The sequence below is a fragment of the Mobula hypostoma genome, chromosome 9, assembly GCF_963921235.1.
Source record: "Mobula hypostoma chromosome 9, sMobHyp1.1, whole genome shotgun sequence".
Classification (NCBI taxonomy): Eukaryota; Metazoa; Chordata; class Chondrichthyes; order Myliobatiformes; family Myliobatidae; genus Mobula; species Mobula hypostoma.
Window position 1 is genome coordinate 14,891,106 of NC_086105.1, and position 141,343 is coordinate 15,032,448.

The 141,343-nt window shown below is 41.5% G+C and overlaps 1 protein-coding gene and 2 long non-coding RNA genes across 3 annotated transcripts; 2 read left to right on the forward strand and 1 right to left on the reverse strand.

The window, feature by feature from the left end:
* Window positions 1–19,756: 19,756 nt before the first annotated feature.
* LOC134352315 (uncharacterized) lies at window positions 19,757–83,193 on the forward strand. The gene is made up of 3 exons (XR_010019370.1): window positions 19,757–19,780; window positions 56,040–56,077; window positions 83,106–83,193. It is a non-coding gene; the product is annotated as an uncharacterized LOC134352315 (long non-coding RNA).
* On the reverse strand, window positions 53,036–94,788 carry wif1 (wnt inhibitory factor 1). The gene is made up of 10 exons (XM_063059610.1): window positions 94,547–94,788; window positions 93,670–93,809; window positions 82,819–82,927; window positions 74,688–74,828; window positions 73,504–73,599; window positions 67,140–67,235; window positions 61,145–61,240; window positions 59,203–59,298; window positions 54,831–54,926; window positions 53,036–54,111 (listed from the first exon to the last, which is right to left on the reverse strand). Exons 1-10 carry the CDS (start codon window positions 94,683–94,685, stop codon window positions 53,990–53,992), a joined length of 1,131 nt encoding a protein of 376 aa, XP_062915680.1. The 5' UTR covers window positions 94,686–94,788; the 3' UTR covers window positions 53,036–53,989.
* Window positions 58,631–61,080, forward strand: LOC134352316 (uncharacterized). The gene is made up of 3 exons (XR_010019371.1): window positions 58,631–58,689; window positions 59,260–59,321; window positions 61,052–61,080. It is a non-coding gene; the product is annotated as an uncharacterized LOC134352316 (long non-coding RNA).
* Window positions 94,789–141,343: the final 46,555 nt, after the last annotated feature.

The window sequence follows — 141,343 nt, forward strand, 5'->3', positions numbered from 1 at the left end:
TTGTAATTTAAGCATGTACAGACAGCGCAGCTGAAGTCCAGAGGTAGACATGATTTCTGTGTTGCCACCCCTCCCACTATCTCTGGCTGAACCCCAGGGACCACCCAATGGAGGGGTTCATTCCTGGGATTCACTGAACATTGGCTTAGGCCAGGACACTGGGGAACAGAGATACAATATACATGGTACAGTGCTGGTGGGATACAAGTTTGTCACAGTAAGGGGGATACAGTACTGGTTGGCGCACATCTGTTAATGGAAAGCAGGCTGCAGTCCCAGTGTGCACACGTCTCGAACTAGCACTTACCGCACTTCGGAAAGATCCTATAATCATTCAATGGAGAATGGACTGAATGATGCTCCCTGCTTCTGCCCCCCTCCCAGATTGTTAGGGACAGGCACGTGTATGAGAACAATAGTTATTGACGGGGGTGGGGTGGTTCAGGGAGGAAGCGTGTCTGACATTGTAATTTGGGGTAAGGTAATAGGAAGGTGCAAACGCTAACTAAAAAAAATCCCTTCGCTGTAATCCATTGGTTTCTGAATGCCCAGGAGAGTTACCTTCAGATTGGTTATCACTTGTATTTTTTCACTTTGAGACCTATAGGGCTTTCACCGAGTGGTAAGTTTTCAGAAACAGGCAACTGGCATATTCTGTGTTATATATTCTTTTCTCTCTCTCAGGTGGTATCATTTCCTTCAATATCCACTATTGCAGGAGCTGGATTTCACCATGGAGCCTCAGATGCTCCGGTATAGGGTGTCAATGGCTGTTGCCTCAGCCACAAGTCCTACCCAGGATTAACTTCACGTATAAATTCCTCCTTGTACAAGCACCAGTGGTGTGCAAAGGAAGGCCAATTTTTTATCTTGTCCTGGAAGCCAGAAGTTCTTAAAACATGCCTGTCCTTAGGCATCTGCTGTTTGCCTATGAAACAACTCATGTTCTCAATATTATTTATTATTGTTTGAAGAGTTTGTCTTTTGCACATTGGTGTTTATCAATCTTTAACTGTATATGTATAGTTCTTTTTTGTAAATTCTATTGTATTTTTCCTGTAAATGCCTGCAAGAAAATTCATCTTAAGACTGGATATAGTAACATATACGCACTTTGATAATAAATTTATTTTGGACTTTCAAACAACACCAAAATGCTGGAGGAACTCAGCAGATCAAGCAGTGTCTATGCAAAAGAATAAGCCATCAACATTTCGGTCCGAGACCCTTCTTCAGGACTGAGAAGGAAGGGGGAAAGGTGCCAGAATAAAAAGGTGGGGGGGGGGAAGAAGCTAGCTGGGAGGTGATAAGTGAAACCAGGTGGGTGGGAAAGGGCAAGAGCTGGAGAAGGAGGAATGTGATAGGAGAGGAGTGGACCACAGGAGAAAGGGAAGGAGGAGGGGACTCAGGAGAATGTAATAGGCAGGTGAGAAGAAGTAAAGGAACAGTGGTGTGGTGGGGTGGAGGAAATTTGTTTACAGGAAGGAGAAATCGATGTTTCTGCCATCAGGTTGGAGGGGACCCAGATGGAATCCAAGGTGTTGCTCCTCCACCATGAGGGTGGCCTCATCTTGGCACAAGAGGATCGAGATGTCAGAATGGGAATGGAAATTAAAGTGTGATATTTAATTTCAAGACACAAATTTGTTAAAGCATCTAAATTGCATTTATTTTAAAACTCATCTTCTTCCCTCATGACTTGTCCACTGTGCAGCTGATGTTCTCAGTACCATCCTGAATACTGATTCCCCACTTCAACTGGTCAAAGGCTAATCATTCTCTGTTGCCAGTGGCAATGCTGCTTTTCTTCAGAGAGCCTTTGAGCACATTCTTGAATTTTTTTCCTGTTTATTTTTCCTGGTAATTTCTTCCCACTACACAATTTGGAAAAAAAACTAAACAAGCACACACAAAATGCTGGAGGAACTTCAGCAGGTCAGGCAACATCGATGGAAAAGAGCAAACAGTCAATGTTTTGGGCTGAGACCCTTCATCTGTTTTGGGAATCTGTTATTGGGTTTGTAAATGATGTGACCTGCCCAGTAAGGCTGACTGTTATCAAGGCTTGAATGCCAGGAACGTAGCCTGAGAAAGGACACTTATCTATCCATCTAGTGACCTCAGAGGATTTTATGAAGGCAGAGTTGATATTTCTCCCCCAGTAAACACAAGGAATTCCGCAGATGCTGGAAATTCAATCAACACACATCAAAGTTGCTGGTGAACGCAGCAGGCCAGGCAGCATCTCTAGGAAGAGGTACAGTCGACGTTTCGGGTCCTGAGGAAGGGTCTCGGCCTGAAACGTCGACTGTACCTCTTTCTAGAGATGCTGCCTGGCCTGCTGCATTCACCAGAAACTTTGATGTGTGTTGCTTATTTTTCCCCCAGTGCCTTGAAATGCCTGCTGCAGGTAGTTCAGGTCTATAGTGACAACACAAGCACTTAGGAAATTCTATAAATAAGTAGTTAGATCAAAAACAGACTGCAGATTTACATCATTACACTTTAGTAGTGTGAAGCAAAACATCTCTGCCCTGCCAGTGCAGTCTTGGTATAAGAAAAGTATCAAGAAATCACTTGTTTGTGTAGAATCTGATTTATTTCCTCTGCTGTGTACAACAAGTAACTCACTCATGTTAATTTGTTGCAGTTAATTTTCCAGCTCAAGTATGTCACCCACTCAGACAATATATTGAAAACCTGGGAGAATAACCATGGGATTTGAATGTGAATGAGAATCAGGTTTAACATCACTGACATAATGTTGTGAAATTTGTGTGTGTGTATATATAGATACATACACACACATACATACATACACACACACACATACACACACAAAAGGTTGGGAACATTGTAATATAGGCATCCTTTAGTCTCGTGAGACCATGGATTTGTGCCTTGGGAGGTTTCCAGGGCACAGGCCTGGGCAAGGTTGTATGCTGCAAGTCTCCCCTCTCCATGCCACCAATGTTGTCCAAGGGAAGGGCACTAGGGCCGATACAGCTTGGCACTGGTGTCGTCGCAGAGCAATGTGTGGTTAAGTGCCTTGCTCAAGGACACAACATGCTGCCTCAGCCAAGGCTCGAACTAGCGACCTTCAGATCAGTAGACGAACGGCACTTTTTAAAATATATAACTAATTTATATAGATAGTTCAAAAAAAAGTGAGGTGGTGTTCAATGTCTATTCAGATATCTGATGGTGGATCAGTATTTTATATAGGAACCCTGATGTATGCTCTGGCAACTGAGACTACTTACCAAGGGAAAAAAACAATAACCAATTTGTTGAAATGCTACTGGTATACCTGTTGTTCAAGGCCATTATAAGCGAGATGAAAATTGTTTTCCTCTGATATGATTGCACAGTTGGACTCTGGTCATTGCAAGCCAAACGAGCTAAGAAGCTTTGGGATCATTTTTCTCTCAATTACCCAGGAAATACAAAGAATTATTTTGTCCCATTTCCTGCCCTGACTGAGGTCATCCATCTGAGCATAATCAAAGATTACAGTGGAAATTTCCTGAGCAAGAATTAGTGCTAAAATCAGTACAGGATAGAAATATCCTATTTCTAGCAGACGTATAATGGTTAGCACAGTTCAGGAATACAACTATTATCTAAACAGATCTTCCAGCAAACTCCCAAGCGGTGGCCAGCTCCTGCACTGACACAAGCTTGCTCCTGAATCACCAATGATAATATTGGATAACTTTTGCAATCTGTTAAAAGGGCAGCAGTTGCCAATTTTCGAGTAGCTCCTGTACCCAAAGACAGCACTGAATCCATTCACGAAACCATGGATTTGGACATACAAAAAGATTTCCGATTTCATTTTAGCAATTTATGCACCATCAAGGAAAATGAGTGGATGCCAAAAAGTAATAGATCTCGAGGGCCCAAACAGTTTTGTATTGCAAGAATGCTGTGATTAACACTTCTCAGTTAATGTATGCCCCTATTGTTCCAATATGTCACTAACCATAAAGGCATTAATTTCTTCTGTTGGCTAAGTTTTAATCAATGTTTCTATTAAAAAGACAAATTGCATGCAATAATAAAATACATTCATCAACTTTGAACCAGTCGAACACAATTTACATGGTCATAGATTTGAATACCTTGTTTATACATTCTCTTTATAAAAGCAAGAAAAAGCAAACAAAATTCTCAATGTTTCTCATGAGTTCAGAATCGATCAAGGAAATGATATGAACATTTCTTGTCGGGGCAATTTCCTTCCCGTGCTAATACTTACATCATCTCGGGTTGTTGTTCCTTTTCGCACATTGGGTGGCATTTTTGCCATTTACGTAGCATTTGACTGTTTTTCTTATGAGGCTAAGTAGCTGGCTCAACCCTCAACCCAGCACAGATGGAAAGCGTGCAGGGAGCCGCCTGGATTCGAACTCGCGACCATTCGCCTTGAAGTCCAGTGCCAATGCCACTACAGCACTGGCTGGCATATTATCTCTGTTGGAGCAGGAGAAATCTTCAAAGTTCAAAGTACATTTTATTATCAATTTATGTATACTTCATACAACTGTGATATTCGCCTCCTTACAGGCAGCCGTGAAACGAAGAACAGTTTCCTTTGTTTCGTTGACCACTGGCCAGTTGCCACTCAAACCAGTAAGCAGCAGAAAGAGCCATTTTACACCATCTTGTTTAATAGGCTGAACCTTGTGATTATTTTTATGGATTCATTGTGTTGATGGTCTACAGCCCTGATCTGCAACACATTATTTTTTCCATTTAATTTAATTACCACACCATTAAGTGTTTTTCTTAACTGCTTGTGTTAAAAATATGGTTCACATATCTATCTTCATGTAACGAAAATTTCTACTATGCAGATTTTCTGAAGGTTTGCCAGTGCACTTCCGTTCCTCCAGCACACTTCAAAAACATTGTGACTGCAAGCCAGATGAGAGCTAGAATATGCAATAGCTCTGTTACACAACAGGCAGCTGGAAACAAAGCAACAAAGAGGATAAGAATGTCCAGATGCTGATTTTTTTTTCCCATACTAATTGTTTGGGTTTGGACAGAGAATGTGATTGGGGCCCACGTCCCTGATTCACACACAGATGGAACTCATGGTGCATTTAGCATTTTAGCCAAGAACATCTCCTCCATACTGGCCCTCAGTACAGGTTCACCTCGAGAAAGCATGCTGAGCCCACTGCTCTAGTCTCTATGCATGTGGCTGGGCACAGCTGAAATGCCATCTACAAGTTCACCATTATTGCTTGTAGAATCTCAGACGGCGATGAGGGTGTTTGCAGAAGCAAGGTAGATTAGCTGGTTGAGTGGTGTTGCAACATCAACAACCTCGTACTCACTGTCTTCAAGACTAAGGAACTGGTGGTGGATTTCAGGAAGGGGGAGTAGCCATTTGTCACTGAGGGGTCAGCAGTGGAAAGGATGAGCAGCTTCAGGTTTACGGGCACCAACATCTCAGATGACCTGTCCTGTCTGCAACACTACTCAAGGCACGCCAGTGGCTCTATTTCATTAAGAGATGACAGATTTGATACATCAGCAAAGACTTTCCAAATATCTCTAAATGCACAGTGGAGAACCCTTTTGACTTGTAGGATCACCGCCTGGTGTGGAGGCTCCAATGTAGAGGATTGCAAGAGGCTGCAGAGGATTATAGGCGAAACTCTTCCCACCATCATCTTCAAGAAATGGTGTCTCAAGAAAGCATCCAATATTAAGGGCCTTTACCATCAAGACATTCAGTTGTCTTGTTACTACCGTCAGGGAGGGGGTACAGGAGCCTGAAGAACTACCGTCAATGATTTAGGAATGGCTTCTTCCCCTCCGTCTTAGAGCTTAGAAAAGTAGACGGCCATGCACTAGGGAAACTCTAGACAGTTTCTAGAATAGGTTACATAGTTGGCACAACATTATGGGCTGAAGAGCTGTAATGTGCTGTAGATTCCTATGTTCTATGTTCTGTCATCAAATTTCTGAATGGGCATTGAGCATTACTTTGTTATTCCGTTTCCTTTTGCCCCATTTATTTTTGTATGTTACAGTAATGTTATGTCTCTGCAAAGTTCCTCTGCCACTAAACAACACGTTTCATGTCATATGGCAAGTGATAATAAATCTCAGATCTGAAGTACAAGATGTTGCCCTGTTATTTCTGCAGATTATTGTGTTTTATTTACAACATGCTTAGAATACGAAATATCAGATGAATTGATAATGAAAGAGTTTTAAAAAAAGGCTTAATGTGATTCTTTCTTGTAATAGAGAGTGGAAAATTTTCTTTGTAATGGAAATTATTCACAGAATATCACTAAATATCAATCACCAAATTTTAAACATATTTCATCCAGCAGAGCTCTTTTGAGCGTATCTTAACACTACACACACAAGATGCTGGAGGATCTGAACAGCTCAGGCAGCATCTACAGAAATAAACAAACAGTCAACATTTTGTGCCAAGACTCTCTGTCAGGACTGGAAAGGAAAGGGGTAGACGCCAGAATGAAAAATGGTGGAGAGAGGGGGAAGGAGGATAGCTAGGTGATAGGTGAAACCAAGCGAGTGGGAAAGATACAAGGTTGGAGATGAAAGAATCTGACAGGAGAGAGGAGAAATCTGACAGGAGAGCAGAGAGGACTATAGGAAAAAGGAAGGAGGAGGGGCACCTGCTAAAAGTGACAGGCAGGTGAGAAGAGACAAGAGGCCAGAGTGCAGGATAGAAGAGGAGCGGGGGGAGGGAAATTATTTCTTACTGGAAGGAGAAATTGATATTCATGCCATCAGGTTGGAGGGTACTCAAATGGAGTACAAGGTGTTGCTCCTCCACCTTAATGGTGGCATCATGAGGACTGACATGCCAGAACAGGAATAGGAAAAGGAATCTAAATGTTTGGTCACCAGGAAGTTTCGCTTTTGCCAGATGGAGTGGAGGTCCTCAATGAAGCAACCGCACCCCCCCTTCCCCCCTCCCCAATTTATGATGCGTCTCACTAATGTAAAGGAGGGTGCATCGGGAGCACTGGACACAATAGACAACCCCAGCAGATTCGCAGGTGAAGTGTTGCCTTGCCTGAAAGGACTATCCGAGGCCCTGAATGGGGGTGAGGGAGGTGGTGTTTGTAGAGATAAATACTGGGAGGTACTAATGGACAAGGAAATCATGGAGGGAGCCATCCCTGTGGAAACCAGAGAGTAGGGTGGTGGGGGAAGGTACCCACTTGGGTTTCCTCCCACAGTCTAAAGGTTTACTGGTTGGTAAGTTAATTGGTGATTGTAAATTGTCCTGAGATTAGGCCAGGGTTAAATAGATGGATTGCTGGGCAGCATGGCTCGAAGGGCTGGAAGGCACTATTCATGCTGTATCGCAATAAATAAAAATAAAACAGAAATAAATAAAGATATCTTTAGAGGTAGGACCTCTGTGGAGATGGCGAAAGATGCAGAGAATAATGTTAGTTTAATGATGTTCTTTATGCTAATATGAATATTAATACACTTTAATGGAATTGAATCAGGGTGTTGGGGTCCGGGCTGATATTTGGCCATTCCTGGAACAAACGTAGAGGCAATTCGAGTCGTCTGAGCTGCGTCAAGACAGCAGGGCCTGGGAGTGAGGAAAGATCCAAGGTTTGATAGATTTAAGCGCCGAGCCGAATTGGAAAGGTTGGGTACAGGCCGAATTGAGGTGGTTGGACACCGACCCAGGAGCATATTGAAGCGGCGGGGTTCGGGTCTGAGAGCAGGGTCAGGCCAGATTAAAAAAGACAGGGTTTTGTGTCTGGAGGCGAGGCATGGGCCAGTTCAAATCGCTATTCCGCGAAGCTTACTGGTCTCGGCACTGAATTTCAACCGGTTACTCTACGAGGTTCACTCATCTCTGCACCGAACAGCGGCTGTGGCCTGCAACTACCAGTGTGAACTCAAACCAGCGAAAATCTGCAGACGCTGGAAATCTGAGCAACGCACCAAATGCTGGAGGAATTCGGCAGGCCAGGCAGCATCTATGGAAAAGAGTACAGTCGACGTTTTGGGCCAAAACCCTTCATCAAGTGTGAACTCACTTTTGTAAGCTTCAGTTCTGAATGCTTTTTGCTGACTTTTAATGTTTGCACATTTTATTTCTCTGCACATTGGGTGTTTGATGGCTTTCTTCTGTTTTATTGGGTTTCTTTGTTTTGTGGCTGCCTGTAAGGAGACCATTTTCAAGGTTGTATTAAGTATACATACTTCGATAATAAATGCACTTTGACTTTTTTTAAATTGAAGGTCAGAAATGCTTCCACAATAGATGCTCTTTCATAATAGGACACAATCCCATTTAGAGTCGGGGTTTTGCTTAATTCCATCAACTTAGTTAAAGAAAACCAGAGAATGAGAAATGAGAGTAATAGTTAGTGTTTGGGGACTGAAGAGACTGCGGGTACTGGAAATCTGGAACAACATGCAATACACTGAAGGTCTGTGAAGGTATAGAGACAGCTGATGTTTAAGGTTGAGACCCTTCATCTGAGCTGGGATAAGTAATTGTTGTTTACTACATTATCCAGGCCATTGAATAAACATCTGAGGACATTGAACCCAGCAGATCTGAGGAAGAGCCTTCTAAAGCACAGCTTAGAAAGAGACCCTTCAGCTCATCTGGTCCATGCCAAACTGTTTTCTGCCGAGATACATGGACCAGAGCCTTTATACTCTTCCATTCCATGTACTTATCCAATGATGCAATCAAAACCCATATCCACTACTTCCACTAGCAGCTCGTTCAACACTCCCAGCGAGGAAGCTCCCCCTCAGATTCCACTGAAATATTTCACCTTTCACCTTTAACCCATGCAGACATTGATCTTTTCACGCAGTGTTGTATCTGCCCGTGGTTCTCTTTGTGGTGTGCTGGTGACTGATCTGCCTACTGCATCAGGGAATCTCAGGCTATTGCTACATGCTGCCATTGTTCAGCCCTCTCCTGACTGACACCCCGCCCTCTTGTCACTGTATGTGACCAGAAACAGGGAAGAAATGAAAAGGAATACTCTTTGATGTGAAGCACGCCTGATTAGTAGAGAAGTTCGGGAGGCAGGAGATTGCACTATTTACTTTTGACTCCGCAGATTCTTGGAACGGGTGGAAGAGGGTGATTTCATAAAGTAGCTTTTTTAAAAATTTTCTGTCATCACTCTTCCATTTTTCTTCATCCAAATTCTTATTGTCCCAACTCTTTAGGTTTCTCCTGTAACAGATGGTAAAAAGAAAGGGGAACATGGAAATGTGAATGACATACACCAGAACGACTCTGCAATTCCTAAAGCAGAATGAAAAAATGTCACAGATCTAGGTTAAATAATAATCTCAAAATCCATTGCCTTCCCTTTCACAGACGTCCTATATTTTTCTTTATGTTTGTGTCAAGTGCTAAACCAGAGAGGCTTTGAGACAAACTGCTCACAATTCTAGTGTATGTTTGTACACTAGAACAATTATTGTTCATTAGGGACATTTAAGGGATTCTTAAATGGATGACAGAAAAATGAAGGGTCACGTGGGAGGAAAGGGTTAGATTGAGCATAATCATTAGCACAACGCTTTACAATACCAGCAACATAGGTTCAGTTCCCGCTGCTGCCTGTAAGGAATATGTTCTCCCTTTGATCGCGTGGGTTTCCTCCGGGTGCTCCGGTTTCCTTCCACAGTCCCAGATGTGCCATTTGGTAGGTTAATCGGTCATTATAAATTATCCCATGATTAGGCCAAGAATAAATCAGGGGATTGCTGGGTGGTGCAGCACAAGGGGCCGGTAGGGAGTACTCTGTACTGTAACTCATTAAAAAAATAAATAATAAATCTTAACATTGTGGGCTGAATGGCTTACACTGTGCTCTATGTTCAAAGTTTAATGCAGAACATATTTGAATCATTGATTAAATGCACTACCTCTGCATCAACGTGGTTCTTTTCAGAGGTTCTTTAGTCCGTAAGTGTTTGTTTTTCTCCCTCTATGTCGTTTCTACTTCCAACTCCTCTTTCTCCTCTTGAAATACTTTTGCTCTCTGATGTTGTTTGTTTCCCTCGTGCTTTCTTTCTTCCTCTTGGTGCCCACAAAATCGCTTGGTTTTGTTCCCCCCCCACCCGATGTCTATATGCAATGTTCTCCCTTTGATGGTTCTTGTGTGTTTGCCAGGGCCTGGGTCTTCCTGATGCATGAAGCTCTCAGTTCACATGGAAGAATTTTGTTTAATGCATTCCACGCCTTTGGCTGTCCGGTCACTAGTCTGTAAGCAAAATGAATGCTGCTTGCCACTTGTTTTTGATGTTTTCCTCATTACTCCCTGCACACCCTGCAACATGTTCTGCAGAGCGTACACTTGAAGGGTCATTGTGGTGGGAAACTCAGGAAATGTGGGAATGCACATTATAGATGGGAGCTCAGCACTCAGCACCTCCCCTGCTGTGACCATTTCCCTCCTGCTGTGCATGAAGCGGAAGTATTTACTTGTTCAAATTGCCATGTGTTTGTCTTAATAAACTGCTGGGTTTCAGTTACAAAGGGCCCCTGCAATGTAACTGCAGTATGGGGAACGAAAGCTGTGGTAGGCAGTAGCACTGAGGTTGTGAGAAAGGCATTTCATTTCAGTTATATCACTTTCTTCTCCTATAGTTTCCTGCTTTCTTTCTTATGATTCCCTTCTTGAATTGGTTTATTATCAAAACTTGATGGAGAAAGAGTTCCGATGGAAATTTGTGATCTTTTCTCCCTCATCTGGGGAGAAGTGTATGCCAGGGGATCTCGGAGACAGCGTAATTGTGACCATCTTCGTGAAAGGAGACGGCTCCAATTACAGTATTTACAGAGTGGTTTCTTTGCAGTTGGCCGCAGGGAAGTCAATGCAAGAATCTTCTGCAATTATCCCTTTTCCAGTGTACAGAGATCCTCCCAGCAACACAATGCATCTACTGTCTGTTAAGATGTAAAAATGCCCATAGTGTTCACTACGTAACAAATCCAAGAAAATTGAAGAGAGCAGAATCAACTGCTTTTTGATTGTGAAACTCTAAGTTATAATGAATACCTCTCATCTCTCAAGCAGAGAGAGGCCCAAGGACAAGGATGACTTTCTTCTGCTCCAGTTGCTGCCAGTTTCAACGTCACAAAAGCCTTCAACTCCTTCAAGTAAGCATTGCAGAAAACATTCAAGTTTTTGTCTCCTCAGAATACACTACCATTCTACATTCCCTCCATAATTACTTTGTCCATTCTTCCCTTCCCACTAATCTCCCTCCTAGCACTTATCCCTGCAAATGATCTAAGTGCTACACCTGCCCATTCACCTCCTCCCTCACCTACATTCAGTGCCCCAAACATTCCTTCCAGGTGTGGCAACACTTTGCCTTTGAAACCTACTGGGTCATCTATTGTGTCCAATGCAGCCTCCTCTGCATTGGAGAGATGCCTCGTAAATTGGGGAACAGCTTTGTCAATGCCACCACTCCATCCACCAAAAATGAAACTTCTAGTGGCCAAACATTTTAATTCTGATTCCCATTCCCATTCCGACAGGTCATACATGGTCTCCTCTGGTGCCAAGTTGAGACCATGCTTAAGGTGGAGGACTTATATGCTGTATGGGTAGCTTCCAACCTGATGGAATGAATCTTGATTCCACCTTCAGGTGAAACATTATCTCCATTCCCCTCCTCTCTTCTATTCCCCACTCTGGCCTTTTACCTCTTCTCACCTGCCTACCACTTCCCCCTGGGACCCCTCCTCCTTCCCTTTCTCCTGTGGCCCACTCTCCTCTCCTATCAGATTTCTTCTCCAGCCTTTTACCTTTCCCATCCACTTGGCTTCACCTATCACCTTCTAGGTAGCCTCCTCTCCCCACACCCACACTTTTTTATTTTGTCGTCTTCTCCCTTCCATTCCAGTCCCGATGAAGGGCCTCATCCGGAAACGTCGACTGTTTATTCATTTCCATAGATGCTGCCTGACTTGCTGAGTCCCTCCAGCATTTTTGTGTGTGTCACAATTCAACTCTGCTACTCAAAGACATGCATAGCCATGATCGTAACCAAGGGTAAACCATTGAGACAATCCCAATGCAAACTGGTATAAAGTAAGGTTGTGTCATTGTATCAGTTTTTGGCATCTCCAGTCCAGTAACAAGATTGCCCCAACCTCTGTAGATGATTTACAATATGCAGACAATATTGATACATACAGTATGTACATCTGAGAAGTACGAGAAGATGACCCTAACACCAAAAGCAAAAGTCCTCTATCTCCCTGCCCCCGGTGCACAACTGCACTCTCTACCAATCAAGATCCACCAAATCACCCTGGAAACTGTAGGTCACTTACCACCATTTGTGGAGTTGTCTCTCGACAAACAACAGTCACAACATTCATCATGATCCCCAATACCCCAGTACAGCTTGGACCAATTGAGGAAAAGGATTTTCAAAATTCAGGCTTAAACTGACAACAAGGTTATTGTCTACCAAGCAGCAGAAAGCTTATCCCACTCTATGCATTAGAGATGTGGAACTAGCAACAACACTAAAGATTGACCCCCAGTGCTGTCTTCAAAATATCCCACAAGTTATAAACATAGAACATAGAATAGTACAGCACAGCACAGGCCATTTGGCCCACAATGTTGTGCCGACCCTCAAACCCTGCCTCCCATATAAGCCCCCACCTCAAATTCCTCCATATACCTGTCTAGTAGTCTCTTAAACTTCACGAGTGTATCTGCCTCCACCACTGACTCAGGCAGTGCATTCCATGCACCAACCACTCTCTGAGTAAAAAACCTTCCTCTAATATCCCCCTTGAACTTCCCACCCCTTACCTTAAAGCCAAGTCCTCCTGTATTGAGCAGTGGTGCCCCGGGGAAGAGGCGCTGGCTATCCACTCAATCTATTCCTCTTATTATCTTGTACACCTCTATCATGTCTCCTCTCATCCTCCTTCTCTCCAAAGAGTAAAGCCCTAGCTCCCTTAATCTCTGATCCTAATGCACACTCTCTAAACCAGGCAGCATCCTGGTAAATCTCCTCTGTACCCTTTCCAATGCTTCCACATCCTTCCTATAGTGAGGCGACCAGAACTGGACACAGTATTACAAGTGTGGCCTAACCAGAGTTTTATAGAGCTGCATCATTACATCAGGACGCTCAAACTCTATCCCTCGACTTATGAAAGCTAACACACCATAAGCTTTCTCAACTACTCTATCCACCTGTGAGGCAACTTTCCGGGATCTGTGGACATGTACCCCGAGATCCCTCTGCTCCTCCACACTACCAAGTATCCTGCCATTTACTTTGTACTCTGCCTTGCAGTTTGTCCTTCCAAAGGGTACCACCTCACACTTCTCCAGGTTGAACTCCATCTGCCACTTCTCAGCCCACTTCTGCATCCTATCAATGTCTCTCTGCAATCTTTGACAATCCTCTACACTATCCACAACACCACCAACCTTTGTGTTGTCTGCAACCTCGCCAACCCACCCTTCTACCCCCAGATCCAGGTCGTTAATAAAAATCACGAAAAGTAGAGGTCCCAGAACAGATCCTTGTGAGACACCACTAGTCACAATCCTCCAATCTGAATGTACTCCCTCCACCACGACCCTCTGCCTTCTGCGGGCAAGCCAAATCTGAATCCACCTGGCCAAACTTCCCTGGATCCCATGCCTTCTGACTTTCTGAATAAGCCTAACCTGTCCTTACACATCTGGAGCATGAAGCATTGTCCATGCATTGTCTGTAACTTTTTAAGTAGCGATTCCCTTTGTGTTTAGCATATAAATATCGAGCCCACATTGAGCTAGCAGGCCTTTCTGCGGAAAGCGTCTCCGTCCGTATGATGCCTGCTGTACCTTGTTGTGTCGAATAAAGAAGCTGCTTTGTATCTACCAGTGACTCTGTCTCTCTGGTGATTTCATCCACGCTACAACATTTGGTGTCAGGAGTGGGATAACTCACTCTAACAGTGTAACAACTCGGCAAATGCTGTAAGGGTTATAGTTCAATGTGGTTGTTAAATTTGAGAGGCAAGGCAACAGGGCTGTACGGTAGCGTAGTGGTTAGCACAGCGCTTTACAGTACAGGCAACCCAGGTTCAATTCTTGCCAAAGCCTGCAAGGAGTTTGTACATTCTCCCCCTGAACGCATGGGTTTCCTCCTGGTGCATTAGTTTCCTCCCACAGTCCAAAGCCGTACCGGTTGATAGGTTAATTGGTCATTGTAAATTGTCCCATGATTAAGCCAAGATTAAATCGGAGGAGTGCTGGGTGGCATGGCTCAGAGGGCCAGAAGAGCCTATTCCATGCTGTATCTCAATAAATAAAATATATATAATTCTAGTGATGGAAGTATATTAAGGTATAACGACTAAAGTAATGAATTGTGTTTCATTATTTTCCAGACGCCCGCCACACAGAAGGAAAAGTAATCAACTGAGTTCTCTCTTCAGTGTCTGGCCCTGCATTAGTGTTTGAAGTTCTCCCCCTGAACGATAAGCTCACACTCAATAAAAGTCCCAACCATGAGTAAAATGCTCTACTAGAACCTATCTCAGCTGGGAGAGAAGAGACCCAAAATTCCTTTTAAAATTCCAGCAGAGTTTTAGAAATCTTTGCCAGCTTTGAGAAATTCCAGATGGATTATCCCAAGCTTTGATCTTTGTGAAATTCTCCCCTCTGATCTTCTTACTTGTTTATACAGTAGATGGAGACAAGGGGCAGGTGGCTTTAGTCACCTGCTATATGGCAACCCTTGATAGCAGATATCCCTCTTAACAAACATATTGTAAAAAAAATTGTCACTGACTGGATACGTACATCGTCTTGTGCTTTTTTTACCCAAAAAAGAAATTACGTTTTTTTGAAAACTGTTGCTTTGACTGGTTTCGGGCCAGTTTAAATTCTATGGTCTCCACAGGAAATGACCTTCACCTGCTGATTGAAACCTCTCCAAAGTCACTCGAGCTTTTCCAAGAGTGCTTGTAAACACATTCCTTCAATCAAATGAATGGATGAACGTTTTTGTCTTCTTGACACTAAAAGCAACAGATAGAAATGTTGACACAGGAAAGTGCATCAGATAGCTGCCTTAAACAATGTTGGGGGGGGGGGAATCTCCATTCAGCCTTTCAATAAGCTTAGTTGTTTTAAAAGCTTTACATTCATGAACAAAGCATTAAACGTTTATTGCTTTGTATGAAGTATACAATTTTGAAACAAATATTTCAAGATGGACAAAGGCAGGCAGCTGTGTTATTCAAAATAAATTAACAAATACCTTGCTTAAAGGCATTCAATTTTCATCAGTGAAATTCTTTTAATCTAAAATCTGTCTCTGAAATGCTTACACAATTACAAGTAAATTTGATAATCAAAACCAGAGATGTTGCAATTTCTGTTTTAAATGCTAAAAGGTATGGTACAGATGCTTGTCAAAACATATTCATATCTTTTCATTTTCATATATTTTTGAAGTATATTTAAACAAGATGGACAGGTGATGGCCTGACTTAAGGCAATGGCTTCTGTGATCATATTTCATATTTTCCTTCCACTCTCCAACTTTCTCCACTCCTGTCCTGCAAACACGCTGGGGGACAGTCCCAAATATCTTTGTTGCTAATGATACCTCACCCAAGTGAATGCTCTACCCGAACGAATCACGTTCAGCAGGTTATTCCAGTCTAACCACAAGCTGACTCCAGCTCTCCCTCACAAAGGAAGTGAGAATGTGGGTTGATTTTTTTTTCCTTCTTCTTCCTTTGCCCCAGTAAACTGTGGCCAATTGCAGGGCCCCTGCTGTTAGCCCATCTGAAACCAGTTAACTCTTACAGAACAAAATTGGACCAAAAATGCTGGGAACCTGCCACAACCAAACCAGACAGCATATTCATCAGAGAGAAATCCTTAATCACTTTAAAATACAACATGAAAATATAATTAGGTTCTTCTGTTTTGTTTCTGTGTAGAGTTTATATGACAACATATCAAGCTTCAAGAGTGAGTAAATTACAAAGTTCTTGGTGTTGTAATGTTGCAGGAACTGTTATATTTATTACATTCCAACAGGCGTTGAACATGGGCTCAGTTAAATCAGGTTTTCAATCCTCCCTAGTATAACTGTCCTGCTGAAATTATTCCATACAATCGCAGTCAAACCCCTGTTGAAATTAGGTGTTTGCCATTAAATTTGCATGAGATTGGCAACTATTGTGGACTCACTGCAAGGTGGAGAAAAAAGAAACGATCTTATTTTGTCACAGATATGGTGCCCTGAACCAGCGATATCTGATGTTCTACTCCATGCCTGAAAGAAAAGCATATTTTTCCACAGTACCATCATCTAGATTTTTGATTAGCACAAGGATTAAATAACAAACTGAATACAAGTCCATAAGACTACAAGATATAGGAACAGAAATGGGCCATTTGGCCCATCGAATATGCTCCATCATTCCATCATGGCTGATTTATTTTCCCTCTCAATCCCATTCTCCTGCCTTCTCCCCATAACCTTTGGCACCTTCAATTTAATAACACTTTGAGATAGATTGGATGGAAATTTTATTGGGGGATTGCTTAATCCTAAAACGATTGCTCAGTAATAAATCATCCCTGAAAATACAGTGCACAAATAAATTTAGAAACTCTTGAGTTTCTGGTATAGAAAAAGTGTTCTATTATATTCAGCAGTACCTTAGGGTTGTTACAGCCGGGGCTAGTAACGGGAATAAGTTCCTTCTACCAATGGCGTGCACCTCAAATAGCCTCTGACAACCAAGTTCAGCTCCTGGTTTTCACGTGTGGCTTAGTACTTCTACTGAAAGGAGAAGCGGCAAAGATGGGTTACTGACATCTTAAAATCAGCCACCTTGATTAGACGGGGCTCGTCAGCCGTGGCTGGCAGCTCATCTGGAAGGAAAGCTTTGACCCCAGACCTCTGCCACCTTGTGGCTGTACCCACTCACAGGGGAGGCTTTGGGGATAAATCCTAAGAGAAAAAATCTGCACCCGGAGTCCCTAAGGCAGTCCTACATTGAGTTCAATACTACCTGGTGATTCCCGTAATGCTGCTGGTGCCAAACTGTATCGGTCTCTGCCGTTCCTGTGGGTTCATCAGGTGTGTGGAGAGGGGAGCTTGCTACGTGGGAACAGCTTGCTCTCCATATCGTATAGCCCTGGCTTGCGTATCTAGACAACTAGAATGCAACATCCATGGTCGACTCGAACCAGCGGAGGCCCATGATTTAATTATATTCAGTGTATCTTAGCAAAAGCAACAGTATTCACGTAACAATCTTTTTGACTCTCACCATATGTTTCCACAGAGGGTAACTATACTTAAGAAAAGAATGCACCATTCTCGCCTTTTTTCATTCGCTTGATTCGATGTCGCCAACGCTGAGCCCCCAAAGAGATCTGCAGCTTGGTCATCTCTGAGGCTGAAGTACGCAGGTGTTTCCAATGAGTGGACAGTCGCAAGGTCACGGGACCGGACGGCATCCCAGGGCAGGTACTCAGCATGTGCACGGCACAACTGGATGGTGTGTTTACAGACATTTTTAATCTCTCCCTCTCCCAGTGCTTTAGGAGTCTGGTCAGGGACTACATCTGCAGCATGCTGCCATCCACACTGGACCCCCTACAATTCGCCTACCGACACGACCGATCAACAGATGACACAATGACCACAGCTCTACATGTCATCCTTGCACACCTGGAGAAGAAGGACACTTATCTGAGAATACTGTTCTTGGACTACAGTTCGGCATTCAACACCATAACACCATCCAGGCTTGACAAGAAGTTCAGAGACCTCGGCCTTCACCCTGCCTTGTGTAGCTGGATTCTGGACTTCCTGTCAAATCGCCGGCAGGTGGTAAGAGTGGGCTCCCTCACCACTGCCCCTCTGACCCTCAGGGCTGTGTCCTAAGCCCCCTCCTTTACTCTCTGTATAACCATCACTGTGTCGCCACCCACAGCTCCAATCTGCTAATCAAATTTGCTGAAAATACTACACTGATTGGCCTAAATCTCAAATAATAACGAGGCAGCCTACAGAGAAGAAGTCATCACCCTGACACAGTGGTGTCAAGAAATCAACCTCTCCCTCAATGTTGCAAAAACAAAGGAGCTGGTTGTGGACTACAGGAGGAATGGAGACAGGCTAATCCCTATTGACATCAATGGATCTGGTGTGGAGAGGGTGAACAGCTTTAAGTTCCTCTGCATAAACATCACCAAGGATCTCACTTGGTCTGTACGTACCAGCTGTGTGGTGAAAAAGGCACAACAGCGCCTCTTTCACTTCAGATGGTTGAAGTAGTTTGGTATGGGCCCCCAAATCCTAAGAACTTTCCACAGGGGCGTGATTGAGAGCATTCTGACTGGCTGCATCACTGCCTGGTATGGAAACTGTATTTCCCTCAATCGTAGGACTCTGCAGAGAGTGGTGTGGACAGCCCAGCGCATCTGTAGATGTGAACTTCCCACTATTCAGGACATTTACAAGGACAGGTGTGTAAAAAGGGCCCGTAGGATCACTGGGGACCCGAATCATCCCAACTACAAACTATTCCAGCTGCTACCATCTGGGAAATGGCACCACAGCATAAAAGCCAGGACCAACAGGCTCCGGGACAGCTTCTTCCACCAGGCCATCAGACTGATTAATTCATGCTGATACAATTGTATTTCTATGTTATATTGACTATCCTGTTGTACGTACTATTTATTATAAATGACTATAAATTGCACATTTAGACAGAGACGTAACATAAAGATTTTTACTCCTCATGTTATGAAGGATGTAAGTAATAAAGATAGTTCAATATCTGAGTGATACCACAGCACCTATGCATTTCCGGTGTATTTTTCCAGGTGTAAGTGCAGATTTGGGATTAGCTGAGTGACGTCTCTGCAGTAGGAGACGTACATGAAACAGTCCAACAAAGAAAGAGATAATAAATATCTGGAATTATTAATGCGCAAATCAAAAAATACTTGAGGTCTAAGGAATTTTGTTTTGCCTGAAATTAGGTTGCTAGGTTAATGACAAATAATGAACAAAAGTAATATGGTGACTTGTTCAACAGAAAAGTTGCAAAGAAGAGAAAAGAACCTCGTCAATAATTTGCTCAATAAATGTTACTCAGGAAGAAAGAGAAAACGGAGAAGGATGAGGGAAAGAGAAAGAAAATCTGGAATTCATTGTCACAGACAGCTGAGGAAACCAAGTCATTGGATATATTGAAAGTGGGGTTTGATAGGTTTTTGATTAGTCGGGGCATCAAAGGTTACATGGAGAACAAGACTGAGAGGGATAATAAATCAGCCATGATGGAATGGCAGGGCAGACTCGATGGGCTGAGTAGTCTAATTCAGCTTCTATATCTTAAGGCATTATATTCATTTTTGTATGATAGAAATAGTCACGTCATTTTTGCAGCAACTGCCAACACCCATTTTCCAAGGTTGAATGTTCGGGCTGAACAACCTTGTTGTCTGAACTAACCACAGTGTGATTTTCAGCTTTAGTGCGAGTGAGTGCTTGATAGTTGATGCAGACTTCGTGGATTTGAAGGATCTGTATGACTCCAGGATTTAGCTGATTCCAGAAACTGAGGTGCTTTTGGCCATTTCAATCTCAAGATGTAGATTACAGCCTTGAAGTAACTTGCAATTAATACTGGAGGATACTTTTATTCTGCCTGACGGGCAAAAGCAGCGCAGGAAAACAAAAGCTAAACTTGGTAAGTCACATTTAATCATTATCACATTTTTGCTCGTGGCACTTGGGTTGTTTAGTTCATTGCCACTCCTCTCAGATTGTTACAATGACTGGACTTGAATATGAAAAAAAAGCACTTATTTGTCTGCAAAACATTTTGGCACCTCGTGGCGTGAAATGCATGCCTGCCAGTTACGCCACTGGCATTTAGGACAGCAATGAAAATCCTCCATTTCTATCAGTGTTCATGGCTTCCTTCATCGTGTCAGTAACTTCCCCTCGGTTTTCACTACTGTTAGTCTTGCAAGTCCCAGGTGGAGATTCAGGAATACCGTCACACTCAGATGTAGAAGGATTCATTATTTCTGTTTACATAACAATTTTGTTTTTAATCAGTCAGGGTTGTTAAACCTGAACTGAACCCCCAATCGGTGGACCACTCTTAGTCTGGCCTCTACCCTTTGACCTGTTTGGCATGGGTGACCCTTCCAAGAGCTAAAGCCCAAAGCCCTGACTCCAGCCAGCATAGCTCTCTGGGTCACTGAAGCACGCAAGCCTCCAAACCACGACAAAGTTGTGGTCCTCCTGGAGGTGAGGTGTGAAAGGCGTTGCATAAATACAAGCCTTCAGCCTCTTACAGCATGTTTATTCTGCTCTATTTGCATTCAAGCTGGCAACTACCTCTGATGTGGAGGCCAACTGTCAGTAGATTCCACGTCCTTGATGTCTATATGCATTCAAGCTCATTGGGAAATAATCTAAAGTTTATTATTAGCATTGATGTCCATCATGCATGCTTTGAAACTGACAATTTTGGTCATGCATGTATGATTTAGCTTCAAAGGGATCATTTTAAATGGATACAGATTTTTTATTCCTCCATACAAGAATAATTCCATTTATTTTTAAGTACACATTCCAAAGTTACAATCATTTTGTCTTGTTAATTTAAAAGTACTATTCCTTTAATTAAAATTGCAGATGCTGCTAAGTATTTAAAACACTTTAATTAGCATCTGACCCATCCTTGACTCTATTATTTATTTCTGAATTAAAAGTTATACAGTAAATACACTTCATTGCAATAATTCTAAATGTTGCATGTCATAGTTTAGCCATGTCATAAGAAATAACACATGTTACTGGTAGCTAAAGAATTCTGGAATAATATTAGCAGATTATACTGTGGATCAGAGAAACTTCTAGAATAGAAGGAAGCCATTTGACCTATTGTGTCAAACTGCACATCTCTCTTCCTGCTGTATTATAGGGTAAGCCGGGGGTCCCCAGTCTTTTTCATGCCATGGACCAACGTCATTAAGCAAGACGTCCGTGGACCCCAGTTAGCAAACTCCTGGTCTAAGAGAAACCTTCCAAATAACATTGTAGGGGTGAATTCTGGTAGTAGTATACCTGTTGGCTGCTCGAATGCATAGGTGCTGATTTTTTGTTGTTGATTTATTGATATATGGTGATACAGCAGGGAATAGACCCTTTCGGCTCTCAACTGTTGTGGGAAATCTGATTTGGATGGTCTGGAATCCAAACTCTAGAATCTAAATAGTCAAGAACTAAAGCAACACACACAAAATGCGGGAGGAGCTCAGCAGGTCAGTCAGTATTTATGGAAGTGAATAAACAGGCAATGTTTCGGGCCGATACCCTTCTTCAGGACTGGAAAAGAAGGGGGAAGCTGCCAGAATAAAAAGGTGGCGGAAGGGGAAAGGAGGATAGCCAGGAAGTGATAGGCGAAGCCAGGTACATGGGTAAGGTAAAGAGCTGGAGAGGAAGGAATCTGATAGAAGAGGAGAGAGGACCATAGGAGAAAGGGAAGGAAGAGGGGACCCAGGGGGAGGCAATAGGCTGGTGGGAAGAGGCAGAGATCAAATTGAGAAATAGAAGAAGAGCAGAAGTGGAGGGGACCCAGAGGGGAAGTAATAGGCAGGTGAGAAGTAATAAGAGACCAGAGTGGGGAATAGAAGAGGTGGAGGGATTTTTTTTTTTTTTAAACTGGAAGGTGAAGTCTATATTCATACCATTAAGTTGGAGGCTACTCAAATGGAATACAAGGACTAGTCAAAAACTAGCCTCTACACTGATAGGAAACTTGAAAGAAAAAAAGAATTTCCTTCCTGGCACTTATCCGTGTAAGCGGAACAAGTGCTACACATGCCCTTACACTTCCTCCCTTACCACCATTCAGGGCCCCAAACAGTCCTTCCAGGTGAGGCATCACTTCACCTGTGAGTCGACTGGGGTGATATACTGCGTCCGGTGCTCCCGATGTGGCCTTTTATATATTGGTGAGACCCGACGCAGACTGGGAGACCGCTTTGCTGAACATCTACGCTCTGTCTGCCAGAGAAAGCAGGATCTCCCAGTGGCCACACATTTTAATTCCACACCCCATTCCCATTCTGACATGTCTATCCACGGCCTCCTCTACTGTAAAGATGAAGCCACACTCAGGTTGAAGGAACAACACCTTATATTCCGTCTGGGTAGCCTCCAACCTGATGGCATGAACATCGACTTCTCTAACTTCCGCTAAGGCCCCACCTCCCCCTCGTACCCCATCTGTTACTCATTTTTATGCACACATTCTTTCGCTCACTCTCCTTTTTCTCCCTCTGTCCCTCTGAATATATCTCTTGCCCATCCTCTGGGTCACCCCCCACTCCTTGTCTTTCTTCCCGGACCTCCTGTCCCATGATCCTCTCGTATCCCCTTTTGCCTATCACCTGTCCAGCTCTCGGCTCTATCCCTCCCCCTCCTGTCTTCTCCTATCATTTTGGATCTCCCCCTCCCCCTCCAGCTTTCAAATCCCTTACTCACTCTTCCTTCAGTTAGTCCTGACGAAGGGTCTCGGCCTGAAACGTCGACTGCGCCTCTTCCTATAGATGCTGCTTGGCCTGCTGCGTTCACCAGCAACTTTGATGTGTGTTGCTTGAATTTCCAGCATCTGCAGAATTCCTGTTGTTTATGGTTAAAATGAGAAACTTTTATTAAAATATAGTAAACTAAGTGGAGGCTTACGTCTATAGTCAACTGAAATTAAAACAGAATGATATCGATGGCAGACAATTGGTTTCTCTTTCTCAAACAAGCAGTGATGCCTCTACATCCTTCCTTTCACCAGGAGTACCATTGTTTCCTCCAACTTCCCAAAGGTGTGCAAACAGGTAAAAGTTAGATTTTTCTCAACCTTTCATTTCATCTCTCATTCTCACTTTTTATTTTTATTATTACACAGTCAACATTTCAGTCTCCCTTTAGCTTGGCGGAAGACTGATGTATTATTACAATCTGAACTCTCCAGCCGACAAGAAAAGCATTCCAAATACTTTTGCAGTCTTTTGATCATCGAACCACTTTGTTATCTGTTGGAAGATAAATCATGGCTTCGAAATCAGAACTGGCTGTTCTATCCAAAGGAACTTCAGCTGTGGAAAGCAATCACAACATCTTATTTTACTGTGTAAATTGTCAGATATTTGATTTACTTTACCTTGCTTTAGCAAGCAAAGAGAAACTGCTAGAAACTAATGGAAAGTTAGTTTTGTAAACATCACCACGGTGGGTCCTACTGTTGTCAATTAGCATAGGTCACCCATTATTACATTTCCATAAATACAGATAAATCACATGTCTTAAACCCAAGTCTGCAGACGCTGGAAATCCAAAGCAACTCGCACAAAATGCTGGAGGTCAGACGGCATCTATGGAAATAAATAAACAGTCGAAGTTTCAGGCAGAGGCCCATCTTCAGGACTGAGAAGGAAGAGGGAAGATGCCAGAATAAAAAGGTGGGAAGAGGGGAAGGGGGCTAGCTAAAAGGTGATAGGTGAAACAAGGAGGGTGGGAAAGGTCAAAGGCTGGAGAAGAAGGCATCTGATGGGAGAGTAGCGTGGACCATAGGAGAAAGGGAAGGTGGGGGGCGGGGGTGGCCCAGGGGGAAGTGATAGGCAGCTCAGAAGAGGTAAAAACTCAGAGTGGGAAATAGCAGAAGTGGGCAGGGGTAGTTGGTGGCATTCACATGTCATGCTGCCTAGTACAAATATCAGAGTTTATCACAGTTGAACAACCAGCATCAGTTTATGGTCAATCACTCCCATAAGCATATCCCACGTCTCTTCCAATCAGCAGAGGTCTCTGGGTCCTAGTGTCTTCCTGTATGTGAATGGAATCAAAGTAATAGAACTGTGCATCATTCAGGTGCAACAAAATGGAACAAGAAAACTACTGGAAGAAGCAGGCCTCACAGCTCTGGGGTGTGTCTCATGGTTCCATGGTCACAAGTTCCATCCTGACCTTGGCAGTGCTGTCTATGTGGAATTGAGTTTACCAAGAGTACCATTGTTTCCTCCAACTTCCCAAGGTGTGCAAACAGATTTATTAACTGTAAATGACTTTACAGTATGTGGTTGTCAGGAGAATTGGATGGGTGGTGGGGATACTTGATGGGAACAGGCTGCAGTGATTCAATTGAATGCCTACTTCGTGTGTTTTCAACGTTTCCTTTCTCTGGACCAGAGTCCTGGACCTAGTAAACTTATTTTGTTAATCATCTGACAATTGTAATACATGGACCCCACAAAGCACTGACTTCTGAAAGGAAATATTCCAGGCTTCTTCTAAAAAGAGGTATTCAACAAAACTTACTGCAGCACAAGGAAAAGCAGTTTGAAATCTTTTCCGTATTAATATGCAATTTAGCTGATTAATTTAAAATTTTCTGATCCACCTTATTCCAGAGAAAATTTAAAAACAATCAGAAAGCAAAAACCTCTCAAAAAGCTCAGAAATTATGATATGGAAGGGAACTTGTATGGAGTGACGTTGAGTGAAATGAGGTATACTCCCCAATTTGCGTTAGAAAATGAGCATCGCACTATACAGATCTATCCAACAAAAAGCTGTGGGCGTAATGTCCCTCGTGGATGCATTATTGACTTGTGTTTATTTCCACCTTTCTTAATGTCCAACATTTCGTTTTGGAGCGGTTCTTGAAGCCAAATAGAGCCTCTATTTCATTAGGAGTTTGAGAAGATTTAGTATGTCACCAGAAACACTCACAAATTTCTACAGATGTACCATGGAGAGCATTCTAACTGGCTGCACACCATCTGGTATGGGGGGAGATTGGGGGGGGGCGGGGAGCTACTGCGCAGGATCAAAGCAAACCACAGAGAGTTTTAAACTCAGTCAGCTCCATCATAGGTACTAGCCTTCATAGTATCCAGGACAACGTCAAGGAGCAATGCCACAAAAAGGCTGCGTTCATCATTAAGGACCCACATTATATATATTTAATAATAATTATATATTACTCAATGTAATTCAGTTTTTTCTCTATTATTACGTATTGCATTGTGCTGCTGCAGCATAGTTAGCAAATTTCTCAACATATGCCAGTGATTTTAAACCCAATTCTTATTTTACTTTGACTTTAAAATCCCTTTGCAAATAGTTTGGATTCCATGTAAGCACTTCTGCAATGAGGGAAAGGGCTCTCTTTTGAAAAGAACATATCTTCCAGCCCTATGCTAAAATGGTGAGGGGTATATATATAGGGGTTATGCAAGCAGGCTTTTCCCACCGAGGTTGGGTGGGACTACAACCAGAGGTCATGGGTCAAGGGTGAAAAGTGAAAAGTTTAAGGGGAACACGAAGGGAAATTTCCTTACTCAGAGGGTCATAAGAGTGTGGAGTGAACTGTCAGCACAAGTACTGAATGAAAGCTCGATTTCAACATTTCAGAGAAGTTTGGATAGGCACTTCAATGGCAGGGGTATGGAGGGCTATGGTCCCAGTGCAGGCAGTTTAAATGGTTTCGACATGGACTAGATGGGCCGCAGAGCCTGTTTCTGTGCTGTACTTCTCTATGACTCTATGCAGTACAGCTCTGACCACCTTCACCCTCTCCAAAAGAATGGATTACGGTGAACACCAGCTTACTCCAGCTAATCAGATCTCTTCAATAAACAATTTACAAGCTAGCCAGGGAAAAATAAACAATTTCAGAGATGCTGTACATTTCCCTTCAAATATTTTCCACATCTACCATCCTGATTGCTCAAATGTTGTATTCGGTGTGAGTGTTTGAATTCCTTTCCAATTTGGGCTCCTCCTATTAGCAGCCAACATGTTAGCTCAGGAAACACACATAAAAGTTGCCGATGAATGCAGCAGGCCAGGCAGCATCTATTGGAAGAGGTACAGTCGACGTTTCAGGCCGAGACCCTCCTGACGAAGGGTCTCGGCCCAAAATGTCAACTGTACCTCTTCCAATAGATGCTGCCTGGCCTGCTGCGTTCACCAGCAACTTTTAAGTGTGTTGCTTGAAATTCCAGCATCTGCAGATTTCCTCGTGTTTACGTTAGCTCAGGAAATGATCTCAGTGCAGGAAACCTTATCCTCATTGGAATTCCTTGGATACAAAGAACTTGGGGACAACTTATTGTTGTGGAAAGTGTTTTAAAGATTTAAAAGTGTCCTTTTGTGTCATCTTTATAACTGGACGTAGAATAAAGTTCTTACTAACTTTCCCCAATAAACACAGTCAAACTCAAGTATGAGATAAGTACAACAGCTACTGCTTAGAGTAAAATCTCTGTCAATTTACCAACAAGTTTCACAGGAGGAGGCGTCACCATTTTACAGACTGAAAATAACTATAATTCTGTGCAACATTTTGACATCTCATAGTCCATAAATGTTGAAAACCCTATCAGCACAGTGTGCCCCGCCAGTGTTGTACGAGGGTTTTTTTTTAAAAAAACGCTAATCAAGTCACCTGACCCTGCTAAGAGGTAGCCTAAAAATTCTACCAGCTGGTGCAAAGTCTTTTTTTTTATGCGCAATAACCTGGAATTTGAAATAAAACCAATATACATTTTAGATCCCTACTAGAAGTAATTTCTTAAGGTCACCTCCGAGGAGACAAAACTTATCAACCATTCCAAACAATTAACCAGTCAATAGACTATGCCATTAGAATGGTTTCCAAGTATGGTAGTCTTAATCATTTTTGTTAATTCAGAAGGGTGCTTACATGTTAAAGTTAATGGCTGGTAGTTTCTTGCTGTTTAGTGTACATTCCTAGACTTACACCACAAGATATAGGAGGAGAATAAGGCCTTTTGGCCCATCGAGTCTGCTGACATTTCATCATGGCCGATCCAGTTCCCTCTCAGTCCCCATCTCCCACCTTCCCCCAGTAAAATTTTATGCACTGACTAATCAGGGATACATCAACGTCTGCCTTAAATATACCCAATGACTTGCCTCCTCTGAAACAAATTCCACAGATTCACCACTCTCCGGCAAACGAAATTCCTCTTCATCTCCGTCCTATATGGATGTCCCCCTATTCTGAGGCTCTGCCCTCTGGTCTTAGGCTCCAGCACCGTATGAGACTTCTGCCAATGCATAATCAATGCTTAAATCAAGTCAAGTTTATTGTTATGTGCACAAGTATGATGAGGTCTAGTACAATGAAAACAGCTTGCTTGCAGCAGTATCACAGACATGAGGGTACAGACAACACACAGAATGTACAATGCCAATAGAAAGTATTCACCGCCCTTGGAAGTTTTTATGTTTTACTACATTGATTCACTATGTTTTTTTATTGACACTGATCAACAGAAAATACTCTTGTGTCAAAGTGAAAACAGATCTCTACAAATTGCTCTAAATTTGTTGCGATTATTAAACACAATATAATTGATTGCATAATTACTCACCCCCTTCAAGTCAGTATTCAGTAGATACACCTTTGGTAGCAATTACAGCCTTGAGTCTGTGTGGATGGGTCTGTCAGATTGCATAGTGATCGTGAGTGAACAGATCTTTTCAAGTCTAGCCACAAATTCTCAATTGGATTAAGGTCTGAATTCTGATTTGCTCACTCCAGAATATTAACTGTGTTGTTTTTAAGCCATTTCTGTGTGACTTTGGCTTTCTTCACTGTCTTGCTGGAAAACAAATTTTCTCCCAAGTCGCAGTTCTCGTGCAGACTGCATCAGGTTTTCCTCCAGGATTTCCCTGCATTTTGCTGCATTCATTTTACCCTCTGCCTTCACAAGCCTTCCAGGGTCTGCTAGAGCGAAGCATCCCCAACACATGATGCAGCCACCACCGTGCTTCACAGTAGGGGTGGGGTGCTTTTGATGATGTGCAGTGTTTGGCTTATGCCATACGTAGCGTTTGTCTGATAGCCAAAAAGCTCAATTTTTGTTTTATCAGACTGTAGAACCTTCTTCCAGATGACTTCAGAGACTCCCACATGCCTCTAGCAAACTCTAGCCAGTATTTCATGTGTTTTTATTTCTAACAGTGGCTTTCTCTTTACCACTTTCCCATAAAGCCGCAGCTAGTGAAGTACCCAGGTAATAGTCGTTGTATGCGCAGTCTCTCCCATCTCAGCCACTGAAGCTTGTAACTCCTCCAGAGTTGTCATAGTTCTCTTGCTGGTCTCCCTCACTAGTCCCCTTCTTGCACAGTCTCTCAGTCTTTGAGGATGGCCTGCTCTAGGCAGACTTACACTGTGCCATATTCTTTCCATTTCTTGATGACTTGACTTAACTTTACTCCCAGGGTTATTCAGTGAATTGGAAATTTTCTTGTATCCAACTCCTGGCTTGTGCTTTTCAATAACCTTTTCACAGAGTTGCTTGGAGTATTCTTTCGTCTTCATGGTGTAGTTCTTGCCAGGATACTGACTCTCCAGCAGTCGGACCTTCCGGCTACAGGGGTATCTTTACCACAATCAGTTGAAACACCTTGACTGCACACAGGTGATCTCCATTTAACTAATTATGTGACCTCTAAAACCAATTGGCTGCACTGTGATACTACAATGTCTATAAACTACAGTGCCTATATACTTTTTATAGGCACTATAAATTATAGGTAAAATTGTTCTATCTGGTGATAAAAAAAGACTGTGCAAAAAACAAGACATTAGTTCAAAACTGACAAAGACACAATCAAAGGCAAGACCAGTTAAGTGCAAGAGTTAGCCTGTGGTGTTCCATTGCCGAGGGAAGAACAGGGGTGCGGCAGATGGTTCACAAATCTGCTGACCGTCAGAAAGAAGCTGTTCCTAAATGTGGTGGTTCGGGTACCTCCTGGATGAAAGTAGCAGCAAGAAGAGAGCGTGATCTGGATGGTGGGGATCCTTAATAGTCGATGCCACCTTCTTAAGGCAGCAACACCTATAGATGGTGTCAGCGGTAGGGAGGGATACGCCCATTACTCTCTGCAGCCCCTTGCATTCCTGCGTGTTGCAATTGTCCTCCCAGGTAACTCCAGAACCTACCTGGCAGCAACAGGCAACACATAAGCCAAGGTATTTTTGTTGAACTACTGGACTCACGATGGTGATTCCCAAGCACTTACACCTGGGAGTCAGCTCTAGAATCCACACAGCCATAGATTTCCCCAGGAATTGTAGGACAAAGGAAATAAAGAGGCTTATCTTGCTTAATATTATATGATTTAGGTAGTGGGGTGGAGATACGTCGCTACCACAGGAGGTGTAAGGTGCTCGTTCCCTCTGCTAGCCTGCAGGCAGGTCACCCTTGGGCAAGGTGTAGCACCTGCTTAGTGACACACCCCCCACCCCCCGATCAGCATCATGCGAAACCATGGGAGCAGGTGGTGGATGGTCGTATGAGCATCTGGTGCATATCGCAAGTCCTGGTTATGTGACCACTGATGCCAGGTAGACAGTCTCTGAAGAGTATTGAGAATGACTGGGGTCTCCCATCTTGTAAAGACACTGCCCAGAAGAAGGCCACTTCTGCAGAAATATTTGCCAAAGCCAATCACGGTCATGGAAAGATCATGATTGCCTATGAGATATGACATAGAACATGAGACTGATGCTTATGTAATGATTTATGGCCATTTAAAATTCCTTTTGTTTTTTTAAATCTTTTAATAATTGCTTAACTTCTCATGGTTTTTAATACTTCAAAGACTCCCAGTACCTTTGTAACCAGCATACGATTACGTGGCTGGACCTTCCTCAGGCACTGCGATCACTCAGATCCAGGCTCAGTTTGAGCCCTCTCGGTATGAATCAAGTACAGGGCATTAGGAAGCTGTGGGAAATTATGCTGGCTCCTGTCAACATAACATGGCCCCATATCCTGGCGGTAATATCACCGAAGTATGTTACAGTGTATAGAGAGGACTTGAAGAGGAATTAGCATCTGTCTTCAGTTAGAAATGGAAAATAAGAAGCCTGAAGAGAATGAGAGACCCAACTGCCCTGAATTATGTGGACCCTAGACAACCAAATGTTTTGTCAGAAGAATCAAGCATTGGATTGCTTCCTGAGATACCCTGCGTTACTGCAATGATCAATGCCAGAAGCAGTAGTCAGGTAGAATGTTGTGAGCAGGCCACACTGAAAGGTTAGACTAGAGACATAACACAGAAGAAGAATTAAAATCCAAATACTACAAATGATTGAAAACAAAATGCTTCTGGGAATTGTAGCATTCAGAAACCCCCAGGTGACAATACCTAATTACCTTCACTCTTACCATCTTATGACTAGAATAAGTGGTTCCCAAAAAAAAAAGCACTGCAGGATGAGGGGTTACCCAAAGGTTCTACATCTGTATCTGTGTTGTTCAAAGGAGCCAGTCCTTACCTGAAAGTCATTCATAGGATGGCCCTGAGGTTGTCCATCTTCAAGATATACTTTCCATCTTTTCTTTACTAGATGATCTCGACCATCACCATCCCACCCCAGATGCTAGCTCACATGGCCCAAATACTTACTCAATTACTCATCCCCCTGCCAGTTAAGAGCTAATCTGCTATAACAGATGTACCAGTCTAATAGGAACCATCTGTGTAAGAGCTCCTATCAGACTGGGCCTTGTGTATGATCTGATCTCAGACAATGACCTGGCAATGACATACTTCTGAAGCTCAGAAAAGTTCGTACACCCCACACCTTTACAATATGGTAGAGCTCCCTTGCTAAAGAAAAACATAGAACTTTGTCCATGATTTTACATGCAGCAGAAATGATACCAGATAAATCAGGAAAATCTGAGGTAATATCTCTGTTCTATATCGAGACAGCTTTTAGCAGTTACAGGATTAAAAGCTCATACTTCCCTCAAGATGGGGATGGTAAACAATCGAAATGTTTCCTTATCCTGATTTCTTTAAAAAAAATCTCATCTGATTGAAAGAGTCGATATATACAGACCAAATTATGTCTGTATATGGCCTTATTGAATGCCATTAATTTCAGCAGAAATTCAAAATCACACTATTTTTAATTTAAAATATATTCATCCAACAAAGAAATATTTAATTAAGTAATTTCTTGATATACCATATAAACTCCATTTTTCTTTGAAGCCATTCCTTTTCTAAAAACAGATTTATGAAGATCAATCACTTGCAGATTAGACTTTTCACAATTGTTTGATCAGCTAACTAGTGAAAAATATTTGTGCAAAATAGTAAGCCTAATGCAAACTATTATAATGATAAGAAGCTAATTTTTTCACAGTTTTTACTCATCACAACTATATTCGTTAATGTTGAGTAAATTGAGAACTTGTTATTTTAAACTTTGTTTGTCGTTTTAACAACATGGTCCTAAAGTGTCACTCACAGCTAAGATCTTTCAGCAAAGTTCTTTAATCTCTCATTGTTTGAAGTAGTTCCAGCAGCTTCAAACATTTAGGCAGTTCAAACTCCCTAATTCTTAAAAGGGAATAGTCAGAGTCAGATAAGTTATTATCTTGTAATCTATTATCACAACAAAGAAAGTTTGTGGGTAAATAGGTTAGTGGATTCATATTGGGAATACCAGTTGGGGAGCAGTATATTTTTTACAGTTAAATATCAGTGAGGCATCATTTTCAATTACTAGGTACTTGTAAAAAGACTGAAGAATTAAAGTAATACAAAATGATTAAATTTGGTTAAATTATCTTTAGTAGAAATCATAATTTGTTTGCTTCTTCAGTTTAACATTGGCTCCTGATGTGGAATGTTTTAATACTTGGTGGCAAAACCAGTTTACACTCATGACATGTACCAATCACACCCCTAGAACACACAGCAAAACAACTGATCAGTTCACTGTTCACAGAGAAGCTGCAGGTTAACGTTGGGCTTGATACTATTTGGGCATTACGAACTGATATGGCAATTTAGCAATTTAAGATGATAAATTCTGATACAGTAAAAAAGATTCAAAGACCCAAAGTGTGTATGCAGAATGAAACCCTGAGATTCACCTTCCCATAGACAGTCTCGAAACAAAGAAAACTGAGGAACCCATTCAAAGAAGAACATCGAACCCCCAACGGGCAAAGAAAAAAAATCGTGCAAATGGCGCAAAGAAAGAGTGAAAAACACCAAACATAAAACATCAAACCGCAAGTCATTGAAAAATCTTGGAATATTCAGTTCAGCTCAGTTTAGTTCAATCCAGTGTTGCACTGTTCATTGACTGCAGGCTACAGAGGCAGTCTGCCCCGATCAAACCCACACAGAAAAGCAACAAAAAGGGGGCAACCAGAAACCAGAATCACGCCAGAACATGAGTGCAATCTACATACCATGCCGATTAAACCTTGTCCAAGACCCAAGGCTCTTGGGAGCGAGAGGGAGAGAGAGGGAGAGACCGCACAAAAACAAACTCCTTCCTCCAGGAGCTGCAAGTAAGAGAGAGAGAGAGACCGGTCACCCACAGGCAGACGCTGCTGAACACCTGCTCGCCTTCCGCTCTAGTCCTCGTTGATTTCAATCTTCCTCGGCAGAGCCTCACTTAATCTAACCTAAGAACATAAACGCAGCTAACGGTGTGTAAGGTTTTAGGTTTTCTTTTTGCCCATTAATTTCTGATCCTATATCATCAGAATCACGTTTAATATCACTGATATATATCATGAAATTTGTTATTTGGCAGCAGCTGTACAGTGCAATACATAAAAACTATAAATTACAATCAAAATATATTTAAAATGTTAAATTAAGCAATAATAGTGAGATAGTGTTCATGGGTTCAGAAATTTGATGATGGAGGGGGAGAAACTGTTCCAAAAATGTTGAGTGTGTGCCTTCAGGTTTTTTCACTTCTTTTCTGATGGTAGTATTAAGAACCCGCCACAGCCTGTAAGGAGCTTGTATGTTCTCCCTGTGACTGTGTGGGTTTCCTCCGGGTGCTCTGGTTTCCTCCCACAGTCCAAAGCCGTACCGATTGGTAGGGTGATTGATCATTGTAAATTGCCCTGTGATTAGGCTAGGATTAAAACCGGGGATTGCCGGACGGCACGTCTCGAAGGGCTGCGAGGGCCTATTCTGCGTCGTGTCTCAACAACAAACATATTTTGAAAAGAGAGCAATTCCTGCATGATGGGGACCCCTAATGACGGATGCCATCTTTTTGAGGCATAGTCTTTTGAAGATGTCCTCGGTGCTGGGGAGGCTAGTGCCCATGGTGGAGCTGGCTGTGTTTACAGTCCTCTGCAGCTTCCTGCTCAGGCTACACTATAGCAGACTTCCAGTAAACATCCCTTTGTGGTCATAGTTTGAGGCTAGTTCTTTAAGTACTATCTATGGAAACGTCACAGTAAGTTTGTTCTGTTCTCACCTGTGCACCTTTCCGCAAAGGTCACTGCCTAGAGATCAGAGGCAGGAAATATGGCTGATTTTTATCCTCCATTTAATTCTGGTTCATCAAAGAGATTTCTAGTGCTGGCCTGACTCAAGTTGCATAATTGATTACACTCGCTCTTTCCTGGACACAGGTGGTCCATTCATCAGAGTCGCTGTTTGTAATGCTTTACGCAAATATACAGACTCCTGCAATATGACTAATTTCATAATCATTGCACCGTGTAGTCTCAAGTATCCAGAAAGAGAAGGTTTAAATTAACAAGTACAGTATATGTGGGTCATAATACTTAAAAGATATTTATCTAATGCAAATGTTCTACGGTAAACATTAGTTTCATAGTTTAAAATTTTGCACAATGCTGGATCAGCAGATAAGGACCACAACTTTCTGAAACTATTTTTGTGTCTCTTCCGTAAAATTGGCTGGGAAGTATGATGGAAACCACTCGCCCTCTCAAATTCTCTGTAATCTTGCCAACATGTTTCAAACACTGGCTATCCTCACTTCAATCTCTTTCAGATGGTTTGAACTGTACAGTGAAAGGTTTACAAACTCTGACAGGCACAAGATTGTGCATTAACGTTTGGGTATGCTAAACCACAGTATTGACTTTACTCACTTCTAAGGCAATTTGGTAATAATATGCTTTTCATCTCGAGTACTCTCATAATAAACAGCGTACGTCTGATGATTTCACCAAATGAAGAGAACACTTGTGTGGGGCAGTTTAATTAAATGCCCAGCCTTTTCAGTGAATTGCAGGATTGCTGTCCACTTCCTGATTGTGATTATTTGTCTTCACATTCTTTAATTAACAGACAGGCAGGTCAAGCTTGCAATAGCATTAAGTTCACCGGCAGTGATGTTTAAGTAAACATTGTATTGACGATTGTTGTTATTGGCTCTCTTTTTCAAAAGCCTCATTTTTCATCTTGCTGTAGCTGTCATTTCAGTTAATATACAATAGATTCAGAGAAAACATTTCTTTAACATTATCAAAAGAATCTTCCTTTAACATAACGGTCAAATCGTGTGATTCACATTGTTTGGAATGTTTTATTTTGAAAGGCATTATGTCATCTTCCAAATTGATGAACTGGATAATGAGGCTATTGGGAATATATATTAAATTTGAAAACATTGACAGATTTTAGACCCTGTTGGTTGTGTTTTATTTACATTTTAAGTTATTTTCTTCCTTTTTAAAAAGTACCTTTGGACTACATATCCTTGGCGAAGGACAAGCTAGCTTTGCCACATCTATTTTGATCATATTTGAAGCAACCAACATTAGACAAAATGCCATGTCCTCTCATTATCTCTTAGTCTTCACTTGATACTATTACATTTTGTAACTTCAAAACATTAAACGAATCCAAAGAAAGACATTCGAGTCTGGGAATGCAGGTGTAACTTTGCCTTTACTTTAAGCAAGGAGCACACATATCACAGGATAGAGTGATGATATGTGCAATTAGCATATTTTTACATATAACCCATAATTAATTATTTAAATGAACAAGAATGTTTTAATTAAGCAATATATATGCAACATTACTCAAATACACAACAGATACCCTCCTTGGTACTAGTGTCAGCATTTAACTATTAGAAAGAATTCCTTTGTTGTTTTGTGTGGTGACCGTGTAAACATTCTAAGAAAGACATGAATATAATTTTGTCTTCACTCTCTGTCTGCCTGAGTTTCCTCTGGGTGCTCTGGTTTCTTCCCCCAGTCCAAAAACATACCTGCTGGTAGGTTAACTGGTCATTGTAAATTGTCCCATGATTAGACTAAGGATGAATTGGGGGTTTGCTGGGAGTTATGGCTCAAAGGGCTGGAAGGTTTATTCCGTGCTGTATCTCAATTAATTAAATAATTAAGTACCGGGTCACTAAGCAACAGAGCAGCCACTTCAGAAATCTTGTGTGCATGGTGGTGCAGATCACTTATCCAGCTAAACAATAACTCAGCCTCCCTGTGACAGATCTTCAGGGTACTGCTAACATTTTCCAAGCAACCCTCAGATACTCCTTCTCTCCATAGTTCAAGTACTTAACATTACGATTGATCTATGCACTCAAAGTAAATTAAAAAGGAACATAAAAAATGCCAGATTTCACCTCTGTGAGGAATTTTAAGTACAGTACCATGTAAAAGTCTTAGGCACTGTAGATTTTTTATATAGTTTCAGATAGTATGGCCTCCACAGAGCCCTGATCTCAACTTCATTGAGGCTCTGTGGGATTACCTGGAAAGACAGAAGCTGAGACAGCCAGAGTCTGTAGAAGAACTGTGGCAAGTTCTCCAAGATGCTTGGAACAACCTACCAGCCGATTTTCTTGTAAAACTACACGACGGTATACCTAAGAGAATTAATGCAGTTTGAAAGGCAAAGGGTGCTCATGCCAAATATTGATTTGGCAGAGAAATGTATACAATGTACATCCTGAAATTCTTTTTCTTCACCGACATCCACAAAAACAGAGGAGTGCCCCAAAGAATGAGTGACAGTTAAATGTTAGAACCCCAAAGCCCCCCACCCCAGCTTCCCCACCCCCCCAGGCATAAGCAGCAGCAATCAATGACCCCTTCCCTCACCAGCCAAAAAGCATCGGCACCCCCCAACGAGCACTCAAGCATGGAGCAAAGCACTAATAAAGACACAGACTTGCAGTGCCCCAAAGACTACTCATTCACCCGGTATTTGACATACCACAGGCTCTCTCTCCCCCTAATAAGAGTAAAAGAGGTGTCTCCACTTAGTATTTTTTTAGTTTTCTGCTCCTTGCACTAATTTTTTTGATATTTAGAAACTTTTTGTTTCATTATTTAGAAAGGATGTAGCTAAGATATTTGCGCAGCACTGTAAGTCAATCAAAAAGTGCAAAATCTAAAGAGCAACCATGCACAGGGCTAACCCTTGGAGTTTTCTATAAATATTGTTCCAATTGTGACTCTTGTGCTTCTTCAAATTACACCAAAACAAGATCAAATGACGATGTTTCTAACTTTCTGTTTGTTTAATGCAGAAGGTGGTTCCTTTCCATTTATGGGGATCTTCAAAGATAATCATCAATATAACAATAACGCTCTCACACCGATTCTAGCAGTAGACATCTTGGCCAGTGTATGGCCGATCACTAGGACAAAGACTTCATTTTCTGCTCAAGCAAATTCTTAACCCCAGCCATAAACGCAAGGACTTGTCAGACAGGGGTGAGGTAGCACCCTATAAATGGTGAGGTGGAAATAGAAGAGGGTAATATTTGCTAGACTGCGTTTGCAGGTTTCCTGGAGCCTAAGTAAGGATTGGAAGGGAGCTGCCTGTGAGCAGAACACATGACCGGGCTATAAAACAGCAGGGAATGTGTTGCCTGAGGAAGAAACACTGAATGAAATAAATAAGGCAATAAAATGATAAAAGGTATTTAATAAATTATCAATATTTAGGGCGAGCAACACAAACAAATTAGATTGAAAGTCTAGATGAATAATTATAGGCTTCAGATTTAACTCTTTGTGGTACACGGATGTTCTTCATTAAAAACTTGTAACGAACCAGATGTTTTTTTAAAGAATCTCCATGTTTATTGCAAGGTGAGATTCATACATTTTCCTTTGATGCTGTAGAATTATTTGGACCGTAGAAGCTGCCTCATTATAAAATAAAAAGGAACCATGCAATATTGATCCAATACTCAACCCATAAAAGCAAACAAGTTACACACATGCACACATGCACACACACACACACAAAATGATGGGCACATAAGTTTGTCCCTACACACGCACACACCCATAAGTAAACACACACACACACACACACACACTCGCACAGAGTGGCCACATTATTAGGTACCTCCTGTATCTAATAAAGGAGAAGAGATTGAACCATGGGAGAAAGGGAAGTGATGAGGAAGATGGGAGGAGCGAATGGGAGATGGTATTGAGTGATAGGAGTTGCATGGAGGAAGGCAAATGGCAGGTTTCTGGGAAACGGAAAAATAGGCGGATAATTGAGGATTGTAGTAGCTTATAAAATCGTAAGAAACAGGAGCAGAATTAGGCCACTCAGTTCACTCAGCTTCACCATTTGATCACGGCCGATCCAGTTTCCTCTCAACCACATTCTCCTGCCTTCTCCCAGTCATTCCCTGACCAATCAAGAACTTATCAACCTTCACCTGAAATACACTCAATAACTTGGCCTCTGCACCGCCTGTAGCAAAGAATTCCACAGATTCATCTCCCTCTGGGTAAAGAAATTCCTTCTCATCACTGTTCTAAATGGATATCCCTCTATTCTGAAGTTGTGCCTCTGGTCCTAGACTCTCCCATTATCGGAAACATCCTCTCCATATCCACTCTATCTGGTCCTTCCAACATATGATATGTTTCGATGAGATCCCTCCTCATTCTTCTAAATTCCAGTGAATACAGTCCCAGAGCCATAAAACGCTTCTCATATGATTGGCCTGTCATTTCCGGAATCATTTTCGTGAACCTCCTTTGAACCCTCTCCAATGTCAGCACACATTTCTTTATATAAAGGGCCCAGAACTACTCACAACATTCCAAGTGATGCCTCACCTGCGCCTTACAAAGCCTCAGCATTACATCCTTGTTTTTATATTCTAGTCCTCTCGAAATGAATGCTAATATTGCATTTGACTTCCTTACCACCAACTCAACCTGCAAGTTAACCTTGCGGGAATCCTGCACAAGGACTCCAAAGTCTCTTTGTGCCTCTGATTTTTGAATTTTCTCCCATTTAGAAATAGACCACGCTTTTATTCCTTCTACCAAATTGCATGACCATACATTATATACCATTTGCCACTTTTTTGCCCATTCTCCTAATCTGCCTAAGTCTTTCTGCAGACTCCCTGCTTCCTCAACACTACCTGCCCCTCCACCTATCTTTGTATCATCCGCAAACCTGGCCACAAAGACATTGATACATTCATCCAAATCATTGACATAATAACGTAAAGAGAATCGGTCCCAACGCTGACCCCTGCGGAACACCTCGAGTCACCAGCAGCTGATCAGAGAAGGCTTCCTTTATTCCCACCACTTGCCTCCTGTCAATCAGCCAACACTCTATCCATGCTAGTATCTTTCCTGTAATACCATAGCCTCTTATCTTACTAAACAGAGTCATGTGTGGCACCTTGTCAAAGGCCTTCTTCAAATCCAAGTACAACAACTTCCACCAATTCCTCTATGTCTATTCTGCTTGTTACTTCTTCAAAGAATTCCAACAGATTAGTCAGGCAAGTTTTTCCCTTAAGGAAACCATGCTGACTTCAGCATATTTTATCATGTGCCTCCAAGTACCCTGAAACCTTATCCTTAATAATCGACTCCAACATCTTCCCAACTACTGAAGTCAGTCTATCTGGCCTTTAATTTCCATTTTTCTGCCTCCCTTCCTTCTTGAAGAATGGAGTGACTTTTGCAATTAGCATTCCAGAACCATGCCAGAATCTATTGATTCTTGAAAGATCATTACTAATGCTTCCACAATCTCTTCAGCTACCTCTTTCAGAACCCTAGGGTGTACACCATCAACACCAAGTGCTTTATCTACCATCAGAACTTTTAGTTTCCCAAGCACCTTCTCCCTAGTAATGGCAACTCCACTCACTTCTGCCCCATGCCACCCCTCGAACTTCTGGCATATTGCTACTAGTTTTTGAAAGCTTCCCAATCCTCTAACTTCCCATTGATTTTTGCTCCATTATATGCCCTCTCTTTTGCTTTTATGTTGGCTTTGACTTCCCTTGTCAGACATGGTTGTTCCATTCTGCCTTTAGAATACTTCTTCTTTGAGATATGTCTATACTCTGACTCACGAATTGCTCCAAGAAACTCCAGCCATTGTTGTTCTGCCATCATCCCTGCTTGTGTCCCGTTCCAATATTCTTGGGTCAGCTGCTCTCTCATGCCTCTGTAATTCTTTTCACTCCACTATAATTTATTTGACTTAGGTTCTCCCTCTCAAGATGCAGAGTGAATTCTATCATATTATGATCACTGTCTCCTCAGGATTCCTTTACCTTAAGCTCCCTAATCAAATCCAGTTCATTACATTACACCCAATCTAGAATAGCTCATCCCCTTGTGGGCTCAACCACAAGCTGCTCTAAGAACCTACAAAATCTCTTTCTTGGGATTCAAACTCAGCACAAACCTGATTTTCCCCAATTTACCTGCATAGTGAAATCCCCCATGATTCTCGCAACATTGCCCTTTTGACATGCATTTTCTACCTCCCATTGTAATTTGTAGTCCGCAACTTGGCTAGTGTACTGAGGTCAGCATATAACTTCCATCAGGATCTTTTTAGCCTTGCAGTTTCTTAACTCTACCCACAATGATTCTACACTTTCTGATCTATATCATCTCCTTCTAAGGATTGATTTCATTTTTTACCAACAGACTCACGTCAACACCGTTGCCAACCTGCCTGTCCTTTTGATACAATGTGTATCCTGGATGTTAAGCTCCCAACTATAATCTTCTTTCAGCCACAGCTCAGTGATGCCCATAACACCACACCTGCCAACCTCTACTTGTGCTACAAGATCATCTACCTTATTCCGTATACTGCGTGCTTTCAAATAGAACACTTTTAGTCCTGTATTTGTCACCCCTGTTGTATTGTAACTCATCCCACTGACTACAATTTTGCTCTATAATCTGCCTGTCCTTCCTGACAGTCTCACTACACACTGCCTCTGCTTGTGTACCAACTACAGTATTCTCAGCCCTATCACCCAGTTTCCCGACCCCCCTGCCAAATTAGTTTAAACCCTCACCAACAGTTCTAGCAAGGATGTTGGTCCCCCTCAAGTTCAGGTGTAACCTGCCCCTTTTGTGCAGATCATACCTACCCCAAAAGAGACTCCAATGATCCAGAAATCTGAAACCCTGCGCCTGGCACCAGTTCCTCAGCCACATATTCATCTGCCATATATACTATTCTTACCTTCACAGGAACTGGGTACAGGCAGCAATCCAGAGATTACTACCCTAGAGACCCTGCTTTTCAGCTTTCTACCTAGCTCCCGAAATTCTCTCTTCAGGAATCCTCCCTTTTCCTTCTATGTACTTATCATCTAGTGAAGAATACAGCAGGCAGGACTTAAATAAAAGAAGGAAGAAAGTGTTTGATGTGTTGCCGAGTTTTGAATGTGTCCCTGGTTCAGATATTTATCCAATTAAATTAACTAAGGATCTGAAAAAAGCATTAGGAGATATTGTGGGCACAAGACCTTGAAGGAATGGGGCACTCTTGGTGTTTTGTCAGGATAGTAACCGACATGAGAAAGCTTTAGGGTTAAAGCTGTGGGAGGACGCAAAGTAACACCAAGGAATTATATTGAAGGACAGTGACTTTGGGGAATAATCACAGGAGCACCTGTAGATGTATCCACAGGCCAAATTAAAAATAACTTGGTCAGGTGAAAAGCTGAAGATGCTAAATATCTAAAAACGTTATCTGGTGGAGTAAGAATGGATAGTTTATCAGTGTTGATTCAATTTGATGGGGAAAAGTTGCCAGATAGAAATTATTTAGGCTATATGAGTGATACGTGTCACCCCCTCTGAGATGTTTACAGTGCCAGAGATTAGTCATGTGTGCAGGGGTAAAAAGTGGTGTGGTAGGTTTGGTGAAGAACATGATCATGGTAATTGTGGAGAACACATGGACATTTGAAATAAACATTTCATATGCAGAAGCTCTTCAGAGAGTACAGAAGACAGTATCATTGGGACCTATTAATATCAGAATACAGATAGATTTAAGTATGTGTGTAAAGTGCATGATTGCATAACAAAAGATTCATTGATTGTTAAAAAACTAAATTTGTTACTTTCATGGCAGGTGCAGTCGATTTTGCAACACAAACTAAAAATAGGAAAAACTAAAAAAATAAAATTATATTAAAAGCTGCAGAAAAACATCTACTGATAAAAGACATTTCCAGAAGTTATTAATGGTGCTTTACAAGAGGGACTAAATAATATTCAGACTTGAAAAAAGAGTTTTTTCTTTTTTCTTTTTCTTTTTTATTTCCTTTTTTTCTTTTTTTTACGAGATGCCAGACATTTGTTAGCTAATTGTCAGACAAGGGTTGTAATGTGTCTTTTTCCCACTTCACAATGGAATGCTAGAAGTCTGTTAGCTGATGCTCATAGCACTATGTGGAGTTGTAGTGGCAAAAATATGAAAGGGATGGTGGCAGAAGACTATCTGGAAGAGAAGTATTTGGTGTGCTTGAATAATGCTCAGTAGGTGGCAGTAATGCACCTTAAAATTGGTCTGCCCATCGCCATTAAACCTTATGAGAAGAAGAAGATGGGAGAAAGGGAAGGATGAGGAGCAGCTGGGGGAAGTGCTGGGCAGGTGAGGAGAAGGGGTAAGAGGCCATAGTGGGAAATGGAAGAAGAAGGAAGGGAGAAGGGAACAAAATTACCGAAAGGAAAAATCGATGTTTATACCATCACATTGGAGGCTAACTAGGTGAAATATTAGGTAGTGTTCCTCCACCCTGAGGATGGTCTCAACATGGCAGAAGAGGACTGTCATGTCGGAATGGGAATGGGGATAGCAATTAAAACGTTTAACCACTGTGAAATTCCACTTTTTGCAGATGGAGCAGAGATGCTCAGCAAAGTGGTCCCCCAATTTATATCGGGCCTCACCAATGTAGAGAAGGCTGCATCGGGAGAACTGGATGCAATAGACAATCCCAAAATATTCACAGGTGAAGTGTTGCCTCACCTGTTTAGGGCCCTGAATTGACAAGTGTAACATCTCTGCAACTTGCAGGAATATGTGCAGGAGGAAGATTAATGGGGAGAGAACAAATGGGCAAGGGAATCACAGAGGGAACAGTCCCTGCAGAAAGAAGAGAGAGAGTGGGGGAGGGAGAGGTAAAGATATGTTTGGTGATAGGATCCCACTGAAGATGGCGAAAGTTGTGGAGAATGGTGTGCTGGGTGCAGAGTCTCATGGGTAGGTTAGGACGCGTTAAGGGCGTGGAAAGATGGGGAGAGCGCAGATGTCTGGGGAATGGAAGAGGTAGAAGTGAGGGCAGCACCAATGGTGGAGGAAGGGAAACCCTGTTCTTTGAAGAAAGAATACATCTCTGATGTCCCGGAAAGGAAAACCCCATCCTGGGAACAGTTGCTGTGGAGATGAAAGAACTGAGAACTGGGAATAGCAGTTTTACAGGAGATAGGGTGGGAAAAAGTACAGTCAAGATAGCTGTGGGAATCGATATTATCAAAGACATCAGTAGAGAATTTGTCTCCAGAGAGATCAGGAAAGGTCTCGATTGAAACGAGAAATAAAAAATTATTGGGAAATAAATTTTCTTTAGTAAGTTCAATTAACGGCCCTTCTCCTAGACTGGCAATTTATTTCATTCTCTTTTGCTCTGCATTCTCATCTCTTTTTGCCACTTAATCTTTCTATCCTTTCATCCTATTATAGGCCTTGTTCACTGCTCCCCTTCCCCGTTTCTGTCCCTCATAAAGCATGTTATGATGAAAGAACTTTGAACCTTTATTTCTCTACAGATGATATCCAGCCACTTAAGTATTTCTAGTATCAAAACTACATGGTCCAGATTTCATTTTTCTTCTTTGATGCATTTAGTGCTGTGGCAGATGATTTACATCTGCCCTCTCAGATATCTAAGATTATAAACTTCAAGAAACTTGGAATTCCAATAGTGTTCTAGATTTCCATCCCAGTTCCAACCCCTGCTTTATTTTCAGTGTCTCTTCTCATCTAGCATGCTCTTATCCCAGATGATTAATCCCCAGCAGAGGTCTCAGATTTATCTCCCCATATCTACATCTTAATCCAAAGACATTTGAACAGGTAAACAGATAGGAATGTTTTAGTGGGAAATACAGACACGTGAGACCATCCTAGGTGGGCATTCTGGTTGACATGGAGGAGTTGGATTGAAGAACCTGTTTTGGTGCTGTGATCTCTATGATTCTAATGATTTCCAAGCTTGATCTATTGTTGGATTTTACTTCTGCTGCCTCTGCCTTCCTTGTTCCAAACTCGTTCTCCTGATCCATCATTACCCCTCCTCAGCCCTCATGCCATCACAAGATTGTGATCTTTCCATTGCCCTGATTCTCCCCAGCCTACCCCCTCTTTGAATGCACTGTACTCCATTCACTCAGAATCATACCTGGTTCCTTATCAAACTGACATACATGATCTTGCAAACTGACCTTTATCAGCTCTCAAACACTTCCTCATTCCTCCCTCCAAATCATGACTTCCACATTGAACATCAAACTACTGTCTTCCATGCAGTTGTGGACCTCATTTCTTTGGGATTTCTTCTTGCCACACCTTCCAGTCTTTTAGTCTTCAAATCCACAAAACCCACTTCCACCTCCTTCCTAAGACTGACTTGGGCCAGTTGTCTCTTGCCCCATTAAAATTAATTCTTATGATCTTGATTCCATCCTTTCTTTCCGTTCAGATCTGTGATGGATAGTTTCCATTTCGCTAACCTCAGCCAGCTCTTCTTCACCATGTATGCACAATCCCTCTACACCTCCTGCCAGGTTGGTCTGACAGACCTCCATCTCTTCCCTGAACAGAGAGGCCCATCCAATTCCCATCGACTAACCCACTCACTCACCTGAATGAACTTGTCCTCACACTGAAAAGCTCCTTCACTTCTACTCACTTCCTCCAAACCAAAGTTGCATGTATCAGTTGGACCCAAGCACAGTTTCACTTTGTAGGATACAGGAAGCTCCCTTTGTTTCAGCTCAAATCTAGTCGATTCCCTCGGCTCTGTTCTTGACATATTATTGCTTGTATTGGAACTGCTACTTCCTGCACTCATACAGAACTCAAATATTTAATTAGATTATTAAATTAGATTAGATTATGAGTACACGCAGTCCTCTTTTATTGTCATTTAGTAATGCATGCATTAAGAAATGATGCAATGTTCCTCCACAATGTTCCACAGAAACACAAGACAAACCAAGACTAAAAAAACTGACAAAAACTACATAATTATAACATATAGTTACAACAGTGCAAAGCAATACCGTAATTTGATAAAGAACAGACCATGGGCACAGTAAAAAAAAGTCTCAAAGTCTCTCGAAGGTCCCATCATCTCACGCAGATGGTAGAAGGAAGAGAAACTCTCTTCCTGCCATGAGCTTCCAGCGCCGCAAACTTGCCGATGCAGCACCCTGGAAGCACCAGACCGCAGCCGACTCTTGAGTCCGTCCAAAAACTTCGAGCGTCCGACCACCCCTCCGACACCGAGCACCGAGCACCATCTCTGCCAAGCGCTTCGACCCCGGCCCCAGCAATGGGCAATAGGCAAAGCCGAGGATTTGGACTTTCCCCTCCGGAGATTCTCGATTGCACAGTAGCAGCAGGAGCGAAGCGGGCATTTCAGAAGTTTCTCCAGATGTTCCTCTGTGCTTCTCACATCTGTGTCCATCAAATCAGGATTGTGCACGGCATCCTACTAACAAATACAATATCATTTCGGAGCGGCTGTGCGCGCTGCATCACGCTGCCATCTTCTCCTCCCCTCCACGGAGGGGAGGAGAAATTTCCTTTGCTCCCAATTTCTACCCCGCTCTCTTGACTTCACATGGTATATCTCTGTCACTTCCATTCCCTTCCCTTCTAGTGCAGGGGTTCCCGACATTTTTATGCCATCAACTGTGGACTTCAGGGTGGGAATCCCTGATCTGTAGTGTATACTCCTTTAGTATTATTGAGGAGAGAATTTCAAGGACAAGCCCCAGAGTTTATGAAGGAACAGCATACATTTCTAAACCAGTGGTATAGAACGGAACCTTCAGGTGGTGTGATCTCCATCAACTTGCTGACCTGTTTATAAAGGTTGTCGTCTGAGTTGTCTTGGTGAGTAAAAGGAGTTTATTTTGTAAATGGTCCAACATTGCTGTCATGGTGTTCAGGTGGAGAGAATGAATGCTTAGGGTAGTGAATGCATGACAAATCACATGAGGTTCTTTGTCATGGATAGTGTCATTTAGATTGAGAATTAGAGTTCCATCTATCCAGTCAATGGGAGAGTATTCTATTACACTTGACTTGACCTTTGTCAGTGGTAGAAGGTCTTTAGGGTGGTAGAAGTGAGTGACTCATAAAGGATACGTCCTTTGTTCTGCTTTCATGGTATTTATCTGGATGGTGAAGGTAAGCCTTTTTTTTGTAAGTAAAGATTACATTTCTGGAAGAGTAAAGTACAAAGTACATTTATTTTCAAAGTATGTATGCAGTATACAACCCTGGGATTCATCTTTCCACAGACAGCAACAAACAAAGAAACAGCATGGGATCCATTCAAAGAAAACATCAAACACCCAACGTGCAAAAAAGCAGAACAATTCATGCAGACGGCAAAAATCGAGCAAAAAGCACAGAACAGAAATCATCAAAGTGCAGAGTTATTGAAGCAAACTTTTACGAAGTACTACTCTCAACCATTATAAGCACACAACTCCGATGTCTATGGATCCTCTCTCCCTGCATGTGTAGTCTCCATTCTATTCTCCACTCTCTCTGGTTTTATTATATCAGTTCTAATGATGTTAAAATGAAGCTCAATGGAAACTTCATCTTCCACCTGACCATATTACAGCCTTTTGGACTAGGAGAGAAAGTACAGAATCAAAGAGAAACAAATAATTTCAGTGGAACAATAATAAGTTGAAAAATTCAATGATTTCTTAGAAAGGATGTATTGAAACTGGAGAGGATTCAAAGGAGGTTGACAAAAATGATTCCAGGATTGAATGACTTGTCATATGAAGAGCATTTGACAGCTCTGGGTCTGTATTCAATAGAATTCAGAAGAATGTGGGGTGACCTCATTGAAACCTATTGAATGGTGGAAGGCCTTGAAAGAGTGGATGTGGAGAGGACGTTCCATCTGGTGGGAGGCTCTAAGACCAGAGGACATAGCCTCAGAATGGAGGGACTTCCTTTTAGAACAGATATGAGGAAGAATTTCTTTAGTCGGGGGTGGTGAATCTGTGGAATCCTTTGCCACAGGCAGCTGTGTATTTATGTATACTTAAGGCAGATTTTGATAGATTCTTGATTGGTCAGGTCATGAAGGGATACGGGGAGTAGGCAGGTATTGGGGCTGAGAGGAAAACTGAATTAGCCATGATGAAATGGCAGAGCAGACTCAATGGGCCAAATGGCCTAATTCTGCTCCTGTATCTTATAGTCTTATTTCAAATAACTCACTTCCTTTGCTTGCATCAGAATGAACCAGTTCTGTGATAGTTTTTCATCTGCTATATCAGCTCACTGCTTCCTCTCTCCATTGGCAAGATTCAACCTGCTTGATGATATATGCTTTTACATTTACTTGTTTGCAGTCTATCTCTTTAATGCCCTAGTTTCATGGGTTCTACATACTATCGTTCATGTCTTCCATCCCTAACTCCCTACACTAACCTAACAACCAGATGACTTCATTTATAGTTTACATCCATAGCAACCTCAGCCTCCCCTTATCAGACATTCCCTTTGTTCTACCCATTCATCTCTTGTCATTTGCTGCAACTAATTTACTTTGCTCTTTTCCAGATCTGATGAAAGGTTTTCAGTCTAAAACATTAACTCTGTTTCTCTTTCCTAAGTTACTACCTGACCTACTGAGTGTTTCCAGCATTTCCTGTTTTTAATTCCATTTTCCAGCATCTGCAGTTACCTTTGGTTTTTGAATATAGCATTCACTGATTTTATTTCAATTTTCTACAAGCTACTGTAAAGGTCTTAATATGGCATCAGCGAACAACACGACCAAGAGCGACATCTTCCAAACGGTTCACTTCTTTAGCATTTTCTTTTTCTTTTAAATGTAGTTCTGCTCCTGTTTGAGCCTGTGACCTTCATTTTGGTGGTGCATTTTCAGGCCAATTGAGCGACCTGGTGCTTTGCTGTCTCCAAGACAATTCTGTGATGCTTTGAGTGAAATGAGCAGACTCAAGGCCAAGAAGCTTGGAGATGGGGTGCGACCCCATAATCGTCTCCATTTCTCACTGATCTCTCCGATTCGCCAAGGAAGATTGAAATCATGGGACGTTCAGCATCGTCTACCAGCCCCTGGCTAGCTGTTGCCAGAGGAAAATGTCTGTGTGTGACAATCTCTCTCCCTCTTCCTCTTGCCCAACACTCCTGAAGGAAGGTCCCTGCATTTGAATGGTCTCTCTCCCTCAATGTGGTCGGAGATGATGCCGGATTTCCTGGTCTTGGGCAAGATTTAACCCATGCCATTTGTGGACTGGACTCTGTAGTTCATGTGTTTCTTGTTTCTTTTCACTTCTCTTTTTGTTGGTATTTTGTGTGATTTTGATCGGGGTGGATTGCAGATAACGAATTGAGTGGAACTGAATATGTCTGGACCCTTTTGATTTTGTGTTTTATATTATGTGTTTTATGCTCTTTTTTTGTTGTCATTTGTATGATTTGTACGTTTTTTTGCACATGGGAACGGGTTTGACGTTTTTCTTTGAACAGGTTCCACGCTTTTTTTTGTTTCATGGCTGCCTGTGGAGAAGACAAATCTTAGGGTTGTATACTGCATACATACGCTGATTATAAATGTACTTTGAATCTTTGAATTATTCTTTAATTCCACTCTATTTCAGTTTCCCTTAATAACATAGTTTAATACATTTTACCAATGGAGGCCAGTAACAAATACACAAATCTTTCTGTACTTTGCATAATGGTAACATGAATTCGATTATCCCTATAAAGATTAACGTTCCATTAACATTTTGATTAATTTTGCACCTGTTCACGGCATTTAATGACTTCAGTCTTTTTGAGTATCTGTTGTGTCTTGCTTTTCACTTTACAAAAAGATCTCTGCAACTGCCGGCAAGAAATCTCAGGGCTATATACGGTAGCATATATGTATTTTGATAATAAATTTACTTTGAACTTTGGGATCTCTGCTCCATTTTTTCCCAACCCAAAATGTATGTCTTCCTACTTTCTTGTATTCAGTAGTCTGTGGCCTCCCTACTCACTGTACTTGTAACCTACTGCTTTCATCCATATAGCTTATACTATCGGTAAGCTTGAGTACATGGCTTTCTGCTTGGCCATCTAAGTTACTGATAAATACCAACAATATAACTAGTCAACTCTTACCAATCTGAGTCCCTGCCCATTCTCCCAACTCTCTTATTTCATGTTGTTTCCTTGCACCTGCTGATTTTGCTCTGCGACGAATTTGCAGGATTAGGAGATGCTGACAGGGAAGTTTTGACGAGTTAATGTAGTACATCCTGCAGCTGGAACACACTGGACCTACTTATACAGCTGGAGTGGAAAGGGTAGGTTTTTAAACTGGTGGCTGAAGAGATTATCAAACAGCTTTGACCTACCTAGATCAGGACTTTCAAATGTTGTTGCAGCTGCTTTGTGCTAATGAATATTTCCTCAGATTCTTGACTCAGAATTACATCTGCAAGAACATAGGAATGAATAGACATCTGGAACCATTCTGCCTTTCAATCAGATAATGGTTGATCAGTATCACTATTCCATTTACCTAACTTTGCTCCTTATCCCTAAGTAACATTAATCTATCAATCTTATGCTTACAGATTTCAATTAAGCAGGCATCCCAAAGCTTTGAGGATTTGAAATGCATTTTTCCAACACTTTATGGAAAAATTGCTTCCTGACTTCAGTTGCAAATGGCCAAGATTTAATCTTAACTTTGAACTCCATATTCTGGATGATCTAAACAGAGCAAATAGCTTCCCTGTACTTTTTTTTTTGAGCTCCTTTCTCATCTTACGTAACTCAGTTCAATCACTTCACAATCTTCTATGCCCAAGCAAATGAAAGCCAGATTTATACAACTCCATATAATTCAGGCGAATCTACTCTTTCATGTCTAAGGTCTCTTGCTTTTTATAGATGGCAGCAAAGTTCTGGGAAGTTATATATACATTGCAAAATAGTCAGTCTTACTATTCAAGACGTGGAAAAAATTCATAGCTTTTCAACATTGCTCAGAGGTGTAATAAGGAAGTAAAACAATTTAGGAAAAATGAAAACCTCACTTTATATAGGAATCAATAAAATTAAGACCTATCTACAGAAGGTTGTTAGTAAGATCTACTGTATTTTGAAAATAGTTATCAAATCCACTCTGTTTGTTATGGTCTTAGACATCAAACCAAGCCAAAAATTTCATCATAGTGGCATCTATCTGCTGTTGTAAAGGTGCCAAGAGTATGGAGAAAATCACAGATTTATTGCAATGGGAGCAGACTGAGGAAATTCTGAATCCTTTTGGTACACAGGAATACTGGACCAAGTAATGACCATTTTCTTGCAAGGAAGCAATAGTGATGAGCTGTTATATTAGCATTTCAATGATATTGAAAGGTAATGAGACAATTAACATGTCTGCAAAGCATAAATAATATTAGCATTATTTCAGGCATATTTTAACTTTGAACTCCATATTCTGGTCAGATAATAATGTACAATCATTATAATGGTAGATGCATATAGATGCAAAATTAAGGTACTTTTCTAAAAGGCCAGTCTTGTTGCTTATTCCTGATTGTCTTATTTGTCAGCTTTTCTTATTCTTTCTATGCATTTTCTCTCTTCCTTTATTTCATTATTTTCTCTCCAGGTGCACATACCTCCAAGTGATCTTTGGTTAACCTTCTTCCTGATCTCATCCATCTTTTTTTGTTAAGACCTTTTTACTTACCTTTAATCACTTACTTTTCTCTGGTAAGATCTGTAGCCTTAATCCAGGTCACTAGCTTTCTGTTCTATTTGTATTTCACCCTTAAATTGACCTTTGTCAAGCTGTTTGCTTGTTTTAACTGTTTCTTGATTCTATGCCTCCTGTGAGATTGCTCCACCCTTCCCCCGGTTACTTCATCCTGTGTCATGTTATCACCATCAATTCATCAGTGCCTCTCTGGTGTCTCATTTGTCAATTCTCCTTTAAGACAACTTAACATTTGTCTTGGTGGTAAGGTGCACACTTACAAATTGGCAGCTTCCTCAGTAGGTAGAACTTCAAATGGGCCGATCAAAGAAAAGGAAGCTAATTCAGTGCAGAGAAAAGTGTGTCGACTGGAGGCTGACATCAGAGCCACTTTCGCTGGCGTTGTGTTGATTCATAACTACTTCCTCACTTCAGGAGCTATTTTAATTCTACTTCCCATTTCCACACTGACAAGTCTGTCCATGGTCTCCTCTACTGTCAAATTGATTAGAGGAGCAACACCTCATATTCCGTCTTGATAATCTCCAACCTGATGACATCAATATCAATCTAACTTCCAGTAAACATTCCCATCTGTTTCCCTCTCCCCACCACCACCTGTTTGTTATTCATTATTCCTCTTGTTCTTTCACCTTCCCCTCCCCCAATCTCATCACCTGCTCATCACTCACACCTTCCTCCCTCTTATTCTCCTCTTCTTCCTCTTTAATCCATGGACTACTGTCCTTTACATCTTGCTCAGCTCATTGCCTATTCTATCTATCACCTCACAGCTTTTCACATCATTCTCACTTCTCTCGGCTCTGCCCCACTACCTCCTCCCCTCACCTGGATTTACGTATCACCCACCAGCTCTTGCTTCTCTCCCTTCCCTCACCCACAGCCATTCAGTTTGACTCCTGCCCTCTTTCTTTCCAGCCCTGATGAAGAGTCTCAGCCTGAAACATCAATTGTTCTGTTCCATCCATAGATGTTGCCTGACCTGCTGAGTTCCTCTGGTATTTTGGGTGTGTTGAACAACAAGTGCCAATTTTATCAGTGCTGTCGAAGTCTTATGAAAAAATAAGGAATGACACCTCAGGAGGCCTGTATTTCTAAGGAAACTGAATTTGCATATTGAGTACAGTCCCTTCAGATTACTCAGTTACAAAATCTTGAGAAGCTAAATTGTTTCAGAAGATAAATGTGACAATCACTACATATGGATATTAATGTGAAAACGCATTTATTATACCTATGTTTAGTAGATAACCATCTTCCATCATCAAATGTCTAACCTTAGCATGAATTTTCAGTATTAAAATATCTTCACTGATCTCCAGTGCCAAGCACTAGATGGCACTGTAACGAAGATTCAGACAGTAAGTTACAACATCAAATAATGATTATTGACTTGTTAGGTAGAAGTAAGCCCTTTCCTCCACTAGTCATTATGTATTCTGTAAATAATTCCTTTATTTTCCTCTTAGAAATTGTCAATGTCAATAAAAGATGGCTTTGAAGAAGAATGCTTGAAATTAAATAGGATTTGCTTCATAATTATTGAGCAAAACACTTGAAAGCCTTTACTTAAGGACAAGCACGAGAAAGTCTGCAGATGCTAGAAATCCAAAGCAACACACACAAAACGCTGGAGGAACTCCGCAGGTCAGGCAGCTTCTGTGGAAAAGAGGAAATAGTTGACGTTTCGAGCTGAGATCCTTCTTCAGGTCTGAAAAGGGAAGGGGGAAGATGCCAGAGTAAAAAAGGGGGGGGGGGGAGGGGAAAGAGAATAGCTGATAGATGATAGGTGAAGCCAGGTGGTTGGGAAAGGTCAGGGGCTGGAGAAGAAAGAATCTGATAGGTAGGATAGTGGACCTTAGGAGAAAGGGAAGGAGGAGGGGGACACAGGGAGGTGTGACAGACAGGTGAGAAGTAGTAAAAGATCAGAGTGGAGAATAGAGGAAGGGTGGCAGAGAAATATGTTACCGAGAAGGAGGGATTGATATTCAGGCCATCAAGTTGGAGGTTACCCAAACAGGATATAAGGTGTTGCTCCATCACCCTGAGGGTGGCCTCATTATGGCACATGGACCGACCTGTTGGAATGGAAATGGAAATGAAGATCAGAATTAAAGTGTCCGACCACTGGGAAGTCCTGCTTGTGGCAGATGGTGTTGAAGTGCTCAGCGAAGCGATCCCCTAATTTACAACGAGTCTCAACAGTGTAGAGGAGGCTGTATCAGCAACACCGGACTTTTAGCACATTCCAGTGGAAGCGATCGCAATGTATTCTTTGCCTAGGTCCTTAGATGTACACCTCTTAACTTGCAAGCATCACTGCAATTATCCCTTTAATATGACTCAATGTTAGAACGCTTCTGAGATGTGAGGCACCTTCATCATTGCTTTCTTCAATGTATCCCTGCGCATTCTCCAAATTGACAGGCACTCCAAACATAAGGTTCACAAACAAGGTAAGAAGCACTGGAATGGAACAAAAAAAACAAGAACTCAGCAAGCCAAGCAGCATCTGCAGAGGCAGAAGGTGAAAGCCAATGTTTGGAATCGAGATGCTGCAACTGGGTCCGCTTACAATTTCACTGCTAAATACAAACATTGAAGAACCTCTGATTGAATGTAACTCACTGTCACTGACACAAGATTGTAGGCTAATGTTCTTGCATGTTGCAAAGACATTTTATATGAAAAATATAATTTCATATGTCATTTAAGACTTACGCTGAATCTCTATTTTAAAGACACAACTCTATGAATTATGAAGTCTTTATTTTTATGCAATTGCAGATAGCATTTTCTGAAATTGCCCTGAAAATTGAACTAAGATCATTTTACAACTGAAAATCATTAAGCATTTAATAAAAGGTGAAGAAATATGGTCTGTTAACAACATTGCTCTGGTGAAAATTGTACGTGTACCAATATACACATTCTAACATCAATAAAGAATATTTTGTGGTTATATTCTGTTGGTATTCAAACCAAAATTTGCATTATACTTTCATGTAACGGCTTTATTTATGAGACTTCAGTTACACATTTTGTCTACATTTGCAACAAAGAATTCCACTGAAATATATTTGCATGAATTATAACAGAAAGTGAAAAGCATAGACAGAAGAATTTATTTGTTTTGAATCCTATTAAATTGCAGAAGGAAGTATAAAATGGGTCCATTTATTGGAAGATTTACAGCAACAAACTGATTAAAATTGCCCTACAGCTGGAGTTAAGTGACCACTTACTTGATCTCTAGGCAACTTTAATGCTGATGCAAATCAAAGATATTCTGAATATTTAAATCATTCAATATGTATTTCGTGTACATGAGTATATACATACTTAAATATATAAACTGACCCCTTGTTCGGTGGTATGCCAACAAGTGGTAGATGACATGTATAAATAATTTTTCTTTGATATTTATTGTTGCATGAAATATAACTATTGAGTAAAAGTTTATTAATTTAAATTCATGATGCATTACATATTAAAATAATTGGGCTAAAATTATTTAGTAATTCTGTTAAAATGCAGAAGATAAAAGAGATATTCTCAAGTAATTAGAGAGCTACTCCAACATTAGCGTTCTGAAGATAACATGGCAAAACAGACGAGTGGTTTTTCCATTACAGACTTTGCTTTTTTGAACTTAGTACTCATTTGGGTTGGTGGAGTTGTAAACTGTATATACAGTAAAAGGTTTCAGATGTTTTTCTTTTACCAAATGTAATTAGATTCGGGTGGTATGTGACTCTCAACATTCTCTTTAGGTAAAGGCGTACGCTGTCTGTGCTTGAAGCCTGCTGACCTCAGGGTGTTCATTAGACTGGCTCCATATCCTTAAAAAAGATCAACAAAAAGATTCTGAAAACAATGGATTGATATATCTCCAGCATCCGTACACTTCGTACGATTTTGGAACAGTTGCAAAGCAGACCTGCTGGAAGAATTTTCTTACAGTAAACAGCAGGATTATGTCAACAAAGCTATGCTAAACTGACAGGATTTCAAAAGATCTGTTCTGCATTCAATTTACAGCAATTAGCTACACTCTCTATATAATGAATAATTGATGTTGCACTGAAATTTGGTTTGCAAGGGAAATCAAATACAGCATTAAAGCGTTAACTTTATTCTGGTGTAGATATATTGATTGGATGCATCTCTATAAAACACAGACAAATAAACTACAGTAGTAGTGTAGAGAGATGTCTCAGTGCGCTGCAATTCTCCACCTCAGAGAGTTGTGGATGTCCCTGAATTGCGTACATTTAAGACAGAGACTGATAATTTTAAGGATGCTAACAAGATATGGGAATCTGGTGGGAAAATGAACAAGGAGCATGATTAGTCAAGATTTTATGGAATGGCAAAGCCAATACAGAGGGCTGTATTGTGTTCTCCTGTTTCCATTCCTTTTCTTAAAATTAGTTAAAAGGTATCAAATTGCCTTGGATTTTATACACTCTTAAGATCAAATACATTGGCTGGATTATTTGGCACAAAAAGGGCTGTGAAATAGATCAGAAGTGCTGCATACCCTTCTGTTCCCACTTACTCTTGTTACAATGTCTTCCGTGCCAGCCTTCCCTGCATTCACACTTGTTGGGCTCGATACAGGATCCATGTGGTCCACAGTGAGGTTCACAAACAGCTGCAAAGGAGCAAAGCATGAAATTAGAATTTCTCTCCTTTTTTCTTGCACGACTTAAGATACACTCAGTTTCTCCAAGTATATTAAAGCCTGTTAAAATTGCAGTTGATATGGCAATAAAAGTTTCGTCTGGCAAATAATTATTTTTACTGTTAAAAATCCTCTCATCTTCACCCAGACAGTTAATGTTAAATTTGCTCTTTAGGCTGATGTTAAGATAGGAATATTTTACGTGTTTTATAACTGGTAATTTTTTTAAGTAAACTGTGACAATTGTTCTGAATGATCGTTTGGACTTGGGTGCTTAATGTAGATCATTATTATATCTTATCCATTTAGTTAGATTAGATTAGATTCATTTTTCCTTCTCTCCCCACCTCCGTTCATGACAGATAAGACTCCTTTGCTAAAGCCAAATTAATTCAAAGTTCAAAGTACATTTATTATTGAAGTATGTATACATTATACAACACACAGAAAATGCTGGAGGAACTCAGCAGACCAGACAGCATATAGGAAAAGAGTACAGATGACGTTTTGGGCTGAAATATTGACTGTACTCTTTTCCTAGATGCTGCTTGGCCTGCTGAGTTCCTCCAGCATTTTGCATGCGCTGCTTGGATTTCCGGCATCGGCAGGTTTTCTCTTGTTTGTGTTTGGAATACATTATACAACCTTGAGAGTCATCTCCTTACACAAAACAAAGAAACCTCAAAAGGACCCATTAATAAAAAGACCGTCAAACACCCAATGCACAGAGAGGGACAAAAAAAAAAACAAATCATGCAAACAGTAAAAGTAAGCAAATAGCTTCAGAACTGAAGCTTTATGAAAGACGTCAAGTCAGGCATCACTACAGCTGGAGCAGGCCAGAGCTTCAGTTCATCACAAAGCCCAGTAAATGTTGCAAGACCAAAGTAGTTATGGTGCATGTGTGAGTTTGAACAGTAAGGTGCGTTATTTACCCCCTTCATTTAATTTTTCTTTGCTAATGATACTGAAATTTTGCTGAAGTAATTCAAACAGTATTTGCATCAGTACCATAACAATGTTGAATCAAATCAACTTCTCATCTTTCAGAAAACTAACTCCAGATTTTCTCTTCTTCCCCAGTGTCACAGAAATCAAAAGCACAACAGATGTTGGAAATTGTAAGTACAAACAGGAAAAGACTCAGCAATCCCAGGAATTCTCAGCAAAACAGGAAAAGACTCAATGATTCCGGGAATGAAGGGGTTAACATATGAGGCGCATTTGGCAGCTTTGGGCCTGTACTCACTGGAACTTAGAAGAATGCTGGGGGATCTCATTGAAACCTACCAAATGTTGAAAGGACTAGGCAGGGTGGATGTGGAGAGGATGTTTCCTGTGGTGGGGGTATCCAGAACTAGAGGGCACAGCCTCAAAATTGAGGGGCGACCTTTTAGAACAGAGGTGAGGAAGAATTGTTTGAGCCAGTGAGCAGTGAATCTGTGGAATGCTCTGCCACAGATTGCAGTGGAGGCCAAGTCTGTGCATATATTTAAGGTGGAAGTTGATCACTTCCTGATAGGTGTATGGGATTGAGTGGGATCCAGGATCAGCCATGATGAAATGGTGGAGCAGACTCGATGGACTGAATGGCCTAATTCTGCTTCTATGTCTTATGGTCTTAAGTCAGGCAGCATCTGCAGAAAGAGAAACAGAGTTGAAAGTTCAGATCTGATAAAGGGCAACACACAGTTTCTGCAGAATCTGTTGTATTTAAGATCTGATAACAGGTCTGCTGAGTGTTTCCAGCATTTTCTGCTTTAATTGCTCATCATGCGATATTGTTTCAGAATTTCAGCAAACCCTTCAGAATCCCTGGTGACCTTCCTATGCAAACAATAGCTGGTGGCACGCTATCCTGTAAATATCATTGCCAAGCATAATTCCCCAGCAACTCCGAAGCCAAGAGTAACTGGAATTCAACCTGAACATAGAACAGTACAGAACAGGAACTGGCCATTTGGTCTACAAAGCTGTGCCAAACCAGCTAAAAAGCAAATCAAAAACACCCAAACACTATGTACCACCCTCCCCCCACCGCATACATTATGTTCTTATCACTCCATCTTCCTTAATCCATGTGCCCATCCAAACGTCACTTAAAATCCTCTACCACCATTCCAGGCATCCACCACTCTCTGAGTAAAAAACCTACCCCTCGCATCCCCTTTGAACCTATCCCTTTTCAATGCATGCCGTTTGGTATTAGACATTTCAGCTCTGGGAAACAGATACTCTCTGTCCACTCCATCTATGCCTCTCTTGTAAACTTCAATCAGATCTTCCCTCACCCTCGGACACTCCAGAGAAAACAACCCAGGTTTATCCAGCCTCTCATGATAGCACATGCCCTCGAAATCTGCTTTGAGAAAAGAATGGGGAATGGCTTGATCAACTTTCCACCCAAGTGATGAAGCTGAAAATAGAAAACACGATACAAAGCGACTTTATCCAGATCACATTTATTCACTTTAAGTATCACAGTGGCCAAAAAGGGTGAAAGTGGCTTTAATCAGAAAAAAATGTATTGTACGATATCAAATAAGCATTCCCTTTCTGCTGCAGTCCGTTTTCTTTTCCATTGCCTTCAATTCTGCTGATTCATTCCCCCCAGCTGCAGCCCCAGAGTGTGTTAGAAGCAGAACACGTTTTAAAATACAGTACTGAATGAAGCCAATGTTAGGTTCACCTCTGATGTCCAAAGATCACTGATCATAATCTCTATGACCATTTTGCAACTTCTGGATACCAATGTACTCCAGAAACTACTATGGTTTAACATTGCCGAAACAATTGGAGAGTTAAAACACTCAGAATGTTAAAGGGAGTTTTGAGATTAAAAGTAACTAAATGCTGGGAAAGTCATCACAATTACACATTTTATTAATTTCCTTTAGAGAATTCTTTCAATAAAACACAATAATAATTGGCCTTTAAAGCCCACCCGGCTTCACCAATCACCTTCTAGCTTGTCCTCCATCTCCTCCCCACACCTTTTGCTGAGTTCTTCCAGCATTTTGTGTGTGTTGTTATAGTTTGCACGTGGCCGTCGTTTCATTTTTATTCAGTGCATTCATATCTGGGCATTGGAGAGTAACATTTAATCGTTACTTTGGAGCTGATAAGCAATCCTTGCAGAATCCTAAAACAAATCAAACCCCCGCCCCCCCCACCACCACCACCTTTTATTCTGGCTTCCTCCCCCTTCCTTGCCAGTCCTGATGAAGGGTCTCGGCCCGAAATGTCAACGGTTTATTCCTCTCCATGAATGCTGCCTAACTTGCTGAGTTCCTCCAACATTTCCGCCAGTGAAAGCGGGATCTCCCAGTGGCCATCCATTTCAATTCCACTTCCTATTCCCATTCCGATATGTCTATCCGCCGCCTCCTCCACTGTCGTGAAGTGGCCACACTCAGGTTGGAGGAATGTGGTAAACGATATATATATATATGTTGTAACTGGGTTACCTGTCTGGACACGCCCCTCTGCTGACTGCCCCTGTGTCTCCTCCCACAGATCCCTGAATAAAGGCGTTTTCGCCCTGCTCCTCCCCCTTAGACCAGGGGCAGACACTCAGCATGGAGGTAATGTCTTACTGCGAATAAAAGTCTTTCAGTATTTACCCTACTTCAGTCTTTTGGAATTATTGAAGGAGCTTCAAGGAACAACACCTTATATTCTGCATGAATAGCCTCCAACCTGATGGCATGAACATAGATCTCGCGAACTTCTGGTAAAGCCGGCCACCCCTTCACCATTCCCCATCCCCTTTTCCCTCTCTCATGGTATCTCCTTGCCTGCCCATCACTCCCCCTGGTGCTCGTCCCCCCTTTTCTTTCTTCCATGGCCTTCGGTTCTATCAGACTCCCCTTCTCCTGTTCTGTATCTCTTTCACCAATCAACTTCCCAGCTCTTTACTTCATCCCTCCCCCTTCAGGTTTCACCTATCACCTTATGTTTCTCTCTCCCCTCCCTCCACCTTTTAATCCTACTCCTCAGCTTTTTTTCTCCAGTTCTGCCGAAGGGTCTCGGCCCAGAACGTTGACTGTACTTTTTCCATAAATGCTGCCTGGCCTGCTGAGTTCCTCCAGCATTTTGTGTGTGCTCCTGGGATTTCCAGCATCTGCAGATTTTCTCGTTTCCTTCAACGTTTTGTGTGTTGCTTTGGATTTTGAGCATCTGCAGAATTCCGTGTGTTTATAACAATAATGGGCCTTTATTTAAAAACAAAGAGCAAGATACTCACGTTTAGAACACAGGTCACCGTGGTAACCTTTAACACATTTGCATTTGTTTCTCCCAGTGCATTTCCCTCCATTTCTGCAAGGCTGTCGACATTTACCTGCATCAAAGAGAGATCTACATGTGAGTTTCAACTCTTATCAACCTCATAACCCGCAGTGAATCCAAAAAATAAACTTACATTTGATATAACCAAAATCCTATTGAAACCTATTGAAATCAGTTTATGAAAAGTATTTTATATACAGATGCAATATGGGAGCAGACACTGAACTATATTTCACACAAACAGTTCAGGACGAAACAGCTGATAGTTATGTACAAGTAATGGATTCGTTCATAAATACATCAAATGCCTGAACTAGAGGGCACGTCTTACGAAAATAGGTTGAGCTAAGCTTTGCCAAAAAGAAAGGCTTACAGTGAAATGAATTAGAATGCAATACGAGTTTAATTGAGGGTCAGAGTAAAGGGTTGAACTATTAGTTGAAAAATTAAAGTGCATATTCGTTTTTTTCGCTTTAAAAAAAGATTTGGCTCAAAAGTTTGAAGTGGAAGCAAGAAACTACTGAGAGGCAGTGAGAAAGAAATTGGCAGGAGTGGGAGAGGTGAAGGGGCTAAGTTTACAACATAGCAGCAGATACACAATACTGTTAGGAAGTCCCCTGGTGCTGAGCAAGCTGGTGGGTGGAAGGAACAGACCACGGGACTTGGAAGGGAGAACCACAATACTGCAACACAGTGAGTGTTCAGCAGTGTGAGTTTAATTGAGGGTCAGAGGAATAGAGGAATCACCACGTGGAAGAGCATGCACCAAGGTTCAGTCATGTCAAGATGCTCATGGATTCATTCAAAATAAACTCCTGGATGAGGCATAGACACTTTGCAAATAAAGAAATTCACACAGAGCAGAAAAATGGAGAAGCCGCAACATACAGCTAAACATAATCAGGATTGGGAAAGAAGCTGAGTGCCATATCCACTCAATGATGGCATAGAGGATCCCTGTGCTGGAGAACCCCCAGTGAAGTTCAGATCCAGGGAGATTCCAGGGCAAGTCAGCAAAGTAAAAACTACCAACATGGAGGTGCAGCTGAACAGAGTTTTAATGTTTAAATATCAAAGGTTTGGGAAGCATATAGCATAAATACGAGAAAGTCTACAGGTGCTGGAAATCCCAAGCAACACACGCACAAAATGCTGCAGGAACTGAGCAGGTCAGGCAGCACCTATGGAAGTGTATAAACAGTCGATGTTTTAGGCCGAGACCCTTCTTCAGGACTGGAAAGGAAGGGGGAAGATGCCAGAATGAATAGGTGGGTGGAGGGGAAGGAGGATATAGAAGGTCATGGGTGAAGCCAGGTGGATAGAGAAGATAAAGCGCGGGAAAGGAAGGAATTTGATAGTAGAGGAGAGTGACCACAGGAGAAAGAGAAGAAGGAGGGGAAGATGAAGGTTATTTATGCTTCAGAGGAATTGCCAGACTAAGGGCCATCAGTAGACAGTTGTCATCTAGGAACTGATAAGAGGGAATCAAAAGGATTTTTATTTATTGGCTGAGGAAAATGGGGTGGCATAGTAGTGTAGTGGTTAGCACAACGCTTTACAGTACCAGCGACCCAGGTTCAATTCCCAGCTCTGTCTGTATGGGGTTTGTCTGCTCTCCCCGTGACTGCATGGGCTTCCTCCCACAGTCCAAAGATGTGCCAGCGGGAGGTTAATTGGTCATTGTCAATTATTCCGTGATTAGCCTAGGGTTGAATCGGGGGTTGCTGGGCAGCATGGCTCGAAGGGCTGGGAGAACCTATTCTGCACTGTATCTCAGTAAATAAATATGAACTCTTTCGCCATAGGAAGTGACTGAGACAACTGCTGTGGATGCATTTAAGCGGACGATAGAGGCATGTGAGAGAGAAGGGAATAGATGAGTAAAGGTTGATACTGACTGTTCTCACACAGATCCCCTTCATATCCCGGAGGACAAATGCATTTGTTAGGATGGAAGCAGGTTCCACCATTGTAACAGATTGAGGTACAGTTTGCTGAAATAAAACAAAAAAAAATTAAGAATAAGATGAATGAATTAATTCCTAATGTAAAATATTAGACCATTTAAAAAGATCACATTTCAGAACATTGTCCATGAGATAACTTACAAAATTGTGAAGGTCCACTCAGGCACAAAATTCAAACACAATCCAACACAACAAATCTAAATCTGGCTCAGGACAGATCAACTCCCCCCCTCCTCCGCCACACCCCCCCCCCCACCCCGGCCTTACCTAATTTAACCATTGCTGGAACTAGAAGAATCTCAAACTGGCTACTCATCTGCTGTAATACTAATTAAATCATCCTGACTTGTGTAAAGTATTGAGCTAGACCAACAGCCCCAACAGTTTTATGAGGTTATATACCCAATTCACCCAGAATCTAACGAATGTAAATATGTAAATGCATATGATTAGGTTGGTTTGGGCACCTCGGATCTAAAATGTTGTCCTTTTTGTAAAAAAAAGGTTCAGTCAATTACTGCTTGAAAATTATTCCCCTTTGCTTTGGTATTAATATTAGCCCAAGGAACAGGAACACGCAAGGCCGACAATTCCAAAAATGGCTGTCCCCTGCTCGAGTACAAGCATGTTCTAAAATCAGTAACTGTTTGGGCTTCCATTTATGAACTACTTAATTCTATCCTTCTTAGACCTAAATTGGATAGCCAATATTGAAATTCATTTGGTACAATTTTGCCCACTTCTATAATGCTTCCAACTTCCTTATTCACAATGACATCTCTCTTTGGAGACGTGGTTTTCTGTTTTATCACCTATGTAGTTTGTAAGCATGGTCAAGCAAAGTCCCTGTGGAATGCCATTTGGCATGGTCTGCCAGTGTAAGTAGTTCTCAATTATCCCTGAAAGCCTGCCCCCTTCCTGCTGCTCAGTTTTCTTGTCAGCTCAACAAAAATTTGTAATTTGAAAAAAAAAATCAAGCTCAGCTATGATTTAATCCAATACCTCCTGAAGATAAATAATAAATATATACGTTCCTCTGTGCAGTACTTTCACAACCCCTCGAAAAATTGGGCTCATTGGATATGCTCCCGAACCAGTGTGGATAACTTCACTCACTACAACACTGGATTGATCACTGAACACAAGCTAAGACATCCTGGTATGAGAGGGAAAGCAACCAGAAGTCGTGATACGTGGTGGCACCAACGACATAGGCGGGAAGAGGGATGAGGTCCTGAAGTGTGAGTTTCGGGAACTAGGCAGAAGGCTGAAGAACAGGACCTCAAGGGTGGCGTTCTCAGGATTGCTGCCAGTGCTACGTGACAGAGATGGTAAGAATTGGAGGAGATGGCAGTTGAATGCGTGGCTGAGGAGTTGGTGCAGGGAGCAGGGTTTTAGATTTTTAGATCATTGGGATCTCTTCTGGGGAATGTGGGACCTGTACAGATTGCATGGGTTGCATCTGAACTCGAGGGGGAGCAATATCCTTGCAGGTAGGTTTGCTAGCATGGTTCAGGAGGGTTTAAACTAATTTGCAAGGGGGATGGGACCCAGAGCGATAGAGCAGTGAAAGAAGTGCATGGAGTAAAGTCAGATCTAACATATAGAGAGGCCTTGAGGAAAGAGAAGCAGAATAAAGGGTGTAAAGGTAGGAAGGTAGAAGAGCTAAAGTGCGTGTACTTCAATGCAAGAAGAATCAGGTACAAAGGTGATGAACTGAGAGCTTGGATACATACATGGAATTATGATGTAGTGGCCATTACAGAGACTTGGCTGGCACCAGGGCAGGAATGGATTTTCAATATCCTGGATTTCAGTGCTTTAAAAGGGATAGAGCAGAGGGAAAAAGGGGAGGAGGGGTGGCATTAGTGGTCAGGGATACTATTACAACTACAGAAAGGGTGGGTAATGTAGTAGGATCTTCTTTTGAGTCAGTATGGGTGGAAGTCAGGAACAGGAAAGGAGCAGTTACTCTATTGGGAGTATTCTATAGGCACCCCCGTAGCAGCAGAGATACCGAGGAGCAGATTGGGAGGCAGATTTTGGAAAGGTACAAAAATAACAAGGTTGTTATCATGGGTGACTTTAACTTCCCTAATATTAATTCACATCTGATTAGTTCCAAGGGTTTGGACTGGGCAGAGTTTGTTAAGTGTGTCCAGGACGGATACCTGTCACAGTATGTTGACAGGCCGACTAGGGGGAATGCCATAATAGATCTAGTATTAGGTAACGAACCGGGTCAGGTCACAGATCTCTCAGTGGGTGAGCATCTGGGGGACAGTGACTACCGCTCCCTGGCCTTTAGCATTATTACGGAAAAGGATAGAATCAGAGAGGCGAAGAAAATTTTTAATTGGGGAAGGGAAATTATGAGGCTATAAGGCTAAAACTTGCGGGTGTGAATTGGGATGATGTTTTTGCAGGGAAATGTACAATGGACATGTGGCCGATATTTAGGGATCTCTTGCAGGATGTTAGGGATAAATTTGTCCCGGTAAGGAAGATAAAGAATGGTAGGGTGAAGGAACCATGGGTGACAAGTGAGGTGGAAAATCTAGTCAGGTGGAAGAAGGCAGCATACATGAGGTTTAGGAAGCAAGGATCAGATGGGTCTATTGAGGAATATAGGGTAGCAAGAAAGGAGCTTAAGAAGGGCTGAGGAGAGCAAGAGGGGGGCATGAGAAGGCCTTGGCGAGTAGGGTAAAGGAAAATCCCAAGGCATTCTTCAATTATGTGAAGAACAAAAGGATGCCAGGAGTGAAGGTAGGACCGATTAGAGATAAAGGTGGGAAGATGTGCCTCGATGCTGTGGAAGTGAGCGAGGTCCTCAATGAATACTTCTCTTCAGTATTCACCAATGAGAGGGAACTTGATGACAGTGAAGGCAATATGAGTGAGGTTGATGTTCTGGAGCATGTTGATATTAAGGGAGAGGAGGTTTGGAGTTGTTAAAATACATTAGGACAGATAAGTCTCCGGGGCCTGACAGAATATTCCCCAGAATATGCTCCTCCTCTGGCTAGGATCCTTACATCCTCGTTGTCGACAGGAATGGTACCGGAGGATTGGATGAAGGCAAATGTTGTCTCCTTGTTCAAAAAAGGTAGTAGGGATAGTCTGGGTAATTATAGACCAGTGAGTCTTACGTCTGTGATGGGAAAGCTGTTGGAAAAGATTCTTAGAGTTAGGATCTATGGACATTTAGAGAATCATGGTCTGATCAGGGACAGTCAGCATGGCTTTGTGAAGGGCAGATCGTGTTTAACAAGCCTGATAGAGTTCTTTGAGGAGGTGACCAGGCATATAGATGAGGGTAGTGCAGTGGATTTGATCTATATGGATTTTAGTAAGGCATTTGACAAGTTTCCACACGGTAGGCTTATTCAGAAAGTCAGAAGGCATGGGATCCAGGGAAGTTTGGCCAGGTGGATTCAGAATTGGCTTGCCTGCAGAAGGCAGAGAGTCGTGGTGGAGGGAGTACATTCAGATTGGAGGATTGTGACTAGTGGTGTCCCACAAGGATCTGTTCTGGGACCTCTACTTTTCGTGATTTTTATTAACGACCTGGATATTGGGGCAGAAGGGTGGGTTGGCAAGTTTGCAGACGACACAAAGGTTGGTGGTGTTGTGGATAGTGTAGAAGATTGTCAAAGATTGCAGAGAGACATTGCTAGGATGTAGAAGTGAGCTGAGAAGTGGCAGATGGAGTTCAACCCGGAGAAGTGTGATGTGGTACACTTTGGAAGGACAAACTCCAAGGCAGAGTACAAAGTAAATGGCAGGATACTTGGTAGTGTGGAGGAGCAGAAGGATCTGGGGGTACATGTCCACAGATCCCTGAAAGTTGCCTCACAGGTGGATAGGGTAGTTAAGAAAGCTTATGGGGTGTTAGCTTTCATAAGTCGAGGGATAGAGTTTAAGAGTTGCAATGTAATGATGCAGCTCTATAAAACTCTGGTTAGGCCACACTTGGAGTACTGTGTCCAGTTCTGGTCACCTCACTATAGGAAGGATGTGGAAGCATTGGAAAGGGTACAGAGGAGATTTACCAGGGTGCTGCCTGGTTTAGAGAGTATGGATTATGATCAGAGATTAAGAGAGCTGGGGCTTTACTCTTTGGTGAGAAGAAGGATGAGAGGAGACATGATAGAGTTGTACAAGATAATAAGAGACATGATAGAGGTGTACAAGATAATAAGAGGAATAGATAGAGTAGATAGCCAGCGCCTCTTCCCCAGGGCACCACTGCTCAATACAAGAGGACATGGCTTTAAGGTAAGGGGTGGGAAGTTCAAGGGGGATTTTAGAGGAAGGTTTTTTACTCAGAGAGTGGTTGGTACGTGGAATGCACTGCCTGAGTCAGTGGTGGAGGCAGCTACGCTAGTGAAGTTTAAGAGACTACTAGACCGGTACTGTATATGGAGGAATTTAAGGTGGGGGGTTATATGGGAGGCAGGATTTGAGGGTCAGCACAACATTGTGGGCTGAAGGGCCTGTACTGTGCTGTACTATTCTATGTTCTATGTTTGTTAAGGACTCTACAACTCATGTTCACAATATTATTTATTTTTATTATTTATTTCTTTGTATTTGCACAGTTTGTCTTCTTTTGCACATTGCTTGCTGGTCAGTCTGTGTGTAGCTTTTCATTGATCCTGTTGTATTTTTTGCCCTACTGTGAATGCCTGTAAGAAAATAAATCTCGGGGTAGTATTTGGTGACATATACAAATTTTAATCATAAATTTACTTTGAACTTTGACCTATCCTGTACATATCCATGCTAGCACTTTTTGATCAACTGGAAATGTTCGAGATGTTCAGTCACTGCCCTTGATCAGACGCAAGTAATATCTGAACATTTGATGCTTGTTTCTTTCAATGTCCCAGTTTTATAGTTTGTATGGTTTGCTTTTCTTATAATACTTCCCAGTGGTATTTAAATCTTTATAAGCTTATTTTTTCTTCTTGTTTCTTATTGCTCCTTCCTCTTTTCTGGCTGCTCTTTAGCATCTGGAGCCTTTGCTTCTCTGAGTTACAAACTGTTCTGTATATATTTTAAAACATGCACCACGAGCATAATCTACAAACACATATGTCCATATTGCTGCACTCAGTGTTTGCTCCATTGCCTTGCCCATGTGTAGAATCTCTGTGGCCATTTTGTGCTGTTCTTCTTTAGTACACTATGCTGAATTTGTTCACATTTTCATTGCTATTAGTTTCACTTGCATTCATAGTTATTCATCAACCAGAACTGCCTCAATATAAATCTCATAATCTCCTGCCCCCACAGAAGTTCTAGGAAATATTGCTACAATAAATTGGATATCACAATACAAAAATATGCTACCTTCCAGTGATGAACTAATTCCTTTATGTCAATATGGAAGTTAAAATTCCCATATTAAAACTGCCCTACCTTCATAAAATTATGAAGCATGATAAGCCTCTCAGTTTACTTTTAACAAGCTCCAAAAAGGAATAGAAAAACATCTTATTGGAACTTGCTTGGCTTCTCCAGCACGCTTAAACTTTATGCCAAACTTTTCTATCTGACTCCAATCCAGGCCCGCGCTACTGACTTTAAATCTCTTCTCCCTATATCAATCCTGTTGAAGCAGCTGCCAACTTTAAATCATAAGTCTGGACTGAAACTAAGGGCGGGAGGGAAAGTTGTTACTTAAGTGTCAGGCTGCTGGAAGAGACTAGTAACAACTGGAAGGAGAGCACTGATTTTCAACAGATGTAAGTGTCACTTTTTTGACTGCAACTGTTCACCAGATTTTGTGCGTGTGAGACCTTGGTGTTAAATTTGACCTGGTGGTGTTCAGTGATTACATGTCAATAGCATTCTGTAGCAGAGATATCTATGATTGTGCACAAAGGAAATCACCAACTAAATGTGAGTGTTCATCGCCTACCTTTATCACAGTTAATACCGAAGTATCCAGGAGGACAGATGCACAATCCTGGACTGACACACAGTCCTCCATTCAGACATCTGGGGATGCACAGAGCTAAAAGAAAGAGGGAGGTTAAATGTACTTGGAGAATATATGGAGTTGGAGTTTAGCATGTCGTAAAATTCAGTGGTTGAAAGGTTCATTCTATTGTCAAATTATGCATGTACAATGCAACTCTGATATTTGACTTCTCCAGATAGCCATGAAATACAGAAAAACAGCTGGAACATCAAAAACCCCAAACACCCAACCCCCTCCCTCGCAAAAAAAGCAACAATAACATCAGACCTCCAGCCCCTCCTCACAAAAAAACAGCAACAATTGCATCTAAACCCCAATCCCTCTCTCACACACAAAAAAACCAACAGATCGCTCAGACAGGAAAAAAAAACAAGAACATCACACTCCAAATTCCCAATCCTCCCTCACACAGTTCATTACTTAAATGTATTTTTCTCTCAAGAAGTTCTTTTTTAAAACTACACACTCACGTATCCCTTTGCTGGTTCCAAATACTTATGCTCCCTGTCCTAACTTTTAGGTCATTCGGATGAGATGTTAAACTGGGGCCCCATCACTTCTTTCGGCTGAGAACTAAAGATCCCATGGAGCTATTTTGAGAGAAGTCAGAGCAGCATCACCAGCATTCTGGACAATACTTAAACTCTCTGAACATTACTGAAACTGGTTGTCACATTGCTGTTCCTGGGTGTTTACTCTGTGCGAACTGGCTGCTACCTCCTTCCATTGCAGCTGTGTCTACATTTCAAAAAAGAATCTCATTGATTATAAAGGTATTTAGGAAATCCCAAAAGATGAAAGCCTCCAAGAGGACCACAACCTTGCCGTAGGGTTTGGAGGCTTGCATGCCACAAAGACCCAGAGACCTATTTTGGCTGGTCAGGATCGTGTGCTTTGGCTTTTGATAGAGGTCACCTATGCCAAGCAGGTCAGAGGGTAGAGGTCATGCTAAGAGTGGTCCACTGGTCCTCCAGGTTCGGGGTTTCAGCTCAGAGCCAACAACGCTGACTGGGCAAAAAAATTGTTACTGAAACAGCAATGAAGAATCCTCCTACATCTCTGTGCAACTGTATGGACAGATAGAGATAGAAGACTTTCATTGCAGCCCTAAACACCAGCGGCATAACAGGCAGGAAGTAAAAGATGAAAGTTTCTATTTAAATGCAGGTATTTTTACTAAACGAGGCAGCAGGTAAGTTGCTGTCAGGATACTGCCAATAATGATGAGTGAGCTGCTGAACTAATCACATATTCAATGTTCCAAATAAAGGACCAAAAGCAGCTTTAAACTGGCCAATCTTTAGCCTGTCTGTGCACACTCTGAGTGAAAAAAATGGGAAGCCAACACCAGATGGAATTGTTCAAATTAAGAAACATAGAAAATAGGTGCAGGAGTAGGCCATTCGGCCCTTCGAACCTGCACCACCATTCAGTATGATCATGGCTGATCATCCAACTCAGAACCCTGCACCTGCTTTCTCTCCATACCCCCTGATCCCTTTAGCCACAAGGGCCATATCTAACTCCCTCTTAAATATAGCCAATGAACTGGCCTCAACTGTTTCCTGTGGCAGAGAATTCCACAGATTCACCACTCTCTGCGTAAAGAAGTTTTTCCTCATCTCGGTCCTAAAAGGCTTCCCCTTTATCCTCAAACTGTGACCCCTCGTTCTGGACTTCCCCAACATCGAGAACAATCTTCCTACATCTAGCCTGTCCAATTCCTTTAGAATTTCATACATTTCAATAAGATCCCCCCTCAATCTTCTAAATTACAGAGGGTATAAGCCTAGTCGATCCAGACTTTCATCATATGAAAGTCCTGCCATCCCAGGAATCAATCTGGTGAACCTTCTTTGTACCCCCTCTATGGTAAGAGTCTTTCCTCAGATTAGGGGACCAAAACTGCACACAATACTCCAGGTGTGGTCTCACCAAGGCCTCGTACAACTGCAGTAGTACCTCCCTGCTCCTGTACTCGAATCCTCTTGCTATGAATGCCGGCATCCCATTCGCCTTTTTCACCACCTGATGTACCTGCATGCCCACTTTCAATGACTGGTGTACAATGACACCCAGGTCTTGTTGCACCTCCCCTTTTCCTAATCGGCCACTATTCAGATAATAATCTGTTTTCCTGTTCTTGCCACCAAAGTGGATAACCTCACATTCATCCACATTAAATTGCATGAATTTGCCCACTCACCTAACCTATCCAAGTCACCCTGCATCCTCTTAGCATCCTCCTCACAGCTAACACTGCCGCCCAGCTTCGTGTCATCTGCAAACTTGGAGATGCTGCATTTAATTCCCTCGTCTAAGTCATTAATATATATTGTAAACAACTGGGGTCCCAGCACTGAGCCTTGTGGTACCCCACTAGTCACTGCCTGCCATTCTGAAAAGGTCCCGTTTATTCCCACTCTTTGCTTCCTGTCTGCCAACCAATTCTGTCTCCACATCAATACCATACCCCCAATACCGTGTGCTTTAAGTTTGCACACTAATCTCCTGTGTGGGACCTTGTCAAAAACCTTTTGAAAATCCAAATTTACCACATCCACTGGTTCTCTCCTATCCACTCTACTAGTTACATCCTCAAAAAATTCTATGAGATTCGTCAGACATGATTTTCCTTTCACAAATCCATGCTGACTTTGTCCGATGATTTCACCGCTTTCCAAATGTGCTGTTATCACATCTTTGATAACTGAATCTAGCATTTTCCCCACCAACGATATCAGGCTTAGCAGTCTATAATTCCCCCGTTTCTCTCTTCCTCCTTTTTTAAAAAGCAGGGTTACATTAGCCACCCTCCAATCCTCAGGAACTAATCCAGAATCTAAAGAGTTTTGAAAATTTATCACTAATGCATCCACTATTTCTTGGGCTACTTCCTTAAGCAGTCTGGGATGCAGACCATCTGGCCCTGGGGATTTATCTGCCTTTAATCCCTTCAATTTACTTAACACTACTTCCCTACTAACATGTATTTCCCTCAGTTCCTCCATCTCACTGGACCCTCTGTTCCCTACTATTTCTGGAAGATTATTTATGTCCTCCTTAGTGAAGAAAGAACCAAAGTAGTTATTCAATTGGTCTGCCATGTCCTTGTTCCCCAAGATCAATTCACCTGTTTCTGACTGTAAGGGACCTACATTTGCCTTAACCAATCTTTTTCTTTTCACATATCTATAAAAGCTTTTACAGTCAGCTTTTATGTTCCCTGCCAGTTTTCTCTCATAATCTTTATTCCCTTTTCTAATTAAGCCCTTTGTCCTCCTCTGCTGGACTCTAAATTTCTCCGAAATATGTTACTTCTGTTCGTGTGATTCATCATATTCATTCTTTTTTCTGTCTTTACCAAGTGCACAAACCTTCCCTGACAAGTCCCTGGCAGCCCACATTCCTCCTAGTCTCCAGCCAAAGATGACAGTGATGCTCCTGATGTATAGTGTTGCTGTCCGAGTCTAGGATACCATAAAACCATAAAACATAGGAGCAGAACTGGGCCATTCAGGCCATTGGGTCCAGTGGTGCAGTGGTAGCCGGAGCACTCTGAAATGCCTTCGGCACCTCTTTAAGAAAAAAACCGAAATAAACAAGCTAATTAATTTGCCAATCACCTGTCCAGCTCTTGGCTCCATTCCTCCCCCTCCTGTCTTCTATCATTAAGGATCTCCCCCTCCCCCTCCCACTTTCAAATCTCTTACTAACCCTTCCTTCAGTTGGTCCTGATGAAGGATCTCGGCCCGAAACGTCGACTGTACCCCTTCCTAGAGATGCTGCCTGGCCTGCTGCATTCACCAGCAACTTTGATGTGTGTTGCATTAATTGATTAGGTGCCGCCCAGGGTGATTTGAGTCTCTCAGAAACTGCTGATCTCCTGGGATTTTTATGCACAACATACTCTGGAGTTTACAAAGGATGGTGCCAAAAACAAAACAAAATCCAGCGAGTGGATTTAACACGATGTTTTTGCTCACGGAACAGCCACTCGCTGGATTTCTTTTTTTGTTTTTGGCACCATCCTTTGTAAACTCCAGAGTATGTTGTGCGTAAAAATACTAGGAGATCAGCAGTTTCTGAGAGACTCAAATCACCCTGGGCGGCACCTAATTAATTAGCTTGTTTATTTCGGCTTTTTTCTTGAAGAGGTGTCGATCGTGTTTCAGAGCGCTGCAGCTACCCCTGCACCCCTGACTGGGTCTGCTCTGCCACACCATCATGGCTGATTTATTATCCCCTTCAACCCCTTTCTTAGCCGGCCGGTGGTGTAATGGCACCCACACCGGACTTCGAGGCGCGTGGTCCTGGATTCGAATCCAGCCGACTGCTTACACACTTTCCATCCAGGCTGGGTTGAGTGTCGAGCTAGCAAGTTGGCCTCATTAAAAAGACAGATAAAAATGCTACAGAAATGGCAAGGTTTGCCACCCGATACACCACAAGGCATGGAAAGGAACTACAACAACAACGCCATTCTCCTGCCTTCCCATTGTAACCTTTGACACCCTGACTAATAAAGAACCTATCAACCTCTGCTTTAAATATACCAAACGGCTTGGCCTCCACAGCCACCTGCGGCAATAATTTCCACAGATTCACTACCCTCCGGCTAAAGAAATTCCTCATCTCTATTCTAGAGGGACACCTTCTATTATAAAGGGACACCCTTCGATTTCGAGGCTGCCTTCTAGTCCTAGACTCCCCAGCATAAGGAAACTACAGGATATGTAACATTTCAGGGCCTGCTCAAGCCCTGAGCATGGTCCATTTTTATGCTGTACATCTAAAAGGAATACTTTATAATGTACTGATAATTCAGAAACCTGAACAATTACCATCTTGTTAGGAGGTGGTGTCCAAGACGATTAGAGGCATAGAATTCCCAGCATCAAATTCCCTGTATGTGTCCACATACTTGGCGATAATAAAGGATTCTGATTCTGACAGAATGGACAACCGAGACCGAGGGCAGAAATGACTAATACAAAGGGGTACAATTTTAAGGATATTGGAGTAAAGGATAGCAGGGGATGACAGAGGTAAGTTCTTCACACAAAGAGTAGTGGCTGAATGGAATGCCCTGCCAGGGGTGGTGATAGAGGCCAATACATCAGGGGCATTTAAGAAACTCTTAGATAGACACATGGGTGACAGAGAAACAGAGGGTGATTTAGAAGGGAAGAGTTAGATTGATCTTAGAGTAAGTTAAATGGTTGGGACAAAAGAGCTTATACTGGGCTGCAATGTTCAATGATCTAATTTTTCCTGTTGTAAACGTCAGAAAACTGAGGCAGGACATAAACAGCAGGAGGAAGTGCCTTTGTGGGCTGAAGAACCTGTTCCTGGACTGTCCTGTTGTATAAGAAATGTGTGGGAGGCAAGATGGGAGGCAGGGGAAGGAACAATCTTAAAATACAATATGAAATATCTACATTGCCACACATAAAGTAAATTAATACAACATATTTCACTCTTTGAGCTCTGTGCACTTATACCAGAAAAGAATCGAAAGACCAAATATAATGATCAAGGTGAGCATAATTGCCAAAATAAATTTCATGCTTTAATTTAAATTATCGGATTTCAAAACTTAAACTTGCATGACATTTAAACTTTACATATCCGAGAAGTTTTATTTTTTGAGTCAATGAACGTCTTTCTCCCAGAAATGTGGATGAGGTCAAAACGTGCCCAAGTGATCATTGTTTCCTTGCAGAAATCTACTCGTGCTCCCAATGTGAAACATTGGTTAAGTACCCAAGGCCACCAGGATAGGCATCGCTGAGTTAGCTGCTGTTCATTCAGAGTAAGAGGACTGCTTATTTTTCCTTACAGGATATTGCTGAAATTGAAATATTTTCTTAACATAATACTTCATTTTAATTCCCTCTTTCTGGCTTACGAAATAGCTCAAATAGTTTTAGTTTAATTTGTTTATTTTTTTCCATAAATTTATTCTCCTGTTCCTTTAATCTTCTCACTTCTTGAGGCTCTCTACATCACATCCCTGCCAAGAGGCCAAACAAAGCAGCTCTTTGACCGGCTGCTAGAAAGTGTGCAAGAGCTGCCAGGTGAATTGCCTGCCAACTTTCCCTGCCTTCCCTGGATAGCTTGAAGCAACAACTCGAGGGGGAAAAAAAAACACTGTCTCCATGTAGAGGAGGCAATGTATTAGTTACAGAACTGATCAATCTTTGACATTTACAAAAAAAAATCATTCATCTTATTATAGCGTTTTTTTCAAAATCACAATTAAATGATAGCCTGTGGTCTTATTTCCGTTAAATGTTACCTTTTTCACAATGAGGTCCATAGAAGCCATCAGGGCACTCACAAACCTGTCTCTCTGTACAATAACCTCCATTGCGACATCCCCCCGGACATTTGGCTTGGCACATAAAGAGATTTGTAAATATTTAATATATTATGCAGATATAATTATTGTTATAATATATAATGTTAAGAAGGTAGCAGATATGTAGCAATAACAGTAAACTTTCTACAATTTATATAAACATAGATTTAAGTAAAACAGCATTTTTCCAAAAATTGCCACCGGGCAAGATGGTTCTCTGTACTTAAAGCATGCTTTCATAAGTTGTAGTGTTTTCCTTTTCACCATATGTCTTCTTGTGCTGAATTACCAGAAATTTAATTTTAAATTTGTAGTACCAGCATACCATTAACTTTTGTCGTCTGTCTGTAACAATTCTCTGTTCAAAACATCCACAATTTAATACAAATTCCAATTCAGTAGAAAAAAAGACAAGCCATCCCATTACAGGAAAGTTTATAAATTTCCCGGGGTATTTTGGGACGGAGTAGTGGGGAAGGATAGTGAGAGAAGCCCGGATCCAAACGTATCCACTGTTACCTAAAACTGTAAAGGTAGAATTGAAGCGGAATCCAGTGATGGCAAACTGGGCCCAGTTTTTGTGTATTTAACAGGGGGCCTCACTCTGTTCCTGTGGGCTTCTTACAGGAGTGCTCAAAGGAATGGGTTAAGTTCAGGAAAATAGTGAAAAGCAGTAGGATCAAATGGGTAGAGTAACATGCCTTAATTATTCACCTCAACCCTAAGTGGCTGGGCAGTAGAGTTTGGCTTAGGCCCAAGTTTCAGTAAGAATCCTCCATTTACGGTGAATATAAATTAAAATTGTCATTCAAACCTAAAATTTTAGCAAAGTTAGATCATAAATTGTTTAATGAGGCGCTGGTGTTATGATGCTCAAATTACATTTCCCTTTGAAGTAAGGTTTCTATGGTGAATGTATTTTTTTAAGTTTTATCAAATGTTGCACTTGCTTTACTAATTTTATGCAGCCAAATTTCTAGCAAGATTATGTTACCACTAATATAAATTTGAATGCCACCTCCAATCCATATTTGAAAAGATCAAAATTTAAGCCCACTGGTTTCTGATACATCAAAATGACGGGGACAAGCAGTATGATATTCAGGAAAAGATCAGCTTACCTCTTTGGCAAGTTTTGAAGAATATTGCATTGTGAGGGGTTCTAAGTATAACATTCCCTTCAGCATCCATAATGACCACAGTGACCTCAAAAGCTGCTACCCCATCCTGGCCACCAAGACAAGGGAATCCAATCTGCACAACTAAATTGGCACAAAGGCAGAACAACAAAAAAAAAAGAAAAAATCTGCACTTAACATTCGAAAAATATCAAAAATTTACTTTACTTTATTGTTGCCAAACAATTGATACTAGAACGTACGATCATCACAGCGATATTTGATTCTGCGCTTCCTGCTCCCTGGATTACCAATATTAAATATTAAAAATAGTAAAAAATTAGTAAATATTAAAAATTTAAATTGAAAATCATAAATAGAACATAGAAAAATGGAAAGTAAGGTACTGCAAAAAGACCAAGAGGCAGGTCCAGATATTTGGAGGGTACGGCTCAGATCCGGGTCAGGATCTGTTCAGCAGTCTTATCACAGTTGGAAAGAAGCTGTTCCCAAATCTGGCCGTACGAGTCTTCAAGCTCCTGAACCTTCTCCCGGAGGGAAGAGGGACGAAAAGTGTGTTGGCTGGGGGGGTCGTGTCCTTGATTATCCTGGCAGCACTGCTTCGACAAAGTGCGGTGTAAAGTGAGTCCACGGACAGAAGATTGGTTTGTGTGGTGTGATGCACCGTGTTCACGATCTTCTGCAGCATCTTTCGGTCTTGGACAGGACAACTTCCATACCAGGTTGTGATGCACCCTAGAAGAATGCTTTCTATGGTGCATCTATAAAAATTAGTGAGGGTTTTAGGGGACAGGCCAAATTTCTTTAGTTTTCTCAGGAAGTAATGGCGCTGGTTAAAATTAAATCATTTAATTGTAATTAAGTCATGAGTTGCAGACTGATGGGACCTCATACTTTCTTTAATACACATTACAGAGGACTTACATTCCTAGAAAACCCTCAATATCATGATTTTCTTTAACATGAGCCCTTGACTAAAATCGACAAACTTTGTTGTCTCTTTCTCTTTGTGTTCAGTTATCATTTCCTCACAACTTTAACTACTCATTCGTAAGGCCAGTGATGTTGTGGGGATGGAACTGGACTCTCTCACGGTGGTGTCTGAAGAGAGGATGCTGTCCAAGTTGCATGCCATCTTGGTCAATGTCTCCCATCCACTACATAATGTACTGGGTGGGCACAGGAGTACATTCAGCCAGAGACTCATTCCACAGAGATGCAACACAGAGCGTCATAGGAAGTCATTCCTGCCTGTGGCCATCAAACTTTACAACTCTTCCCTTGGAGGGTCAGACACCCTGAGCCAATAGGCTGGTCCTGAACTTATTTCCTGGCATATTTTACATATTACTATTTACCTATTTATGGTTTTATTACTATTTAATCATTTATGGTGCAACTGTAACAAAAACCAATTTCCTCCGGAATCAATAAAGTATGACTATGACTATGACTATGACTATGACTAACAAGAGTTAATTTTTATTCTATATCTCAAAATTTTTGGTAGTGATTCCTCAGTTTTGTAAGGATAAATTTCCATGACCCAAACAATCACTTTATCAGAAACTAATTTGATCTTTAGACTGGATGTAAGTCAATCCATGAACATGAATCCATGAAACCTTCCATGAATCCGTCAAGCTCAGCGAGGCCAGAGATGGCCTTATGATTGGGGTCTACCCACATGTATTGTCATTCTCACTGTAGAGAAGAGACTAGTTACTAGATAGTAGAGTTGAAGGCTGGGGAAGTGCTCCCTTCCTACCTAAATTGACAAAGCACCTTCAAAAGTGAACGAGATGCCATTTTTAAGTGTTTAATCATCAGAGCCTGTGAGACAACGTGAGACAACATGAGCCACTCCTCAGGAAGAAGGCTTTCAATAGGCTTTAGAGGCTACTGATTTATTTCAGGATTGAATACCTGCCTTTGATACTTGCTCGTTACACTTAAGAAATAGTCTCCAGAAAACTACCAATGAGTTAAGACTACAACACCGTACACACAAAAGCAGAATTAGGCCATTTGGCCCATAAAGTCTCCTCTATTTCATCATGGCTGATCCATTAGACCATAAGACATAGGAGCAGAATTAGGCCATTTGGCCCATCAGTCTGCTCTGCCATTCAATCACACCTGATCCTTTTTTAACCCCTCCTCAGCCCCACTCCCAGCCTTCTCCCCATTGCCTTTGATGCCGTTGCCAATCAAGAAACTATCAATTTCTGCCTTAAATACACCAAACGACCTGACCTCCACAGCTGCCTGAGGTAACAAATTCCACCAATTCACCATCCTCAGGCTAAAGCAATTTCTTTCCAACCCCGTTTTAAATAGACACCCCTCTCTCCTGAGGCTGTGCCCTCTTGTCCTAGACTCCCCCACCACGGAAAACATCCTTTCCTATCTACTCTGTCTAGTTCTTTCAACATTCGAAAGGTTTTGATGAGATCCCCGCCTCATCCTTCTAAATTCCAGCGAGTACAGGCCCAGAGCCATCAAATATTCCTCATATGATAACCCTTTCATTTCCGGAATCATCCTTGTTAACCTCCTCTGAACCCCCTCCGATGCCAGCACATCTTTTCTGAGATGAAGAGCCCATAACTATTCAGAATACTCAAGGTGAGGCCTCACCAGTGCCTTACAAAGCCTTTACATCACATCCCTGCTCTTGTATTCAAGACCTCTTGAAATGAATGCTAACATGGCATTTGCCTTCCTCACCACCAACTCAACCCTCGTTAACCTTTAGGGTGTTCTGCATAAGGACCCCCCAAGTCCCTTTGCATCTCAGATTGTTGATATTTCTCTCCCCATTTAGAAAATAGTCTGCACATTTATTTCTTCTACCAAGGTGCATGACCATGCATTTTCCAACATTATGTTTCATTTACCTCTTTCTTGCCCATTCTCCTAATCTGTTTAAGTCCTTCTGCAGCCTTCCTGTTTCCTCAACACTACCTGCCCTTTCACCAGAAAACTTGCCAACAAAGCCATCTATTCCATCATCTAAATCATTGATATACAGCGTAAAAAGAAGCGGTCCCAACACTGACCCCTGCAGAACACCACTAGTCACTGGCAGCCAACCAGAAAAGGATCCTCTTATTCCCACTCATTGCCTCCTACCAATCAACTAATGTTCTAACCATATTAGTAACTATCCTGTAATACCATGGGCTCTTAACTTGGTAAGGAGCCTCATGTGTGACACCCTGTCAAAGGCCTTCTTAAAGTCCAAATAAACAACATCCTCTTTATCTATCTTACTTGTAATCTCCTCAAAGAATTCCAGCAGGTTCATCAGGCAAGATTTTTCTCTAAGGAAACCATGCTGATTTTGTCCTATCTTGTCCTGTGTTACCAAGGAGTCCATAACCTCATCCTTAACAATTGACTATTACATCTTCCCAACCACTGAGGTTGGGCTAACTGGTCTATAATTTCCTTTCTGCTGCCTTCCTCCTTTGCAATTTTCCAGTCCTCTGGAACCATGCCAGAGTTGAATGATTCTTGAAAGATCATTACTAACACCTCCACAATCCCTACCGCTACCTCTTTCAGAACCATAGGATGCAGTTCATCTGGTCCGGGTGACTTATGTACCTTTAGGTCTTTCAGCTTTTTGAGCACCTTCTCCCATGTAATAGTAACTACACTCACTTCTCTTCCCTCACACCCTTCAACACCTGGCACACTGCTAGTGCCTTCCACAGTGAAGACTGATACAAAATACTCATTTAGTTCATCTGCTATCTCCTTGTCCCCTGTTATTATTTCTCTGGCCTCGTTTCCTAGTGGTCCTATATCCACTCACATTTCTCTTTTACTTTTTATATACTTGAAAAAGCTTTTTCTATGCACCTTGATATTGTTTACTAGCTTGCTTTCACATTTCACCTTTTCCCTCCTAATGATTATTTTAGTTGCTTTCTGTAGGTTTTTAAAAGGCTTCCCAATCTTCCATCTTCCTGCTAATTTTTGTTTTGTTGTATGCCCTCTCTTTTGGTTTTACGTTAGCTTTGACTTCCCTTGTCAGCCACCATTGTACTATTTTGCCTTTTGAGTATTTCTTTGTTTTTGAAATACATCTATCCTGCAACTTCCTCATTTTTCCCAGAAACTCAAGCCATTGCTGCCCTGCTGTCATCCCTGTCAGCATTTCCTTCCAATTTACTTTGGCCAACTCCTCTCTCATACCTCTGTAGTCTCATTACTCCACTGAAATACTGCTATATCAGACTTTACTTTCTCCCTCTCAAACTTCAAGTTGAACTCAACCATATTGTGATTACTGCCTCTGAAGAGTTCCTTTACCTTAAGCTCCCTAATCGTCTCCACTTCCTTACATAACACCCAATCAGTATAGTTGATCACCTCATAAGCTCAGCAGCAAACTGTTCTAAAAAGCCATCTCAGCAGTCAATAAATTCACTCTCTTGAGAATCCGTTACTAACCTAATTTTCCCAATCTACCTGCATGTTAAAATTTCCTATGTCTATCATAACATTGTCATTTTAACACGCCTTTTCTATTTCCTAATCCATTTCCCTTGCAACTCCATTCTCCTGCCTTCCCCCTGTAACCTTTCATGCCCTAATCAAGAACCCATCAACTTCCGTCTTTAATACACATAATGACCTGGCCTCCACAGCAGTCTGAGGCAACAAATTCCACAGATTTACCACCCTCTGGCTAAAGAAATCCCTCCTCATCTCCATTCTAAATAGATTCCCCTCTATTCTGAGATTATGCCCTCTGGTCCCATAGCCCCCACTGGAGAAAACATCCTCTCCACATCCACTCTGTCTGTGCCTTTCAACATTCAATAGGCTTCAAAGTGTATGGGGTGAAGGCAGGGGAGTGGGGATGACTGGAAGAATTGGGTCAGCCCATGATTGAATATTGGAGCAGACTCGATGGATTGAATGGCCTACTTCTGCTCCTATATCTTATGGTCTTATGGTCTAGGTTGATAATACCACCGCCCCCTCATTCTTCTAAATTCCAGTGAGTACCAGCCCAGAACCACCAAAAGTTCCTCATATGATAGGCCTTTCATTCCCAGAATTATTCTTGTGAACCTCCTTTGAACCCTCTCCAATGTCAGAGGGTTCAAAAGAGGTTCATGAAAATGAGTTAGTGAAGACAATGCAATATCCCCAATTACTATTGGGAATTCCTGTCTCATGACCACTCAAGGTGGAGAAGGAGCATTTGAGATGGCATTCAGAAGTTCAGGTCCATGAATCAGGAGCATTTGGACCCATCCACATGTGAGAGCAGTGGAAGGAGCGCACCACCTTCCAAACTATCCAGCCAAGGCGTGGTAATGTCTGTGGTTACCACTTTTAACCTCAATTACCTGCTACAGAACTCACAAAATCAGAATGGAACTATGCCTTATGAGGGGGAGGACAGGATATTCTACATAATCTGATGTGCTTTAAACTTTGAAATCAGGCACAAAGTAAACTATTTCAAATCCTCCCACCAGTGGGCCAGTCAAGCTGTTCTAAAGTCATGATCTCATAAAGTTTAGGCAGTTGATTACATTACCATTATCACTTCAGCAACCTTGCTAAAGGGCCTCCATGCCATTAACTAAATGAATTCTAAAAGAGATTTCAGGTACTTATTCAGACCTGATGCAGGATTTTCACCTGACTCTTTCTCCCGCAGATGCTGCTCAGTCTGCTGAGTTCCTCCAGCAGATTTCAGGAGGAGTTAGATGCTGTTCATAGGGCTAGATGGATCAGGGATGGAAAGAAAGCCGGAATAGGGTATTGAATTTGAATGGTTAACTACGTTGAGACTGAATGTTGGAACAGGCCCAAAGGTTTGAAGGGTAGGCTCTGGAAATCTAGAGCAATGCACAAGAGTTGGTGGAACTCAGAGGGTCAGGTAGAGCCTGTGGAGGGAAATGGATAGTCAAAGTTTTGGGCTGAGAACCTGTCAGGACTGAAAAGACTATAGGCCAGTATAAAAAGGTGGGTGGAAGGGGTAGAGCAAGAGATGGCAGACATGTTGGGGGGGGGGGTTTGGTGAGAGACACATGGGAAGGAGGAGAGTAGGAATAATTCAAGAAGCTTTGAGGTGATAAGTGGAAGTGAAAGGGGGCAGAAAAAGAAGGAATCTGATTGGAGGGAACAGTGGACCATGGAATAAGGGGAAGGAGGTGAGGGAGGAATAGGTGAGTGACGGGGAGAGTGAGATGGTAGGGGAGGGAAAATAGAAATAGAATGGATGATTGGGGGGCTGGTGTGATAATGAAAAAAATGGGGGAAAGAAGGAGAGGCTACCTGAGTTAATAGATATCAATGTTCATGCTGTAGAGCTGAAGACCACTAAGGTGGAATACGAGGTCCTGTTCCTCTAATCTGGGTCTAGCCTCAACTTTGCTGTAGAGGAGGCCACGGAGAGACAGGTCAGTGTGAGAATAGGGAGTGAAATTAAAATGGCTGGCCTTTGGGAGATCCTGGCTGTCACAGAGGACGGAGCAAAAGTGCTCGACAAAGCCGCCCACCAGTCTGCACCAGGTTTCACCGATGTAGAGCAGGGCCGCACTGGGAGTACTAGATGTTATAAATGACACCGATATATTCATGCGTGAAGGACTGCCTCACTGGGAAGGACTATTTAGAGCACTTAACACAGTGAACGGGGTGGTGGTCTAGGGGCAAATGTGACACTAGCATGGTTGCGCCTGGAGGGGGATTGATGGGGAAGGGCGAGTGGATAGGTGATTCATGGGGAGAGTGACCTCTACGGAAAGCAGAGTGGGGAGGGGCAGATGTTCCTGGTGATTGGTTCCTGCAGGAGACGAGGGAAGTTGTGGAAATGATATTTGGGATGCACAGGTTCATGGGCTAGCATTGAGGAGTGGGGGACTTCTCTTTCTACCATGCCTGGGTAGGAGGGAGGTGGGGATGAAGAGGGGGCAGGTGTGTGGGAAATAGAAGAGCTGCAGGCGAGCCTCCTCACAAGAGCAATGGTTGAGGAACTGAGAAAAGAGAATTGTATCCTTGGAAGTGAAATGGTGGGAAAAGGTGTAATTGAGGTAATGTGGGAGTCAGTGGGTTTGTGTATTGCTGTTAACTAAACTGTTGTTAACCTACCCCAACCCACATACTTACATGGATTCATGTCACCCCAATAAACTGAGCTAATTATAAAAGTGATTTTGCCAGAAATATTACATATCCACCAATATTACTGAAGTAACTTCATTACTGGGTGCTTTGAAAAGGTCTGTCTAAATTGATTGGGATTTATTTTCATCAATAAGCAAAGAAAATGCATTAGAATAAATTGTCCTACTAGTGCTGAATCTCACTGGTATTTCTTTAAAAAGTATATTTTAAAAACTTGAACCAAAAATAAAAATGCAGCCATCTTTTAGGGAAGTGCTAAGCCTCAATGCTTTGCTTGATGGCAAAACGCTGAAACAAAACTTCTTTCCCCATAGCAGTCCTTCGTGGCTTTGTCCATCTCCTTGTAAATGAATGTGACAGGGTGCTGCCACAGTGGGGCATCAGAGACCAGGCCTGTCCTGACCTGACTTATACCGTGATCAATATTTGAGCATCAAGAGCTACTCTATTTATTCCTTTCCTCAGCTGGGACCAGTGATGTTCAGCTGTTATGGGAATCATATTCATTGTAAATTACGGACCAGGAAGTGTTTAGTAAGCCCCACTCAGATACTTGGCAGGACAAGAACCATGTTTGTTATTCACTTCTTTAGAAGTGTTCAGCTTTTTGTGTCACTGTCAGTGGTATTAACAACTGATCTTTGTATTCTCCCTGTGACTACGTGGGTTTCCTCCAGGTGATCAGGTTTTCTCCCACAGACCACTGACCAAAGTAGGTCAACTGGTCATTGTAAATTGTCCCCTGATTAGGCCAGGGTTAAATAGGTGGGTTGCTAGGTGGTGTGGCTCAAAGAGCCAGATGGAAGAAAGAGGCAGAGAGGCAGAGAGTGATAAAAGTTGTCTCAAAATTTTACTTTTCTTTATGGTAGGCAGGTGGTAGCTCAAAAGTGCAGGCATTTAAAAACAAAATAGCTAACATGGAAAGGAAGTTAGGGACATTAGATTTACTAACCTGTGGCCTTGTGTGAGATGGTTGCTCGCAATGGAATGTTCACTGTAGGATCTCCCATCACATCTTTATCCAGTGACCGAAGAGATTGGAATTCATAAAAATACACAGCCTGTAAGGGGCAGTTGTAAAGATTACATTAGTTTCCCAGTTTTTAATTTCCTTTTGTGCACTTCCACAAGATAACTTTTTCCAAAGCATTGCTGGAGAGCTTGGCAATAATTTTCAAATCTGAAAAAGAACTAGAACTGAGAACGTTGAAATAACTAAAAATGTTTGTCATATTTCAGGTTATGAATGCCACGTGTTTCTTCAAATAGATGCAGTTTTGTGATTATGCACATGCTTGAACCTTACAGAACAGAGGATCCATTGAGAGACCGATACTGCTCGACTGAGTACTGTATGAGCTTGAAACACCAAACTGTGCTAAACTTATTCATCTCAGCGCATGTAATATTACTGCTAAAAAGGAGGGAAAATTAGCTGTGCTTCACCCCTAATTGCTGTTGTGTAACTCTTACCAGAACTCTTATGTGTGTAGACTATATCAACCTCTACAAATAAACAGCTTATCAAAATCCATTCTCTATGCTGCATTTTGAGAAGACACATGAGGGTAGGACTTCCCAATGAATTTCCCAACCAATTTCCCCCAGGATCAATAAAGTATGACTATGACTATGAATGGTAGGGCCCTGGGCAGAGTCATAGAACAGAGGGACCTAGGGATACTGTACAAGTACATGCTCTGCTGAAAGTGGCATCACAGGTGGACAGGGTGGTGAAGATGGCTTTTGGCATGCTGATCTTCATCAGTCAGGGCACTGAGCAGGGAGTTGAGATGTTATGTTGCAATTGTACAAGACATTGGTGAGACAATATTGGAACGTCGACTGTACCTCTTTCTAGAGATGCTGCCTGGCCTGCTGCGTTCACCAGCAACTTTGATGTGTGTTGATTGGAACATTGTGTTCAGTTTTGCCTTGGTGAGCTGTTGGTGAGTTGGGAAACGTGTGGAGGAGATATACAAAGATGTGGCCAGGGCTCCAGTGAATGGGTCATGGAGAGAGGACTTTATTGACTGGAGTGTAGGAGAAGAGGGTGATGTTATTGAGTTGTATTAAGTCATGAGAGGCATAGATGAGGTCAATGCACAGAGGCTTTTCACCAGGGCTGGGGCATAATTTAGGGTGAGAGGGGAAGATTTAACAGGAACCTAAGGGGCAAATTTTTCACCTGGGGGTATTCCATATAAGGAATGAGCTATCAGAGGACGCGTTTGAGGCAGATACATTAACAATGAAAATACACAAGGACAGATGCATGGGTAGGAAAGGTTTAGAGCAGGGGTCCCCAATCTGGAGTCCACAGACCCCTCAGTTAATGGTAAGGGTCCATGGCATAAAAAAGGTTGGGAAACCCTGGTTTAGAGTGATCTGGACAGACTCAAGTAAATGGGACCAGTTTAGTGGGTGTCTTGGTGGCCATGATCCAATTACCTCAAAGGACCTGCTTCCATGTTCTATGATCCCTTATACTGTAGATATAGTATTAGGCATACCATACTTGTGATACTGTACCCAAAGCAAGCAGCTCAACGCACTGGATAGGCATCAACACTGTCTCTGCAAAATCCGCCGAATCTACGTACATGTATGATAAACACATCAACATCAGTGGCCCCTCACAGGTGAGCAAGACTCTGGTCACACGCTCTCATGGACGGGACGTGTGATGCACACGTCCTACACCCCACTCCACAAAACACATGCTCCATTCAGAGTTCCACTCTGGCAAGAGATCACCAGAAGGGAAAAGAGAACACTTCAAGGGATTTTTTTCAAAGTCTCTTTGGGAAAAAGTTGTAACGACTCCAGCGGCTCACGAGCACATCCTATCGGAATGATGGAACAGCACCCAGGAAGAGAATGGGAACTTGTCTCTTCATTGAAAGCACAGAGAAGCCCAGCGTTAGCAATGAAAACTGGATATGAGACATTTGCTGACCAGAGGCAGAGTGTGCAGACCTCACAGATCAGATCATTTGTGTTTGGAAATTGAAATATTAAACTCTTAATCAAAGGAATATGTTGTGAAATACTAAAGCAAGTGTTGGGTTGAATAATATTTTAAAATTAACAATACCATATTAAAGGTTTATTACAATCTACGATGTTTGTGTCAATGTTAACAAAAACTGCAACATTTAATTTCAATATGCATTTCAAACTTGTTAAATTAGATTGACTTTTTTAAAAAGAAACATGAAAGGATGTTAGTACATACCTGCATTACCAGCTATGGAAGAGGTGTGACTTTTGATCTAATCGTTTAATATTAATTAAAGCTATTGCTTGATATGAAAAAAAACTGAATTGTTCTGTGCTGCCACATACTGGCCAACTGGAAGACTGCACTTTCATTCACAGAGAAAAATAAAAATATTTTGCAAAGCGTTTACTTACTTTGTACGCCCCACGATGAGAATGATTAATTCTGGATGTGAGCAGGTCATACAGTCATAGAGTGATAGAAACTACAGCATAGAAACAGGCCTTTAAACCCATTTAATCCATGCCAAACTATTTAAAATGACTACTCCCATCAGCCTGCACCCAAACCATAGCCTTCCATACCTCTGCCACCCATGTACTAATCCAACATTCTTTTAAGCATCAAAATTGAGCTCGTGTGCACATTTGTGCTACAGCTTGTTCCACACTCTCATGACCCTCTGAATGAAGACATTTCCCCTCATGTTCCCCTTAAACTTTTCACCTTTCACCCTTAACCCATGACCTCTAGTTGTATTCCCACCCAATCTCAGTGGAAAAAGCCTGCTTGCGTTTACTCTATCTATACCCCTCATAATTTTGTTTACCTCTAGCAAATCTCCCCTCAATCTTCTACATTCCAAAGAATGAACTCCTAACCTATTAAATCTTTCCCTATAACTCAAGTCCTCTAGTCCTGGCAACATCCTTGTATATTTTCTATCTAATCTTTCAATCTTATTGACATCTTTCCTGTAGGTAGGTAACCAAAATCGCAAACAATACTCCAGATTAGACTCCACTAATGTCTTATACAGCTTCAACATAACATCCTATCTCCTGTACTCAATACATTGATATATGAAGGCCGATGTGCCAAAAGCTTTCTTTATGACATCTACCTGTGATGCCACTTTCAATGAATTATGGACCTGCATCCCAGAACACTTTTCACTCCTCAGTGCTCTACAGCTCACTGTGTAAGGCCTACCCTAGTTGGTCCTACCAAAGTGCAGCACCTAGCACTTGACTGCATTAAATTCCATCTACCATTTTACAGCCCATTTTTCCAGATGGTCTAGATCCTGCGGCAAGCTTCCTCACTATCCACCACACCCCAAATCTTGGTGACATCCACAAGTTTGCAGATCTGGTTAACCACATTACCCTCTGATCCTCTAGTACCTTACCTGATGCTAAGGATGATTTAAATATCTCTGCTCGGGCACCAGCAATTTCTGCATTTGCTTCCCACAGGGTCTGTGGGAACACTTTGTCAAGCCCTGCGGATTTATCCACTCAAATTTGCCTCAAGACAGCAGACACAATAGCTGATCCTCCTCTGCGATCTGTATAGGGTCCATGTCCTCACTAATGCTTTGCCTCCCTTCTGTGAGACTTTGTGCCAATCTCCTGGGTAAACACTGATGCAAAAAATCCATTTAAGATGTCCCCATCTCTTTTGGCTTCATGCATAGATTACAATTCTGATCATCCAGAGGTCCAGTTTTGTCCCTTGCAGTCCTTCAGCTCTTAACATATTTGTAAAATCCTTTAGGATTCTCCTTCATCTTGTCTGCTGGGGAAACTACATGGCTTCTTTTAGCCCTCCTTACTTCTTGGAAGCACTTCTCTGTTTCCTTAAAAACAAACACAGAAATTGTGTTGGGCGCAGCCCCTTAACACCCACCCAAAATCGTTACTGAAGTACCATCACATTCCTTCAATCCCCACACTCCTTGCCAACAGAAAACTTGAACTCCATCTTTACTCTCAATACTTCCACCAGGTGGTCACTGAGGGAAGATAATTTTAATTCAATGGAATTGTGGCTTGTCTCTCACTCCATCAGTAGCATGACTATCAACATTCCCTCAAATTCTTCTTTAAACAGCTGCGTGGACCAATCATTGCCGTGAGCAGGATATTTTTACATGACCTGAAAACCGTGTGGCACTTCATATTACCATTATATAAAAGGAAATTCCAGCTGCGTGACAAGAAGGGCTATGTGCATGGGAGCGTTTCAGTTACTGCGCAGTCGTGCATCCACATAACTTGGAGAGAACACTGCCTACTGCTCTAGATGATTCACAGGCCAGGGAAAGCAGCCATTGGAAGCATCAAGGAAGCAAAGACAGACACAAGAATATTATCATACAGAAGGAAAGAATGTGTGAAGGAAGAAAGCAATATTGGCGAGGTTGTGGGAGCAGGTGCAGAAAAGGAAACCCTATCCTGTCAGCATAATGGCACAATCTTTTCTGTTTAATGTGTTTGGGAAGAAGAGAGCAGTGGGCAGTCATCAGCTACTGGCCATTTCCCCAATCTATGCTTGACTACTGACCTTCACTCCAGTATCAGACTGAAGTCAAGGGCTGACTAAACATTTTTCAGTTTGCCATGATAGGCTCTGAACTCAGGATCTTTGGGCAGTTGAGAAAGCAAGAATAGAACAGGAGAGGGAGAGTGAGATGGACTGAGAAGGAGGCTGGTGTGAAATCAGTGAACCAGTGGGGGGTGGGGTGCAGGCATTTTATAGAAACAGATACCATGGTTCAACAGGGACAGTGTAGCAGATTGCAGTAAAAATCAAACAAACTGACAGATTATCATATGACTCACAGGGTGCAAGAAAAATATGGATGTGACCTAAGACATCATTACATGAGACAGGGATTATAGACACCAGCTCTCTTGAAATCACATGAATTTAGGATCAGTTTCCCCACACATGGAGGCAAGTATGATGGAAGAAACATCAAGGATAAATTTTTATAATTACTATTTATTCACCCTTGGCACATCTTTTTTGACTACTTTCCATCAGTAATTAAAATACTATGTTTGAAAAAGAATGCTTTCCTGTGATGTGAAGACCCGTACAATCAGGTTCTGAGAGCCTGTCTGCTTCAGCACAGAGTGGGAAACCAGTGGGTCTCAAGGAAAGATTGCGGGTGGAAGTTTCGGGGCTGGGCTATATGGTCACATGGATCCAACTTGGAAAACAACATCAGAGTGGTAACTCTGACAAGGGCAACATGACGGTGATTCCCATTTCATGATAAAACACTTTAAGAATCAGCTCATCTTCAAGAACTGCAAAGGGAGCAGACACAATGAGCTCACAGCAAAGAAGGTAAGCAGAGGACTTGGTATGAAAACATCACAACATATAATAAATTCATGGGATATCTCACTGTGTTCTTGATCCTGCCAGGGATTGGTCTCTGATATCTCCTTATGTTCATATGCTCTACGGAGAAGTAAACCATATGACTCCTTAGCTCTCTTTCCCCAATTAGAATCATAACAGATCCTGTACCTCAGCATGAGCTTTATCTGTGATTACTGATCCTGCACCTCATCAACCTCACTGACTATCCCATACACCCCCTGAATCCCTCCTTCTCTCCAAATGTCTCTCGACTTCAGGTATGACTATATCAAAACATGAATGGAGAAAGTGATCAGGAAAAGCAGCGTAAAAGTAATTGCAGCACTTCGAGCATTTGAGCAAGATACTAAAGAATAACATAATTTCTATAGCGTTGGAACTCAGAGTGTTACAGTGCTATGTCCATTCCACACTAGCATATGAATGTGAATGTTGGACAATATCAAAGCAAAATGAGGAAAGTCTGAAAGCTGCAGAAAGGTGGTTTTTGAGAACCACATTTCCAAGTTTGAGAAGAATCATGAACATATTGTGGAGGGACAGAGTAACAAATGAAGAAGTGTTGCAAAAAGTCGGAATAAGAAGAGAGCTGGTATCATCAATTGGAGAACGACAACTGGAGTTTCTGGAACGTGCTGAGGAATGAGAAGCTTGAACATCTTGCAGTGATGGGAAAAAGTGATGAAGAAGAAGCAGAGTCAACAGTGCATGACATTCATGAGTTACATCAAGGGACGGGCAAGCAAAGTTTGCTTTAGAACTTCTCAAATTAAAGACAGATGGAAGACCATGATTGTCCACATCGTACGACACGACACATAAAGACTAAGGAGCTGATGGTAGACCTGAGGAGAGCAAAGGTACCAGTGACCCCTGTTTCCATCCAGAGGGTCAGTGTGGACATGGTGGAGGATTACAAATACCTGGGGATACGAATTGACGATAAACTGGACTGGTCAAAGAACACTGAGGCTGTCTACAAGAAGGGACAGAGCTGTCTCTATTTCCTGAGGAGACTGAGGTCCTTTAATATCTGCCGGAAGATGCTGAGGCTGTTCTACGAGTCTGTGGTGGCCAGTGCTATCATGTTTGCTGTTGTGTGCTGGGGCAGCAGGCTGAGGGTAGCAGACACCAACAAAATCAACAAACTCATTGGTAAGGCCAGTGATGTTGTGGGGATGGAACTGGACTCTCTCACGGTGGTGTCTGAAAAGAGGATGCTGTCCAAGTTGCATGCCATCTTAGTCAATGTCTCCCATCCACTACATAATGTACTGGGTGGGCACAGGAGTACATTCAGCCAGAGACTCATTCCACCGAGATGCAACACAGAGCGTCATAGGAAGTCATTCCTGCCTGTGGCCATCAAACTTTACAACTCCTCCCTTGGAGGGTCAGACACCCTGAGCCAATAGGCTGGTCCTGGACTTATTTCATAATTTACTGGCATAATTTAAATATTACTATTTAACTATTTATGGTTCTATTACTATTTATTATTTATGGTGCAACTGTAACGAAAACCAATTTCCCCTGGGATCAATAAAGTATGACTTTGACTATGACTATGATGATGACTGTCATTGCTGGTTTATCAATTAACAATCACTATTAACTTTCACAGCTACTTTATATCATAAGATTTATAAAATAGTGGGGGTGAACTTCTGAGATCCATGACACATATCAAACCGTCCACCCAAACATAGAGCATCTGCTACATCAACAGATGCAGAAGGGCTGCAGAGTGCAACCGTCTTATAGATGCAGCAACCAGTTCAATGCTAACCTCTGATGCCCACACTGGACTTCTGCACATTCACTTTATGATCACCTGGCTTTCCTCCACATCACATAGACATGTCGGTTAGTAAGTTAATTGCTACTACTAATAAAACATGGTGGGAGAATCAGGAATAGTTCTCCTTGTGACATGTGATTCTCCCCATGATTGCATGCTTCTCCCTTTGACCAAGTGGGTTTCCTCCAGGTGCACACCTTCCAAAGATGTACGGTTAGTAAGGGTTAGTCAGCTGCGGGCTTGCTCATGTTGGTGCCAGAATTGTGGTAACACTTGCAGGTCATCTCGGATTTTGCTGGGCATTGACGCAAACAATAAATTTCACTGTATGGTTCGATGTATATGTGACAAATAAAACTGATCTTTGAAGTTGATGGAAAGGAGATACTCGGTTACAAGGAAATAAGTGAAGATGTGGAATTGATGGCATTGCTCTGAGAGACAGAATGAGCCAAATGAGAAAAATTAAATTCTAAAATTTTCTCCATGCAGAGAACATCAGGGCACAATCATCAGTCATTTAGATAATAATATAGACTATTTGAGCCCTTATTACTGAAAATATTCCTTGGAAAATAATTTCATACACTCTTTAAAAAAATATGCACTTATGAAGCTGAAATGGGCCATTTTTCAAATCGAAAAGTCTCTGTTCTTATGCCCTTGAAGATAGCTTTGAAGTTCAGGATGAATTTCTGTTAATATGCCAAGCAGCATTTTTTTTCTGATTATGATCATATGAAGAAATAATCCATCATTATGTATTTGGCTGGGAGATAATCAAAATTTTCGCAATAAATCTTCAGCCATTTGATGTTTACAAATGCTACAGAATTAAACACACATTATTGAATACTTATTAATTTAACTGCATTCTATTACAACAAAAAAGACATCAATATTAGTTTGTTTCCAGGAAGTAGGTGGACATGAAGTTCCAGAAAATAATTGCCCACCTCTTAACCAGGATCATCTCTTCCTTCTGTCATGTGCACATCCAATTAAAAGGTAAAGGTACAGATTACTACCTTTTTCTGTTGAAATCGATGATTCCAAACATTTGCAGCTTAATCATCAACACAAGAAAGTCTGCAGATGCTGGAAATCCAAAGCAACACATACAAAATGCTGGAGGAACTCAGGTCGGGCAGCATCCTGCATCCTGCATCTTGCAGCTTAATGCATTGCTTGAGCAAAGATAGGAAGGATTAAAAACCCAGGCCAAAAAATAAGAAAAATAGTGATAGGGTGTAACTACTAACGGTTTATAACACTGCACACCTTGAAGGAGTATAAAGGTTAGAAAAACAACAATTTTTGAGTTTTATTTTGGAAACCCAAAGTAGCACTTTCTGTAACTTCTGCTAAAGTAAACATTAGACGGAATACAGTATTTATTTCGAGATTGGCAGCAAAACACTTTCATGCTCAGTAGCTGTAGTAAAATAGAATTTAAAAGAAAAAAATTACCAATGATTTCTGTGCAATTTCCATGCTGTAATTGTTATATGGTTATATGGTTAATGTTTAATGAATTTTACCTTTGAGGTTATTGGACTGTTTCATTAATTTTCTAAAACATTCTTCCATATTACAATTACACTAAGATTTTGCAAACATCCTTACTCCATTGACAAGGCAGGTGGCAGAGAAAACCATTGATTTTTCAAACAAATGGCACTGAATACTTGTGAGTAGTGCCAAAAACCAACCCTACCAAGAAATTTACAACCACGTATTCCAAAAATACATTATGCCCTTTAAATATGCATATAGGTGTGTTTGTAGCGATTTTACTTGGCCATCAGTCGTCTTATTTCCAGCAGAGTTATTTTGACGAAGGTCGCCTGTCTTCCTGACTTTAAGTCAAGGTTCTCTCCACATTGAAGAAATAATGATTCCTTTGCAGTTACAGAAATTTTACCAAGTGTTAAATTAGGTGATAAATTATTATATGTTATTTCTAAAATCCAACACTGTATCTCATTCCATTAAACTGAAGTGTTATAAAGGTTTGACTGCTACATAAACAGTAGCAGGCTTAAATGGAATTTTAATTCTTTGCCACTTAATTTTCTCTTTAGACATGCTTTTTTTTTCCTTTTTCGATACCCCATACTGCAACGACAGTATTTGCCACATAAACACCAAGTTTGTGTCCAAATGATGTACAATCGCAGTTAAACCAGATGTAGACCACAAGATAACTATCAAACCTTCTTCTATAGGCAATAAACTCTTAAGTTTGGCAGAAGTCTGAGAAGTTTATCACTGTTATTTTCTGCTAATAGATGGAACAGCTGGCTGCCACATGCATATTGTACGGTATAAAGTGGTATCTCCTGGCCCCATTGCTTTAATCTTGGTTCGCATGCACAGCACTGGGATGCAAAATACCACATTGGAACATAATAAAAATATTAAGACTTCAAAGCAGATCATTTTAAACAAGAGCCACTTTCTGTAATACAAAGCTTACAAGCTACAGACAAAATTCACATCCACCTTCAAGCTCCACTGGATATAAGCCACAAACAAGGCATTTTTTATGTATGGTGAAACTTTAGCTAAAAGGTCTAGGTAATATTGGGATGAGGAGATATAAATGATTAAAATTACATGACAAGGTTGGGTTAAATTGCATCCCAGAATAAAACACTAGCCATATAAGACCAGAGGACGCAGCCTCAGAATAGAGGGCCATCCTTGTAGAATGGAGATGAGGAAGAATTTCTTTGGCCAGAGAGTGGTGAATCTGTGGAATTATTTGCCACAGGCAGCTATGGAGGCCAAGTCTTTATGTACATTTAAGGCAGAGGTTGGTAGATTCTTGACTGGTCGGGGCAAGATGGGATATGGGGAGAAGGCAGGAGATTGGTGTTGAGAGGAAATTGGATCAGCCATGATGAAATGACAGAACAGACTCAATGGGCCAAATGGCCTAATTCTGTGCCTATAGCTTATGGTCTTATATGAATAGAGTTGGGCACAGGAAACAAAAACAAAATTTATATTTTAACCTGCTTAGGCATAAGTAACAAAGTATGTTAAGCATCATTGCATTTTTAACTACACATATACAGTAAGTAATTTCACCTGCAGCACACATACTTCAAAATAAACTGTCAGAAGCATCAAATTCCTGGGAATTTTACTGCACTTTCTTTGTAGCTGTGTTGTTTTATCTTATACCACCTCACTACACTGTGTAATGACTGATCTGTATGCATAGTAAGATTTCCGCAGTACCTCAGTAAATGTGACACTAATAAACCAATTCTAAATTATCAATAACAATACAAGGAAATCTGTAAGTACCTGTACTCCCGAAAATGCTATATAAAAGTCGGTGTCAGAACACAATCTCCCAAAATGTAGAATACAATTGATGTACAAATGTTATTGGTTTAAAGACTCTGCAAGCTTTTAACAGTGCATTCAGTCTGTCTCAAGGAATGTGTTGCCACTTCGAGCATAGTCGAATATAATTATTTTCAAAAGGCGATTTGAATGAAATCATAAATTTCCTCCCGCTTGCAGACAAAACTTTCAGACAAAATGGTGCATTTAATTGAAGGTCTGTTGGCTCCTATCCTTACCTGTCCTGCAGCCTGCCAGGTGAAGTTGACGGATTGGATATTGACTGGAATCGCGGGCATTCTCTGCTGTGCCTTCCTGAAATCGTGAGTGAACGGAGCCATTTTACCGTCGGAAACGATTAGAATATCCTCTTCAAAACCTGAAAGGTGATAATTTCAGAACCATTAAGAACAGTTCGACAAGTTCTTACTCCCAAAAATGTCGTTTGAACACATCATGAAATTTATATGTCAATTCAATAAATCTCTCAATTTTCAACATTGCTGTTTTCATAACCGAATAATAGGTCTAGATTCTTCACAGAAAATATGTTTGATTTTATTTTACTAGGCCATTACTCCGTTCTCATTAGACTGTGAGGGTGCACAAATCTCTCATGGTAAATGTCATTCAGTTTGTTTAGTAATCTTCCCAGATATCAGATGCATTAATTTTAGCCTTGTAGTCGATAGCTATATACTCCAAGAATCTCAAATGGTTGGTAGGTTTTATTAACAGGGTGGATGTTGTAAACACCATGAAGCGAACAAATCGGGGAAGAGAAGAAAACTGTCAGCGAAAGGGAGCGCCAGGAGACGCGCTGGAGAGGGTTCGGGGAGTAAACCGCAGTTCCCATTCATTTAGCATTAATGGTCCCCAACAGTTTAGTGGAGTTATCAGGTCACATCCTTGGACGCTGGCTAACCTGTTTGCCCGAACCAACAACAAACGCTACCAAACACAGCGCTGCCACTTCTAGTGGATTTTGGCTGGGGCGGGGGAGATGCAATGAAAATATATCATATTCTTCCAGTGACCTTTAAAACGCGCCCTCTTCCAATGGAGGAGATATAGCTGAAACCCTGCACAGGAGGAACTGGTCAGGATGGTGCTCACCTATGAGAACTCTGGCTTGATGAGCATCTATCCACATGTTGAGGCTGCCTTCAGCCGGGCTGGCTTCACTCAGCAGAATGAGAAGTTTCACAGAAACGCACAGGTTCACCAGCCGCGCCAGTGCCCGGGAGCTCCCCATTCTCAAGCCTTCCACTTGCAATCCCGCTCCTCCTTCTCTTAACTTTGCCGCTCCGAGCTCGCGAATGTGATGCACTTCTGTCCCACTTCCCCGATTGAGTTATTCCGCGGCCACCCGAGTGAACGTGTGCGTGGGCACGAGGGCCGAGCGCGCCCCCGCCTGGCGAGGAACACATCGCGCCTCGCGTTCCCACCGGCTCGTGCGTGCCCGCCAAGTCCAGAAACCGACTTATAACTTAGGTGGTTTCTTCAAAGGGGGATAAATGTGAGTTAATCAGTTCAAAAGCTCCTGTAAAAAGTTGTAGTTTTCGAAAGTATAATTTCAATATGGACCTGCCACATCAAGGGAAGGAAGGAGGGCGGGAAAGAAAGAGAGATAAAATGCTGGAAATACTCACGAAGTTAGACAGCATCAGCAGAGAGTGAATCAGATTTATAATCTAGAACTTTAAATTTGTTTCACTTCCTACATGACCTGCTGCACATTTTCAGAGTTCACTTGTTTTATTTCTGCCATCCCAAATATTTTGATTTTGCGATGCAATGGATCTATAAAGGCACGGTAGTACGTCGCTTTACATTACCAGTGACCAGGTTTAATTTCCCACCTCTGCCTGTAAGGAGTTTGTACGTTCTGTCAGTGATTGCAATTCAATGGAATATCGTGGAATTCTTTTTTACACAACTGACCAGTTCTGGAAGGAAAATCCCTTCTTTGGGATCCAATTAAGTAAAATAACATGTATTGCTTTTAAAGAGGTTATTGCCCAATTTAAAAATTTTAAAACTGAACATGCTTTCCTCACTGCTTGACAATACATATTTACAATGTCATGAAGTCATTAAATGAATATTTACTGTGGAACAAAACTAGCAAACCTACAATTGTCATGGTCCGGTCTGTGAAGTCTGCATTCCGGTTCACGGTTTTGTCCATGGATGCAGGACTCCGGGTCTTCCAGTTGTCCCTCGTTTGATTGAGTTAATCATAGGCACCTGATTCCCATCTTGGGGCTTGGAACATAAGTGGCCTTGGGGTCGAGTGTGGGCTGCTGGTTTGTCTTGTCAAGATTCCTTGGGAGCAACCTGCAGGTGGAAGGCTAGAGTGGCCACTTGCCATCTTTAGGCCGTGTTAGAGAACCATCACTTCATGGAGCCTTGCTGTTGGTAGTTGGAGCCGTCTTTGTGGTATGGATTTGGCTGTTTCCCGGGCCAGTTGAGTGACCGTCAACCACTCCAAGCTAGGTAGGGATCTGGCTGTTTCCATAGCCAGCCTAGGTTGCTGGCTGAACTGTGATTCGGAGCAACCCTGATGCAGAAATGGAACTGTCTGTTGTTCTTTGGTGTTTGTCTCTTCTTGTCCTCGCCTCTGTGGAGTAAGTCAGGCCGTTCTACCGTTGCCCTGCAGGGGGGATCTGTCTTGTCTTGTCTTTGCCTCTGTTGGGTAAGTCTGGCTGTTCTGCCTTTACCCGATGGATGGACCTGTCCCACCTTGGTTTGGAGATAAAGTTGAATCCTGGCTTGTCTTAGGATAAGTCCTGGTTCCATGTCTATGTTCTGTCCAGTCTCATGTTGGTGTCGTGTTAAAGATGAGTCCCGGCTCTATGTTGATGTACAGTTCCCAGTCTGTCTCTGAGTTCCAGCCTCTGAGTTATCAGCCTCTTCATCTCAAGAGCCAAGACCCCAGCCTCAAGAGCCAAGACTCTAGATCCCAGCCATGTCCTGTCCTGTAGTCATGTCCTTGCCTGGTTCTATGGCCCCAGCCTGAGGCAAGACCCAGGTTCTGGGTCCTTGTCCAGTCTCTGGCTCAGAGCCCAAGCCCGGACTCCTAGTGCATAGTTCCTTGCCCCGGTTCCCTTTCTTGTCCATGTCCTTGCCTAAGTCTGTGTTCTTGTCCCTGCTCCTTCTCTGTATCCTGTCACGTCCCTACTCTAGTCATGTCCTGTTCCTAGTACTTCAGTGTCTGTGTCTTGCATTTGGGTCTGCCACCAATGCTCCCCATGTGACAACAATACTTCGAAAAGACTATGACTTTTCCTGATTCCCAGATTTAAAAATAGTTCCTCCTTTTTAATACTTTTGTGAAAAAGGGGATCTTTTTCAAAGCATATTGCAAATTAGGTAAGTTGCTTCAGGTGGGACATGGGAAACAGAATGTCATAAAAGATATAACCCGTAAAGTTGGCCTGATAAATCTTATCTTTTTTTGTCTTTATTGTGTCCATGGAATCTTGTGTCATAAGTGAGGAGGTAATGTGGCCTCTCAGCAGTTTGAACCCGCAGCAGTTTGCATTGCCTATGTGGATACAATATAAATCAGAAATGAATCAAACAGACAGCTTCTTGGCTTACTGCTTCAGCCCAAGGCAAAGGGTCTATAGAGTTAAACTGTGCCCAACATTGTTTCTATAGTACTGTTATGTACATTGGTAGAGTTGCCAATAGAATAATCATAATCTTTTCATCTTGTGAGGGGAATATGCTGCCTGTCCATTATTTTTATTTTATCACTGTTTCTTCCTGACCCTTCCCTTAACCAAAATTGCTTCCTTCCTCATCCCTACTCCTTAAATTCAGCCCTTTCCTGCTCTCAAGGGCTTTTTTAAAAAATGTAAGCCATCCTTGAAGTTCTATCAATCCAAGTTAAATATGCCATTTCATTTGTTCCAAACTCTTTAATCTTCCAAAAATCCTTGGGGCAATGTTCATCTAATATCTAGTAAGCAATAGATTTCAGAATCAGAATTTTCCTGCAGTACCAACCAGCATTGCCTATTACAAGGACACAAATAAATAGTCAGGTTTAAGGAGGCTACGTGGCTTATTATCATTGTTCATAACTGACTCAACTTCTCTTCTATGCCAATCCCACAAAATTCCCTCAACCCTCAATCTTTTTTTTAAAAAAAAGGCCAAATGCTATCGTAAATATTTTGAATGATCTGCATGAGGTGTGTGTATATATGATCATGAACCCATGAACAGTACCCCTGTATTCTCCCCTCTCTTTTTGCACTAGTTATTTCATTTAATTTTCATTTTTATATATACTTGATAAGACAATAAGATATAGGAGCTGAATTAGGCCATTTGGCCCATCAAGTCTGCTCCGCCATTTCATCATGGCTGATCAATTTTTCCTCTCAGCCCCAATCTCCTGCCATCTCCCCATAACCCTTCATGCTATGACCAACCAAGAATCTATCAACCTCTGCCTTAATTATACATTTAGTTTTGGCCTCCACAGCTGCCTATGGCGACAGATTCACCACTCTTTGGCTAAAGAAAGTCCTCTGCATCTCCATTATAAAAGGACGCCCCTCTATTCAGAGGCTATGTCCTCTGGTCTTAGACTCTCCCACCATAGGAAACATCCTCTCCACATCCACTCCATGAAGGCCTTTCACCATTTTATATGTTTCAATTAAGCCACACCTCATCCTTTTGAATTCCGGTGAATACAGGCCCAGTGCCATCAAGTGGTCTTCGTATGACAAGATGTTCAATCCTGGAATTGTTTTCATGAACCTCCTTCGAATACTTACTGTAATTTATTATATAAATTATGTATTGCACTGAACTGTTGCTGCAAAACAACAACTTTCATGGCATATGCCAGTGATATTAAACCAGATTTTGATTCTGTTCAAATATGTTATAATGGATCAGTTAACTGTTGTGATCAGTTTGCTTAACCAAAAGTAACTTGCTGCTCTCTTCACTTCCTTTAACAGCCTAAAATTTGAATAAAATAAATTTAAGTAACTTGATTGCAAATGTGAAATTCTATGTGACACCTTGACTTAATAGCACTGTAACAGAAAAGGCTTGTGTTTTTGGAAGGGCCTTCCACAACCCAGGATATCCCAAAGTACTTCAGTCAATCAATGCCTCTGAAGTGCATTCACATTGATAGTACTGATGTCCTATAGATAGCAATGAAATAAATCAGTTAGAAAATCTTTCATTTATGATCTTGGCAAATAGATGAAATTTGTCCATGAGACCTATTCTTTAAAAGGTTATTTTCTCCTTATGGTATAAATGAGGCCATTCAGCCCATCAAATCTAAGCCAGTTCCCAGACAATCCCACTTATGTAGTGTGTTGCCCTGTAATGTACTTTCACTCTGGATCCAGATGGGAATTGGGAAGAGAGAGTGAGGCTGACGCTGCGCAACTCTCCCTCACTTAAATCCAAATCACGCGCTAGTCTCAACACCATCATCGATGTTAACGATGGACGAACAACTTTCACTCACATACCAATCAACTTCATCCTGATTCTCCATCCACAGTCAGAGTAATTCATAGAAGCCAATTAATTGATCAGCCAGCACATCTTTCTGACGTGGGAGGAAAATGGAGTAGCCAAGAAAAAATCCAAGAGGTCACAGTGAGCTGGGCTGGGCTGCTGAAGCAGGGAGGCAACAGAACTACTTCATGCATTTGCAAAGAACTAGATGATTGATGGGTATTCAATCATATCTCTGAATTGGCCCCGGAAAACAATGGAGTGCTCGAATATCAGGCAGAAAGTTGTCTATCAAAAATTATCCACCTTTCCCTCTTATAATGTGGATATAGCATGCTTAGTTACATTGCTGGATAAGAGTTTAGTGATTAAAGTTCAAAGTAAATATATTATCAACGTCTGTATATGTGACCATATACTACCCTGAGATTCATTTTCTTGCAGACATTCACAGTAGAATAAAGAAATACAATTGAATCAGAGGAAAAACTACACACAAAGACTGTCAAGCAACTGTTCTGTAAAAGAAGACAAACTTGCGAATACAATAATAATAATGATGATAATAAATAAGTAATGCTGCGAACAGGAGTTGCAGAGTTCTTGAAAGTGAGTCTATAGGTTGCATTCAATCACAAACAAGAGAAAATCTGCAGATGCTGGAAATCCAAGCAATGCACTCAAAATGCTGGAGGAACTCAACAGGCCAGGCAGCATCTATTGAAAAGAGTGAACAGTCAACGTTTCGGGCCAAAACCCTTCATCAGGACAGGAGAAAAAAGATGAGAAGTCAGAGTAAGAAGGTGGGGGGAGGGGGACGTCTCCTTAGTTCAGGAATGAAAAGCCTCATCAGAGAGCAGATGCAATGGAGCTGGAGGAATTGAGTAAAGGGGATGATGTTTTTACAAGTCTGGAATGAGAAAGCTGATTTTCACAGCTACCTGGACTACACTTCTTCCCATCCTCTTACTTGTAAAAATGCCGTCCCCTTCTCCCAATTCCTCTGCCTCTATCACATCTGTTCTCAGGATGAGGCTTTTCATTCCAGAACTAAGGAGATGACCTCCTTCTTCAAAGAAAGCAGCTTCCCTTCCTCCATTAATGCTGCCTTCACCCACATCTCTTCCATTTCACACACGTCGGCTCTTACCCCATCCTCCCGCCACTTCACTAAGGATCAGGTTCCTCTTGTCCTCACCTACCACCCTACCCGCCTCTGCGTCCAGCACATAATTCACTGTAACTTACACACTCTCCAACAGGATCCCACCCCCAAGCACATCTTTCCCTCCAGCCCCCCCCACCACTTTCTGCTTTCCGCAGGGATCATTCCCTACAAGACTCCCTTGTCCATTCGTCCTTCCCCACTGATCTCCCTTCTGGCACATCCTTGCAAGCAGAATAAGTGCTACACCTGCCCCTACACCTTCTCTGTCACTACGATTCGTGCCCCCAAACAGTCCTTTCAGGTGAGGTGACACTTCACCTGTGAGTAGGTTGGGGTCATCTACTGTATTTGGTGTTCCCACTGTGGCCTCCTGTAGATCAGTCAGACCCAACGTCGATTAGGAGACCTCTTCATCGGGCACCTACACTCTGTCCACCAGAAAAAGCGGGATCTCCACTGGTTTCCCATTTTAATTCTACTTCCCATGCCCATTCCAACATGGCAGTCCATGACCTCCTCTACTGCCATGATGAGGCCACAATCAGGTTTGAGGAACAACACCTTGTATTCCGTCTGGGTGCCACCACCTCCCTCTGGGTGCTCCTCCACCTTCCCTTTCTTCCATGCCCTTCTGTCCTCTTCTGCCAGATTCACCCTTCTCCAGCCCTGTATCTCTTTCACCAACTTCCCAGTCTTTACTTCACCTCTCCCCCCCCTCCCAGTTTCGCCTATTACTAACTACCCTGTATTTCTTCTTCCCCTCCCTCTCCCCTTCTTACTATGACTTCTCATCTTTTTTCTCCAGTTCTGATGAAGGGTCTTGGTCTGAAACTTCAACTGTTTACTCTTTTCCATAGATGCTGCCTGGCCTGCTGAGTTCCTCTAGGTTGTGTTCAATGATCATTTCAGTGTTCATGAGTGAAGTTACCCACACAGGTTTAGGAAGGAGCCTGATGGTTGTAGAGTAAAAGACCATTTCTGAACCTGGTTGTGTGGGACCTAAGGCTCCTGAACTTCCTTCCCAATGGCAGCAGAGAGAAGAGAGCATGGCCTGGATGGTGAGTTAGGGGAGGCACTGTTCTGAAGTAGATTCAAAGAATTATCAACATTGATAAGGTCAGTGTCTATCATATCACCATCACCACATATTATTTGGTAATTGACACATTGTGGTTCATAAAAGCTTATTCTGCACAACTTTACTGCTGTATTCTCTACTCTACAACAGCAGTGGCACTTCAGGAACAAATGCAAAGGAACATATTATCCAGATTGCTTCCTTTAAAGAAAACTGTGTGTAGTAATGAGACAGTGTGGCAAGAGTGGGGTATTCCATTGTCAACCAAAGCAAGTGATAGTGTTGCTACAGCAGAATAGATTGAAGCATCTAATTCTTGTGCAATTATCTTGTACCCTTTGCACTACTGGTCAAAATATCCTGCACAGGCTGAAGAAAGTGTCACATAGTTTCTTTCATAAGACCAGGCTCCACTCTTTAGATCTGGGCTCCCCAACGTTTTTTATGCCATGGACCCCTACCATTAACCGAAGGGTCCACGGACCGCAGATTGGAAACCCCTGCTTTAGATAGACTGCTTTCTGAGGAGATTAACATAGTGAGCAGTATATCGGTCATCATTAGAGACTGTTTAAAGAAATTTGAGTCCATTATTTTTTGCACAAGTGCAATGCGAGAAGATTAAATTCCGTCAAGTAATTCAATATCAAACAGACACTGCATTTGTCAGCATCCAATAACTGAATGTTTTATGTGGACTTTATTCAAACCACATGGGAGTACTTAGCTTACCACACAACTTTAGTTTAATATTGACAATGTTCCTGAAAAATTACATAAACACATCAAAATCTTTACATTTATAATAAAATCAATTGAGATGTTACCGATAGAATTAATAGCCTTGCATAATGTTTAATTTAAAATGCATAGATCAAAGTATGAAATAAAAATAGCTTGGAATCGCATTGATAGGGAGCAGAGATGGAACATGAATATGCTTCTGGTCTGAGGGAGCCCTCTGCAGGACATCAGTGTTTTCAGAGTTACAGCTAACTGTTGTGGTATTAAAAAGTTGCTTTAAAGTTCAAAATAAATTTATTATCAAAGTATGCGTATATTACCATATACTATGCTGAGATCCATTTTCTTGCAGGCATTTACCGGGAAAGATAAATACAAAAGAATTTTACAAAATGATTCTTAAACAGGCAAAACAGACAAAAAGTTGTGCAGAAGACGACAAACTGTGGAAATAAAAATAATACTGAGAACATGAGTGGTAAAGAGTCCTTGAAAATGAGTCTGAAAGTGGTAGAATCAGTTCAGGGTAGTGGTGAATGAAGGTAACCATGCCATTTCAGGAGCCTGATGATCGTAGTGTAATAACTCTCTTGAACCTGGTGATGTGGGACCCAAGGCTTCTGTACGTTGTGCTTGATGGTTGTAATGAGCAGGAAGCATGGCCTGGATGGTAGGGGTCTTTGATGATGGACGCTGATTTCTTGTGACAGTGCTCCCTGTAAGTGTTCTCAATGATGGAGTCTGCTTTGCCTGTGATGTACTGCACTGTCTCCGCCACTGTCGTGTAGCCATTTCTGTTCCTGGGCATTGGTGTTTCCATACCAGGCAGGGATGCAACCCTTCAGTTTAAGTTAATCAAATTTCTGTCAAATAATAATTTTTGGTATGAACATAGAATTCTCCAACTTCCAGTAATTCCCTCCCCCTCCCTTCCTCTATCCCTATTTCACTCTGCCCCCTCCCCCAGCTTCCTATCACCATGGTTCTGCCTCCTTCTACTACCCATTGTGTTTTCCCCTATTCCTTCTTCACCTTTCCTGCCTATCACCTCCCTGCTTCCCCTCTCCCACCCCTTTATCTTTCCCCTCACTGGTTTTTCACCTGGAACCTACCAGCCTTCTCCTTCCCACCCTCCCCCCACCTTCTCTATAGGGCCTCTGCCCCCTCCCTCTACAGTCCTGATGAAGGGTTCCGGCCCAAAGCATCGACTCATCGTTCCCACAGATGCTGCCCGACCTGCTGAGCTCCTCCAGCGTGTTGTGAGTGTTGCTTTGACCCCAGCATCTGCAGAGTATTTTGTATTAATAATTTTTGGCAGCTTATCAAGTAAATCACATGTCAGCATTTTGAATCCAAACAAAGGAGAAACTCACAGAAAATGTTGGAGAAACTCAGAAGGTCAGGCAGCATCTGCGGAAAGTTTGACCTTTCATCGGGACTGGAAAGGAAGGAGGAAGAAGCCAGAACACGAAGGTGGGGGTGGGGGTGGGGGAAGAGTACATGCTGGAAGCTACAAACTCTGAAGTTTGGCAGTCTGACTCAGAGGTTCAGGTAAACATTTTTACCAATATTTGTTTGGGGGGGGTGGTGTTACTGAACAGAACATCATACAGAAATGTGTGACATGGAATAACTAATATGCTCACATTCAATGGATCAAATGATCCCACTTATCAAGCAATCACCTGCATGTTACCAGTGGTTGGGGATGAGTGACTGGTTGAGACAATCTTCCCAGGGTCTAGGAATTGAAGGTGAATATGCTACTGCAAGTGGTTTTGCAATCAATGAGAGGGGCATGAAAGAAGAGAAATATGTATATGTGTATGCACTAATCTGGTCTAATATTAAATTTAATCAAAAGGAATCGTTCATTTTATTACAAAAGTAGATTTATTTCATGTTACTATTGCACGCTGTTGCAATTTGCCTATTCTAGTTATTACCCAATTCAATTAAAAACAGGGCTTGAAATGGAATTAATATTTCTGTTATCTTTTCCCTTGGTTTGTCTGATTCCCTAATTAATCTATTCAAAGTCCCCAATATTGTGATAAGATTCCTGAAGAAAAGTGTGGCTTTAAATATCTATAGATTTTATCTTGTTCTGTTTCTTGAATAGCTGTCATTGATCCAAATTCATCACTGAGATCAGAGGTTTCCTTTTAATTAGTCATATATCCATACATTGCTATGTAATCGAAAATCTAGCTGAATATGAGGACAATGGCAGCTATATTTTTGAAAATACTTCTGCACACATTTAGCATTCTGACTGAAGGGCTTTATACCAACCTACCATTTGAACTCCACTCCCTCTCAATACTCTTGCAGAGTGCAGCAAATCAAAACCACAAGAGATTCTGTAGATGCCAGAAATCCTGAGTGCACATAGAATATGCTGGAGGAACTCAATAAGTCAGGCAGCATCTATGGTGAAGAGTAAACAGTTATGTTTCAGACCAAGACCCTTCATTGGGAGCTGTGTGAAAGGTAAACAGTCTTGGCTTGAAAAATCAACTGTTTCTTCCCCTCCTTTGATGCTGCCTGACCTGCTCATTTCCTCCAGCAATATGTGTGTGTGTAGTTCAAACAGACGGCCTCAAGGGGACAACGTTTCTACCAGTACTCTCTTCTAATTTTGGCCTCTTGCTGAGCTGCAGCAAATAAATTTCCTGACTAGGAAATCATTATTTCCACCTTCCTAGTCACACGTTCCCCTACATGCAAATTAAGAATTAGCCCTTAGTCAACTAAGGTCATAGCTGATCTGATTGTAATGTTAATTCCACATTCCCTGTCCACCTGTGGTAACCTTTCATTTCTTTTCTTATCAGATATATATCAACCTTTCCCTTAAAAATATTCAAAGATTCTGCTTCAACTGCCTTTGAGAAGGAAAGTTTCAAAGGGAGAACTGTTGAGGGATAAAAAGTCAGCTCATATCTGTTTAAATGGCCAACCCTATATTTCTAGTTAGGGACACCAATTTCTCAATTTTGAGGAGGTGGCCAAAGTTGATTGGAAGGGGACACCTGCAGGGATGACGGCAGAACGGCGAATGCTGGTGTTTCTGGGAGCAATTCGGAAGATGCAGGATAAATACATCCCAATGAAGAAGAAATATTCTAAAAGGAGGATAAGGCGACCGTGGCTGACAAGGAAAGTCAAAGACAACATAAAAACAAAAAGAGAGGGATACAATATCGCAAAAATTTGTGGGAAGCTAGCTGAATGTGAAGATTTTAAAAACGAACAGAAGGCAACAAAAAACACTGAGGAGAGGAAAGACAAAATATAAAGGTAAGCTAGCCAATAATATAAAAGAGGATATCAAAAGCTTTTTCAGATATATAAATAGTAATACAGAGATACAAATAGTTATCAGACTACTGGAAAATAGTACTGGAGAGGTGGTAATGTGGGACAAAGAAATGATGGACAATTTTAATATGTATTTTCAATCTATCTGTCTTCACTGTGGAAGACACCAGCAGCATGCCAGAAATTCAAGAGTGTCAGGGGATAGAAGTGACTGTAGTTGCTATTACTAAGGAGAGGGTGCTTTGGAAGCCGAAAGGTCTGATGGTAGATAAGTCACCTGGACCAGATAAACTACACCCCAGAGTCCCGAAAGAGGTAGCTGATGAGATTGTGGAGGCATTAGTAGTGATCTCTCAAGAACCACGTGATTCTGAAATGGTTCCAGGGGATTGAAAAAAATGCAAATTTCAAGCCACTCTTTAAGAAGAATGGAGGCAAAGACAGGAGATTACAGTATACTCCAATTACCCTGTCTTCAGTGGTTGGTAAGATGCTGGGGTCCATTATTAAGGATGACATTTAGGAGTACTTGGAGCAACATGATAAAATAAGCCAAAGTCAGCATGGTTTCCTTAAGGGGAAATCTTGCCTGACAAACCTGTTGGAATTATTTGAGGAAATATCAGGCAGAATGGACAAAGGAGAGTCAGTGAATGCTGTTTATTTGGATTTTCAGAAGTCCTTTGATAAGATGCCACATATGCGACTGCTAAACAAGATAGGACTCCATGGCATTACAAGAAAGATACTAACATGGATGGAAGATTGTTTAACTGTAATGAGTGGGAATAAAAGGGATCTTTTCTGATTGGCTACTGGTGACTAGTGGTGTTCCACAGTGGTCAATGTTTCAACCACTTCTTTCATGTTGTGTCAATGATTTGGATGATGGAATTGATGATTTTGTAACCAAGTTTGTGGACAACACAAAGAAAGGTGAAGGGACAAGAAGTGTTGGTGAAGCAGTGAGTTTACAGAAGCACAGATAAGGAGAATGGGTAAATATGTGGCTGATGGAATATAGTGTAGGGAATTGTATTGTCATGCTTTTAGTAGAAGGAATAAAGACTCGATGGATTGAATACCCTAATTCTGCTCCTATGTCTTCTAGTCTTATGCTCCATGTGACATAATGGTTTTGTATGAAATTATGATGATTAAATCAGATAAGGTAAAAAAAAATACCTGCACCATTAGTTCTTGGGTCGTTTAAATGCTGCTTGGCAAAACAAAATGCTCATCGCTGCCTCCTCCCAAAATTCATTTGGTTCACTTTATCTTTTTCCCAGACAGGGCCCTACCTTGGACTGACAAGAAACATAAAGTATCTGCATATTCATCTGTGGAATAAGACATAATGGGACTTGTAAAGTTTCTTACGGTCATCTGTAACTTGCACAAAACCATTCATAATGACATTTCACTTGCAGATTATATACGCGTTAGACTATTGTAGGTGTTTAACATTTGCAGTGGCACTAAACGACTCAACAATAAACTCTCAATAACAAATGTTATTCGGGTCTAGAACTTACTGAGGATATTATAACTGTCTTCATAAGTAGTGGTGGAATTCCCTACCCATAGCTAAGAGCTGCCCAATTCTGGTTTATGTCTGAACAAGAAATATATTTATTTCTTTAGCGATACAGCATGGAGTCACACTGTCCCAGCAACCCCCAACAAACCCAATTAACCCTAACCAAATCATGGGACAATTTACAAAGGCCAATTAACCCACCTGGTACGTCTTCAGACTGTGGGAGGAAACCAGAGCACCCGGGGGAAACCCTTGTTCTCCACGGGGAGGACATACAGAGTCCTTGGAGAACAGGGCCAGAATTGAACTTGAACTGCAGACCGCGGAATGCCCCGAACTGGAATAGCGTTATGCCAACTGCTACACAATCATGATGCCCTATCGCAATGAATATTGTTCCTCTCTAAATTGATGTGACAGATTATAATTTGGAAGGTTTTGTGCTGCTATGTTTCCAAGAACCTAATTTTTGTTTCAACCAAATCAATTACCCAAAACTGAATTAATGATTTGCAGGTTTTTATAAATATAATTTATTAAATTAGATATGATTTTACACAGACTGTGAATTGTAAGAAACAATGAGAATTAATAATCCCAAATCCTATCCTATATTAGCGCTGAGGACACAGAGAGATGAAGAAAGTTTTTTAACTCTTCTGAAAAATGAAATAATTATATTCCAGATACTGTGCTAACATAATGTTGTTTTCATGTTATTAAGGACATAGAAACAAAGTTATGTTGGCACATTCTACACACATAAAAATTGTTGGTGAACACAGCAGGCCAGGCAGCATTTATAGGAAGAGGTACAGTCGACTTTTTGGGCCGAGACCCTTCATCAGGACCTCTTCCTATAGATGCTGCCTGGCCTGCTGCGTTCACCAGCAATTTTTATGTGTGTTGCTTGAAATTCCAGCATCTGCAGGTTTCCTCGTGTTTATGTTGGCATATTGATTGAAATATTAGCCTTTAATTTTTCAAAAGTGTCTAAAGCATTTCTTCACCTTCTATTAATGAACACCTGAAATTTGATGATGTATTTTGTTCAGTTTAGATTATCAGGTTTGATTTTACATTCTCTCAGAAGATAGTTTTTTATAGTTTAATAAATTGTATGAATATCTTGCGAGGTTTTCAAAAAAGTTTGTAAGACAGTTCAGTAATGGTGAAGTGAGTGCTGACTGATTCAACACAAGAAGAGTGGGCTCTATTTGTTCACTTCTTCCAGCACAATCGGAATGTATCTCTGACACCTTCCAAAGGAATCAAAACCACAAAAGCCAGGAAATAGTTAGGCTTGGAAAAGGATTAAACTACTTTGCTTACTTCATTATTACCTAAAATATTTGCAGAAGAAACTGTCTCCAAAACTCCCATTATAATTTTTTGGTATTTTTTCCAAAAGAAAAACAATCCATTTAATGCTACCAACTCTCTTCTCCTCGCTCCCAACCCCCTGATCCCAGCTCTCATCCATGCTGGATCTTCACAATTCCTTCTGACGTTCCCTTCTCAGAGGCAGAACATTCTGTCCTCAGTTCCTGCACGCACACCTCAGTGAGTTCCACGCCTGCCATGACGCTGAGTTCTTCTTCTGCCGCCTCTGTCTCCTTTCCTACTTTGGCAGGGACTTTCCTGCCCACACTGATGACCTCCTCTCCCATCTGCAATCCTCCACCTCTTCCTGGACACCTCGTTCTGGTCTTCTACCTGCTCTGGATCTTTTCATTGCGAACTGCCAAGGAGACTGCCAACTGTCTCAATTTTTCTACCCTTCGTTCCAATTCAAACCTCACTCCTTCCGCACTGCTCGCCCCTCTCTGCATTAATCCTAACCTCACCATCAAACCCACAGATAAGGGGGGGGTGCTATAGTAGTCTGGTGGACTGACCTCTACCTTGCTAAGGCCAAGCAACAACTCTCAGACACTTCCTCTTACTTACCCCTTGAACAAGACCCCACTAAGGAGCACCATGCCATTGTCTCCCACACCATCACTGACTTTATTAACTCTGGGGATCTCCCATCCACTGCCACCAACCTCATACTTCCCTTACTCCACACCTCCTGATTCTACCTCCTTCCTAAGATCCATAAACCTGCCTATCCAGGTAGACCCATTGTTTCAGCTTGTTCCTGTCCCACTGAACTTGTATCCGCATACCATGACTCCGTTTTATCCTCCCTGGTTCAGTCCCTTCCCACATACATCCATGACACTTAACACATTCTTGATCTTTTCAATGACTACAAGTTCCCTGGACCTGGTTGAATGATTTTCCCTATGGATGTCCAGTCCCCATACACCTCCGTCCCCCAGCAGGAAGGCCTCAAAGCCTTTTGCTTCTTTCTGGACACCAAACCCAACCAGTTCCCCTGCACAACCACTCTCCTCTGTTTGGCAGAACTGGTCCTCGCTCTCAATAACTTCTCCCTTGGCTCCTCCTACTTCCTTCAAACAAAAGGTGTAGCCATGGGCACTTGCATGGGTCCCAGGTATGCCTGCTTTTTGTCGGTTATGTGGAACAATATACGTTCCAAGCCATCACTGGTATCGCTCCCCAGCTATTCCTAAGCTACATCAATGACTGCATTGGTGCTGCTTCCTACACCTATGCCGAGCTCGTCAACTTCATCAAGTTTACCTCCAACTTCCACTCTGCTCAAAATTTACCTGGTCCATTTTGAACACATCCCTCCCCTTTCTTAATCTCTCTCTCTATCGTTGGAGTTAGTTTATTCACTGATATCTTATAAGCCCACTGATTTTCACAGCTACTTGGACTATACCTCTTCCCACTCTGTTACTTGTAAAAATGCCATCCCCTTCTCCTCTGTCCCTGCCACATCTGCTCTCAGGATGACGCTTTTCATTCCAGAACTAAGGAGATGTCCTCCTTCTTCAAAGAAAGTGGCTTACCTTCCTCCACCATTAACACTGCCCTTTCATGCACATCTGCCCTCACTCCATTCATATGTCACCCCACTAGGGATAGGATCCCTATTGTCCTCACCTACCACCCCATCAGCCTCCACATCCAGCACATAATTGTACATAACTTCCGCCACCTCCAACAGAATCCTACCACCAAGCACATTGTCCCTCCGCCTCCACTTTCCACAGGGATCACTCCCTATGTGACTCCCTTGTCTATTCATTCCTAATGTGTGACACAGGATGTTGATTGAAAGTCTACTTCGCCGAACACCTATGTTCCATCCACCAGAAATAGCCATCCATCTCAATTCCACATCCCATTCCCATTCTGATATGTCAGTCCATGGCCTCCTCTACTGTCCGATGAGGCCACACTCAGGTTGGAGGAGCAACACCTTGTATTCCGTGTGGGTAGCTTCCAACCTTTTGGCATGAACATTGATTTCTTGAACTTCTGATAATTGATTCCCCCCCCCCCCTTCACCATTCCCATTTCCTTCTCTCACCTTATCTCCTTAACTGCCCATCCCCTCCCTCAGGGGCTCCTCCCCCTCCCAGTTTAACCCATCACCTACTACCTTGTACACAAACAAAATAAGATAAAGAACTCAATAGTTAAAAGAAAAACATAATAAATATAAATACATAAGATAGCTTATATAGACAGATTCATTGTATGTCCATAAAGCGATGCTAGGTACAGGAGTATCTGTACATAAGGTGACTCTGACAGAAAACGATAAAGTACTGGTGGTGACGGGTGCACTGAGGTTGAGGTATTGATCAGCTTTACTGGTTGAGGAAAGTAACTTCATTTAGGTCTGGAGGTCCTGGCATGGAATCTACATAGCCTCCTCCCTAATGGGAGTGGGACACATAGTCCATGAGCAGGGTGGTTGGGACCCTTCATGTTATTGTTGGCCTTTTTCCGTCATCTTTCTGTTTATATGTCCTTCTTGGCAGGTAGTCTGGTGTCGGTGATGCATTGGGCAGTTTTGATGACCCATTGTAGAGCCTTCCTGTCCGCCACAGTGCAGTTTCTGTACAATGCAATGATGCAGCTTGTTAGGATGCTCTCTACTGTGCATGATGTGTATTTATAAACATGGTTATGCCACACTTGGTACAATGTATGCAATTCTAGTTGCCCCATTATAGGAAGGATGAATAGGCTTTGGAAAGGGAACAAAACAGGTCTATCAGGACACTGACTGGATTAGAAGGTATCAGCTAGAAAGGGAGTTTGGACAAACTTTGGTCAATTTCTCTAGAGTGTCGGAGCCTGAGGGGTTTAATGGAAGTTTATAAAATTAGGGAAGATATTGATAGGGTAGACCATCGGAAGATTTCCCAGGGTAGAAATGTCAAATACTCGAGGATATGTATTTCAGATGAAAGGTGGATAGTTTAAAGAAGGTGTGCGGGGCAAACTGTTTTTTACAGAGAATGGTAGGTACCTGGAATACTCGAGGATATGTATTTCAGATGAAAGGTGGATAGTTTAAAGAAGGTGTGCGGGGCAAACTGTTTTTTACAGAGAATGGTAGGTACCTGGAACATACTGCCATGGTTAGTGGTAGAAGTAGATACAATAGTGGTACTTAAGAGGTTTTGGTGATAGCCACTTATTTGGGACAACTTTTAAAGAACAAAAGCTAATCGAGAAAATAGCCTGGATTCCCTTTGTTCCTTTGTTTATTTGGGACAATATGCCACTTAATTGGGCCAGGAGACTGTTGCCAAACAGTTTCTAACTAGCGTCAGTTGCATGCACTTGTGTGGCCATTAGACATTTACAGTGTTTAGAGTAAACATTTTAAATAAAGTCAGTTGCGTGTGTTTGTGTTCAATAAGCAGTGATTTTTGTCACTGATATTCAGCAATAAATAAGCAGTAAAACCATTCCAAACTGCTTTGCTTACTGCAATTTCAGGCATTCAGGTAAGCTAGAAATGGTCAGGAGTAAAGATGAAACGATTTCACTACTTCAACAAGTTAGGAACTACGAAGAATTTGAAGGTATCAACAATCATGTTGAATGTTACAATGAAAATGAAGGTTTGGAGGGTGCAATAGTTGAAAGAATTGTATGAAGACTGCCCATTATCTGCACTAGGTGAAACACTGATTTTGTTCATTACAGTCAATCAAAAGAACACAGCAGCATACACTGGATGAATTCATCCATTGATAACTATTAGGAACTACTGAAGAATTTTATGGTACTGTAGTAGTACTGGTAGTGTTCTAATTTGTTCTGTTTTTCATTTAAGTGTAAAATTTGTTACTCAGTTAAATGATAATTTGTCTTTTTTATGCATTTAACAATTTCCATGAAACTTCAACTAAGTAGGGCAGCCACTTAATTGGGCCAAAATGTAGCGGTCCTAATGTGTCCCAATTAACTGGAATGTCCTCTGTCAGAAGTCTGTATGTCCTCCCCATGGAACGTGTGAGATTTCCCTGGGTGCTGTAGTTTCCTCCCACAGTCCATAGATTTACAATGATCAATTAACCTAATAATAGGTACATTGTCCTGTGATTAGGCTAGGGTTAAATCAGGGGTTAAAGGGCGGCATGGCTCGCAGTGCCAGAAGGGCCTATTCCATGCTATATCACTAAATAAACAAACAAATAAATAAATATGAATTTTGTAAGTGTGGATTAGAAACCTGGCTAGTGTGGTAGTTTAGTCCTGGAGCATTGTTCTGGGAACATAAGTTCGAAGCTTACCAAAACAATTGAGGAATTAAATTCCAGTAATGCAGTAACAGCGAGGTAATTCTCAGTAAATGGAACAACTTGATCTCTGTCTGGTCTGACCTACAGCCTGTATGACTCAGGCTCCGGTGATTTAGTTGTTTCTCAATTGCCTCACTTCAGGACATTTAAGGTTGGACAATGAGTTCCAACATTACCAGCAATGGCTATGTTCCTTGAATAAATATGAAGCAAAAAAAAGAGATCCAGTAAAATCAATATAGGAAGGATAAACATAGAGATAAATAAATGTTGTATTATCATCATTCAACAGTTAAGATATTAGACTTGATCTGTTTGCTCATTAGTTCAGAAGTGTAGCATGTAACCCCCACATCTGGCATAAGACATAGGTTCACAATACATCCAAGCTATTGAATTCATAATACTGTAAATGTTACTTACTTGGGCTCTTATCTCCCAGTGGAGCATAGTCCATCAATGACCTCCCATCTCCATTATCCTCTAAAATCAGTGGTGGAGGCAGATACACTGGTGAAGTTTAAGAGACTACTAGACAGGTATATGGAGGAATTTAAGGTGGGGGCTTATATGGGGGGCAGGGTTTGAGGGTCAGCACAACATTGTGGGCTGAAGGGCCTGTACTGTGCTGTACTATTCTATGTTCTAAAGTCGATGGTCTGGTTGGAGTTCATCAATGCCTCTGGAATCCACTATATCCACTGTACAGGGGATTGGCCTCTACAGCTTCACCAGAGCGCTGTGGGCCGGCCTTACCCGTTCCCACCTCTCACGACGGGGACGTAGGGTTGCACGGTTGGGAAATATGTAATAAAATTTAGGAACAAGTAGCCCACTGCCGGTGGTAATTAGGCAATTAGCCAATTTAAATCAACAAAACTGTGTGGGTTTCCTCCAGACACCCCAGCTTCCTCCCTCCCTCCAAAGACATACAAATTAGGGTGAGGGCTAGTAAGCTGTGCGCATGCTACATTGGCGCCAGAAACATGGCAACACCAGAGGGTAACCCCAGCATGTCCTTGGGCTGTGGTGGTTATTGATGCAAACTGCATGCTTCAAAGAACATATGACAAATAAAGCAAATCTTAAATCTTTAATCTTTCAAAGTCGCTCATCTGAAGTAACTGGATTCTCCCTTCTGGTTTAAGAGGTCGCTGCTGAAGGCGAGTGACTGTTTACTGGCGGTTAATAAAACAAGGAATACTACTAAATATTTTATTAATAATGCTTTTTCTGTAAATGATCACCGCAAACAATGAAGAGGCGAGCAAAGGCGAGGCTGAGTCGAGGGTTGAAGCATGGGGGTGTGAGGCGAAGTCAGGGCTAAGTCGAGGTAAAGTCAAGGCATAGTTGAGGCAAAGTCGAGGTGAGTGGAGGGGAGCAAAGTCAGAGCGGAGGAGAGGCAGATTTGAGCCCGTTTGCCTGAACTGAGGGTGAGGTTTGATTGATCTAAGTGCCAGGCCAATTTAGAAAGGTTGACTAGAGGCCCAAAGTGTGGTGGCGGGGCCCAGGCCCAGAGTGTGTCGATGCGACGGGGCCCGGATCTTAGAGTGAGGAGCAACCTGATGTTTGGACCATTTAAACGCCAGGCCAGAAGGACTGAAAAGGCAGGTGTCAGGGCAAAAGGCGAGGGTCGGGCAGTTATGCCCGCTGCTCCACAACACGTTGCACTGAGGCTGAAGCTGTGGCCTGCTCTGGGTGTTCCAGATTTCGTGTCATTTTCTCCGCTATTCACTGAACTGAGGCTCCGGCTTCGTGTCTGAGCACTCACTTTCAGTTTCAATGCTACTTACTTACTTTTATTGCTTGTATGATTTGTTTTGATTCTTCTCTGCAATCGAGTGTTTGTTGGTCTTTTTTATAATGGGTTCTTTTGGGTTTCTTTGTTTTTTTGGCAGCCTGTAAGGAGACAAATCTGAAGGTTGTATAACGTATACATACTTTGATAATAAATATACTTCTAACTTTTAAACTTTCATTTTATTTTCTATACAAGCAGAAAAGGCAATCCCCTTAGGCTGGTAGATATGTGGATGAGGAATGCTCTTTTCACTATTTTTAGCGCGCCATGATTCTGGTAGTTTTTGTGACTTTCCCACCATATACACAAAAGGTGGAAGTGGTCGGGGGAAAAAAAGGATAGGCTTTAGAACTGAGTGTTTCACTTACCTTTTGAAGTCAATGAAAAGGAGAAGCATTGTCAGCATGTGGCTTTGGAAAGTTGAAAGCACATAAGGGGCTCTTCAATTCACTCTTGTAAAATTCCACAATAAATCTTGCAAGTGGGTCATGCAACTAAAGGTTAACCATTTGAACGGAATGGGGACCGAAACTGAAAATGCTGAAAGCACTCTGCAGATCAGACAGTATCTGTAGTTTTTTGTAGTTTTACTTGATATGAATAGAAATAGGCTCTGTGCTGTGAAAGAGTTGAGGGATCAGAGGATGTGGCTTCATAGAACGTTAAAGCCGGTCTCTTAGGCTGGCAAAAAAAACACTTTTGGAATTGTGGGTTTTATTGCAGAAACTGTGAAAACAAATAGTAATAATGATCCTATTTATAATTATACAAAGACTTCCATTAAAGTGTTTGTGTGGTGGAAGGCTTTACATTATAGGAAGTACACTAAGGATTTAGAGAGAGTACAACACAAATTCACTAAAATTCTGCCTAAGGAAATGCAACCACAAATACTGGGAGAGAGTTTTCTTTTGGTTAATTTGAATTCATCTGGAGAGGAACCAATCACTTTTGCTAAGTGGCCCACTTACTCCATTTTGGGAAGGTTAGAAGACGTCACAGCCTCTGGTAACAGAACAGCATCGTGCTACTCCAACTTGCTGCAGAGACTTCAAGAGAAACACCACAGAAGTGCTTCTCTTGTCTGCAGGTGTGAATAGAAACTGTGCTCTTGCAGATAATCCATCTCCAGGAGCTGGAGGGGGGAGGGTGGTGTCCTATTTGGATCCATATTGAATGGCATTTCCCCTGTAGAACAACAGTGACAGTGGATTAAATATCTAAGAATTTAAGTCTGCTTATGATTAATGACTAAAAGAACCTCCACAGAATTAAAATAACATTGGTTAATTGTTGTCACTAACGCCATACACAGTCATCTTGGTTGGCAAATTCTCAGTGAGTGTACATTGAAATACATCTCCAATTCAAAGTGTGTCTTTAATATCTGTTTCCATGATGAAAGGCTGTGGGACACGGTATTCATTTTGCCATGGGAGCTACCCGTTGGTTCAGCCAGGACTCCCCCAGCCATAAAGTGAATTCTTCCAGAGTTAATGAAACTTGTGGTTTATCAATGAAGAGTGCATTTCTGGTTGCTGGTCCAAGTGACATCACATTTCATTGGTAACACTTGGGCTAACCCCCAGCAAAAAAAATTGCAGCAACCCTCAAAACTAGGGTTGCTGCAAATTCTATTGCTTAACACATTGTCTTGTGGATAGTAATATAGAATTTTACTGAAATCTAATTAGCAGCTGCATTTGGCAATTTCATGCATCCTTTAGTACACTTCATGAAATCACACTTCATTTCTAGCTGGCAGTGATGGAACACTGAACCATGAATATCTACCTATCCAAAGGGGTGAAGGTTTTCTCCTGCGTTACTTAAAAGTCCCACCTAACAGGGCTGCTGTTGGACAGGCCGGAATGAAACAGTAACTTGATTTACATTGGTGCACTCTATGCAGAAGCACGTAAGCCAACAGCAACGTTGAGGAGAGTACTGTGTAGACCAAAAGAATGAACCAAGTTATTGGTCAAGACCAATGTGGTCTACAAAGTCAAATGCAGGGACTGCAGGAAATATTACATCAGCCAAACTGGGAGAAAAATATCCACAAGGATCCAGGAACATCAACTGGCTGTCAAGTGGCATGACCAACTCTCCCTAGTCTCTACCTGTGAAGATTTAGAGTAGCGCAAAATCAACTGGGCATCAGTGAAAGTCATGGCGTACGCAAACACACAGCATGCAAGAGAATTCCTGGAAGCATGGTTTTCCAAGAACAATTTTGTAAACATGACACATAGACCTCGATCCTTTTTATGACCCAATGCGGCAAAATTCCAGACCACAGCGCACAGAGTTCACCATGCAACCAATCAGCGATGAGATCTCCTCCCCACATCACAGATGAGTTTCCATCATGGCAACCAATCAGTTGATTGATAAACATATAAAGGCCAAGCGTTCGGAGGACACACCACATATTAACAGCGCACTGATGATATCTTCTCATATGGTGATGAAACATTTGCAAATAAATTGCCAAGATCGGAGAATAACTCAACCCAGCTACAAACAGTATGATCTCTGTAGAGTCTTACATCTAACAGAGTCCATTTGCAAAATGTGCAGACAAGTACACAAGGCAGAAAGACCTCAGAATAAGGTGTGTCCACCTTATTCCACGATACCGACAGAACTATTTTCTGAAACTATTGTCCCAGCCTGAGCACAATTTGTCACAAGGCATGGTACTTGAAGAAGTTACTGCACTAAAGCAACAACTACTGTCAAGGCCAGCATTGCATATTAACTACAGTTGGATGATCCTGAAATTACTAGGGCGGGGCCTCCAACTATCCCCAAGCATTGTGAATTTGCTGATTAAGTGGACTTTGTTTAAACAGGCACAGAAGACTTAGGTTTGCGGTTCTAACACATGTGATGCACTACATATAATGCATTTTAATATGTCACTTCCCAGTGGACTCACACAAAATTGTTGCAGGTTCGCTGCTTAAAGTCCTTTTATACACAGAAATATTTGGGCCTTTGCATTTTTTTGAGGTGTTTATGTTATCACAGCCAGTGTGTGTCTGTACACATGTAAACTGTTCGAAAAAAAAACTTTGGAATAAATTCAGTTATGATGAGATATTCAGCCCAAGGAGCCATAGCAAATTACGCATAGTGCAAAGCCATTTGACTCATCATGCCCATACTGGCCTAATTTTCATACTGGTCTGTTCTTATCAAATGACGGTATTGCTTTGCACTGTTGTAACTATATGTTATAATTATGTGTTTTTTGTCAGTTTTTAAGTCGGTTTGTCATGTGTTTCTGTGATATTCTGGAAAACCATTGTATCATTTCTTAATGCATACATTACTAAATGATAATAAAAGAGGACTGCGTATCCTCATAATCGTAAAAAAAAAATTTGAATAACCTAGCACTAATTGCACACTTTTGCACACCACGGAAAGTATTGCCATGCACTATGTCCCAAAGGCGATTTTCCCAAGATTGTATTAACAGCTATCATAAGCACTCTGAGGCAATTCCCTCACTTTGGTGCAACTGATAGCTTTAGTACAAGCTCATATTGAAAACTTAGGATCTCACTGACTTAAAATCTTTGGCAAGAGATTTTCCTGAGTAGCCCAATGATTTTGTGCATACATAAATGAACTTTAACCAGAATCAGAATTAGAATCAGAATCAGAACCAGGTTTAATATCACAGCATATGTTGTGAAATTTGTTGTTATGTGGCAGTAGTACATTGCAACACATACTAATAAGAACTTAAGTACAGTAAGTGTGTGTATATGTTTGTATGTATAAAAGTTAAGTTGCATAAAAGTAGTGAGGTAGTGTTCATGAGTTCAATGTCCATTCAGAAATCTGAAGGCAGATTGGAAGAAGCTGTTCCTGATTTGTTGAGAGGGTGCCTTCAGGCTCCTGTACCTCCTTCCTGACGGTAGCAATGAGAACTGCGGATGTCCTGGGTGACAGGGGTCCTTAATGATGGATGCAGCCTTTTTGAGGCATCGCTCCTTAAAGATGTCCAGAATGCTGGGGAGGCTAGTTCCATGATGAAGCTGACTAAATTTACAACTTTCAGCAGCACATTTTAATCCTGTGCAGAGACCACACCTTCCACCATACCAGATGGTGATGCACCATCCAGCATCTGCAAATTTCCTCTTGTTTGTGATGATGTGCCCAGTTAAAATGCTCTCCACAATGTATTTGTACAGATTTGCGAGTGTTTCTGGTGACATCCCAAATCTCCTCAAACTCCTAATGAAATATTGCTGCTGTCACGCCTTCTCTGTAATTGCAAGCACACTTATATTCAAAAAAAAACAAATAAACTGAGAGTGGAAATGAAATGAATAAATGTGTTCCAATAGCTGTTACGGAGGAATGGCAACAGGGTGATGTAGAATAGGATCAGAATAATGAAGGACAGAAAGAGGGGAGAATAGCTTTGTTAATGATGGTCTTAGCACAGTAAAAAGGACACAGGGAAGAGGGTGTAGAACCAGGTTGGGTGGAGATGAGAAACAAGAAAGGAAAGAAGGCAATTGAATGAGTGGTATATTTGCCTCCAAATGTGATCATATGGTAGGAAAGAGAACAAAAGAAGAAATATTGAGAGCTTATTAGAAAAGACTGGAAAAATCAGATGGGCAAAGGGAGTGGGAAAAGATGAGGAATTCATGGAGAGTGTTTTCAGGCCAGTTTCAGTACATTCTGGAGACAGAGATCAGATAATATGAACCCCAGTATTCTGCAATGAAATGAGAGTAATCAATGGGTTCATTTATGAAAGCGTCACTAGGAAGCAGCAATCATATGCAATATACAGTAGTATATTTGAATACTATACTAATTTAGAAAGCAAAATGGCTCCTAGATTAGTATTTTAAACTTACATAAGGCACTATCTCATCAATTATATTCTCCTTCTTATTTCCCATCAACCAATTATGTCTCAATGCACATCACCTTACTTTGATTTTCCTATCCATCTACCTACAAAGTTCAAAGTTAAAAGTAAGTTTATTATGGTGACATATATGTACTTTGATAGACAATACTGAGATTCATTGTCTTGGGAGCATACATAACCATAACAGAATCAATGAAAGACGGCTCAAACTTGAGTGTTCAACCTCTGTGCAAAAGACAACATGCTTTGCAAATACAATAGTACTTGAAAGTGAGTCCTATGGTTGTGGGAACATTTCAATGATGGGGCAAGTGAAGTTATCCTCTTTGGTTCAAGAGCCTAATGGTTGAGGGGTAACAACTGTTCCTAAACCTGGTGGTGTGAGTCCTGAGACTCCTGTAACTTTATCCTGATGGCAACAGCAATAAAAGAGTATGTCCTAGGTGGTCAAGTTCCCTGGTGATGGATGCTGCTTTCCTGCGACAGCGTTTCATGTTGATATGTTCAATTGTGGGGAGGGCTTTACCCGTGATGGACTGGGCCATATCCAGTACTCTTTGTAAGATTTTCCATCCAAAGGTATTGGAGTTTCCCTACTAGTCTGTGATGCAGCCGGTCAATATACTCTCCACTACACATCTATAAAAGTATCTATAGGGGTAATTTACAGTAAACAACTTTGGGGTGGATGAGAAATCTTGACTCAAAGAAGATGTGCAAATTACACATGGATGGTGCTGCAGGTCAGGACTGAACCAGTGTCATTGGAGAAATGAGGCAACAGCAATACCTCAGTGGCACCATGCCACAGGTGAACATTCAATGAGATCTTTCAGAATACATTCAGGCAAAATTCTAAGGGGAGGACACATACCATGTGTGGTTTTCTAATAAAGTTAAATATAGTTTTAAACTTGAGGGAAAAGCATATAATCATGCAAGACAGGTGACAGATGGGACAATTTGATAGAATATAAAGAAAACAGCAACAATTAATTAAAAGATCAATAAAAAAGGAAAAATTTGATAAAGGTAAATCCAAAGAATCATGCAACACACAAAAAATGCTGGAAAACGCAGCAGGCCAGGCAGCACCTATAGGAAGAGGTACAGTCGACGTTTCGGGCTGAGACCCTTCGTCAGGACTAACTGAAAGAAGAGATAGTAAGAGATTTGAAATTGTGATGGGGAGGGGGAGATCCAAAATGATAGGAGAAGACAGGAGGAGGAGGGATGAAGCCAAGAGCCGGAAAGGTGATAGGCAAAAGGGATACAAGGCTGGAGAAGGGAGAGCATCATGGGACAGGAAGAAAATATTTCACCTCATATCTGTTTTAAGTAGTCATCAATTTATTTTAGACAGTGAACGCCCTGGCTCTAGATTCTCTCACAAAAAAAAATACACTCTCACCATTATGACCCCCAAGGAACTTGCGTGTTTCAATGAAGTTCCTATTAACTTTCAAAACAACAGTGGTTAAAGGTCTAGCCCATCCACTTTTTCCTCACATGGCAACATGCACATTTCAAGTTCCAGTTCAAGGTCCAGTAAACCCTATTGGAATTGCTTTTAACACATTTACATCAATTCTTAAATAAGGAAACCAATATTGTACGCAGGACTTGAGATGTGATCTCAGTAGCACCACAAATAACTTGAAGCATAACATGAAAGGGCTTTATCATGGCCCAATTATAGAACATACTGTAAGTTAAAGTGAACCAACTTTATCTGCATCCATCATCAGAGATTCCCACCACCCAGGCTATACTCTTTTCTTCCCATTGCCATCAGGTAGAAGGTACAAGAGCCCTGGGACTTGCACCATCAGGTTCAGGAACAGTTGCTGCCCAACAACGATCAGGCTCTTGAACAAAAGGAAATAACTACGTTCACTTGCACATCCATTGAGATGTTCCCACAACCAATTATCTCACTTTAAGGACTCTTTATCTTCTTATCTCATGTTTTTGTTATTTATTGCTATTTATTTATATTTGCATTTGCACAGTTTGTTGTCTTCTGCACTGGTTGATCTTTCATTGATATCTATTCTATAATCTATTACTATTCTATAGATTTGCTGATTATGCCTGCAGAAAAATGAACCTCGGGGTTGTATATGGTGATATATATGTACTTTGATAATGCCCAAGACTCCTTGGGCATTCCGGATGAAGAAAAGTCATTGCCAGAAGGTTTTACATAAACTGATGAGTTCCTAGAGAATTCTCCCTTTATCCTGCCTTCCCCGCTACAGGAAAAAAATTCTCATTCATAACTTTCAAGAAATATATAATCATTTCATCATAGAAGAGTTGGTATTTTAATCAAGGAATATCTGCTATAAGTAATGAGAAAAAGTCTCAATTATTTGACATTTCATACAACAATAGCTCTCAACATATTAACTTCTCAGGATTATCACCTTTGAGAATTTAACTTTTATTTTTATCCAGCTTTAACGGCAGAGATATGTAACCTAAAAGTAATGTTACATAGAAACATAGAAAATAGTTGCAGGAGTAGGCCATTCGGCCCTTTGAGCCTGCACTGCCATTCAGTATGATCATGACTGATCATCCAGCTCAGACCCCTGTACCTGCCTTCTCTCCATACCCCCTGATCCCTTTAGCCACAAGGGCCAGAAATATCTAACTCCCTCTTAAATATAGCCAATGAACCGGCCTCAACTGTTTCCTGTGGCAGAGAATCCCACAGATTCACCACTCTCTGTGTGAAGAAGTTTTTCCTCTTCTCATGTTGATGGGGCAGCAAGGTAGGATAGTGATTCACACAACTCTACAGTACAGGCGACCCAGGTTCAATTCCAGCCACTCCCTGTGAGGAGTTCGTACATTCTCCCTGTGACCACCTGGGTTTCCTCCAGGTACACTGGTTTCTACCCAAAGTCCAAAGAGGTATCAGTTGGTAGGTTAATTGGATATTGTAAGTTGTCCCATGAGTAGGCTCAGGTTAAATCAGGGGATTGCTGGGTGGCATGGGTCAGAGCCGCGACAGTCTATTCTGTGCTGTATCTCAATAAATAAATAAATATCCCTTATAAAATTCAACCCAATGAAAAAAGACATTTATACTTTGTTTTGTTCTTATAAGTGTATATCATCTACCACAAATCAAGACAATATTAGACAAAACAGGTGTCACACCTGTGCAGCGACATGCATTCCGAACTAAAAATCTCTGCAGTTTAAGGTTGAAGGATTACCAGACATTATATTTAGAATGGTCCCCATAAGAAGAATTCTACATGTAACAGGTTAAAGGTGATTTGACAAGGATTCATTAGACATAAGTATATTTGCAAAGTATGGTGATGAAATGTGGCGGAATGGGGATCATTTGACGCTCCTTAACACAAATCAAGAATTAAGGATTAAGTTCCTTTCTAAATCAGCATGAAATTTAGTTAATTTTAAATAAACTTTAGTTGTCTTTTATCAAGTAAGGCATTACATTATATTATTGCAGTATCTCGGTACAGTCAAAGTAAATAAAACCATTCACTGCAGAATTACATGTGGCAGCTGCAACTGCATAATAATTTTCTGAAACACATGATTGCATACAAGGACACTTCTAAAAGAATCGTGGAATTGTAGAATCATGGGAGAATCTCATAGAGGAGGAGGCCCTTTGGCCAAATTAATCTGCTCTGGCTGTTTCAAAAAAAGAACTGGTTCTTTTTTAATATTCACATTAATAACTTTTTTTTTCATTCATGTTCCCAATCATCTTTTAGAAGCTAATACTGAAAGTATATCCACCAAACCCAAATCATAATCAACTCCTGCATTTAAAAAAACATACTTTCATGTTAACTCAGGTTCTTTTGCAAAGCACTTTTGATGACAACATCTTTTTTATTTTGTAAATACTCTTTATTCATTAAAAATACATGTACAGAAAGCACAAATTTTCTTTTCATTCATAGTATCAGCAAACCAATGCACACAATTTTCAAAGCACCAATGCCAATTACGTAGCCTTTTTGAACAATACATCCATGTTACACAGAACCATGTCCATTTGTGTTCAGTAAAGGCAGGTCATCAGATTGCAGTCCTCCCCCACAAAACTTTTGTGTTGGCTGCATCACTACCGCAGCCTGAAGCATACCTGTTGGCAGCATCCTGTTGCCCTGGAAGACTAACATATGCATTTTTCACCTTATTTATGATCTTGCAGCAGAAATTGATGTTTGTCTCAATATGTGCCCTCTTGTTATTAACCTTCACAATTTAACCCCTTCAAGATGTTGAAAAGCCCGTGCATTATCCATCTACATAGCACTGCTTTCTCACCTGGCATTCATTCTCCAAAGCCTTTATATCTGTTTACCCAGAATTGGGACACAAAACTTTAGCTGACTTGAACTAGTGTTTCATACAGACTTTATTTATTCTATTTTTTTATTTGTAAAAGGAAAGTCTGAAACAAAAACATAACCTTCGCACCATATTTGTTCAGTTAATTTGTTTGTTATGTGCCATGTCATTTTATGTAGTGGAGTGGAAATATGTCTCTACCAAAGGAGGGGTAAGGTGCACCTTCCATCTGCTACCCAGCAGGTCACCCTTGGGCAAGGTGTAGCCATTCCCCCCCACCCACCCCAAATCAGGGTCATGTGAAGCCATGGGAGCAGGTGGTGGATGGTCATATGAGCAGCTGGTGCATATCACAAGTCCTGGTTATGTGATGCCAGTCAGACAATCTCTGAAGAGTATTGTTAATGGCTGGGGTCACCCATCTTCTAAAGACACTGCCTAGAAGAAGGCAACAGCAAACCACTACTGTAGACAAATTTGCCAAGAACAATCAATGTCATGGATTGACTATGATCGCCTATGTCATTCAGTGTCACACATTAAAAAACAGTCCCAGAATGCAACATAACTCTGATGATTTGTGGGTGGAATTGGGCCATCCTGGAAATTTGATCATGGACTTCAGATTGCAAATTACATTCATGCCGCTAATGTGAAGTCTTTGTTATGGAATTCCGCATTTAGCACAGGAAACGGCAATCGTTGTTCTGAGATGCATTCTTAGGATAATCATGTTTTTTATTGTATGGTTCTCTGAAATGATCCCTGAAGGAGATTGGAGTTTGGATTTTTTTAGTCACCTCTTAGTCTTACCACTTAAACATTGCTCCTCACTGTTATGTCAATCATCTCCTGATTCCACCAACCGTCCATCCTCACCTTCACTCCTTGACTATGGCCCTGACTCCAGAATCTGGACTGCATCCATCACAACTATCCTATCTCTGCCTCGAGGATCCTGAGCCAACTGATCAAACTCTTTCTTCTCCATGATCCTCAGAACCTGATTTAAGTCCAGGGCTTTTCTAAGATTTTCCATCAGGCCCATGAATGTATGTAAAGGACATGTTTTGCCACAGAAAGTTATGGTGCTCACACAATACTAATTTTGATACATAGGCCCATACTGCTATTATCACACATCACAATAGCCATTTAATGCACCTCCTCTTGAGTTACTGAATTTCTAGGCTTTGATCCATTTTGCTTTACTAACTGCCTTGTTAACCTGTGATTTCAAGTTCTCTGGACTCACTTCAAATATTTGCTGTTGTCTAGATTCATACTTCATTCCGAGATGTACCACCTCACATTTTCACCTTGAATTGAAATTATTGTATGTTCCCCTGTTCTAGGAGCTGTTCTGTGTCATTTGTCTCACTGCTAATCTCATGGTCTACACAAATTTCAAAGAGTGTCTTGTATGTCTAAGGCAATGCCATCAATGTACCTAAAGACAGCTTCTTGTTTGTACCATGAGACACATAATTGCATTCACTTTTAAAACACTAACACAGTAATTAGAAGCTGGAGAGGGTCATCGGGTCCTTCGAGAATGTTCCAGTATATATCAAGTGTCGGGCTTGTGTGGTATTGGGTTTGCTGACTGTGAAGTTCTAAACTCAAAGATCTTAAGCCCTGTCCAACATAGACAACTATGGGTACGCTCACTAACGAGAGATTATATTATACTGTAGCTACCTACACTTCAAAGATGAGTTCACTTCCCTGCTTATCCTCCACGGTAAGTTTATCTGCCAATACCCACTATTTGAGCAGTGGGTGACCCCTCTCTATCAAGGAGATACTTCGAGCTAACACAGATAAAACAGAGTTAATTTATTTTTAGTGAAATGAAATAACATTCTAAAAACACGTTTAAAACTCATAGACATTTTCAATCATATAAAAGATTACCAAATTACAAACAATTACTGAAACACAAAGGATTTCCAAAACATAGGTTCATTTCCTATAAGCTAAAAAGACATACTAACAAGTTGCAGACAAATGAGTCAACTGTTGCAGAAATCAAGGGCAGAGAAATGGATTCTAGTTAACCCGACTGTCATTCTTGTTGTTGTTCTTTGACCATTCCTTAAAAACCTGATTGCCTTCTTACATTTATACTTTTGTTTTGCCACGTCAGTGACTTCACATGCAAGTCCAGATACCTTTTCACACAGATGGTCTAAGAGCTGCTGGGGACAGAGTTCCCAATTGCCACAATTAATGCTTGAATTTTTGATTAACTTTTGATTAACTTCCAACTTTTGATAGATCAGCTATTTGATGTGCTAAGTGATAGTGTCAATCTGGTCTGCAAGCTTCTTTGACTGAAATAACTTAGCCAGCATTGTCTGGTTTGATGCGAGCCAAATTAACACAAACCCATTGTCTTACACTGCATCTCCTGAGTAGCCAGCCTTGTGTTGTGGAACATCAGTCTGTACTCTAAAGACAGTGATCTTTGTTTGCAAAGCTATCCTTTTAACTTCAGACTGATTATTATTTGTAATTGACATTAAAAACCAAAGACATGCTCCTGTTTACAACAAGAAGCTGAACAAAGAATACTGGTTGGAAATTTAATTTACTCAAGAGGAACTCTTTGATCTCTGGAAGAGCCACCTGCTGTGATAGAAAGTTGAGCCTGGTGAAAAGCTCCCCCCCACCCTCCATTGCCATGGACAGTGAATATCGATCATAAGCTGATCTTCTACCCTGGTCTATTTTCATACATTATAATCCTTTCCCTTGATCTTCATCTCCAGAAATCTCTCAAGCTCTGTTTTAAATGAAGTCAACAACCAAGTCTCTGCAGCTTAAGGGAAAAGAAATTCCAAAGATTTGCCATCCTCTGAATAAGAAAACTTCTCTTCAGCTTAGTCCTAAACCTTTATTCTGAGTGACTCCTGATTGAAGAATTCTCAAAGCAAGGGCAACATCTTCCCTGAATCCACCTCGTCAAGTCTTGTAAGAACTGTCTTTCAGTTCCAGCACTATCTCTGAGGAGTTTGTATGTTCTCCCAATGACCAGGAGACTTTCCTCCAGGTGCTCTGGTTTCCTCCCACATTCCAAGGATGCAGAAGTTAGCAGGATTCCCAGATGGCCAACCATTTTAATTCCAACGCTCAATCCCATTCTGACATGTCAGTCCATGACCTCTTCTACTGCCACGAGGCCACTCTTGGGTTAGAAAAGCAATATCTCATATTATACCTGGGCAGCCTCCAGCCTGATGGCATGAACATTGATTTCTCTAACCTGCAGTAATTTCTCCCTCCTCCCTTTTTCCATTCCTCATTCTGGGTTCCCTCTTACCCCTTCTCTTCTCTTCACTTGTCTTCCATCAAGTTGGAAGCCTAGGCTAACCAAAGGGATGCCAGTAGACTATAGCAGGGTCTAAATGAGATCAGTGGGCGCAAAGAAAAGACTGGGAATATCAATAACTGTGGCGCTTCTCTTCCTGATGAACTTAACGTATTCTACGCAAGATTCGAACAGAAGAGGACCATCCCGCTCCCTCTGGATGAACCGGACCTGGTGGCATCGAGAGTCGTCATCACCAAGGAGGACGTCAGAAGGGCCTTCCTGAAGATAAATCCAAGGAAGGCGACGGGCCCAGATGGTGTCCCAGGATGGGTTCTCCGGGCCTGTGCAAGCGAGCTAGCTGGAATGTTTGCTGACATCTTCAACTGCTTCTTGCTTCAGTCTAAGATCTCCTCGTATTTTAAGAAGGCAACGATAATCCCAGTGCTGAAGAAGAGCAAGGTGGCATACCTGAATGACTATCGACCTGTGGCTCTGACACCAATTGCTATGATGTGCTTCGAGAGATTGGTTATGGCACACATCAACCACAGCCTACCAGTCAACCTCGACGCTTTGCAATTCACCTACCGGACCAACAGGTCAATGTCCGATGCCATCTCCCTGGCCCTACATTCCTCCTTAGAACACCTGGAGAATAAAGACACATACGTAAGGCTCCTTTTCATTGACTACAGCTCTGCCTTTAATACCATTATTCCAAATAAACTGATTCCTAAGCTCTGGAACCAGGGCTTTAGCACTCAGATCTGCAGCTGGATCTTCAACTTCCTCACAGACAGGACCAAGGCTGTAAAAATAGGGGACAAGTTCTCATCTACAATCACTCTGAGCACCGGTGCCCCACAAGGCTGTGTACTCAGCCCCCTGCTGTACTCACTGTACACCCATGATTCTGTAGCAAAGTTTCCATCAAACTCAATATATAAGTTTGCTGATGACACAACAATTGTAGGCCATATCTCAGGTAATGATGAGTTTGAGTACAGAGAGGAAATTAAGAACCTGGTGGGATGGTGCGAAGACAATAACCTATTCCTCAACATCAGCAAGACGAAGAAATTGGATGTCGACCTCAGAAGGAGTAGCAGATCGCATGACCCAATTTACATCGGTGCTGCGCAAGTGGAACAGGTCAAAAGCTTTAAGTTCCTCAGGGTCAATATCACAAATGACCTGACTCGGTCCAACCAAGCAGCGTTCACTGCCAAGAAGGCCCACCAGAGCCTTTACTTCCTGAGAAAACTAAAGAAATTTGGCCTGTCCCCTAAAACTCTCACTAATTTTTATAGCTGCACCGTAGAAAGCATTCTTCTAGGGTACATCACAACCTGGTATGGAAGTTGTCCTGTCCAAGACCGAAAGAAGCTGCAGAAGATCGTGAACACGGCGCAGCACATCACACAAACCAATCTTCTGTCTATGGACTCACTTTACACCGCACGCTGTCAGAGCAGTGCTGCCGGGATAATCAAGGACACGACCCACCCAGCCAACAGACTTTTTGTCCCTCTTCGCTCTGGGAGAAGGCTCAGGAGCTTGAAGACTCGTACGGCCAGATTTGGGAACAGCTTCTTTCCAACTGTGATAAGACTGCTGAACAGATCCTGACCCGGTTCTGGGCCGTACCCTCCAAATATCTGGACCTGCCTCTCCGTTTTTTTGCACCAGCTTACTTTCCATTTTTCTATTTTATAGTTATGATTTATAATTTAAATATTTAATATTTACTAATTTTTACTATTTTTAATATTTAATATTTATAATCCAGGGAGTGGGAAGTACAGAAACAAATATCGCTGTGATGATTGTACGTTCAAGTACTAATTGTTTGGTGACAATAAAGTATGAAGTATCTCCCTCTGGTGCCCCTCCTTGTTCCTTTTCCCATGCTCTATTCTCCTCTAGTATCAGATTCCTTCTTCTTCTGTTCTTTATCTTTCCCACCTATCACCTCACGGTTTCACTTCTCACCCCTCCCCTACCCCACCTACCAACCCCCTCACCTTCTTATTCTGATTTCTTCCCCCTTCCTTTGCAATCCTGATGAAGTGTCATGGCCTGAAACATCAGCTCTTTATTCCTCTGCATAGTTGGTGCCTGATCTGCTGAGCTCCTCCAGCATTTTGTGTGTGTTATTCCAGTTACTAGGTTAATTGGTCTCATGGGTATAACTGGGCAGTGCAGGCTCTTTGGGATTAAGGGCCTGCTACATGCTGTATCTCTAAATAAAAATCTGCTACACTATAGATTAGTTGCCTGGCCTACACAATCACCCCTTGTATAGCAAACTTGCCATCCCATGAATTAGTCTGGTGATTTTTCTTTGCTCTCCTTCTAGAGCAGGTATATCCATTTTAGGCAAGGCGACTAAAACTATATACATTCTCCAGATGTGATCTCACCAAGGCCTAATATAATTGCTCTGTTCATTCCTGAACTCAAATTCTCTTGTATTAAACGTATAATTTGCCTCTCTAATTGATTGCTGTACCTGAATGTTGGCTTTCAGAAGCTTGCATACAAGTACTGCGAGGTCCCTTCGAACTTAAACACTGCTCAGTCTGAGATTATCTTTTAAATATTCGGTGTTTTTCTGTCTTGTGCACAGACTGGGTGATCTCACATTTCTTCATGTTATATTCCATTTCAAAGTCTCTTTCCCACGCATTCAAATTTATTAACGTACCCTTCAAGCCTCTTCCATGGAGTGTTGAAGGGCCTCAATGGAGTGGATGTGGAGAGGATGTTTCCTGTGGTGTGGGAGTCGAGGACCAGTGGACACAGCCTCAGAATAGAGGAACGTACTTTTAGAATAGATATGAGGAAGAATTTCTTTAGCCAAAGAGTAGTGAATTTGTGGAATTCGTGGCCATGGAGGCCAAGTCAGTAGGTGCATTTAAGGCAGAGGTTGATAGATTCTTGATTAATCAGGGCATGAAGGGAAATGGGGAGAAGGCAGGAGATTGGGGCTGAGAGGGAAATGGATCAGCCATGATGAAATGGTGGAGCAGACTTGATGGATCAAATGGCCGAATTCTATTCCTATATCGTATGGTCCTAACATTCCCCTCCCTACTCACAATCCACTCTATCTGTCTTGTCTCCGTTTCTCTTCACCATTTACACCTCGGACTTCAACTACTGCACAGAGTCTTGTCATCTTCAGAAGTTTTCTGATGACTCTGCCATAGTTGGATGCATCAGCAAGGGAGATGAGGCTGAGTACAGGGCTACGGTATGAAACTTCGTCACATGGTGTGAGCAGAATTATCTGCAGCTTAATGTGAAAAAGACTAAGGAACTGGTGGTAGACCTGAGGACAGCTAAGGTACCGGTGACCCCTGTTTCCATCCAGGGGATCAGTGTGGACATGGTGGAGGACTACAAATACCTGGGGATACAAATTGACGATAAACTGGACTGGTCAAAGAACACTGAGGCTGTCTACAACAAGGGTCAGAACCGTCTCTATTTCCTGAGGAGACTGAGGTCGTTTAACATCTGCCGGATGATGCTGAGGATGTTCTACCAGTCTGTGGTGGCCAGTGCTATCATGTTTGCTGTTGTGTGCTGGGGCAGCAGGCTGAGGGTAGCAGACACTAACAGAATCAACAGACTCATTCGTAAGGCCAGTGATGTTGTGGGGATGGAACTGGACTCTTTCACAGTGGTGTCTGAAAAGAGGATGCTGTCTAAGTTGCATGTCATCTTGGTCAATGTCTCCCATCCACTACATAATGTACTGGGTGGGCACAGGAGTGCATTCAGCCAGAGACTCATTCCACCGAGATGCAGCACAGAGCGTCATAGGAAGTCATTCCTGCCTGTGGCTATCAGACTTTACAACTCCTCCCTTGGAGGGTCAGACACCCTGAGCCAATAGGCTGGTCCTGGACTTATTTCATAATTTACTGGCATAATTTACATATTACTACTTAACTATTTATGGTTCTATTACTATCTATTATTTATGGTGCAACTGTAACGAAAACCAATTTCCCCCGGGATCAATAAAGTATGACTATGACTATGAATTTTTATCATCTGAAACTTGGAAATATTATACTTTGTCCCCTCAGCCAAATCATTGATCAAGATTGTGAAAGCTGAGGCTCAATCCCTGCACTGCTCCACTGATCACAGTCTGCAACTTGAGAAAGGCCTATTTATGTCCACGGCAAACCAATTCTTAATACATGCCAATATATTACCCCAAATTCTATGTGCTCTAACCTTGTTGACTGACCTATTGTGCACACTGAACTAAAGAGATATTAAATAAGAACAGAAAATACTGGCGATACTCAGAAGGTCAGACATTCTCAGTGGACGGAGCAATAGAGCAAACATTTCACTTTGTCACCTTTCCAATAAAAATGAAGCTGACCCCAACATTACAGCCGTACAGTTTATGGAAACTACTACACTAAGAGTTGCGATATGGAGTCACATTCACTCTTATGGAATTTGTGTGTGGGGAAAAATAAACTCAAAATACTAAAGCAACAAAATTTGTCAAATTTCTCAAGATCAAAAAATGCTGGCAATACTCAATAGTCAGACATGCTCAGTGTTAGCAGACAGAGCAAACATTTCATTTTGTCACCTTTCCAATAAAAATGAAGGTGACCCCCCCCCCAACATTACAGTGATCAACTCATGGAAATTTACCCTTACAAAAGTGACAAACTGCTACAGAGAAATCTGAGATATGGAGTCAAATTCACTCTTATGGGACTTGTGTCGGGAAAAAATAAGCTCAAAATGTTAAAACAACAAAATTTGTCAAGTATTAGTTTTACTCACTCAATACTGTGTAGCAATAAGATTTGGACATGATGTCACCATGTCTGTTGGATTGGCAATCACAACCTAGTCTCCCCTTTGCCATTTGAAGACACATGAAAAGACATCTCAGGGTGCATTGCTACTACACTCGTCATCTGTGAGGCATTTTGTCTGATACACTGTATAGTGGGGAGCTGCAAAAGTGCTAGCATTTGAAAGTGTTCCCTCGGCCTTTACTCCACATCCAATAAGTCATAGCACTTTAATCCATTACCACTCTTCAATATCATCTTTTTCCCATTAAGCCCAATCCTTGAATTTCATCCCTTTTCCTCATCACTTCCTAAATCCTATTCTAATACACAAGCTTTGCATATCAGAGAAAATGCCTCGCAGATGAATTGCACTCACTTGAACTTACTGTTGGCCTCAGCTGTTAAATAATTGTAGTGGGTTATTGTGTCACTGTCAATAAAATATATTAATATGGGAGAAAAACATCCTGTAGGATAAATCTTCCCTTATAAAATATGGTTCAATAGGAAAAGGAGGTTTGGGTATCAAAAAAATCACAATACACACACAAGTGGAACTTCCCGGTGGCCAAACATCTTAAATTCTGATTCCATTCCCATTCTGACATGTTGGTTCATGGTCTCCTCTCATGCTAAGATGAGGCCACCCTCAGGGTGGAGAAGCAACACCTTATATTCCATCTGGGTAGCCTACAACCTGATGGCATGAATATCGATTTCTCCTTCCAGCTAAAAAAATTCCTCCCCCCCCCCCCATTCTGGCCTTTTACCTCTTCTGAACTGCCTATCATTTCTCATGGGGTCCCCCCCTTCCTTTTCTTCCACGGTCCACTCTCCTCTCCTACCGGATTCCGTCTTCTCCAGCCCTTTAATTTTTCTATCACCTATCATCTTCCAGCTAGCCTTCTTCCCCTCCCACCATGTTTTTATTCTGGCATCATCCCCCTTCATCTTCAGTCCTGAAGAAGTGTCCTGGCCTGAAGCGTTGACTGTTTATTCATTTCCATAGATGCTGCCTGACTTGTTGAGCTCCTTCAGCATTGTGTGTGTGTGTTGCTTTGGATCTCCAGCATCTGCAGACTTGTACAATACAGACAGTTTTTTTTAGGAACACAATCACTCTTTTATGCAGGGTTGCCTCTACAGGTCTTCCTTGGGTTACAAATGCTCCTCTTATAGGCAGCCTGTGCATTCAAAATGAGCAATTGGGAAACTGGCAGGATAGATGTACTGACTGCTGCTTGCACCTTCTGCTGGGTGGGAACAGGACATTTCCATGTGTTTCCTCTCCCCAAGTTACAACAATTGAGGAGCTGGGTCAAGGCAAGCAAAGCTGGGAGCACTGAGCAGACTCACTCATTCACTCTATTCATTCATTCATTAAGGCTGACTGGCAGGTGAATGCCTGTTCTCCTCCAGTCTCATAATAAATTCTCTTAAGACCACTAATGTGCTCGAGCCCATTCTGACTATCCCTATTTCACTGCCACATTTCATTAGCCATGGAAACCCTCGCTAAGTTTAGCGAAGTTAAATTTAGGTTCCCCACATCACTGCAAAATACTGACAAGAGATTCTGCAGATGCTGGAAATCCAGAGTAACAGACGCAAAATGCTGCAGGAACACAGAAGGTTAGGCAGCACCTTTGAAGAAGAACAGGGAGTCATTATTTTGGGCCGAGACCATTCTCGGTTTGAAATGTCAACTCTTTATTCCTCTCCACAGATGCTGCCTGACCTATTGTGTTCCTGCAGCATTTTATGTGTGTTATTGCTAAGTACTGTCAAATTATAAGCAAAAACTAGACTGAAATGTTTCTTCCCTCTAAGAAGTGATGCAAATATGTGTCACTATTGCCAGCTGGTACTGTAAAAATAACAGCAGGTGTGTATGCATAGAGATAGATCCTAAAATTATAATTTTTAAATCCACTCTTTCCTATTGTTGGAGGAATGGGGCATAGGGCACCACTTATGTCAAGACAGGAGATTTAATTTGTCGCTGGTCCTGGCACTGACGACGTATATTACGTTAGATTAGCCCAGTTGTGGAATGCTGTGGTTCATTGTCTGCTTCAGATTGAGGCAACGCAAGCCGATTGACTCATTCCTGATTTAGTAAGCCATGACAGCGCTTATTCATTTTAAGAATATCAAGAGTAGGTTTAGTGAGACCCAAACCTCCAGGGGAAGGAAAGGTAGACACATCTATTGAAATCACATACTGCTGAATCACTAAACAAGGAGAAAAATCACAGGCACAGCCCTGTAACTCATAGTCTAGGCAGACAGAACAGGAGAAAATAGACATATGGGCAGTCAGCCAGCTCTTAAAACAGGAGACAGTTTGGTGCATGCATGGTTCTGGAGCTTCAAGATAAAATGAAAGAGGTAATATTTTGAATCTAACATTAAGAAACAAACAAAAGTACTGTAATGTCAAAATTAAGCTAGCTGAACAATGAATGGGGCTAATGTGCTTCATTATCTTTTCCCATTTTCCAAAGACAGAAGTGGATATAAACATAATTTAATCCTTACTGCTGATCTATATACTTATCCTTAATTTGTCATATCGTTACAAGCAACATTTCCCCAATGGCTACTTTTATTTGGCTGCTTGTGTGGAATAAGCCGTTTGTTTTTTTTCTCTTTTCTTGACCCTTCCTGAGTCTTTCCCTCCTCCTCCTTCATGCTGCCTTATATTTCTCTCCACTGATGTAGTTTTTACAATAGTACGGCTCTCCCACTACTGTCATTATCCGTACTGTCACCCTTTATAGTATTGCCCCAGCTTCTGCCTCTCATGCTTCCATGTTAGTCACGAAACCCATTTTCACTAAGCCCATGGAAATCTTCAATCAGCTAAAGGTCCCATCAGGATATTGATAGTTTATGAGCAGAAACTCTAATTGCCCTTTTCTCCTCTACCACACAGTTTACCACCAGAAGGACCAAATGGAGATATTACCACCAATATGCTTTTCACCAACTGCCTACATCTGGTCAGCAACCACCGCTCCGTCACCTATGAACAAGACCTTGTCCTCTTTTGTTCTACCGCTTTTTTTTTGTCTTTTTAAACCTACCATTATCTCTTAGGCATAAAGCTGTATTAGCACTCATATTGGATTACTTCTGAAATCTCTAGGGCTGTCTCTCACTCCTGCTACCACCCAATTGGCAATTTTCATCAACCAATGGCATCAACGCATTCAACCAAAGTAAAGTTGTAGATAGAGAGAGGTTGGATGATATGGTATGTAACTCACCCCTACTAGTTTTTTCTTTGGCTTGCTATTAATTCTGAATACACTTAAATAAAGTGCCTTTGGAAACCTCTCTATTAACTCTCTGTAACAGTAATATAAATGCATTTAAAATAGTGTTCAGTTATTATCTATAAAATTGAAGCTTGACTATTTAAATACTAGGCCCCAACTCTGAATGGTTGCTGTGAGTTTGTGTAAAAATGTATTCACACAATAGCTTAGACATTCATCTCCATTTGGTAGCACTGAATGTGCTGTGCAGAAACAACAGTGTATTTTACTCTGCCCCCAAAATTCTTTCTGTTGAGGTCAATACGATAAAGTTACAGGTGATTATTAAGAAGTACTGATACTACTATGCTGTGTTCCAATAGAAAAATTAACCCCTAGAGAACAATATCCAATTCAGATCATAATAAAACTTCAGTTACACTGAGTTATATTCCATAATATCAGAATGGATGAATCAGAATCAGAATCAGATTTATTATCATTGGCATGTGATGTGAAATTTGTTAACTTAGCAGCAGCAGTTCAACGCAATACATGATCTAGCAGAGAGAAAAATAAATAAATAAAACAAAACATAATAATAAATAAATAAATAAATAGATTACATATATTGAATCGATTTTTAAAAATGTGCAAAAACAGTAATACTGTACATTAAAAGAAGTGTGAGGTGGTGTCCAAAGCTTCAATGTCCATTAAGGAATCGGATGGCAGAGGGGAAGAAGCCGTTCCTAAATCGCTGAGTGTGTGCCTTCAGGCTTCTGTATCTCCTACCTGATGGTAACTGTGAGAAAAGGGCATGCCCTGGGTGCTGGAGGTTCTTAATAATGGATGCTGCCTTTCTGATCCCTACAGATGTCCTGGGTACTTTGTAGGCTAGCGCCCAAGATGGAGTTGACTGGATTTATAACCTTCTGCAGCTTCTTTCGGTCCTGTGCAGTAACCCCTCCATACCAGACAGTGATGCAGCCTGTCAGAATGCTCTCCATGGTACAAATATAGAAGTTCTTGAGTGTATTTGTTGACATGCCAAATGGCTTCAAACTCCTAATAAAGTATAGCCACTGTCTTGCCTTCTTTATGACTACATCCATATGTTGGGACCAGGTTAGATCTTCAGAGATCTTGACACCCAGAAACTTGAAGCTGCTCACTCTCTCCACGTCTGATCCCTCTATGAGGATTGGCATGTGCTTCTTCGTCTTACCCTTCCTGAAGCAAGAACACCCCTTTTTTGAGAATTTCCTATACCAATTTGTCAAGGGAGTTTCTAAAGTGGACTGAGATTTTGACTTTAACTCCTGTTTCAAATGCTCCTTACTTCAGCAAAATGCTACACGGAGCATTATCATCTTTTCACTAGGATCTCCCAAGTGGCTACAGTCGTGGAAACAAATCCAGCTGAGAGTTAGGATGGAAAATCTTTGAAATCTGTTGACCTCCACTGGGCTCGAATTCCTGATACGTGTTTCCGGTGAGCAAAGCTATTTTCCAAGAATATGCATTTGTATATTATCCACAGGAGCCGCAGTGCCAGGATTATGGTCATTGTTGATGTAGATCAGGACTTCCTGTTGCTGCTACAGTTTTCCTTTTGTGAAATTCTGGACTAAGACAGATGAATTGGATGTGCCTTTGTCAGTATCTGTTCCACAAACTATCCCCTTGTAACTAATGTTACCATTTCAAAATTCCATCGAACTAAAATTTGTAAAGTGATCTTGAATCATTTTTCTAGTATGTAATAACAATCACTCTAGATGGTATTACAACCTTTCTGTGCTCTTGTCTGGAATACTTCCTTATGGTTCTCAAAAGTCCAAACACTGAATGCCCAAGCGCCATTATTTCTTGTACAATCTTGGATTGAAGATAAGTTATCTAAAGCTATTGTTAGTTAATAACAATGTTATACTGCAAAGCTACTCATTGCTCTTACATGCTGTGTTTCAATCCATTCTTTTTGAATTATGCAAGAAATGTATTTAAACTAGTTAAACAAAAATTATGGTTTTGTTTGCTTGTCCCTTCCTTATCTCTTCCCACCACAACAAAAGACTAAAGAAAATCAGTGTAATTGTAGCAGAATGCAGAAGATTCTGGAAGCAATCATATAAAACCACAACAATGCAAACATCTATGGCACAGTGAAAGTATAACCTAGAATGTGATTAATTGCTTTGTGCATATGTGCATATGCTTTGTGGAAATATGTTCCCAGTCTTTCAAGCATATGACATAGATGGAACAGAGAAAATAGTGCAAACACATAACAGTGTTCAACGTATGCTTTGATGCCCCTTACACAAGTACATCACATGAGGTAGTACTGTATTAACCGGACCTGTGGCTTGTCTAAGCATTCATTAAAGGGATCTACACTGCAGAGGAGTCTGAGGTGTCAGAACAGAAAATATCGAACCTGAAAGCCCTCAGACCAGTTTTTTTTTTAAAAGGGGTCTGGTGTAGTAAGTTTGATTTTAAAATACAGCTATAAGACAGAACACTGACAGAGCAAAAGATAGTATTTTAAATCTAATCATTTTCTATGGAAGAGTAAAAGCAGAAAATTCAAAACTACAACATCATGGATAATAAAAATAGATAAAAGTTGCCATAAAAGCAGAAAGAGGAAGCTTGTGACAAATGTTAGAAGGCAGATTTAGCTAATAACCAGAAAGTACACGAGGGAATTGAAAAAAAAAGTTAATATGGAAAGCAAAGCAGTTATGGAAAAGATTAGAAGGTAACATTTTAACTGAACCATGAAGCTTTTTGTCAAACATATACTGCATAGTGCGAGTGGCTAGTGAAGAAAAAGACAAAGAGGAAAATGTTCTATGCTCTCTTTCACACTACTTATTTAAATAAATATATATATTATTGTATCATACAGTATATTTTATGCAATGCCCTGTACTGTTATCACAAGACAATAAATTTCAGAATATACATCAGCGATAATAAACTTGATTCACATTCGGAAGGTATTGACTATAGTAGTAACTAAGTTATATATATAGATAGATATTTATCACTTACAGCAGTTTTACCTGTATTCATCTATTTTTTTTTCTTGTCCTCTGCTTCTTCACACTTTCTTTATTTACCTCTAAACATTTCCCATTCTTTTGAAAGGTCACTGATCTGAATGTCTAACACTATGTCTTACTTCAGGATTGCTGTCAATCATGTATTTTCTGATTCTTTGATGTATTATTTGAATATTATGGGTCTAATTTTATTTTTTTAAAACTTAACAGATCTCATGTTAATATTTTAATTGTAATGTTGTTGTATGTCAATGTTCCACGAACATGCTATAATAAATATTCATATTACTTGGCTATCAGATAACATCCGATGGGAGTGTTGGCTCAATGCCTTGTTGGGCTGTTTGCAACAATTTTTATACTGTATTTCATCAGCATGAACTGTTCAGAATTAACCAAATTGAAACTGCTGCTACATCAAAGAGAAACCCTGGATGTAAACATTTCAGAGCTGTCTCATTCCTTGCTTCGTTCTATACTTCAATGTGAAATCTGGTGGATCAATTTAAAATTCTGTGCACTTATGCTCACATAATGCCTTCATTGACTAAGTACCAAAGAGTACAGCTTTTATTTCCTTGATTAAGTATTTCATTAGCTGGTTCCAGTCAGGAGGATACTGTCTAACTAACTTGTCTGCTTAGTTTTTTTGTGAAATTATTCCAGATTTGATGCATTTCAACTGGTTCTATATTGTGCCTTTGGTACTACTTCTGAAACTACCTCTGTCCACAAATCGAGGTGAAAATGCTGAAAATACGCATCAGACCACCATATCTATGGGAAGATGGGGTGTATGGAGTGTCAGGGAGGGGTAGCACCTCTGGTGGGGGAACATGTCGCGTCCTTTTCAGGGTGGTTAGTCCACCTTTGGTCCCCACCTGGCACTCAGCACTCACCTGTGGCTCCCCGTAGTTGTTTGCATGTGACAGCAGCCACACCCTGGGCAACGGCTTCGACAAGCCGGCTAAACCAGGTGAGGGTAGCCGACGGGTCTCAAACCCTCGGTGAGATAGGGAGTTGTCTATCCCAGCATGTGAAGACAGATTCCGGCGGATTGAGCGGACGAGACCAATGGAAGGTCCAACGGTCAAGAAGGCAGTCTCTGCAAGTGTCGTGGAACGTGTAGAGCAGGACAAGACACAGAAGACGTCCTGGTCATCCACAGCGCCTAGTCCCATCTCCAGCCGTCTAGACTCTGTCTTGCCACTGGATCCAGATGGGAATTGGGAAGAGAGAGTGAGGCTGACGCTGCGCAACTCTCCCTCACTCAAATCCAAATCACGCGCTAGTCTCGACACCATCATAATGGTGTCGAGGTCCTCATCGACGTCAACGATGGACGAACAAGCATGGGAAGATAAACAATTAACACTTCTGATCAAAGATCCCTTGTCAGAACTGTGTAGGATAAAAGGGAAAGTGTGATAGGGAAAGGCAAAACCCAGGTGACATGGAGATACTGAAAACAAGGTCAATGGGTGAATGGGCGCAGCTATAGTGAGAACACTGAAAAAAGAGAATGTACACGTTGCAAAATTCGAGCACAAAGGCATGCCTGACAGATCAATCTGGGTATCTCCTCCATTTCCAGAGGAAGAAAAAGAACAAAAATGGAGGAGAAAAATAAGATGAGGCAATATCACAGATTGATGACTGATACAGATCAAGAAATCAAGTTAGCTGAAGTTATAGAATTCACTATCCGCTAATCAGATACCACTTTTTAAGATTTCCAGCATCTGCAGTTTTTTTTCCACAAATAGACAGATTTAGCCTGTGGTAAGAAACCTTTGGGATGACTAACAAATTTATATTGGAAATAACAAGGTATATCCACCAAAAAGACAAGAGCTTGTTGACATTTTTGACGAATTTTGTTGATTGCAATGTTATCTCCTAAACAATTAAAATGCTTTTTTTCTGAAAAAAAATTAACTTTTGAAATGATGTGGAAAAGTAAATCTACAGGGAGCATGATTCTTTGATTTACATGCATTGTTTTAGTAACTAGGTGTTGGAGTTAATTTCTAATGTCACCCTTACAAGAGCTATGATGTATTACATGCAGACACAACAGGATGAAATAGTTACCCAGTGTATTTTCCTACCTAATTACACATTGCAGGCACCCTCCTAAGTGTATACTGGCAATGTATCAAGAATTCTTTCCAACAACATGTAAATACTCCTTAGATCAGATAAGTCCAGGTAACTCACTTTTAAATGAAACATGTGCTGACATGATTTAGATCGATGAGATAGTGCAGCCCATAATATATGAGCAAGCAGCAATTGGCTGTGCTGGAAGTGCAAATTTCTGGGACATTTTTGTTTCCATTCAAGATTTATGAGTTATAATTTCAGGATTTGTTTTAGCTTAGCAAGTTTTTGAGAGCTATATGAAAGCAAAATAATGCTATGAAAAGCTAATCTATCCCAGATAAAATCTCACAGACTATGTCTGCCTCTGAACTGTTCATCAAGTCATAAGGAAGAAAATAACATGCAAAATGTAGTATTGTAACAATTTAACTGCTGCACATGTGGTACAGCAGCAGTAAAAGCAGTGAAGTCCACAATACCATTTTTATATTGCTACATTCCTTGGCTGTACTTTGCTAGTCTGTGTCCACAATAGTTAAAAAAAGAGAGAATATGCTTAAATGGAATTCAAAATTGTACATTTGGACTAATCCATGAAAAAGCGTTCATTAATGCATTAAAACGCATAACCAAGTTGGGTTATATTTAATCTCAACAACATAATCATTAAAATTAACTAAAAAGAAACAAACATTAGACTGAAAGAATGCAGCAGGCCAGGCAGCATCTCTAGGAAGAGGTGCAGTCGACGTTTCAGGCTGAGACCCTTCGTCAGGACTAACTGAAGGAAGAGTTAGTAAGGGATTTGAAAGTTGGAGGGGGAGGGGGAGATCCAAAATGATAGGAGGAGACAGGAGGGGGAGGGATGGAGCCAAGAGCTGGACAGGTGATAGGCAAAAGGGATACGAGAGGATCATGGGACAGGAGGTCCGGGAAGAAAGACGGGGGGGGGAGGGGACCCAGAGGATGGGCAAGGGGTATATTCAGAGGGACAGAGGGAGAAAAAGGAGAGTGAGAGAAAGAATGTATGTATAAAAATAAGTAACAGATGGGGTACGATGGGGAGGTGGGGCATTAGCGGAAGTTAGAGAAGTCGATGTTCATGCCATCAGGTTGGAGGCTACCCAGACGGAATATAAGGTGTTGTTCCTCCAACCTGAGTGTGGCTTCATCTTTACAGTAGAGGAGGCCGTGGATA

Bases quoted from the DNA above. Each gene is read 5' to 3' on its own strand.
- wif1 (XM_063059610.1), bottom strand. From the start codon at position 94,685: ATGGGGAGCTCCCGGGCACTGGCGCGGCTGGTGAACCTGTGCGTTTCT. The intron at 74,829-82,818 runs GTTAGTAAATCT...GTGCCAATTTAG, and splicing joins CATCTCACACAAGGCCACAG to TTGTGCAGATTGGATTCCCT. The intron at 54,927-59,202 runs GTGAGTATCTTG...GCTCCTTTGCAG, and splicing joins CGGTGACCTGTGTTCTAAAC to CTGTTTGTGAACCTCACTGT.